The sequence below is a fragment of the Leopardus geoffroyi genome, chromosome D4 (genome assembly GCF_018350155.1).
Source record: "Leopardus geoffroyi isolate Oge1 chromosome D4, O.geoffroyi_Oge1_pat1.0, whole genome shotgun sequence".
NCBI lineage: Eukaryota > Metazoa > Chordata > Mammalia > Carnivora > Felidae > Leopardus > Leopardus geoffroyi.
In genome coordinates this window covers 55,390,874-55,507,648 of record NC_059342.1, presented here as the reverse complement: position 1 = coordinate 55,507,648, position 116,775 = coordinate 55,390,874, and the positions used below count along the sequence as shown (strand labels likewise).

General features: G+C 40.7%; 3 protein-coding genes across 13 annotated transcripts; 2 read left to right on the top strand and 1 right to left on the bottom strand.

Annotated features, from left to right (window-relative positions):
* The first annotated feature begins 9,115 nt into the window (after positions 1-9,115).
* SMU1 (SMU1 DNA replication regulator and spliceosomal factor) lies at positions 9,116-30,680 on the top strand. Of its 2 annotated transcripts, none has more exons than XM_045468688.1 (12): positions 9,116-9,245; positions 12,656-12,866; positions 14,648-14,800; positions 15,808-15,918; positions 19,283-19,411; positions 20,820-20,939; positions 22,473-22,589; positions 23,209-23,336; positions 23,854-23,980; positions 26,207-26,374; positions 28,770-28,922; positions 30,174-30,680. In XM_045468688.1, the coding sequence occupies exons 1-12, from the start codon at positions 9,220-9,222 to the stop codon at positions 30,270-30,272; spliced, it is 1,542 nt and encodes a 513-aa protein (XP_045324644.1). In that variant the 5' UTR covers positions 9,116-9,219; the 3' UTR covers positions 30,273-30,680. The 2 variants fall into 2 exon arrangements, with proteins under 2 accessions (XP_045324644.1, XP_045324645.1); XM_045468689.1 differs by lacking the exon at positions 9,116-9,245 and adding an exon at positions 9,377-9,627.
* DNAJA1 (DnaJ heat shock protein family (Hsp40) member A1) lies at positions 29,725-48,497 on the bottom strand. 4 transcript variants are annotated; one of them, XM_045468694.1, is made up of 9 exons: positions 47,873-48,038; positions 46,677-46,818; positions 46,322-46,499; positions 44,440-44,544; positions 42,644-42,871; positions 40,762-40,876; positions 38,980-39,095; positions 38,586-38,686; positions 29,725-29,814 (listed from the first exon to the last, which is right to left on the bottom strand). In XM_045468694.1, exons 2-9 carry the CDS (start codon positions 46,806-46,808, stop codon positions 29,740-29,742), a joined length of 1,050 nt encoding a protein of 349 aa, XP_045324650.1. In that variant the 5' UTR covers positions 46,809-46,818; positions 47,873-48,038; the 3' UTR covers positions 29,725-29,739. The 4 variants fall into 4 exon arrangements, with proteins under 4 accessions (XP_045324650.1, XP_045324647.1, XP_045324648.1 ...); XM_045468691.1 differs by lacking the exon at positions 29,725-29,814 and adding an exon at positions 36,470-37,720 and having other exon boundaries at positions 47,873-48,497; XM_045468692.1 differs by lacking the exons at positions 29,725-29,814; positions 47,873-48,038 and adding exons at positions 36,470-37,720; positions 47,689-47,718.
* APTX (aprataxin) lies at positions 47,729-113,310 on the top strand. 7 transcript variants are annotated; one of them, XR_006710152.1, is made up of 10 exons: positions 73,054-73,175; positions 80,530-80,666; positions 81,985-82,031; positions 82,246-82,548; positions 83,650-83,709; positions 84,524-84,750; positions 90,789-90,892; positions 91,658-91,840; positions 111,438-111,648; positions 111,911-113,310. XR_006710152.1 is itself a non-coding variant. In XM_045468696.1 (9 exons), the coding sequence occupies exons 2-8, from the start codon at positions 80,534-80,536 to the stop codon at positions 91,810-91,812; spliced, it is 1,029 nt and encodes a 342-aa protein (XP_045324652.1). In that variant the 5' UTR covers positions 47,729-47,874; positions 80,530-80,533; the 3' UTR covers positions 91,813-91,840; positions 111,438-113,310. The 7 variants fall into 7 exon arrangements, 4 of the variants coding, with proteins under 4 accessions (XP_045324652.1, XP_045324651.1, XP_045324653.1 ...); XR_006710153.1 differs by having other exon boundaries at positions 111,438-111,536; positions 111,911-111,927; XM_045468696.1 differs by lacking the exon at positions 73,054-73,175 and adding an exon at positions 47,729-47,874 and having other exon boundaries at positions 111,438-113,310.
* The last annotated feature ends 3,465 nt before the right edge of the window (positions 113,311-116,775 follow it).

Below are 116,775 nucleotides of genomic sequence, written 5' to 3'. Positions count from 1 at the left end.
AAGAGATGCTTGGGTTGGGGAAGGCAGAGGCGGTGGATGTCAGAGCTTGTCTGCCCAGCCTGAGCCAATTGTCCCAGGGCTACCCTGTGGCTGGGGAGGCTCGGTTTCCATTGGCTGAGAGTCTCTGGGGGCAGCATTTGAGCCAGGACTCCAGTTCCAGGGAGACAAAGGTAGGGGCAGACATCCTGGTTGGTGAGCCAGGGCTGAGCTGTGCCAGGGCCTTTGTTTCTAACTTGGGCGAGGCTTCAGGTTTCTTTTTTCTAAGAAAGGGGGCTGTGCCACGTGGGTACTACAGGGGCCAAATTCAACAGGAAAAACAATACCCGGGGGAAAAACCGACTCCCTTAAGTCACAGTGCCGTGGTGTGCATATGTGTCAAAGTTTCCGTGTTTGTCACATGATTATATGTGCCTCTGTATACGCATTTCACATCTGTGTGTGTGTGTGTGTCCCTGCATTCCTGGGTGTGTGCCTGTCAGTGTGGTATGCTGAGAGGCGTGAGGGGAAGGTCTGTTTTGTGTCCTGTATCCGTGAATTAGTGTGTGCCTGCCTGTGCTGTGTGCCCGTGCATATCTGCATGTGTATTTGTATCATGTTTCTGGGTGTATCTGATATATATTTGTATGTGTTCTAAGTCTATATGTTTATATATATTTAGCCCCCACATTCCATGACTTCTTCCCTTTGAACTTTTCTTCTTGACTCTACTTTAGCCACTCCCTCTTGTAGTCCTATCCTGAATCCTGTCATCAGTGAGAAGGGCTCCACCTCAGAAGCCTCAAGATCCAATGTTCCAGGTTCTGACATGCCCTGTCTTCAGTTCTTCCATGCTCTGACCCTCACCGCATGTGTCTTCCACATTATTGGGGCTACCAGCCTTTCATGGTTCTCTTTCCCCTTCAGCCTTGGCCTCCAGGTGTGTCGCTTCCACTACTCTCTCCTCAGTGCCTCAGGTTAGTGTCCTAATCTCCCACTTTTACCCCACCCAGCTAATCCTCAGGACTGCAGTTGAGTCTTACTGGAGAAAAATCATATACAGTTGGGTGGATGAGTTTACCTAAATAAAGTTTATCACCTGTAACCACAGCTGGGGATTCCTCTATCGGATACAAATGGCCTTTCTTCTATTTACAAGCGATTCCTTTGTTCAGTTGAAATCTTTGCCCCACTGCAAGTGCTTCCGTTGATCTCCTCACAGAAAAAAAAAAAGAAAACCCACAAAAAACCCTGAGGTTAAGCTTCCCCCTTACCAGCTCCCCCCCACAACTTGTCTGCAGCTGCACCCATTCTCATCTTCTTTTTCTGTACCTTGGGTATCCTTCCTCACATCCAAGTCTAGATCCACCCAAAAGAATCTATCTCAGTTAGATATATCTCACGTAGAGAATAAAGAATCCATCTCTATTCTCTTTTGTCAGTACTCTTTAATCAAGTGTGACAGAATCCCAACTCAACCAGCCTAAGGAGGCAAAAAAGGATCCTTTTCCAGCTCACACAACTAGGATGCCCCACACTGTATTATTTTTAGGAACACCTAGATCCAGGAGCTCATGTCATAACACCTGGATAATGTCATGATTCTGTGCCTCAGTTCCCTCATCTGTAAAATGGGATATTAATAGTCCTTACCACAGAGAGTTTGGTGAGGAAAAAAAGCCATCAGAAACCCAGAGACCACTCTTTGTGGCTCTCATCTTTTTCTCTATGCAGCTGGTTTCAATTTTTTCTCCGCAGCCTGACTTTCTTTGCTTCCCACTCATGCAGGGAAAGTGGCCACCTGCAACTCCTCAGCATATCAGCCAGTTGGAACTAGAATATTTTGCTCAACCCTTAATACTTGGGAGAGAAAATCCTATCAGCTTAGCTTGGGTTGGTGTCCACCAGGGGGGCCACTTAGGTACGGTGGGAAGAGAAATACCTTGTGAAATGTGACTGCAGCAGGCCTGCTGCTGAGGGTCACTGGAGCACCTCAGAAAGAAAGGAGAATTGTGAGTTGGCCAGACGACCCAAAAGGTGTCCATTGCATTTGGAGAATGGTGGGGAATCCTGATCTACTTTATGAGCAGGAATAATATGGGGAATGGAGCTAAAACCTTCCCCTCGATGTAAAGAAAGGCCAAGTATTCCAGGTGTATAATGCCCAGGAGTCCCTAGAGGTTGAAGGAAAGTAGCCTGGGTGAGGAGATCAGCGATGTTACTTACAAAAAAGGACAACAGTGGGAAGTCCCTGTGGGGAAGTACATGAAGCTGCTGGGGCTCATCCTGGCTTGGCCCTGTTGATTCTATTTGCACAGATACTAGATCAAAGACATCCTAAAGGAAGCCTCTGGAAATCACAAGTGCTAACAAGTCTTTGGTGTAGGGAACTGGGCTCTCCAAACCTGGCCTCCCATCCAAGCCCCCGGGCTTGTGGGAAGAACCCTTTCTGTGTAAATAGAGGAGGTGCTGGCCACACACTCTCTTGTGGCTTTGGGTCACAGAAGCTGACTTGGCCAGCAGTGACACAGACAGGGATTCCAAGCATCAAGACAAAGTGGAAGGGGCCCCTGAGTGACTCATCCGGTTAAGCAGCCGGACTCTTGGTTTTGGTTCCGGTCATGATCTCGAGGTTCATGGGTTCGGGGCTTGTGTTGGGCCTGCGTTGGTCCTGCGTGGGGCCCCACACTGGGCTCTGTGCTGACAGTGCTGAGCACGCCTGGGATTCTCTCTCTCTCCCTCTCTCTGTGCCTTTTGCACGCATGCAAGCTCTCTCTCTAAAGAAATAAACTTTAGGGGTGACTGGGTGGCTCAGTTGGTTGGGCGTCCGACTTCGGCTCAGGTCATAATCTCACGGTTCAGGAGTTTGGGAGTTCGAGCCCCGCGTGCAGTTCTGTGCTGACAGCTCAGAGCCTCAGATTCTGTGTTTCCCAAGCTCTCTGCCCCTCCCCCGCTGGTGTGTGCACTCTCTCTCTCTCTCTCTCACAAATAAATAAACATTAAAATAAATAAACTAAAAAATTTTTTTAAAAAGACAAAGTGGAATATTATGGGCAACCAGCTATCCACCACCTGGTGGCACATGAGTGGGAACAAACCGATCTGTGACAGCAGCATCTCATGAAAGAGGGAAAGAATCCCTCCCTCCAAAACAAACCAGTTTTTTAAATTAATTAAAATTTTAAGGGTATATTTTTTAATTTTTAACTTTTTTGTACTTTAGAAAGGGGGAGGGTAAGTGGGCTGACAGAGCAAGAGAGGGGCTCTACACCCAGTGTGGAGCCTCGTTGGGGGCTCAATGTGGGGCTCAATCCCACGACTCCGGGATCACGACCTGTGCTGAAATCAAGAGCTGGAGGCTCAACCGACTGAGCCACCCAGATGCCCCCAACAAGTTTTAGACCTCATTTTGACCTTCAGCATTACTTTTCTTACTGTGTTAAGAAACACAAAGAAGGGCTTTTACTTCATAGTATATAATAATAACTGCAAACTCTTATTCAGTGTTTAGTATATGCCAGGGAATCCTAAGTGTTTTATTTATTTATTTATTTATTTTTATTTTTTTTAATTTTATTTATTTATTTTTTTTAACATTTATTTACTTCTGAGACAGAGAGAGACAGAGCATGAACGGGGGAGGGGCAGAGAGAGAGGGAGACACAGAATCGGAAACAGGCTCCAGGCTCTGAGCCATCAGTCCAGAGCCCGACGCGGGGCTCGAACTCACGGACCGCGAGATCGTGACCTGAGCTGAAGTCGGACGCCCAACCGACTGTGCCACCGAGGCGCCCCTCTAAGTGTGTTATAAATATTAACTTATTTAGTTCTTGTAACCTTTTTTTTTTTTAATGTTTATTTATTTTTGAGACAGAGAGAGACAGAGCATGAGTGTGGGAGGGGCAGAGAGAGAGGGAGACACAGAATCTGAAGCAGGCTCCAGGCTCTGAGCTGTCAGCATAGAGCCACATGCGGGGCTCGAACTCACGAACCATGAGATCATGACATGAGCTGAAGTCAGACACTTAACTGACTGAGCCACCCAGGTGCCCCTAATTCTCATAACCTTTGAGGTAGGTACTATCTTTATCCTTATTTTACAGATGAAGAGACAAGGCACAGGGAAGTTAAGTAACTTGCCTAAAGTCACATAGCTGGTAAGTGGCAGAGCTGGGATTCCAGCCCAGGCAGTCTGGGCTCTTAACCACTCTCAACACTGTTGCTCTCATTCTAATGGTGTGTATTGCTTAGGCTCTGCAAGCAAGAAGCCTCCCACAAGCTATCTCAAGCAAAGGTGGAGTTATTCAAGGATAGAAGTTGGCTAAAAGAAAGAGATGGAAGCTTAGCAATCTCAATACAGGCACTATGGTGCAGGCCTTTTAGAATCTGGAAATGGAGGTTCTCTAGGGCTCAGAGGTCACTTCATCCTCAGCAGCAAGGTGGGGTTCAAGGCTCACTGCTCCAGAGTTCCTTCATTAACACCGCTCAACATATTTCAGGTGTGTGCTCCAGGCTCACCGTATATACTCACTGGTGTTCCTTCCCTCAGCTAAATATCTTTTTTCTCTCTCAGCTAAAGCTGCCTCACACTTCTTTCTTCCTCATCTCATGGTTCCCCCTCCCTTAGAACCTTTCAACAGATCTCTCTATATTTTCAAGGTCATAATGCTGAGACAGAGAGAAAAACTGCCTGGCTCAACTCATCTTTTTTGAGCCAGTTTAAGTCATAGGATGCCAGTCAGGCTCTGGTAAATCTGCTCTTGGGTATGGTATCTACTTCTAGTCCTATCATTTCAGACGGAGGTGGAGATTGGAGTCACGTGCTATAAAATCTGGTTGCCTATGTTTGCCCTTTTAGGTGGTGCTGTGGGTGAGGCTGTTTCCTTAGTTCCTCAGTTCCTCCTCTCCACTTCCTTGTCTGTGTGATGGGACTCTTCAGTGCCTCTTACCAGCCTCACAGACCAGACCCTGTGGATATGGTTGGCTGTCATACCACTAGCTCCACACAACAGTCATTCCACTAGCTCCATCTCTTCTTTCTTGCTGGATGATCTGTGATTGTATTTAGATGCTCAGGAAATGCTCAGTTTGACAATAGACATATGTTGCCACCTTGGCCAATGTATCAGCTGAAGGGGGAAGGGTTTCTGGAAAAGATTTTTGTCCCTGATAAAAATGAATCCACGCGGAAAAACTGCCCTTTTATTTTTTATTTGAGAGAGAGAGAGAGAATGCAGAGCAGGGGAGGGGGACAGGGGGAGAGAGAGAATCTTAAGCAGGATCCATGCTCAAGGCAGAGCCCAATGCAAGGTTTGATCCCACTACCCTAGGATCATGACTTGAGCTGAAATCAAGAGCCAGAGGCTCAACCAACTGAGCCACCAAGGTGCCCCTGAGGAACTGCCCTTTTCACTCTAGGGCCAGGGCCACATTGCAGTCTCTGAAGGGAACAGGCTTGCTTTTTGGGAGTTACAGGAAAGCACATTTTACTCCAAGTTGGAACAGGTGGCTTCAATACCTTCAATCAAGTAGGTATACAAGAAGAAGAAGAAGAAGAAGAAGAAGAAGAAGAAGAAGGTTCTTCATTATGGATGATGTGGAGATTGCTGCTCTGGAGGAGGTGGGAATTAAAAAGGTGAAGGTTGAGTTAGAAGACTTGTAAGTCATGTCCTGCCTCACACAGGTAGAATTGTATGATAATTTTTCTCTAGACTTTGCCTTATTACCATGTCAGATCAAATTGATCTAGTTTAATAGGAAGAACAAATCTTTCACGCCATTTTGGCACTCAAATATTGACCTTGCTTTCTACTTCATTTGCCCGTCGGAATGAGGATCTCTCTTCCCTATACCTCGCCTCCTTAAAAACAAGTTGAACATCTCGAGATCAGTTCAATGGTAGCTTTTCTGTGGTCAGCCTGCCCTCTGCTGGATTAAGGGGATTGACTTTGGAGACCAGGACTTTTGGGAAGAGCTAGCTTTCTGGAAAGAGGACATGATCAGTAGACTGGATTTCTCTTGGGGGTACCCTAGGCCATATGTTCACCAGAAATCAGGTCTAGGAGGCTGTAACCTAGTCCTTGAGGGGAATATGGGAAGCTTTCTGTTGAATACAACTGCCCAACTGCCTGGTTTAGAGGTTAGAAGTTGTCTGTGTTGTGTGCCTGTTTGAGTTTATCGACATACAAATAAAGAGATATGAGAGATCTCATTTATCTAGTGTTAAAAACAAAATTTCCTGAACAAATTGATCTTTAGTAACTGTTAAAGTTTATAATTTTGCTAATAAGAGATCAGCAAGATGACAAAATCTTATGCTTTGGGGGTGAAAAGAATATGGAAATTGATGGGTTATACACTTGGGTTATAGGAGACTTACATAAACAGCTAGTTTGGGAGGAAAAACCTTCCTAGCTGGTACAGATTACAGTTTTATGATACAGTAATGAAAATGCCAATTTCAAATCTGTTATTATAGAGGAGACATGGATGAAGAGCATGTGTGATGCGAGGGATGTTGACTGTTAATCAGAGATTAAAAATCCAACACACTTCTTAGTGTAAAGGATGTAAAAGGTGTAAAGGATGAGGCTGGTAACTGTAATAAAATTTCATTTCTCAAGAAACATGTCTGGTGACCTGTGTTGTGGGTGCATAGACCACACACAGCCACAAATAAGTTCTGACTTGAAACAGGCCTCTTGGCGCCAGGGATTTAAGCAGTAAGCGGTACAGAAAGAATACAGTTTATGTGCACCCTCTCACCCCTCGCTGCCCCACGCGTCTCTTTTTTCTTTGGTTTTGAAGCAATTTTTATTTCTCTGAAATTAGAATTATCAGAGATTGAATTTTTCCATATAAGTCAATTTTTCAGATAACTGATATTTGCACTTTTAACTACTGTAACTTTTCTTCTTGAAATTCAAAAAAAATTTTTTCATGCTTATGAAAAATTTTAATGATGCAGAAGAATGAAGAGAATAAAATATTAGTCCAAATCCTATCACCTAGATGATGGATGATGTTAACTATCACTGCAAAGAGCCTTTACATATATATATATATATAATAGGAGATTAGACAGATACATAGATAGGTAGGACAGGTTCACAATACTTTTTCTGAAAATACTGAGGCTAGACATATTTTGGAATTTAGAATTTTTTATATTTTGGAAAGATAATATAGTTTATATGCTGTATATCTTATAATATCTCTCAGCAGGATCTAGGCAGTACTCCATAATTAAATGTTAACATTTCTGCATATGAATATTCACACTAAGAGACGTTTAAAAAACTGCAAGTAGCCTTATTGAAATTCAGGACACATTGTGCTGCCAAGTGACTTATAAAACACCTTTAATTTTCACAACTTTTTAGATTTCAGAATTTTAGGAAGGAATTGTGGACCTGTGTTGTCATAAAAATGGGATCATTATAATACATGCTATTTTTCTAGAGGAAAAAGAACTAACTTAATTGTACCTGTAATTGACTGAATAAAAAGAAACAGAAGTGAAACCAAAGGAATTGCCCCACTTTACATAAATGTTTCTTTTTCAAAATAAGTATTATTTTCTAGAATATCTTTCTAAGGTTAAAAAAGGAGTAAGAAAAATAATAAGAGATCGGAGTCATGTTGGAATTATTTGTGATGGAGATCTTCCCTACATCTTCTTAAGTACTATTAGGCTCAAGGCCTCCAAATATTTGGTAACATTCCCTTTGGTATCCTGAAATTCATAGATAATATCATCTACTCATGTAGATAATGAAAAAATATAATGCCTAATACACAGGAAAATTTTGTTATAAAATATAGTGGTACGTATTTCAATATTTAAATCGTTGGCCATTACTAACTACTAAAGACATAATGAAGCAATGAGATGCTTGCATGTGTATTTAATGAACAAGTTTGGATTTAATAGGAGTCACAAGAAGAGAAGCCATACCATTTAAAATGAAAGCAGAGGTGTGGTGGACACTAGATTAAACCATGTGGTTAAGTAATTATAGAGAAGACTTATTTGTATAATTGAAATAGGGAAGTAACCTTAGTTGAATTAAAAACGACATGGCAAGTATTAGGTGGAGAAAATGAGTATTCTATTGTTGAAAATGAGCTGGCTCTTTTCAAGAAAGATTTTGTAATAATCTATGTTGTGTCATGGGATGGAATAGTGAAAGAATCTCAGAAATCATACACACCTCTCTAGCTATCTCACCCCATGTTGCGGCAAAAATTTGGATTGTAAGACGTTTGGGATCTTGGAGACCAGGTCCTTGAAGAGTTGATGGGAAACAGAGAAAGATTTTGGGGGGGGGGGGGGTGAAGGCAGTATTTAAGAGGCTACAGAGAAACTGTGTGCAGACCTTTGGGGAAGGTATAAGACTGAAAGTCAACAGGAAACCTCCAAATAAATCACTTCAATGTGTAATTTTCACAACATAGACTTCTTATCATTTTCCTGCGAATATTTTTTTTTAAATTTATATAAATGGCAACAAAATATTTAAAAAACCAGCCTTTATGAATTTCATTGATATCCATACATTTCATTTGCCTCTATTAATTTAATAATGTATATCGTCTGAAGTCTGTAAAAAGGAGTCTCAAATCTCCTTAAACATTTGCATTTGGTTTCATTGTTTTTCCAGTAACCTACCACTGCAGTGAAACTCTTTTCAACTAAATACTTAGTTGGAAATACTGTAAATAGTTTAGCTCTTCCCAAGAAGTGGGTATACAAATCCCAACCGTCTCCCAAACTTTCCATAATTAGACTGATTAAACTGTTTTAGCTTCAAAGTCTTATTATTCTTTTAAATCTATCTTTGTTTATTTCTTCTCAATTAACTCTTCCTGCAAATGTTGGCTAGTTTCGATTGTATTCTAAAACACCTCCCAGTCAGGTATTGCAAATTCTATTTTGAAACCTAGTCAACTAATTTCCCTCAAAAGAAAGAAAACTTCCAAACCGGTGCTTCTAAGTAGCTTTCCCCCAGGGAGGAGAGGGGATAAATCTTTTCTTAGCAAGCGCGCAGACACGCACGCCTAACATTCGCTTAAAGCTCCGCCCCTCACGCACTCCACGCCCCTCTGTCGCGCATGTCGTCCCCGGAGCGGACGTCGGACGTCGAGCGGAAGTGGTGTAAGGCGGTCGCCGGAGGTGTCGTTGGTGTGTTGCGCGACTGGGCCTAAGAGTGGAGTGGCCTGTGCGCCCGTGAAGATAACGCTATGTCGATCGAAATCGAGTCCTCGGAGTGAGTCCTGCGGTGGCGGAAGTTGGCGAAGTGGCGGGGGCCGGGAGGTGAAGGGTGTGGGGTGTAAGATGCTCAGGGAGAGGCTTCTGAGAGCCTAGGGAGTGGAGGGACATTTCCTGGCCCACAAAGATGCTTCTTGGATCTGGCTACCTCGGAGGCGGGCCCACAAGAAAGTGGCGGATGAGAAGCCTAAAGCCCCATGGGATACTGCACGGGGCTAGGAGGAAGGATAGGCCTTGAAGATCTGAGTTCTAGCCTTCGCCGACTCTTGGCGCGCGCTGTGACTGATCAAAGTGCCCATCCGTTCTGGACTCCAGTCTAATTACCTGCACAAGGGAGCTTGGATTCTAAGCCTTCCTTCTCTCCCGCACCTCCTTAAACAGTATGATTCGTTTCCTCTGTGCTTACATGTCCCCTCAGCTTTGCTCCGCCCAGCACTTACCCAGTATTGTCACTGTTACTCTAGCCACCCTACTAACCTGTGTAGGCGCCTAGGAGCTCCTTTCCCTTTTAGTCCCACAGCGTAGCACACCTTAGAGGCTCAATTACTGCCTTTGGAATGAATGAACTATTAACTGTTTTATCAGACTCTATCTGGCGCTGAGTTTTGGTTAGTCGGTGAGTTCTCTGTAGCGACCAAGAGAGAGAATCTGAAGATTGGGGCAGAAGAATGATCGACTTGGAGGGGAAGGGGGCTAATGAGTGACTGAAGAAGGTCTTCAGTGAACTTCTTCAGGACTCCACCTTCTACTTTGCCCTTGCCGACACTTACTAATTAAACCAGCAGACATAACATTTGTGTCCTTAGCCTAAGAAAGGGAGAGGCTTGTTCTGAAGATCTGCCACGGGAGGAAGGGAGGTTTATTCATTCAACAAATACTGAAGTCTACTATGTACTATTCTAGACCCTGGGAATACAGTACTGAACAAAACACAAACATCCTTGCCGTTAAAGAATGTACATAGTGATAGGGAAGGCAGACAACAGACAAAAACAATAAGTAAAATGTGAGACTTAACAGATAGTAATAAGTGTTGTGGAGAAAAATAAAGCAAAGAATAGTGATAGTGCTGGTAACTAAGACAACTACTAAGTCAGGGCAGGAGTTGGAAAGTGTTCCCTGCTTTGGGGTCTAAGTAAATAGTATACACCGACCATTCTCCCATCCTTGGGTTGCTGCATGTTTTATTATTATTATTTTCTTAATTAAAAATTTTTTTTAATGTTTATTTTTGAGAAAGAGCGTGAGTGGGGCAGGGGCAGAGAGGGAGGGAAACAGAATCCGAATCAGGATCCAGGCTCTGAGTTTTCAGCACAGAGCTGGATGTGGGACTCTAACCTGTGAACTGCAAGATGGTGACCTGAGCCGGTCAGACCCTTAACCGCTTGAGCCACCCAGGTGCCCACCCCCCCCTTTTAATTAAGATTTTAGTTTTAGGTAACCTCTACACCCAGTGTGTGGTTAGAACCCACAACCCCGAGATCAAGAGTCATACACTCTACTGACTGAGCCAGCCAGATGCCCCTACCATGTTTTTATTATCAATAATAGCTACTATTCAGTATTTTCTGTGCTAGTTGCACTGTAAACAGTATAGTCAACCCTTTCACTAGCCCTACAGGGTAGGTATATTTATTAACAGATGAGGAAACAGGCACAGAGATGTTAACTGACTTGCTCAAGGTCACAGTAACTGACAGAACTCTGATTCGAATCCCAGCCTATTGCCAAAGGTTTTAGGTCTTTATGTATTATAGTTGGCCCTTAAATAACATGGGTTTCAACTGCACAGGTCTACTTATCTGAGGATTTTTTATAGTACGGTACTGTAAGTGTATTTTCTCTTCCTTAGGATTTTCTTTGTAACATTTTCAATCAATAAGGCTGGTCAACAGCAGGCTATTAACAGTTAAGTTTTGGGGGAATTGAAAGTTAAACACAGATTTTTGACCATACAGGGGTCAGTGCCCCTAACTCCTATGTTGTCCAAGAGTCAATTGTACATTGTGTCTGAAGAAAGTAAATTTGATTTGAGGTATGTCACACAGTAGATCTTTACAGGGAGCATGTCTTATTTGGGAGTGCAAATGGAAGTGTGCTAAGGAGGATAGTAGGTACTAGAATAGCAGCGATCTAAACCTCAGTATCTCTTAAGGGGTCATGAGAGAAAAGACTACTACAAGTAGCAGTAATCAGTTTCCTTCTGGAGGAATTTTTAAGAAGAGAGTGTTTGCTTTCCTGTCAGGGATATGTGCTCAAGAGCCACACTGTCAGATTGAACCTTCATTTTTCCATTTATTTCTTTACTTGGTCAAATCCTCATCTATAAAATGGATATAATGGTAATACCTACCTCATAGGCCTGTTTTGAGGAGTAAATGAATCAATGTCTAAAATGCTTGGGACAAAATACATAATAAACATTGGTCATTGTTTTATGTTTATTATTTCTACCTGATAGAGGGAATTGACTAAATTCCAGTCTGAAATCCCTTCCAACTGGGACAGTCTGACCTACTGTATTCTCACTGTCCAGTAGAAATACAGTGTGAGGCACATGTGCTTTTAAAGAAAGAAGGGAAACAGTGTATCACAGCATTGTACAGTGAAGTTTTATAGTCTGTATGAACAGATCTTTCACCAGATTCCTTATTATTAAGTCCAAGAGCAAGAAGTTTTAACTATAAATAACTATATTTAACTATAAATAACTTCTAAGTTTTCTGTCACATGTTGAAAGTGGTTGCTTATTCTCTCAATATTTGGAAATTGCCTGGCTCCTCTTTTACTTGTGAAAGTGAATGCACAATGTTTTTTTTTTTACATGTCTTAAAAATTTGGTAATAAAGGTGGTGGGTAGGTGTTACTTTGTTTTGCTTTTACATACAGTATATAGTTCTTCTCATTTGTGTTCAAATCCCTAGTGAGAAAATCTCCAATTCATGTTTTTTGGTTGTCATTAAAAAAAAGTAGACCAAATCATCCTACAAGCATTTAGAGTATGTTGTGTCAATGACTGGACTGGGTTTAAATAGTTCACAAAAGTGTACAATATAATCATACAAATTAATAAGAAACTTGGCATAATAAAAAGATCTTGGGTCTTGGAAGGAAGCGTCACCTTGGTACCTTTCTAGCTGACTGTGAGACCCTGGACAAATTATTTCCCCTTTCCAAAACCTAGTTCTTGGATTTCTGGGGTGAAGGTGGGACTGGGTGATCCTCAAGGTCTCTTGTAACTTAGATTCTGTGATTTTGGGAAAGTTATATTTACATGATAAAGAAGTGGGAAGTAACTAGTGAAAGGAGGATGGTTGAATAGAAGACTTAAGCTGGGGTGGTCTTTACTGTGTGGCCTCTTTGGTGAGTGAGGATTCCTGAGCTAGGTGACTTGCTTTCTTTTTCCAGTGTGATCCGTCTTATCATGCAGTACCTGAAGGAGAACAGTTTACATCGGGCGTTAGCCACCTTACAGGAAGAGACTACGGTGTCTCTGAATACCGTGGACAGCATTGAGAGTTTTGTGGCTGACATTAATAGTGGCCATTGGGATACTGTTTTACAGGCCATACAATCTCTGAAATTGCCAGACAAAACCCTCATTGACCTCTATGAACAGGTAAGAGGGGAGGTGATGCCAATCCCCTTGAATTGGTTTTTTGTGGGCCCCCTCACTGGGAAGCATTATGAAGCACTGTGGGACTGTAACAGCTCTTAAAACTTACACTGTCAAGGCTTGAGTGCTACTTTGTATTTTTTTCCTCTTTTTTTTAAAAGCCAAGATTATACTAAATTAAAATTATTTTTTTAATGTTTATTTATTTATTTTGAGACAGAGACAGACTGTGCGTGTATGTGTGTGCATGTGCGAGTAGGGTAGGAGCAGAGGGAGAGAGAGAATCCCAAGCAGGCTCCATGCTGTCAATGCAAAGCTGGATGCAGGGCTTAATCTCAGGAACTACGAGATCATGACCTGAGCTGAGATCAAGAGTCATGCTTAACCAACTGAACCACCCAGGTGTCCCTAAATTTATTTTTTAAGTGATCATTAAGTGAACTTTTGACACCAACTAGTGTATATTACAGTTTAGTTCTGGCACTAACCACCCAGAGTTAGCATACACCCTGCAAGTTAAAGGCTCAGTCCTCTGCAAGATTGCCCTTACTTTAGACACAAGCTGTACTTTTTTGGGGTCTCAGGCCACCCACACTCTTGACCAGCTGGCTGCATATCTGGGGGTCCCTGTGACCCCTTCAGAATTAATAATTCACTAGAATGAGTCCCAGAACTCAGGGAAGTGCTACATTTATGATTATAGTTTTATTATCAAGGATACAGATCAGGACCAGCCAAATGAAGACACATAAAAGAGATCTGGAAGGGTCCTGAATGCTCTCTATGCCTTCTAATGCTCTCTCCCTGTGGAATCAGAGTGTTTCTCTCACCTGGTTTATTAATGTATTCACCAACCAGGAAGCTCTTTTGGGGTTTTTATTGAAATTTCTTTCAACCTTTAGCTCCCCAGCATTCCTTGGAGGTTGGGCTGGCTCAAAGCCTCAATCTTCTGATCACCAGGTTGGTCTTTCGGGCAACCAGCCCTTTCCATGAGCTGTCGTCTTAGCACAAACTCAGGTGTGATGCAAGGAGCTCATTAATAATGAAGATATTCCTACCACTGGAGAAATTTCCAGGTTTTTAGAAGCTCCGTGCCAGAAAATCAGGACAAAGATCATACAAATTAGTTATTATACATTTGTATGGTAACAGAATGGGCTTTCTGGAAATAAGAATATAGTGTTGTTTGAAATAAAAATAGGATAGTTGGTTTGTGTTTATTTATAGTCCACATGAGTTCAGTAATTCCTCAAAGAAAATTTAGCTAACTGGAGAAAGGTTTCTCTGGAGCCCGTGGATATATTCTTATCTTTAGCTTTCTTCAGCTTCTATATTCGGAACAAGAAGCCTGAGAGGAGTGGAAATGGGTGGATAAAAATAAAGGATGGAAGTTGAAAGATTGAAGTTACTATTTATGTATGTATGTATGTATGTATGTATGTTAAATTTTTCTGTAGAGATCGAGTGGAAGTGGGGGAGGGACAGAGAGAGAGGGAGACAGAATCTGAAGCAGGCTCTAGGCTCTGAGCTGTCAGCACAGCTGACACGGGACTTGAACTCACGAACTGTAAGTCAGAGGCTTAACAGAGCAATCCAGGTGCCCTGAAGTTACTACTTATAATTGCTTCAGTTGTCCATCTGAAAATGCTAGTGAAAGAGGAACGAACATTTCCTAATACTGGAAATCATGTTAGGAGGCCATTTCTGAACCAGAAATTGTACTGAAAAAGAAACAGTACTAAGAGAATGCGATAAAACAGACATTTTCTTTTAATTTTGTCCAGGTTGTTCTGGAATTGATAGAGTTGCGTGAATTGGGGGCTGCAAGGTCACTCCTGAGACAGACTGATCCCATGATCATGTTAAAACAAACACAGCCAGAGCGGTATATTCATTTGGAGAACCTCTTGGCCAGGTCTTATTTTGATCCTCGTGAGGTATGACTAGAAACTCTTTTTAACATTAGAAACAATGTAATGTTTTTTATCATTTTATTGGATGCTGTTTGTGATTTTGATTCAGTTTTTGAAGATACTTTTCTGTTTATATATGTTGGTTGAAATTTACATGTATTAAAGAGAATAATCTTGTTCGGTTTTCTGAGTATTTGAAGGTCTTCCCTCCCCTACACACCCCATTTTAGACGGTTTTATGTTGATAAGTAAAGAAGCAGAAGATTTATTCCTATATAATTTCCACATTAGCCCAAGTACTTATTTGACTCTGAAGTGCTGCCTGACTGCTAGTATATTCACTATGTGTTTGTGTCCCTTGGCCCAACAAGGGCAATTTTCTCTCAACTCTTTTAGTTCTTAGAAAGCTCGTGCTTTTGTCTTAGCCAGTTATGCTTACTTGTAGAGCATGGTGACTCATATTCTTTTCTTTTTCCCAAACTTTATTATATGTATAGTTTCATTGTTTCTCACTCAGCCTTATACTAGTCTAGGAGGAAAAAAAATTTAATAGGTACTGGATAATGGGGAGTTAGGGTAAACACACAGAAACCATGAGGATAAAGGAAAGAAATTTAGATTACCATCACAGGATTCAGCTTAGAGGTGGTGAAAGACTTCTGGGCTGGGAGTCGTAAATTACCAAAGAATTAGTAAAAGAATCCTCAGCTCTGCAGATTTTTCAAAAAAGTGGAAAAACAATGCTGGGTTTGATGTGGTTTACTTGGACTCTTCTTGGAAATAATGGTGTGGATTGGCTGACCTCAATTCTCTCCCAGCTCATACTTTTGAAATGCAAGTGGAGAGAACTGGGAAGTCATCTTAACTAATTAATATAATTAATCCCTTCTTAAACCAGGTTGTTCTTATCGTTTTTTTTTTTTGTTTTTTTTTTTTTAGTGTTTCTGCTTGGTTATTACTGTCTTTAAATAAGCACACTCATATCCTGTGGCCGCATCTTAGAAATAATACTACTCCCTCTCCTTTTTCAGGCATACCCAGATGGAAGTAGCAAAGAGAAGAGAAGAGCAGCAATTGCCCAGGCCTTAGCTGGGGAGGTCAGTGTGGTGCCTCCATCTCGTCTCATGGCATTGCTGGGACAGGTAATTCAGAGTCTGTGGAACTGAAATTACCCTGAACTCCTGGTACTGTTTCTTCATATAAAGTGTATGTGCAAGCTAAAGAAGTCGGACATCCTAAGAACTGGGGACTAGCGGTAGAGCTGCTTGTACCAACAGCTATGCCATCATGCCAGCCTTCTCTTTTCTGGGAGAGGCAGTAGAGATTACTTTGGAGCATAAACTCTAACGTCAGTTAGAATTAGGGTTAGAATTAGGGTGACCATAGAATTTATCATTCCATTTGGGATAGTCATTGATCATTGTGCCAGGACATTGTCAAAGGCAAATTGGAACAAATGTTTATTCTGGTTAGAATCCGAGCTTTCTCACTTACCAGCTAATGTGGTTTTTGGCACATTACCTAACTTTTCAGGACTTTTTTTTTTTTTTTTTTTTTTTTTTTTTAAGTGATCTCTGCACCCACCGTGGGGGGCTCAAACATACAACTCCCGAGATCAAGAATTGCATGCTCCACTGACTGAGCCGGCCAGATGCCTCTCTAACTTTTCTGATTCCATTTACTCATCATGGTATTGTAGTAAGGATTAAATGAGATGATGCATTTAAAGCATTTCCTGTATTGTCTGGCACCTTGTAAACTTTTTTTTTTAACTTTATTTATTTTTAAAACATTTTTTTTTTAATGTTTATTTATTTTTGAGACAGAGAGAGACAGAGCATGAATGGGGGAGGGTCAGAGAGAGAGGGAGACACAGAATCTGAAACAGGCTCCAGGCTCTGAGCTGTCAGCACAGAGCCCGATGTGGGGCTTAAATTCATGGACTGCGAGATCATGACCTGAGCCGAAATCGGATGCTTAACCGACTGAGCCACCCAAGCACCCCTTTAACTTTGTTTATTTTGAAAAGAAAGAGGGAGGGAGAGCATGCATATGGAAGGGGCAGAGACAGAGGGAGAGAGAATCCCAAGCAGGCTCTGCATCGTCAGTGTAGAGCCTGATGCAGTGCCTGAACTCACAAACTGTGAGATCATGACCTGAGCTGAAGTTGGACACTTAACCGAACTAAGCCACAAAGGTACCCCTGCCTGGCACCTTGTTTTACAATCAGTAAATGGGAGCTGCTGCTGGTGATTTTTTTTTTTTTAGTAGTAATATTACTAGCATTGTTGTTACTGAAAGCTACCTAGAGTAAGAGATGTTTATAAATAGCACAAGATGCAAGTGATTAATAATGATATAAATAGCCTCTTTGCAATAAATCTGGGGCACTTTTGAATGAGGGGAAAAGGTCAGATCAGATTCTTCTCCTGTTTTATACAGTATAATTTCAGATAGACTGTAAGTTATGTCAGAAAATAGAAAAACCAGGGGTGCCTGGGTGGCTCAGTCGGTTAAGCATCTGACTTCAGCTCAGGTCATGATCTCATGGTTCATGAGTTTGAGCCCCGCATCGGGCTCTGTGCTGACAGCTCAGAGCCTGGAGCCTGCTTCAGATTCTGTGTCTCCCTCTCTCTCTGCCCCTCCCCTGCTCGCACTCTCTGTCTCTCTCTCAAAAATAAACATTAAGGGGCACCTGGGTGGCGCAGTCGGTTAAGCATCCGACTTCAGCCAGGTCACGATCTCGCGGTCCGGGAGTTCGAGCCCCGCGTCGGGCTCTGGGCTGATGGCTCGGAGCCTGGAGCCTGTTTCCGATTCTGTGTCTCCCTCTCTCTCTGCCCCTCCCCCGTTCATGCTCTGTCTCTCTCTGTCCCAAAAATAAATAAACGTTGAAAAAAAAAAATTAAAAAAATAAAAAAATAAAAATAAACATTAAAAAATTGAAAAAAAGAAAAAGAAAATAGAAAAACCAGAAAATAATGTATCAAACTTTTTGATAGGGAAGGACTTCCTATATTTAGGGAGTAGGCACCAAGGGAAAGATAAACAAATTTAATCACTTAAGAGTTTAACTTAAGATAGAAAGAAATCTCTAAAGCTATAATCAAAACTAGATTGGGAGAACATTCTTTTTGGCAACTGTAAACAAATACCTGGATCACATCAAAAGCTCACAAATTGATAGGAAAAGTAGTATAAATACAACAGGTAAGAGGGAAGAGAACATGAGTAAACAGTAAACACAAAGAGGAAATTGGGAGTCAAAATGAGAGTTGGCAAATGATACAGCCTACGACTGTCTCCAAAATCCATGATTTTCCCACTTCCCATATTCAGTCATAAACACTGTTGAAGTTGCAACTTTTTGGGAAAACAGTGTGTAGCAAGAGGCTTAACCATTCATATTCTTTTTTTGATTCAATAATTCCTCTTCGAGGAATCTATTCTAAGTGAGTATTATCCCCCAAATAGAAAAGGCCTTATTGTTCAAAAGTGTTGTTATGGCATTATTATTATTATTATTTTTTAAGTTTATTGATTTTGAGAGAGAGAGAGAGAAAACACACGTGGGGGAGGGGCAGAGAGAAGGTGAGAGAGAGAATCCCAAGCAGGTTCCTCACTGTCAGCACAAAGCCCAGTGTGGGGCTCAAACTCATGGACTGTGAGATCATGACCTGAGCTGAAGTCAGATGTTTAACCGACTGAGCCACCCAGGCGCCCTTATGGCAGTATTATTTAGCTGTGTGAAAAATTAGTAGCAGTTGACTGTCCATTAATATATTAATTAAACTGTTAAACATTTACCAGAAAGGGTATATTTGACAGCCATAAATGATAGGTATGTCATTGCATGATCTGATAGGTGAAAACAGAAGAAAATAACATTTTATATAGGGTATAATTGCAGTATAATTATGTTAATTAAACACATGTAAAGTGGGAAACACTAGAAGGTATACATAAAATGCTAACTAATGGTGGCTGTATTTGGATGTTGGAACTATGGGAGATTTTTGTTTTCCAAATTTTATTTATGTTGAGTTGGGGCACCTGGGTGGCTCAGTTGGTTAAGGCATCCAACTCTTGGTTTTGGCTCAGGTCCTGATCTCATGGTTTATGGTTCTAGCCCCATGTTGGGTTCCTAGCGGATGGCATGGAGCCTGCTTGGGATTCTCCCTCTCTCTCTCTCTCTCTCTCCCTCTCTGTCCTTCTCCTGCTCTCTCTCTCTCAAAATAAATAAGCTTAGAAGTTTATAACAGAAGAGTCAAACCTATAAGAAAATAGATACGGAAATATGGACCTGTTGGCTCTCAGAATTCCCTTCCCCACTGAGATCAGCCTGTCTTCCTGGGACACGCAGAGTCACATAGATTATGTTATATTTGAATGGCCAAAGATATTTGGGTCTGGATGTTAACCTGATCCTTTCAGGCTTGGCTTTGAGCAATCAGGACTAGATCTTAAAAGATCTGTAGGTTAGATTGCTGTACTTTTTTTTTCTCATAGGCACTGAAGTGGCAGCAGCACCAGGGGTTGCTTCCTCCTGGCATGACAATAGATTTGTTCCGAGGCAAAGCAGCTGTCAAAGATGTGGAAGAAGAAAAATTTCCTACCCAACTGAGCAGGCACATTAAGGTAGGATCTTAGATACTCAGCCTTTTTGTAATCATTTGTTGGGGACTCCATGTGTTTGCTCAGCCAAGCCCTGTGCCAGGAGCTTGGGTTTGGGAGCAGAACTCATTCTCCAGCTCTGACAACATTCAGGGTTGCTGCTGGGGTCTGGCAGTGACACACTTCAGATGTATAACCAAGTGGACATAAATTTGGCTGCTGGCCCATCATCTGCCCTGCACTTCCTCCCAGGAAGCCTTCATTTAGAAGAATGGTTAGCTCTTTGGTTAAGCTTGGAACTAACAATGAACTTTCTGTGCATTTGTCCTGTTCAGCATTGGTGTTTGCCTGCTACGTGTCAGGCAAAGTACCAGGCGTGGATTGTAAAGTAGGCAAGTGTGGCGTTTGAGGAAAATAATTTTATCATCTCAGGGCTCGTTCTTGTTTTTTTAAATTTTTTAATTTGAGACTTTTCTAGGAAAAGGCACAATCAAGTAGTTGCTGCAGTTCCCAGAATTACAAGCATATTTGCTACTTTCGCACCTCCTTTATATTATATTTTCTCTTGGTTTGTGCTCTTACTGAATTCATGGATTTTAAAATATTTCATGTTCCTCAAATCTGGGACTTTGGCTTGGTGCTTTGAATTTATCTTTCCTGGATTATATATTCTGAATCATATGTAAAGATATCTTTGAGCAGTACCATATTTACCTGCCTGAAGCCTTGAGACAAAAAGAAATCCATTAAAATTATGCTGCTGGGCTAAGATTTTCTTTCATATACATTTTCCTTTGTTGCCATTTAAAATGAAATTCATAATAGAGCTTTTCTTTGTTGTCATCTAATGTTCTGTAGTTTTCGTCTGTTGGGAACATCATTGCTGTAAATGCTCAAGATACATCACCTAGGCAAATGTTCTGTCACCTTAATTAGTTCTAGAGTTCGTCAGCCGCACATTATCAATTAAATAAAGGTCATGAAAAGAACTAGGATGGAAAATTTGTTTACAAAGTAGTGTAGGAAAACAGACATTTATTTTGAAGAAAATGGATTTTTTCCCATATTTGTACAACATTATCTCATTAAGTTGAGTGTGAAAGTTATGCTAATAGTAGCTGCTTCAGGTAAAAACTTACTAAGTTAATAGGATTATTTCCAAGTCCTGTGCTAAAATAGTTTTTTACATCGCTTTGGAAATACCGACTTCACATTAAAAAAACTAGATTCAACTGAGAACCAGACCTAAAACTGGTCAGAGAAAATATGTCCATTCTGTGTGTCCAGAGACAGAAATGCTCCTCCGATACTCTGTAACATAGGCCAGCCATGACTTTGTGCTAGGGCAGGATTTCGCAAAAGGTTAAAATGAAAATTGTTTTAAGGTCAACTAGATAAAAATACATCTGTTTCATTGTTTCATTTGAAACAGTTTGGTCAGAAATCACATGTGGAGTGTGCTCGATTTTCTCCAGATGGTCAGTATTTGGTCACTGGGTCTGTTGATGGATTCATTGAAGTCTGGAACTTTACGACTGGAAAAATCAGAAAGGTGAAGTATTTAAAATATATTAACTTTTCTAGTGGGAATTATCTAGTTTTGTTTAATTCTGTTACTTTTATAGTATAAATTTATTTTTTAAATGATAATATATACATCTGATACAACATTTTATAAAATAGAAAAGTTACTCAGTAAAGAGTCTTGCTCCAACCCTTGTCCCTCAGCTGGTCAGTTCCCTTCCTTGGACCAGCCAGGGTTATCAGTTTCTTAGGTAACCTTCCTGGAATTTCTAGGTATATGTAAGCAATACCTTACATATAAGGTATGTAGCAATACCTTAGCTACATAAGTAGTGTCTAAGTAATTGTACTAATTGTGTGTTCTCTTACTATGAATGAAGTTAAATATCTTTTTATATGTGAGAAGCCAGGAGTATTTCTTGTTCTGTGAAGTCTTCACATCCTTTGCCCATTTTTCTTTTGGATTCTTACTGATTTTTAGGAACTCTTTATGGTTGGAAGAAATCAGTCTCTGTAATATGTATGGCAAATATTTTTCAATTGTGACTTTTTGTCTTTTGACTTTGCCCATCATTTTATAGACTTGAAATTTTTTTGTGTCATCACATTTATCCATCTTTTTCTTCTACAACTTGTAGTGCTTTTCATGTTTCGTATTTTATATTAATTTTTGATCCATCTGGAATTTGTTTAGGGGGATGAAGTTGCTGTAGATTCAACTTAATTTTTTTCCTAAATAGGTATTTATTGACTATATCTACTGGTTTAAAATGTAATCTTTACCATAGAGTACTAACTTCCATTCCATGGGTAGTGAATTCATGAGTGATTTTCACTTTCTACTTGATATGTTTCCTTATAGTTTGCTTCTTTTTTTTTTTAAACCATGACACAGTCTTACTTTTTAATTAGGAAAAAATAAAGTTACTTTATTTTGAACAATAAGGATGACAAAGGAAACATCACAAATAAGCAGATTTTAGTCAATACATGGTTTTAGGAAAAGTAGCTGGCAATTTGGAAAAGACATTGCTTTTTCACATCGTGTCTCAAATAAATTCACATATATTAAAAGTGTACAACATGGGGGCGCTTGGATGGCTTAAGCATCCAACTTTGGCTTGGGTCATGATCTCACAGTTCATGAGTTCAAGCCCCACATCAATGTGTATGGACAGTGTGGAGCCTGCTTGAGATTCTCTCCCTCCCTCTCTTCGCCTTCCCCCACTCATGCTCTCTGTCTCTCTCAAAATAAATAAATAAACTTAAAAAAATGTACACTATGAAATTGTTGGGGGATTTTGCATAGAAAAAAGATCAGTAAGCAAAAAGATGTAGGGTATTATGTTGGAATTTTTTTTACAGTATTACTTTAGGTTGTGTAAAATTATTTATTCCCAGCACTGTCAGTTCATTAGAAACCTGTGTGCATGGCACTAGTATTTGCTTTGGAAATTTAGAGTAGGCATAATCCATTACTCTGCTTTTAGTAAGTTTAGAGATCTGGAATGACTGGGGGTTTTGTGTTATTTTGGTAACTGCTTATCTTTGTTTCCTTTAGGATCTTAAGTACCAGGCCCAGGATAACTTTATGATGATGGATGATGCTGTCCTCTGCATGTGTTTTAGCAGAGATACAGAAATGTTAGCAACTGGGGCCCAAGATGGAAAAATCAAGGTATTTATTAGTGGCAGAAACTTTCACATATAGACATTTTGAAACCTCTGCAATGAGGTAGTGTTTTACATGTGATAGCTTAATAATAGGTATTGTTTGTTGAACATGAAATTTATGCTAATTACTTTTTTCTTGTTTAATTCTAATAAAAACTCTACCTAGGGAGGTTCAGTAATCAGTTTAAGGTCACACATTTGGTAAGCGATAGATTAGGACTTCAGTCCAGATCTGCTCATCACACCTTTTCTGCTGTATCACCCTGGCTCACCTTATATGGTGTATTGTACTTTGGGTTTTTTTAGGGAATAGGATGCTCTGTATTTGATTAGACGTAGTTTGTATTTAATTGCTGGTGAGAGACCCAGGGCTAGATAAAATACAGAAATGGTCTCTGCTTAAGTGAACTTTGAGTCTAAATTTTTGTTAATAATTTACAAGGAAAGAGGCTTAAATTTCAGAGGATTCACTTATTGCACATTGTGAAGCAGACATATTCAGCTATTAGCATGCATTTTTCATGCTTTTTTAGTACATTATTGAGCATTGTATGTTGCTTGACTCTGCAGGCTAGAGTAGGTCACTCTATTTACAAGTTTTTACTTTTTTTTTTTTAATAAAGGTATGGAAGATTCAGAGTGGACAGTGTTTAAGGAGATTTGAAAGAGCACACAGTAAAGGTGTCACCTGTCTAAGCTTTTCTAAGGATAGCAGCCAGATCCTTAGTGCCTCTTTTGACCAGACAATTAGGTAAGTAGAAGTCCCTACACTGCCCTTACTTGAGTTTGCTATGATGAAGTGCTGGAGGGAGGTACTAGTGATTCCTTATGTTTTCACCAGCATGGTGTTATATGAAGAGTGTGAGGATATGTGAGACCTCATTATTATTTTCTCCATTTGAGTCTACCCAGAAGAGAGATTAGAAAGGGATTATAGCAGTGTTTCGTGTTTCTTGAAGTGTGATTTTGGGCTCACCTGCATCAGAATCACCATAGAGGGCATATTACAAATATAGCCAAATCTGTCTCTGAACAGAAGCCTATGGTATTATTGGCATGTTTTCTTGCAGTCTCTGTGCCTAGCTTTTGTTTTGGTTTTGTGTGACATAATGAAAATTATATTGCTTACCTAATTGCATAATCCTCTTTCTCCCCATGATATTATAAGTTGAGCTTTTATAATTCTTTGAAAGTATATTCAACATTCGGTCCCAGTTGTAATGTATAGAATATTAATTGTTCTTTTCATTTCCTTTTGTTTGTGATAGAATTCATGGTTTAAAATCTGGGAAAACCTTGAAGGAATTTCGTGGCCATTCCTCCTTTGTTAATGAAGCAACTTTTACACAAGATGGACATTATATTATTAGTGCATCCTCTGATGGCACTGTAAAGGTTAAGTATTTGCTCCTGGTTTATTTTGGGGTTTCTGCTTTTGTCCTTTGAAGAGTTTTCAGTGGTGATAATGGTGATGACTATGATGGAGTAAACTTCTTTACTAGCTATTTTACCCATAAGTGAGGTGAGTCTGAGACAATAGTAATATTCTCTGGGGAATCCCTATTGAAGGACCCGGAGTTTCAAATCCACATAATCAAAACATTCATCATATGTAGGAAAAGAGGAAGGGTACGGAGGCCTGGATGTAAGTCATCCCCCATGTATAGTGGTTAAATTGTCTTGTTAAAGGTATGGTTCACCCACAATAGTCAAGTTTATAAAGTGCTTAGTGACCAGATGAATAAATCTCTTTTTTGTTGTACAGCCTCCCTGCCCCCGCCTGGCCCCCCACATGTAGGGGCCTTCCTGACAGCACTTACAGAGGGGCAGGAGAGGTGTAGAGTGGAACTAAGCCCTCTCTCAAATACTTACTTATTGTCCTCAGTGCTCAGCTGAAAGTAATGCATCTTCAGTACCTTAAGAGATTTAGTTATTTTAATAGCAGGCCTCAATTCCTAGAAACGATGAGAAATCCAAATAGAAAATTGCTGGAGATCTTTGAGACACTCCATTTACATTCTGGACCTGCTTTTTTTTTTTTTTTTTTTTTTCAACGTTTATTTATTTTTGGGACAGAGAGAGACAGAGCATGAACGGGGGAGGGGCAGAGAGAGAGGGAGACACAGAATCGGAAACAGGCTCCAGGCTCTGAGCCATCAGCCCAGAGCCCGACGCAGGGCTCGAACTCACGGACCGCGAGATCGTGACCTGGCTGAAGTCGGACGCTTAACCGACTGCGCCACCCAGGCGCCCCTGGACCTGCTTTTAAATTGCCTTATGTAAGTGTGTAGTTTGGCAGAAGACTGAAACATTTTAACACAAATACCTAAAAGACCACCCTCTGAAATTGCTTGTTCTGGCTTGGGAATTGAACCAGAAACCTGAGGATTGGAGAAGTCTTTCTCAGGACGGATGGGGAAATATACAGAGCTCTTAGTACTTTAGTCATGGGATTTGCCCTCTTTATGCTTTGAATATGGGCCTTACAGTCTGTAAAATGCCAGTGGGAGGTGGCCTATTTAGCTTTGTCTTGTGGTCTTTTCCTTTAGTCCTTCAGTGAGTTGGGTAAGCATCTCACTAACTTTTTGGACAGAAAACACTGGAAGCCTTAGAACTCTTGATCCCTGAAATGTTCATTTTTCTTCTAGGCAGCCAGGCTTTAGAGAGGAGATTAGGGCAGATGATAACAGTGTTTATTATGAAAATAAACACTGTGGCAGTTAATGGGGCAGTAATTTCCTCCTGTTGATAGGTATTCAACATCCATTTTTTGCTAAGCTCTGTTGAAAGCACAAAGGAAACACAACATAGTCCATGCCTTTGAGACTTTAAATGTTTACACATACATACATACATACACCTCATTGAGTGAGTGGTGTCCAGACAGTGCCATGCAATATTTGGTCCATTCTTTCTCTGAGCACATCTCAGATTTCAATAACTGTGATGTCTGATTTAACCCCTTCAGTTTATAACAGCCCAGAAGGGCAAGGTGAAAAAAAGCATTAGGGTGGGGAACTATTACCAAAAGAGATGCTGGGCTGGGAGAGATAATACGCATGGCCAAGAGTGGCTTCCACTTTGTGGATCCTCGTGTGTGAGTGTCAACATTGTGGCTTCTGTTCAGCAGTTCCAGCTGTACGTTGGAATCATTTGTGGAGCTGTTTAAAAATGGACATGCCTATGTCCTAGACAGCCCTAGAGCTGTCAAATTACAGTCGCAGGATAGGGTCCCAAGCATCTAATTCTAAAAGCCCACATTTGATTTGATGTCCAGAGGAGGCTAGCTTTCCGGTTGACAGTAGCAGGGTTGACACATAGCTAATTTTAAAGATATGTAGTTCAATTAGGAGAATTTTGTAAGAAAAGATAGGTTTTAAAAGGTTTTATTTAATAGCTTTGTGACTTTTGTTGATACCCGTTAATCAGCAAACAGATGGTAACAGCTTACTTACTATGTATATGGCAAAGCTAGGTATTTGATAGGACTAAAAATCAAGAAGCTTTTTTGAGTCAGTTTTATTTGATTTTAGTAATCAAATTTTCATTTTTTTAAACCCCAAAACTTTAGACATTCTTATAACCCAAAAAATGTTTATGCCTTGAATTTTTGTGTCATAGATCTGGAATATGAAGACCACAGAATGTTCAAATACCTTTAAATCTTTGGGCAGCACTGCAGGGACAGATATCACGGTCAACAGTGTGATCCTGCTTCCTAAAAATCCAGAGCACTTCGTGGTGTGCAACAGATCGAATACAGTGGTCATCATGAACATGCAGGGGCAGGTGAGTGCTCTGAAAGTGCGCTTGCACAGATCCTGTGGGTCATTTGCAAATCATTAAGTCTTGGTCCTGGCCCTTCCAGTAACCAGATATGGGTTCATCACTCCAAAAACCTTATATAGTTGACCTGTGAACAACACAGGGGTTAGAGCACCGACCCGCTGCACAGTAATCCACCTATTACTTTTGTCTCCCCCCAAAACTTCACTACTAGCCTACTGTTGACTGGAAGCTGTATCAATAACAATTGACTAACACATATTTTGCATGTTTTAATATTATATACTGTAATCTTACAATGTATTGTATTCTTACAATAACATATGCTTAGGGAAAAAATGTTAAGAAAATCATAAGGGAAAATACATTTATAGTACTATACTGTATTTATTTTTTTAAAAAAATCCATGGGGTGCCTGGCTGGCTCAGTCAGAAGAGCATGTGACTCTTAATTTTGGGTTTGAGTTTGAGCTACACATCGGGTGTAGAGATTACTAAAAAAATATTAAATTAAAAAAATCTGGGGCGCCTGGGTGGCTCAGTGTGCTGACAGCTCAGAGTCTGGAGCCTGCTTCGGATTCTGTGTCTCCCTCTCTCTCTGCCTCTTCCCCCACTGGTGCATGTGCTCTCTCTCTCCCTCTCTCTCAAAAGAAATAAACATTAAAAAATTTTAAAAATCTGTGTTTGTAAGTGGACCCGCCCATTCAAACCTTTGTTGTAGATAACAATGCCGGTCTGACTAAGGGAGATACAGTATGTGGGTTACTAATTTGGGATATCTCCTAGTTACCACATGATCTAAGGTGGAACTCTCATAGGAGAAGGGCAACAGTGTCTTCATGATAAGTATTTGTAATCACGGCACCTGCATGTTTCCCAAGGAACCTCACTTTTGCAGTGCCAACGACATTAGGAGTGTCAAGATTGAGGTCTCAGGCCCTAGGAATGTGTTGTGCTACTGAAATGTTGACTTGGGCCCTTGGGGATCTTGCTGAGCATGGAGAAGAACCAGGGGCTGGTGTCTACAATTCGCTCTCCATTCCATTAGTCCCTGTCACTGATATATTTGTAGTTTAGAAACCATGGTTGAGGGGCACCTGTCTGGCTCAGTCAGAAGAGCATACAGCTCTTGATCTCCGGGTCATGAGTTCAAGCCCCATGTTTGGTGAAGATATTAAATAAATAAATAAATTGACTGACTTAACTAACTAACACAAAGAGCCCATGGTTGAGATGGCTGGTCTGCAGTATCTACTGGGCCCCTGCATAATAGCTATAGTTGCCCACTTCCTAGGTTCCTGTTTGTATAGGACGAAGAGTGCCTGTGTACCCACCCTTTCCCCTGTGATAACATCTTTCATAATCATAGTACAATTATCAAAACCAGGAAGTTGACATTGATACAATATAATGAACTACAAACCTTACTTGGATTTCGCTAGTTTTAAATGCATTCATTTTGAGGTGACAAGTTAATAGCTCTATGAAATTTTGTCAGATGTGTAGATTTATGTAACTACCACCACAATCAGAATACAGAACTGTTTCTCCACCCCCAAAGGAACTTCTACATGCTATATACCTTTACAGTCAAACCTTCCCCCCCATAACCCTAGCCCTGGTAACTATTGATCTGCTTTCCATTATTATGATTTTGTCACTTTGAAAATGGTATAAAAATGGAATCATATGGTATGTAACCTTATAACTTTTCTTTTTTCTAATTTTTTAAATGTTTATTTCTGAGGGAGAGAGTGACAGAATGTGAGCAGGGGAGGGGCAGAGAGAGAGGGCGACACAGAATCTGAAGCAGGCTCCAGGCTCTGAGCTGTCAGCACAGAGCCTGACGTGGGGCTGGAACTCATGAACTGTGAGATCATAACCTGAGTCGAAGTCAGACAATTAACTGACTCAGCCACCCAGGCGCCCCAACCTTCTAACCTTTTGAGATTGGTTTTTCTCAGCTTGATTTATGGTGATGTGTGTAAAATAGAGCAAGCAAGGTCTTGGAGACAGAGTTCCATCTTGCATGAGGAGAGCACCTCATTCTTTTAGATAGAGGAAATGACAGAGTGTAAGTCCACAGAGCATTGAGAATCGTGATACAGATTTAGAAATTGGGTGGCAATGAATTTGCTTCAGGGTAAAATGACTCCATAGACTAAAGAGCAGGGATTGGTAACTTGGGACATATGATTAACTTGAGATAGTTTATCCATGGACCGTTTCCCAGGCCAGAGGATTTAGCACACAATGAGTGGTATTGGTGATCTAATTATCAATGACCATAAAACCAGAATGCAAAATAACAGTATAAGGATGTCAGTTAAAACTGCTGCTTTAGAACTGCTGCTAATCCAGATGTTTTGTTTTTGTCTTGGGGTATGGTATGATCTAGATTGTCAGAAGCTTCAGCTCTGGTAAGAGAGAAGGTGGTGATTTTGTTTGCTGTGCCCTATCTCCCCGTGGTGAATGGATATACTGCGTAGGGGAGGATTTTGTGCTCTATTGTTTCAGCACAGTCACTGGGAAACTGGAGAGAACTTTGACAGTGAGTATTACTGACTTAAGGCCATCTAAAGAAATTTCATTAATACTGGTATCTTTCTGAACTCTGAAGTAAACCTTTTCCACACTGCTGTAAGTGTGAACTTTGGTATAAAAAATGTAAAAATTCTATCACTAAATAAAATAAAGGGCCCATAAGTAATGGTATGGAATTACCTCCTCTCAGAAGTCATCCTTCAGTGAGCCCTCAGCAAGTGGATAGGATGGGTGTACATAAAGCAGAGAATAAGGAAGGGCTGGTTATAGTAGTCATATCTTCCCCAGGGGGATCAGACAGTGACAGGCATAGCTAGTTCTCTCCATGTCCCTTCAAAGGCAAATTACTTTTACACTATCCTGTCAAATTGATTTATGGTGTATTTAGCAGCTCTGTGTTGTACAAGCCACTGTAAGGAGTAAATAATGCCAGTTGCTGTAACAAACAATCCCCACATTTTAGTAGTTTAACACAATATGAGTTTATTTCTTGTTTCAATGTGATAGTTGGGTAGTTTTCCTCCATTGTTTAGCTGTGTCATTTGGAACATGTGGACTCCAAGGTCTCAGGAGGAGAAAAACTAGCTGGAGGGCTATGCCAGATGTTTTTAAGACTCCCATCTGGAAGTAGCTTATATTACTTTGTTCCTCATTCTTTTTTGGTTAGAATTCACTCACATGGCCACAACCCAAATGCAAGGGGGACAGGGAAAATGTAGTTTTCTGTGGTCCTGGAAGTATAATATAGTGAACATACAAAAAATGATATACATACCATATTAGAATATAATCTCTTGCGTCACATGATTCTTGGCACACTTGCCCTATGAGGCCTCCAGTACAGATCTCAGGTGTGAGCAAAATAATATGAGGTGGAGAGTGTTCTCCAGCTGAAGGGCCTGGAAAATACAAGTTCATGGAGTTGAAGGAATCATTTGGTCTTAGCTACTGTCTTGGCCTAGAATTTACAAAATAGGGATTGGGAGTAGGATCAGCTGTCATGCAAAAGTGACGTGGGACAAAGCATTATTCACACATTATGAAAAACAGTACAAAAATTGGCGAACCAGCAGTGTGATAACCTCATTTGAGTTTTTGGTATGTGTGTTTTAGCCATCCTCAAGGCTGCCTTAGGTTTGATTGCTTTGGTGAGAAGTGAAGCTTCACTCTTCCTCCTTTCCATTCAGCTCTGGGAGCCTCTTCAGAGTCACTTTTTTATAGACCTATATCCCCTAAATCAGTGCTTTACTTTTCCCAGGTTCACGAGAAGGATGTGATCGGTATTGCACATCATCCTCATCAGAATCTGATTGCAACCTACAGTGAAGACGGACTTCTAAAGCTCTGGAAACCCTAATTCCACTTTTCTTCAACTCGCTTGAGAGCATGTACTTAAGTGAAGAAATATTCATGTATTGCTTTTTTCTTTCTAGGCTACCTTTTCTAAGCGATTGTCTGAATTAGGCACAAGAATAATTTTGTGAAAATTCATGTTCAAGTAGCAGCTACCCTTTTTATATTTTTTTAAGGTATTCATTTATCTGTTTCTAATTGGGGCGGTTATTTGATGTTTTCAGTAGTCTTCTACCTGGAGAGTGAAATACTGCTGTTTCTAGAAGAGAGTTATATACTCTTTGATTATTTGAAATGGTGATTAAGACGTATCTCCTACAGTAAAATTGTAAATAAGTAACTATCCCATATTCAGTAGCTCTTTGCTGGTCCATTCTTTTTAGATGTTAATAAACTTTACACCTTTTTTGGAGGTTTTGTTTTTAAATGTAAATAAGTGCTCATCTAGTTAACATATTTACTAGTTAAGTATGGAGGGTGGGACACAACATTCTAGTCTAGCAGGAAGTCAGTTCCTGTTTAGAAGGATAGACTGAATGTAAAAAGGCCAGGTATTGATAGGATCTCATTTCATTGCCCTCACTGTCCACTCATTCTTCTTAGCTGTGCCTTCTCATGCGTTCTGGCCAACTCCAGAGAACATCATCTTCATCTTCTGGATAGAACTTAGTTGTAGGATCCACTATGAGAATTCCGCTTTGGCATCTCTGAGGGTTTGGCATTGAAAATGTGCTGTTGTTCTGAAGAAAATTAGAAAAGGACCTGAGATTTAGAGAAGTCTTTTTAGGTATGTGCATCCTTACCAGTTAAAAGCCAGTAAAACTCTTGAAAATACTTTGCAAATGGGGTGTCTTTTATGTTTGAACCAAAGATGTATTGAGTGCGCTTATGTTGATGTTGGAGGGGCTGTGCCAGGTGTCATTTCAAGAAAGTGAGACCTTATTTGTGTAGACCTTTTATGCCTCCTTTTAAGTTTAGCACTCATTAGGTACAAATGAGTGGGGAAAATTTTTTAAATGATTTACATTGTTGGGGCACCTTGGTGGCTCAGTCGGTTAAGTGTCCGACTCGTGGTTTCTGCTCAGGTCATGATCTTGCGGTTCGTGAGTGCGAGCCCCACATCAGGCTCTGCGTTGGCAGTGCAGAGTCTGCTTGGGATTCTCTCCCTCTCTGCCCCTCCCCTGCTTGCTCTCTTTCTCAAAATAAACAAACTTAAAAAAACAAAGTTTTATAGTGTTCTAATTTGCCTTTGAGTGAAATATAGCCTGATCCTTTGCCTGGCACAATAATGCTCAATATTGGCTGAATTAATCCTTGGCAGCACTAAGAAATCCCTCTTCCTCAGTCATATTCCCAAAACTTTTTTTCCCTTTTGCCATTAAACCTGCAGCTTTTTGACAATGTATGCCATTTTGAGTTAAACATTAGCCATAAATCCATGAATTCAAGTGAATGTAGTTTCACAGCCCAGTGAAAAGTTTTCATGTAAGAAGTTTAAGGTGGAAAGAGGAAACAGCTTGTGCTAAGAATCCTTTAGAAATATCTTCAAGAAATTGGGATTTTATATTTAGCCCATGACCTTGTGAATGGTTGAGCAGTACTGTTAAGAATGAGAAACAACAGGCCTAAAGTGGAGTCCCTTGTGCTGGCCTTGTGCTAATAAGCTCCACACTGGCCAAGATTTAATACCTACCCAAACTGCAGTTTCGGCCTGTCCCAGGACTGTAATCATTAACCAGTGAATCTGGAATTCAGTATTTATGAGGTAATCTACCTGATAGACCCCCTCTGGCCTCCATAGGAAGGTAACCTTGCCTGAAACAATCCATTCTTGTTAGAGATCTCCTTTTCCCACCCCCTTCTGTGTATAAAAGCCTTTTGTTCTGTGCAGTTCTTCAGAGCTCCTGTTAGATGGGATGCTGCTGGATTCATTAACTGCTGAAGTAAGTCAATTGGATCTCAAAATTTACTCAGTTGAATTTTGTTTTTTTAACAGTAACTTTGTGCTCACGAAGAACAAGAATCTAGTTGGTCAGCACATGTTCACTTATTCCTTCTTGGAATTTTATCAAACATCTGTTCTTGTACCTAGTGCTGAAGATGGCTTAGTAAGACCAGTTCCTGTCAGAACAGGGAAGAAATGCCAGCCAGCTAAAAGGTGTAATTGAAATGGTGGGATAGGAGAAGGGCACCTGATAATAAGCCCCACTGAGTTAGGAAAGGCTTCCTGAAGTTGACCATAAAAGGACCAGCAGGAGCTGTGGGTAAAGGGGTTTGGTGGTCAAAGTTAGCTGAAGACTTCCAGGCACTGCAGTGTGGGATTCTTGCAATGCATGCAGTGTCTTGGGAGACCAGGTGAAGAGAAGCCTGGATTGAGAGTCATTAAATGTACCTTTTTTCTTAAATGAATTAACAAAAGTAAAAAAAATTAAGTCTTCCGCCTTTCCCAGGAAACCCTTGTGCAACTGTCTGTAACTTCCTTTTGTACAAACCTAAAAGGTATTTGCACTTACTCTGCACATAGCTTTTCTTATGGGAGGAGCCCCAGGGACTGAAGCTGAGGTGAGAGAAGGGCCACCCTGGCTTCTGGACTCCCATGCCAGCCCGTACCACTGTCCAGCTCTCTGTGAGCTGCTTGAGGGCCTTAGACCCTCTAGGCACACAGTGGGGTCTCTGTGCCCTTGTTCCAGGTCTGGGTAAAGCAGAGCAGTGCTGGAACCTGGCTGGCCTGCATTCTTGGGCTAGGGAGTCTCTGATGAGCTGTGGGTGCTGTTCACTGGCTGGAGCCAACTGTCAGAGGCTGGAGGTGTCTGTCTGATGGTACCACTGGACTGCTTTTTCACTTTACAAAGAGATGGCAGAGATCATGTTTGTTGGCCTCTTAACCAGTATCAACGGGAGAGGATAAGCAAATGGGAGTTTGATGGCAGTAACCAATGGCATACAGCAGTCCCTCATCTGGTTTCAGTTACATGCAGGCAACTGCGGCCCGAAAGCAGATGATCCTCCTCCTGACTTAGCATCAGAAAATCAAATGGAGCCTAACAGCATGTCATAATGCTTTAATCATTCACCTCTCTTCATCTCGTGTGGGCATTTCATCTCACATCATCACAACGGTGAGTACAGTACTATTTTGAGACCACATTCACCTTTTATTACAGTATGTTCTTACAATTGTTCTATTTTGTTTTTGCTATTAATCTTACTGTGCTAAATTTATAAGGATTATAGGTAGGTATGTATGTATAGGGAGAAACAGTGCATAGCGCTCAGGACTCTTCTAGGTTTCAGACCTCCACTGGGGGTCCTGGAACATATCCAAACTGTGTGGCAGGGTGGGGGCAGAGGTGGACACCCGCATTCTTCCGAAAACATGTTCCATCAGGTAGCTAGGAAAGTAGGTACTCTGCTGCAGCCTACAGATACAACTGGTATTTGTCTCCAGCACTTACAACTTAAAATACACGGCAGTAAAGTTTCCTTCAGTAGGGTAAGGATATTTGCCCTATTCCCCATTGAGTTGTTAAATTTGTATTTCTGGGGGCACCTGGGTGGCTCAGTTAAGTGTCCAACCCTTGATTTCCACTCAGGTCATGAGTTTTGTGGGTTTGAGCCCGTCAGCAACTGGGCTATCAGCAAAGAGCCTGTTTGGCTCTCTCTGCCCTTTCCCCATTGGTTTCTCTCAAAATAAAAAAAATAAATTTGTGACTCTGGATACATTGAAATCTGAGGATGGGATTTCAAGGCAACCTTTCTTTAAATCTCAGGTACAATTATTTTCTTCAGTTGCTTTTCAACTTGTACTAAGAGCCCTTCCTTCCTATGTAAGCAGCCCTGTTTAATTCTCTGAATTACTCTTAGGAAGTACAGCCTATTATGGTTTCCATAATACACATGAAGAAAGGGACTTCCAGAGGTTCCCATACCTTGTTCATGGAGCACGCAATGAAAGCCAGGTGCAATTCCAAAGCTCAATTTCTTTATTCTTTGAATCTGGCTGTTAGCTGCTTCTCTTTAGGTCTGGGAACAGGCAAAGAATGCATGAATTGTGTCTCCACAATCCATTACAATTTATTTACCTAACCCGGCCACAGGAAGGGAGATGAGTAAAAGAGCACTGAAGGACAACTGGGACTGCAGTTTTTACCGTTAACTTACTTGGGCCAGAGCAGTGGTTCTGTCATCCAGTAAATAAATCAAAGGTAAATTTTCAGGTCCTGTCCCTGACCTATGGAATCTGCAATCGTGGCACTGGGGCTCATCAACCTTGCTGTTTTGAGATCCAGAACACTAGAGGGCAGTTTCTCCACTCCTAAAACGGATGTTTTGATTCTTGTTCTGCCTCACAAGGTTGTAGATATAACCCAGTTAAGTGATAACTGTTTAGGACTTAAGAAACCCTTGAAAGAGCATCTTTATTTTGCTGTAGCTTGTTAGCAGTTTCATTCACTGTATTTTTACACCCTACACATTTTTCCTACATTATTTCAAAAAAGATATTGTGATGAAGTGTACATCTAAGCTGGGAAGCTCCCTGGTCTGAGCCTGAAACTTCTAACTGCAGTGTCAAAGGCTGCCATTATTGGACTTTCTCTTACCAATGCATTATCCTAGATGGTTAATAGGACTGTATCCCTATGTTGGTAGTGTTAAACTTTGGCTGTTGATAAACATCTTGGTGCTTAAGCTACTACACCCAGCTCCATGATGTTAAAATCCGGGCGTGGGGTGGGGGGTGGGGCTCACATGTTTTTAGTTTCCCAGGTAACTAAGTGTAGCCAAGGTTGAGAAGCAGTACCATGTGCAGAAAAAGACCTGATGCTAATTTCACATACAGGAAGATCTGCCACCATGTTCCATTAGCACCCTCATGGGACATTCTTACTCCCTACAAGTATGAGTGGATGGGGAAGGCATCAGAGCAAGCATTAGTGCTAGGGCCAGGAACTCCACTTGTGTGGATGCACATGCATTCCTGTAGCAGACTTGGTCAGAGCTGTAAGAGATGACCTTGGTCCAAGTTCTCAGGGGTAGCTTTTAGACTACAAACTGTTTCTGCCTTTCCTGGTTAACTATTTCCTTTTCAGATTTCTATTTTTCTTTTATTTTTATACTGTATAATTCAGTAGCATTACATTAATAACATTCACAACCTTGTAGAACCATCACTGTTTATCTAAAACTTTATCACAACCAATTAAGCATTAACCATTCATTCCTCTTCCCCCTAGCCCTTGGTAACTGGTCTATGAATTTGCCTTGATAGGTCATTTAAGTACACATACACATAAAATAATTTGTCCTGTCGCACACGCACCATCACATTTTGTCCATTAGTTGGGTATGGGTTTGCTCCCCCTTTGGCTACTGTGAATTTTACAAACAACACTGGCAACAAGTATCTCACTTAGCCAAGGAGTCAATTACTAACTTTAGGCTTTTTGAGAAACTGCTCAACTTTTCTATAAGAGATGCACCATTTTACATTCCTACCAATGAATGAGGTACTGGGTTCCAATTTCTCCACGTTTTCACCTATTTTCATTTTGGATTAGTAGGTGTGAAGTAGTATTTCACTGTGGTTGTAATTTATAGTTGCCCTCAATGACTGATGTTAAACATGAGGATTTCAATTTTTTAAGATGTTATATGTATTACAACTCAGGGTTCTTTGGAGAAAATTAAGATTTCTGGTCATACTTTGTTGTGCTTTCTTGAGTACCTGGCATCATACCCAAACAGAAGGGTAGCTGTATGGCACTGACTAAAAATGACAATCTAAAAATAACAGGTTATTAATTATTTCACTATGACAAACACTGGAAGTGTGAAAACTTTATGTTTTAGTTTCTCCTTTTTAACTCAAATGTGCTCTATGAGGGGAACTTAGATGCGGGCCACTTCTGGAGAAATGTTTAACCTTACTGATTACAGGAGATGCAGCAGAAATCAGGATAAATGGGTAAAAACTTTCACATTTTCACACCAGTGTTTGCAAAGTTTTTAAAAACCCTTTTGGCTCATTACTTACCCCTCACCCACTTTCACTCCCCACCCTTGTTTAACATTCAACTATAGTTAAGTACCATTTTCAATTACCCATTTAAGTAGTTAAATGACAAATTACCTATCTTAATTAATGAAAAGCCAATGCTTTTAATCTAGGGGAAAAAAAAGCCTGTAGTGACACACTGGAAATGCTTTGTAATCAGTATATTAAGGAGACATTCATACATTTCAAGAATTGCTTAATTCTGATATCCAGATTTAAGCTTGTGAACATGACTTTTAAACATACAATTAAAGCTATTCATCATAATTTGCTATACTACCAACATTAAATTACAGTTACTTCGGAGCGTAAGTTAAATTGTTTAAAGTAAGCCTGTAACATACCTAAAAAACACCTTCCTAGCTCATACATGCAAATTTACTTTTCTGTGTAAATATCTCTTCACTCTAAGTTACCCTGCTCCCGAAGTCACTACTCTGAAGCTTATCATGGTCCAAAGAGAAGGAAAAAAAGTGTAACCAGGACTGGTGTGTGTGTGTGTGTGTATATATGTATGTATGTATATATATATATATATATAAAATATATATATATTAAAAAAAAGATGGCACAGAAGGGAATGCAGTTCTACAAGTGCAAGCCCTCAGATTATGATAAACCCCTTCTTTAGAAAGGTATCCTTTCCACCACTGATACCACAGGCCAAATTACACAGCATGCCATCTTTAAGTAACAGTTGAGGCAACAGAATAAATGCAGAAGCATCACAATGAATCCCACTTAATAGAACTACAGACCAACACTTCTCTACAAATTCTTTTTCAGATTGCCAATTAAACACAAGTTTTTAACTTCATAGCTTAACAATTAAGGGTCATACACTGAAGTCAATACATTTACCTAGCATTTTCAGTCTAAACTAGTTCATGTACATAGAACTGAAATCAATTACAAGGTCGGGCCTCTAACAAATGCTAGGGGAGATTTTTTAAAAGTAGTTTTTACAAGTATTAAACTTATCTTGCACACTGAATTCATCATACATACAGGGCAAAGTCAGAGCTTTTATATTTTTTATTCTTCATTTAACTTTTAAAACACTACTATAGTTGAATATTAAAACAAAAACAATAATAGCAAGTAGTGAGCTATGATTATAGTCCTTCATTCGTTCACTACTGCATATAAAATGCCAGCAGTGTTCTTCACTGGCCCCATTAAGAGGTCTGACACTGAACACCTCCCCTAGGGTGATGTTCATCATCCTCATACGCTTCTCCATTGTAATGGCGCCTTCTTTCCTGATTTGGATCAAAGTCCACCAGTTCTACCTGGTCCATTTCATCAGTCTCTTCTACTTCCTTCCTCTCAGGTAGGAGCTTTTCCAGCAAAGACAGTTTATCAGGAGAGAGAAAGCCATTCTCAGGGAAGTTTACCTATAAAAAGAAATCTCCACTGTAAGTTCCATTTGATTTACTTAACCAAGTAGCTCCTTAGACATATTACCATTGACCCATTTTCCCCAGAAAAACACTTGAGAACATTATCTTTTGGTGAATCTGCCAATCCCAAGTTACAACACATGTTCTAAAAGGCACAAAAACATCTAGCTAGTATAGCCTTAACTAGAATTTAAGGCATTAAAAAAAAAAACCCTCATCGGAGTAAAACTGCACTGTGATGATTATGGTTCTATTCAGCCAATGTAAGAACCCACACTAAAACATACTAATTCCTTTTAACAGAATTTAAACAAAGCTATTCATCGTCACAAAAGCAGTCCTTCTTTTCCCAAAAATGTTTTTTAAATTTCTTAAAAAGTATACTTTTGAGACAGAGCATGAGTAGGGGAGGGGCACAGACACAGGGAGACAGAATCCGAAGCAGGCTTCAGGCTGAGCTGTCAGCAGAGCCCAATATGGGACTCGACCAATGAACCGCGACATCATGACCTAAGCTGAAGTCGGACACTTAACCGACCAAGCCACCCAGGCAACCCCAAAAATGTTTTTAATAAAAGCTGTATTTGTTGGTCAAGGGCCAATTTAAGATTGAAAAAAAAATGGTTGGGGGTTGCTTTATGAACCATCCTATTAACCAAGCACTGTAGTATTTTGCCAAAAACTCACAATGGCTAAGTACTTCTGCTGAACTAAATATAAGATCCTAATTATAGCCTTGTGTTAGCTCATTTCTTCCTGAACAAGAGACTATAATGTGCTTTACCATCCAGAAATGTAATTCTGTCATATTTATTAAGCTAATCATTGTCAAGTATTCCCAGGCTACTTTATAGCTTACCTTAAATTCAATGATTAGGCGACCCTTTTCGTATGGTCTACGATAAATTGGCATGCCTTCATTCAGCACACACTTGATATCTCCATGCTTGACAATCTGACCTAAAAACATAGAAGCCAAGTTTTATTAAATACAGTCACATTTTTATGAGGCGGGGAAAATAAAGAGGAATGTCCTAGCTCACTGACAGGAATAAATATATGTGAAGCAATCCAATTACCTTTCAGTTTTTAGGGGCTTCCTTAAGAAACCCAATTACCATACAATTTCAGCTCAGCTCACGGGAGAGACTTAATTGAACAAGTAATTATACTAGTTTTCTCAGTGCCTATATACTAGCTAGCAGCAGACCGCGAAAATACTTCAACAGACAAGCTCATCTAAGTTATCATACCTGGATGAGAAGTAATGACAATGGTTCTGTTGTCTAGAGTAGATATTGGCTTTTGAAAGCCGCACAGTGCTTCAACCAGCTGTATGTCCATACACATGAAAAGATCCTCTCCTCGCCTGTTATCAACATAAATATGACATACACTCAATTCTCTCAAAACACCAGTGATTAGAAGTACCACAACAGGCAAATCCGTTTTCTTAACAAGAAGCAAGGGTATCTTTCACAAAAAAGTCCTTTCTCTCCCAATTCTCAAAACAGCTGTGATCTAGAAACAGCAACCCTGCCAACCATTTCCTGGGTAAGACTTTAGAATCTTTCCACTCATTCTAGGTAGCCTCTACTACTTACCATCCCCACTACCTAATTTTAAATCTGGTTTCTTAAGGGGAAAAAAATTTTCCCACAACAGTGCAGCTTAAAAAAAAAAAAAAAGTGCTGATATTAAGAAGGAAAGGACAGGGGCGCCTGGGTGGCGCAGTCGGTTAAGCGTCCGACTTCAGCCAGGTCACGATCTCGCGGTCCGTGGGTTCGAGCCCCGCGTCGGGCTCTGGGCTGATGGCTCAGAGCCTGGAGCCTGTTTCCGATTCTGTGTCTTCCTCTCTCTCTGCCCCTCCCCCGTTCATGCTCTGTCTCTCTCTGTCCCAAAAATAAATAAACGTTGAAAAAAAAGAAGGAAAGGACATAGTGTGAGGCAGAACAGACTCCCAACTGGGTCCTGGATTTAGGTTCTGTGAAATTAAATAATGGGGATGACCAATTCCAAATGATAAAAGAATTTTTTACTGACCTACATGAATTACTAATATAGTGCTTTGCATATTATGAAATACTTTTTGTATTTTGTATAGCCCACTTCCTTCTTGTGCTTAGACTTTCTTTTCCAGTTCATATTAGTAAGATAACTTATCCACAGAGTACTCTCCAAATAAAACTTGTAGATTCAGGGGTGCCTGGGTGGCTCCGTTGGTTAAGCATCTGACTCTTGATTTCAGCTCAGTCAACAGTTCCTGAGTTCGAGCCCCACATCGGGCTCTGTGGTGACAGCACAGACCCTGCTTAGGATTGTTTCCCCCTCTCTCTCAAAAGCAAGCATTAAACAAACAAAAACAAAACTAGTAGATTCACCTCAAATGACCCCATCAAAATCCTGACTTTGATAGCATTTCCCATTATTTAAGACACTTATAGGAATGTTCTTTTTCACTAACTCAAAACCAGTTCCTTCAGATGTCATTTCATTCCCAACAGATTTATAGGATCCCTACTCTCGTCCAAAGCTATAAATTAGCAATGACTATATATTTAACACATGGGTTAACAAATCCTTATTCTTAACTGTAAGAGCATAAACAGTATCACTTCACAGCAACAGACCTCAATTTATATACTAATTTAGTTTTCTACAGAGAAGTTTCTATACATTTATTTACAATTAAAAGCAACTCAACTTACCACAAACTCTGGACTAAAAGGGGCAAAAGGTTTAGGTCATTTCAAATTAACTGCTTACACAAAGACTATTTATATTCATACAAAACACTTCTTAAAAAAAAGCATATCCTTTAGGTAAGGATTTACCTAAATTTACCCAAAAACCAAAATCTGATCTTTTTGTTTGTAGCCTACTGAAACAATGGCTAACAGCCTTTTAGAAAAGATATCACATATAACCTAACTCTACTACACTTTTCTACAGTATTTCCAGTAGTTTTTTAGAGTAATGAAAAGCACATTTAAAAAAATGCAATTTGTCAGTTTGAGTAATTGGTAAGTTTTTACCTAGTAAAAACAGCATGGTCCTTCTGATCTAAAACAATGATAATATCTCCTGGTTCCAGTCCAGGTTCTTGGTCTCCTTCACCATGGAATGTTATCTTCTGGCCATCTTTCATGCCTAAAAACAAAAGATTAGTTTTACACTCTTATTTAACATCCAACTAATGTCAGAATCTTTATTAAGAAATGGGTGCATGTTTGTGTATGCCTGAAAAAATGCTCAAGTCTTTGTGGATGCTAAATTTACCGAAATGACTAAGAATGCCCACATGATTCAATCAGGCCAATTTCTTACTGAAGAAAGTGATCATAGGGGAGAACACAAACCATAGACGCAAACCCACGTGAGCCTCCAAATCTCAGAGCTGCTATTTACTGCTAGCTGGATTACCCTGGGGAAGCAAGTTGCATAACATTCCAAAATAAATACCAACTTTCGCAGACACCTACCTCATCAGGACTGTTTCTAGGATTAAATAAAAAGGCCCATGCTGCCACCAAATCAGTTAACTGGCAAACATAACCATAATAATTAACAATAAACATTACTTATATCCAGCTTGTCTCCTGAACCAATCACTGAGGGGACCCAAACAAGAGCCACTGTTTTACATATTATGAAAGATATGAAACCCCTATTATGTAGCCAAAACTGTAATGAATATCCATCAAACTAGATCCAGCAGATCATTTCATAACTAATCCTTCATGTATTATAGTACCTTCACCCATGTTCCCCCCTCCATTTAAAAAAAATTCTTTTCAGTGCTTATTTTTGAGACAGAACATGAGCAGGGGAGGGGGCAGAGAGAGAGGGAGACACAGAATCTGAAGCAGGCTCCTGGCTCTGAGCTGTCAGCAGAGCCAGATGCGGGGACATGGGGCTCGAACTCACGATTCGAACTGTAAGAGATCATGACCTGAAGGAAAACGGATGCTTAACTGACTGAGCCACTCAGACACCCTTCCCCCAATCCCTTTTTGAAGCAAAATCTAAATACATGAGGATGTATCCCTAAAAAACTAAGAACTTAAACCACAATACCAGTATTACATAGAAGAAAACGAACAGTTTGTCTTTATTCTTGAGGCCAAGTTGCTGTCTTGTTACAGCAGTGAAGCAATTCAACTGTACTTGGTTTTGCTCGATGTTCCACTACTGTAAAAAGCATGGATAAAAGCAGCAAATATGGCTTCACTTACAACTAATGCTCTCCTAAAAACACTGTTGGTAGCAAAAGGGATGTTCTATCAAAGCAAAAAAATCCAAACCTGACTACACATGGACCAACTGAGAGAGGAAAAGTGAAAGGAGGGCAGTACCATAAATCACACAAAAGAACATTACAGAGGCTTAAGTTAATGCAGATTTACGTAGTAATATGGAATGAGGTTCATATGATCGACAATTCCGTATTAGTATGCACATTATGTAATAGTTTCATTTTAAATTAGCCATGTCTGAAAGACATTGCTACATGTTCATAAGTTCTTGTTTACCAGTTAAAACATGTTCATTAGTTTAGAACAATTTCAAGAAAATAGGAGACCCCCTGAATTCTTCACCTAAACCCCCCTATCCTTAAAAGAAGGCACATCCTGGAGTGCCTGGCTGGTTCAGTCAGTGGAACCCATGACTCAATCTTAGGGTTGTCAAGTTTGAGCCCCACTGGTAAGTGTAGAGAATACTTAAAATCTTTACCAAAAAAAAAAAAAAAAAAAAAAAAGGCATATCCTTTAATCTAGCAGTTCCCAAGGAAATCGTTATTTCAGTTACAAGTGGAAGATCTAATGATTTAATAGAAGAAAATTAAGTTTAGAACACTATTCAATCATTTGCTGATATCAGTGTTCTATCAAAATAAGAAAGTGACTCAGAACTCACCTTTGTCAATATGAACTTCTAGAATCTTCTTTTCTCGAACTATCTTCCTTCCGTTGCAGCTTTTACATCTATCTTTAGGACTGATTCGTTCCCCATGGCCCTGGCACTCCATGCACACAGATTGAATTTGCTGAACCATTCCAGGTCCTATCTGATGAATTCTTATTTGCATTCCAGTACCTCGGCAATTGGGACAACATTCTACCGCTCCTTTCTTACCACCTCGGCCTAAACAGTTTAAAAAGAAATGTTGGAATTTAGTATTGGATATGATGAATGTTTTAATATTAATCAAAGTTCTTAAACACTACATTCAGTTTCCAAGGTTTGATGGAATGCTGTCCTAAAAATCTACAATTCAGCCTTTTTATATTTCACAAAATATAGCCACCACCAGCTTCAGTTAATAGATAACATTTTTACTGTCTTTCCAAAGAACCATTTCAGATTTTTAAAAAAAAATTTTTTGTTAATGTTTATTTATGTTAGATAGAGACAGAACATGAATGGGGGAGGGTCAGAGAGACAGACACAGAATCTGAAGCAGGCTCCAGGCTCTGAGCTGTCAGCACAGAGTCCGATGCGGGGCTCAAACTCATGGACCGTGAGATCATGACTTGAGCCGAAGTCGGATGCTTAACCGACTGAGCCACCCAGGTGCCCCCAGATTTTTTTTTTTTTTTAATTTTTTTTTTCAACGTTTATTTATTTTTTTTGGGACAGAGAGAGACAGAGCGAGACAGAGCATGAACGGGAGAGGGGCAGAGAGAGAGGGAGACACAGAATCGGAAACAGGCTCCAGGCTCTGAGCCATCAGCCCAGAGCCCGACGCGGGGCTCGAACTCACGGACCGCGAGATCGTGACCTGGCTGAAGTCGGACGCTTAACCGACGGCGCCCCCCAGATTTTTGTTTTAAACATGTGCTCCCAAAGCACAATTTTTAGGAATACTTTATCTGTGAGATGAGAACATTTTTTTTTTTTCAACGTTTATTTATTTTTGGGACAGAGAGAGACAGAGCATGAACGGGGGAGGGGCAGAGAGAAAGGGAGACACAGAATCAGAAACAGGCTCCAGGCTCTGAGCCATCAGCCCAGAGCCTGACGCGGGGCTCGAACTCATGGACCGCGAGATCGTGACCTGGCTGAAGTCGGACGCTCAACCGACTGCGCCACCCAGGCGCCCCGAGATGAGAACATTTTAAAGCATGTATTCTCTTTAGAAAATACCTTTATTTCAAACAAATAACTTAAGATTACATGTTCTCACCCAGAAACTGGTCTAAACAGTTAAGTGTCCAAAAAAGAAGACACTGTTTAAACCATTATTACAAATCAGGGAAGCTATTAGAAAGATGTAAGAGTTTTAAAGAGAACAGAAGTGTTCAACTCTGAATAATGTTGAGGAAAAAAAAGACACCACAAATTTGATCCCAACTGTATTTAAAAGATACAGGGGGCCCCTGAGTGGCTTAGTTGGTTAAGGTCCAACTTCAGCTCAGGTCATGATCTCATGTTTCAGGAGTTCAAGCCCCACATCAGGCTCTGTGCTGTCACAGCAGAGCCTGCTTCGGATCCTGTCTCCCTTTCTCCTTGCACCCCTCCCATCCATAATAAACAAACGTTAAAAAAAAAAAAAAAAGGAATAAAACACACACGTGGAAAAGGTGGTGGATTCAGGAGGTTTTCTTCATACTCGTACTCTCCAAGATTTAGGTAGAGTACTGTCAGTTTTATTTATCTAGAAGAGCTTTGGTCTCATTTTCACTTATAGTAAAGGTGTGAAAAGACCATACCTTCACATTTGTCGCAAATCACATTCTTTTGCAGAGCTAGTTTTCTTGTTGCACCATTATATAAATCTTCCAAGGTTACAGAGAGCTGATGCACAACATTTTTACCTAGAATAAATGACAGCTCGTTAAAAATCTAAGAAATCTCTTATGTTTGTGTTCATTGCACTTTAAAAATAGTAAAGAATAATGAAAGACTCGTCTCACAGGACACATCTGTTGAGCACCTATCACATACATAGAAGTTGGCCACATTATCACACATGATCCACGAACTATGATGTGATTTCAGTTGAGGAAAACTGGGTGACATTGAATAATCTGCCCGAGGACATATTTGTGGCCATCTTATAAACCATGCTAATCAAAAACCTCAACTGCAAAATCACTTGGGAAATCGATGTTATTTAAATAGGTTTCACAATAAATTAATCCAAACTGCATTTCTGTCCTAATATACTCTAAACCTTTCATTTAGTATGGTACTGAACATGGCCAACCATTTCTTCATCCAAAAATCCTTCAGCACACAGAGTTCCAACTAAGCAAAATTCGCCAGGAAAGCAGACATATTTATTCAGTCTCTACAGAAGGCTATTAATTTCCACTTCTTTCTGAAGCGTGGCATATTTACTTTTGGGGCAACAGTAGTTAAAGACTGTATTTCTCATACAGTCCTATTCAATACACCTACAACAATAGAAACGTTTTATATCCATGATATCTAATACAGTAGCCACTAATCACATGTAGCTATTTAGCACCTAAGAATGGCTACTATAGAGAAATTTATTTAAATGTGGCCAGTGGCTATAAAGCAGTGCCATATCTCACCTTAAAATGTGAAATGGAAAATAGAGATTGCATAAGGATACAAAGACTACAAAGAAGTCACTTGCCAATAGTTAATTAATAAGTTCCTAGCTAATGATTCTTCCACAATGACTTTTATCCACCAGGAATGAGTACTGCCTTAAGCCTCAGTGAAAAACCTCCCTCACTCTTATTTGCAGAGCATGCCTAAAGAGTATTTTTAGTTTCCAATGAAGCACCATTAACTGTATCCTTTTCCTCCTAGCTCCACCTTTGGTTCTGTATCAAATACAGGTCCATGTAGTTGATTCTGGCATGCTAAAAACTGCCCTTCTTTACCTTTATAGATTTGAGACTACAGAGAAGGGAGAGCAAACAATTCCTGAAGTGTGACTTATCCTCCAGTTTCATGACCAAAAAACCTTTTAATGGGAGTCAGACTTTGCTAGTCCATTCCTTAAAAAAATTAAAACAAACAAACAAACAAAAAAAAACCCCAGCTGTTTTTCTGTGGGACAAATCATCTTAAGTAATTAACTTTGATTACAAATTGTTTTAAGTTCCTTAACTACATTTTTGTTAAAATGTTAGGGGTACATATTTTAAATTGAAGTGAGATTAAACAGACTGTAAGCTAGTGGGACATAATAAAAGCTAATCCTGACTCTGATGCCTTGCTACATATGACCCTGAGGAAATTTTAAATTTCTGCACTTTAACTCACTTTGAACAAGGCCACCACCTCCAACTGGGCTGGAGGGTGGGGGAGGGGTCAAATATCTCTAAAAAGGGTTTTGAATACTATGTTCCTATACTCTATTCCTTTACCTAAGGGTTGCTAACCTTCCATATGTCATACATATTGGAGAACTTTACAAGCACTTGTTAGAACTTGATTGACTTAGCTGTTTTTGGTTACCTCTCACTTTAAAAAATTACATCAAAGTGGCAGTTTGTCAGTTTGCAACTTATACCAACATGTAAACAAGCATTTCAAATAGGTGATTTCTCAAGAATTTACTTTCACAAAGGGCTACTTTAATTTGCTGCATGTGGACTAGGTTATTCTTACCTCTCCTCTCTCTCTGCATCCTTCCTCCTCCTCCAAAAAACATATCAAAGATGTCCATGGGGGAGCCAAAACCACCACCTGCTCCACCTTCTTTAATTGCCTGTTCTCCTCCTTTGTCATATAATTCCCTTTTCTTCGCATCAGAGAGCACTTCATAAGCTTGAGAAATCTGTTTAAACTGTTTGAGAGAAAGAAAATTTCCCTTCAGAAAAAAAGTGCTGCAAAAACTATCACTGTAGTACACATACTCATTGTCAGACTGCAATGGAAATAGTATATACCTGGCAAAGAATTACACAGCTACATTTAAGACTGAACACATAAAAAAAAAAAAAAGTAGGAGTACATCACTTACCTTCTCTCCTTCATTTGGATTCTTGTCAGGGTGGTACTTCAAAGCCAATTTCCTGTAAGCCTTTTTCAATTCTTCCTGGGTGGCATTGGGTTTGACCCCCAAAACATCATAGTAAGTAGTTTCTTTCACCATTTTCTACAGCCTGAAATAAAATGCAATTTTAACTTTCAACTATTAATTAGGAAAAGTCAGAATTAAGGCAGAGAAATCTTCTTTCCAAATCTGATAGAACGCTACCTTCCCTAACCTTCAGAGAAGGTAACAAATCCTTTGGTAATTCAGTGATAAATTCTTACTAAATATTCACAGGCCTTTCTCTGTAGCAGCTGGTCCCCACTCTCCCACAGGAAAGCTCCATACTTAACGCCACTATTATCCGGATTCTTCCTGTTTCTCTTTCCCAGTATGACAGCAGTAATCAAAGAGCACCAATAGGCTCAGTTCTTACGTTATCCTTATCTTCCGGTAAATCGGATAAGCCCTACACTCCCTAGATAAAAAAACATTTGGACACGGGGGAGGAGGGAAAGGAGTGGTTTATGAAACTGATTTTAAGCCACCACAAAGCGAGCTCTCCCCCCGGCAATCTTAATGGTGTTTCTCAATCAAAGAACTTATAGCATCTCTACTTTCACTACCGAACACCTCTCGCCCCCACGAGTCAGCGTAGTTTCCATGGTGTTAGGTTGCCCCCTACGTTAGGTGCAGACCGTTACGGTTTTCTTCCTCCCACCTGGGACCGAAGGGGTGGGAGAACCCCAGCCAGCCCTCAACAAAGAGGAGCTCGGAGAAGCGACCGCAGCCTCCGCCCCGCTCCCTCCGCAGCCCCTCGCCCCCTGGCTCCTTCCGCGCGTGCGCGAATGGTCGCCCACCCCCAGCAAGCCGGAGCAGAGGGGACGCGGGGGCGCGCACGGAAGGGGGGTCGATTGGAAAGCTGAGGGCTCCAAGTCCTTGGGGACCTCGGGCTAAATAGAGTGGAAAATGCTTCAGGAAACATCTCGAGCCCACTCACCGCGTGCGGAAGACTGCTGCGGCAACACACCAGCCCTCCCAAAAAGAAAATCGTGAATACAGGAACCGACAACCCTCCCGCCCACGCGGAGTCAACCGCCTCCGACCGCGGCTCCATCCGGCTTCCCCGTGCCGACAATGGCGCCGGCCTTGGGACGAGAGGAAGCGCGAGAGCTGAAACTCACCGGTGAGGGGGCCGAGGCCGGTGTGGGGGAGCGGGAAGGAGCGCGTTGCTGGGCGCAGCTCGGGCAGCCGCCGCTCCTCCGCTTTTCAGCGAGCGTTCTGGAAAGTTCCGCCCGGCGCGCCGCAGCCGTCGTCTTTTGTAGCCGAGTCCTGGCGCGTCACTCGACGGAAGTCCCGCCCCTTTCGCCGCTGCCACCGCCCCGCGGTTACCTAGGCAACGGCGCGGGGGCGCTCGGACTGGGAGGAGCTGTGCCGAAGGGCCTTGTGGGGGTGGGCGCAAGCCTTGGTTCCTGGCGCTCGTGGAACTTTCTGGAGTTCCTTCCTCCACCCAGTGGGCCGGGGAGCGCGGAAGTCTTGGGCGGGAGCGGGGATTGCTCAGGAGCGGTGCAGTACCCGGCCAATTCCGGAATCCCAAATGCGCGGGGCCGTGGCTGCGGCCTGTGATGGCGTGGGGGGCTTGGGAACAGAGCCCCGTGAGGGAGCTGAGTTCGGAACGAGAACCTCTCAGAACAAAGCCCTCCCTTCCTCCTCCCCGCCGGCCCCTCTTTTGCCTCTTTGGGCGTCTCTAACTGGCTTTGTTCCTCAGCCTTGAGATTCTGGAAGCCCGCTGGGGAAGAAATGCCGAGCAAAGGGGTTTGGGCTTGTTCTGGGCAACCTCACAGGCCTTGGATCTTGCTCCTTTTTACGCGTAGTCCGTGGCCTTGGAATCCATCAAGTTGCAAGTGGGAGGAGTTCTTTGTGAAAGTCCTGGCCCCTGTACACATTTTATTTGCCTTGGCCCTGGCTGTGTCCTACACGTTGGACACAGGGAAATGTTTGAAATGCCTTGGTGCAAACTTAGGGCCTTGGACTCCTGGCCTGGCATTCACCCTGTTGGCTAGCGAGGGGCAGCAAGCGTGGCTAACAAGTCGTTTTAATTGACCTAAATTTTAAGCCCTACCAGTCTGTAAACTTGGGTTTACAGTCTGTAGAGTGAGTATATGCGCTTTCAAATGAGTCCAGGGGGCATAATGGAAAACGGAGTCTGTTATATTCAGTAATCCCAAACATCGGAGTATCTACAACCAAAGAAGATGGAAATGCAAAGATGAAACCTGGTTTATGTTGCGTAGACTTTAGTGGGGAACCGGACATGTCAATGGACTTAAGGGAACCACAAAATAGAGATCAGCTGGGGAGAGACTCCTATATCAAATCTGATGGAACAGGGAAAGCATCCATGGGAAAGTAGCAGTTGAGCTGAGTTTTAAAGAAAGGAGAAGAGCTTTCCCAGCAAAGGACAAAGCACAAGGGAAGGCTAAGGGGTGAAAGAATGTGATGCTTCTTGGAAATTGCAAGTAATTGGATACTGCCAGAGCTAAGGTTGCTGGTGGCCGGAGGCTAGTCTTCAGAGCTATTTGGGGGAACATCAACTCTTTTGATGTATCTTGCTAAGCTGAGGATTTTGAACTTTACTCTGGAGGCCTGATACGTACCTTTTCAGACTTAATAACTCTTTTGTTTAAACTGGGCACCCAGTCACACCAAACTATCTGCTGTTTTCCAAAAACGCTTTACTTCTCTGTGCTTTTGCTCTGGCTGACAAGACCTAATCTTTTTCTTTTCTTTTTTTCTTTTTTTTTTTTTTAATTTTTTTTTTTTCAACGTTTATTTATTTTTGGGACAGAGAGAGACAGAGCATGAACGGGGGAGGGGCAGAGAGAGAGGGAGACACAGAATCGGAAACAGGCTCCAGGCTCCGAGCCATCAGCCCAGAGCCCGACGCGGGGCTCGAACTCACGGACCGCGAGACCGTGACCTGGCTGAAGTCGGACGCTCAACCGACTGCGCCACCCAGTCGCCCCTCTTTTTTTTTTTTTTTTTAATGTTTCTCTTTGAGAGAGAAACCCAGAGCATGAGTGGGGGAGGGGCGGCGGGGGGGGGGGGGAGACACCGAATCTGAAGCAGGCTTTAGGCTCTGAGCTGTCAGCACAGAGCCCCACGCAGGGCACAAACCCACGAACCATGAGATCATGACCTGAGCCCATGTCAGATGCTTAACCCACTGAGCCACCCAGGTGCCCCTGACAAGACCTAATCTTTAGGTCTTGTCATTACCTTCTCGACTTATCAGCTCTGGTATAAACTTTTTTATTTTAACCACCACTTGTTAAAAGTCTAATACTGCCAGGCAGAGTACTTAGGGTTTGGTAATATAAAGATCATTTAAATTATGTTCCCTGCCTTCAAGAATCTCATCACACAAAAAAGGACGAATTGTGTTATAAATGCCAGTAAAGGAGTATTGAGGGGCTGAACTTTGCACCATGCAGATGGGTATCCCAGATCAAGAGACCAGCAAGTGTAAAAATGTGAACAATTAATAGAGAACAGTAACAATAAATTTTGTTCATATGTTTTGAGGTGTTTTTGTTCTAAAATTCCGACTTTACCATGGCATAAACTATGCGTTTGTCAATCTAACATTGGTTAAGCATATAAGTAGAGTATATATATTAAATCACTTTGAGTTTCCCCAATAAATAGTACTAAGTCTAGTGTTTCTTAAATATTACTGTATTTAGTGTTTCCTTTAGCCTCAGGAATTCAGTTGAAATTCCCACAACTTTGAGAAAGATGGAAGTCAACGTAAGGCTACAAAATGTGATATTGAAAATTCTTCTAAAACCTGCAAGCGAAGTGAGCTAAATTCTTTATTAAGGATAAAATAGGGGCCCCTGGGTGGCTCAGTCGATTGAGCGTCTGACTTCGGCTCAGGTCATGATCTCACAGTTCATGAGTTTGAGCCCCGCGTCAGGCTCTGTGCTGACAGCTCAGAGCCTGGAGCCTGCTTCGGATTCTGTGTCTCCCTCTCTCTCTGCCCCTGTCCTGCTCTCCACCCCCCTCATGCTCTGTCTCTCTTTCCTTCAAAAATAAATAAAAACATTTAAAAAAATAAAAAAAAAAGGGGGGGTATAAAAGTTGGTTTTAAGAAAAGGAAAACTATGTGCTTGTTTGCTTGTATGTGTATAGAATATTTCTCAAGGATATCCCAAAACTTGTAATATGGTTGCCTTTGGGGAGAGGAGAATGGGAGGGAGATATTTCACAATCTACCATTTTGTAACTTTGGAATGTTTATTTGTAGTATTTATTTAAAAAATTAAACTTAAGGGGTGCCTGGGTGGCTTAGTCGGTTAAGTGTCCAACTCTTGATTTTGGCTCAGGCCATGATCTCATAGTTTTGTGAGTTTGAGCCCCATGTCCATGCAGAGCCTGCTTGGGATTTTCTATTTTTTTTTCTCTCTCTCTGCCCCTCCACTGCTTGAGTTTTGTCTCTCAAAATAAATAAATAAACTTAAAAAAATTTAAAAAATGTAAAATTCTCTCCTGTCAACTGAAGCTTTGAACTAGTAATTTGTCACCCCAGTAGCAAAGTTGGGTAATTCTTGGCGGCCTTAAACCTGTCATCACATATGTTCTAATATTTTTCCTACATAGAAACTTAATGATGCTAAAAATATGTCCTGTGGCATCTGGTGTCTCATTCGGTTAAGTGTTTGACTCTTGGTTTCAGTTCAGATCATGATCTTGAGGTTTGTGAGTTTGAGCCCCTCATTGGGTTCTGAGCTGACAGTGCAGAGTCCGCTTGTGGTTCTCTCTGTCTCCTCTCTCTGCTCCTCCCCTGCTCATGTGCTCTGTTTCTCTCTCTCTCTCAAAATAAATAAACTTTAAAAAATTAATGAAAAAATAAAAATGTCTTCATGAAAAATCTAGCTTTTCAGTAAAGGAACTCAGCACTTTTAAGCATTCTTATTTACATAAAATAATATGAAAAGATTAGCAGTAAGTTAGTATGTGAGTTTTTTTGGTAAAGACATGGTATATCATACATGCTATTTGCAACTTGTACTTTTCACTTAATTTATTGTCATCGTGTCAGAATAAATAATTTTTAAAAATGTATTTGTTTTTTGAGAGAACATGTGTGCACACATTCGCATGCAATCGGGGGGAGGGACAGAAGGAGAAGGAGGGAGACAGTCTTAAGCAGGCTCCATGCTGAGTGAGGAGCCTAATGCAGGGCTCCATCTTACAACCATCAGACCATGACCTGAGCAGTAATGGAGTCAGACGCTTAACTGACTGAGCCACCCAGGAGTCCCTTACCTTGTTATTTTTATTTTATTTATTTATTTATTTAATTTATTTTTTTAAAGTTTATTTATTTTTGACAGAGACAGAGTGCAAGCATGAACAGGGGAGGGGCAGTGAGAGAGGGAGACACAGAATCCGAAGCAGGCTTCAGGCTCCGAGCTATCAGCACAGAGCCCGATGCGGGGCTCGAACTCACGAATCATGAGATCGTGACCTGGGCCGAGGTTGGACGCTTAACTGACTGAGCCACCCAGGCGCCCCTTGTTATTTTCCATGACTTCTTAGTATATAGTATGCAGGCACTATAATTTAACTATTCCCCTACTGATGAACATTTTGGCAATTTCCAGTGTTTTATAAACAGTGCTGCTGAGAAATTCTCAAATATAGCTTTGGACACTCGTGCCAGTATTGCTGTGAGATGGACATCTAGAATGGAAATTGGTGGGTCAACGTAAATGCGGGTTTAAAATTGTAATAAGTACGCTTTTCCTCTTTTGGTTTTTGCCTTTCTTTTCTTTTCTTTCTCCCTCCCTCTCCCCACTCCTTCATTTGTTATGTTTAGGAAGCTTTCACCAATCCAACATTATAAATGTATTCTCCCAGGTTTTCTTCTAGTTCTTTCATGGTTCCGGTTTTTACACTTAAGTCTTCATTCTATCTGGAATTGATTTTGGTGTAAACTCCAGGGATTACTTATTTGTAAGTAACTGAATTTTATTTTTCTTCAAATGGTGAACTAGTTTTTCTGTTTTTTTTTTTTCCTTAATGTTTATTTTTGCAGGCACAAGTTGGGGGAGGGGCAGAGACAATCCCAAGTAGTCTCTGCACTTTCGGTGCAGAGGTCGATGTGGGGCTTGATCTCACAAACCGTGAGATCATGACCTGAGCCAAAATCAAGAGTCAGACACTTAACCACTTGAGCCACCCAGGCACCCCTTGATCATTTCTTCTTGAAGTTGTTACTAAACATTGTCTTTTTGTTGTTATCATGAATGGTCTCTTGTTTTACCATTATAATTTATTTCAGTGGGATGCTTCATAACTTTCCATAACCATGTGACCAGGATACAGGTATCCAAGGAGGTAGCTGGCGATAGCTAGAGGCATGGCAGAAGCCAAGTCATTAGGGCTTGAGCACTATGCTAGTAGTTTGAAATTCATCTTGAAAAAATACTGGAGGATCCTAGGGAGGATGGTGATATAACCTGTAAGATCTGACTTTTTTCTTTCTGAGTGCCTGTCAGGCACTGTGCTAAACTTTCCACAAATATTGTCATATTTTAATCCTTACAGCAACCCCATTTTTATAGATGACTTGATCATATTTACATTTTAGAACAATCATTTGGGTGCTAATGTGGAAGAAGGATTCTTAGAAAACTTTTATGGTGAGAGAGAAGATGAGAAGTGTTGAGGCCTAAGTGATAGAAATGGAGAGAGAGAGAACTAGAAACAGAAACATAGAGGTGGAATCTGTAGGTCATGGTAACTAGAAGCAGAGATGAGGGAGAAGGAATCATGGCTGACTTCCAACTTTCTGGCCTGAGCAACAGGATGGTTGGGGGTGCCCTTCCTGTGATGGGGAGCCCAGAAAGAGGAGGAGGAGAAGGCTGTGGTGGGTCAGAATTGGGGAGGGTGAAGATGAGTCCAAATTTGGATGTGTAGAATTACTGCTATACTCTTTTTTTTTAATGTTTATTTATTTATTTTGAGAGAGGGAGAGAGCAAGAGCGGGGAAGGGGCAGAGAGAGAGAGAGAGTCCCAAACAGGCTCCATGCTGCCAGTGCACTGTGTGATCATAACCTGAGCCAAAATCAAGCGTTGGATGCTTAATGATTCAGCCACGCAGGTGCCCTTGCTGTACTTTTTTCATTAGATTAAAAAAAGAAAATTTTTATTGGAAAACATAAAATAGAAAGTAAATCTCAGCTAAAATGCTGTTTCTTATGCTTGTATAAATTAATTTTTTTTTTTTTTTTTTTTTTTTGGAGAGAGAGAGAGAGTGAGTGTGTGTGAGCGGGAGAGGGGAAGAGGGAGACAGGGAGAGAGCAAATCTGCATGGAGCTCAACGCAGGGCTAGATCTTACAAAGAATTGTGAGATCATGACCTGAGCTGAAATCAAGAGTTAAATTTCTTGATGGGGTCCCTGGGTGGCTCTGTCAGTTAAGCATCTGACTCTTTATATCTGTTCAGGTCATGAATCTCGCGGTTCATGGGTTCAAGCCCTGAATTGAGTTGATGGTGTGGAGCCTGCTTGGGATTCTCTCCGTCTCTCTGCTCTTCCTTCCAGCCCCACCCCTGCACACATGTGTGCTTGTGTGCAAGCTCTCTCTCTCAAAAATAAACATTAAAAAAATTGTCTTTAAAAAAAATTTCATGAAACATTTAGTTTTTGTTTTTGTTTATTTTTGGGGAGAGTGCAAGAGGGGAGGGGCAGAGAGAGGGGAATAGAGGGTCTGAAGCAGTCTCTGTGCTGACAGGCTGACAGCAGTGCGCCTGATACAGGGCTGAAGGTCACTAACCACCAGATCATGACCTGAGCTGAAGTTGGACGCTCAACCAACCGAGCCACCCAGGTGCCCAGAAACATTTAGTTTTTAATTGACTGTGGGGCCTAGTGGGGCTGGAAACACTTTTTTTTTTTTTTTTTTTTTTTTGAGGATCACCAATTTGTTCTTGTTCTCCTCTTACCTCTGTGACTATACATGGTTTAGTTTTAGTTTTCTTTATGAACTCTTCTTCTTTCTAACCCCTCACCTCCCCCCCAGGTGTTATTTAAGAAAAATTTTTTAATGTCTATTTATTTTTGAGAGAGAGATATGAGTGCGAACAGGGAGGGGCAGAGAGAGAGGGAGACACAGAATCTGAAGCAGGCTCCAGGCTCTGAGCTGTCAGCACAGAGCCTGATGTGGGACTCAAACCCATGCGTGAACTGACTGAACCACCCAGGCGCTCCCTACCCCCACCCCCATGTGTTATTTTTTAAATACACTTTTTATTTTAGAATAGTTGAGGATTTTCAGAAAAGTTGCAGGGATAGTACAGAGAATTCCTTTATACCTGGCATGCAGTTTTCCCTATTGTCAACATGTTAAAATGGTAGTAACAACTAATAACCAATACTGATACGTTATTAGTAACTAAAGCTCATTGTTTGTTTGTTTGTTTTTTGAATTTCCTTAGTTTTTACTAAATGTCCCTTTCCTGTTCCAGGACCCCATCCAGGATACCACATTGCTTTTAGTCATCATGTCTCCTTAGGTCACTGTTTTTGTTTTTTAGTATTTATTTTTGAGAGAGAGAGAGAGAGCACAAGTAGGGTAGCGGCAGAGAGAGAGGGAGACAGAGAATCAAAGCAGGCTCTAGGCTCCAAGCTGTCAGCACAGAGCCCGACGGGGGACTTGAACTCACAAATCGTTGAGATCATGACCTGAGCTGAAGTCAGACCCTTAACTGACTGAGCCACCCAGGTGCCTCTCCTTAAATCCCTCTTAATTGTTATTTTCTCAGATTTTTTTTTAATGTTTATTTTTGAGAGAGACAGATACAGAGTGTGAGCAGGGGAAGGACAGAGAGAAAGGGAGACAGAATCCGGAACAGGCTCCAGGCTCCAAGCTGTCAGCACAGAGCCCGACGCAGGGCTCGAACCCACAAACCGAGAGATCATGACCTGAGCCGAAGTCGGACGTCTAACCAATTGAGCTACCCAGGTGCCCCAGTTCTCAGATTTTTAAAATTTATTTTTCTTATTTTTGATGACCTTGACAGTTTATTTTTAATGTTTATTTTTCAGAGAGAGAGAGAGAGAGAGAGAGAGAGAGAGAGAGAGAGAGAGACAGAGCATGAGCAGGGGAGGGGCAGAGAGAGAGGAAGACACAGAATCCAAAGCAGGCTTCAGGCCCTGAGCTGTCAGCACAGAGCCCGATGTGAGGCTCTAACTCACGAACTGTGAGATCATAACCTGAGCTGAGGTTGGCTGTCAACCAACTGAGCCACCCAGGCTCCCCAACCTTAGCAGTTTTAAGGAGCACTCACTAGGTATTTTGTGGAAGGCCTTTCAATTTGGGTTTGTCTAATGTTTTTCTCATGGTAAGACTGGATTTATAGTGTCAAAACTCAAACTCTGCACACTGAGAAAATAAACCAGAAAGATGAGTTTATTGCAAGGCTTTCTACCTACAAGCTGGGCAACTCAGGGCAACTGGAGGAATGAGTTTCAAGTTGCCACAGTCTAAGTGATTTTTCATGGGGTAAATGTGGAAGTTGTTTGGTTTTTTCAGATGATTGGTTTCTTAGCAGTCTTTTCTTATTTGGGTCAGGGTAGCTGAGTCAGGGGAATGAGGAAGTCCAGAGATGGCATGAACAAACTTGGCATTTGGGGATTGGCTGGTGTGCTTTCTGATTTCTGAGGAGAACTGGAAATTCCTGTAAGATTGGGTTAAGTTTCCTTTATATGCCCGCATTAACCATCTCCATTTTGCCCCTGACATAAGTGACTCCATTTTAGTTTGGTTCTACAACAACTTTGGGAGAGTAACATCACAGAGTTAAAGTGCTTAGTTTCATCGTATCATATCAAAGGCCTATACTATGAACATGATCTATCACTATCAATGTTTGCCTGATCACACCTGGTGAGGTAGCACTTATTAGGTTTTTCCATTATAGACTTATTCCTTGCCTCAGTCCTCTCCTCCTTTCCATAATGTACCCTTTAGAAGGAAGTCTTATTTATCTTGATGCCATTGGTGTAAAAACATAGTCTGGCATAGGGTAGGCATTCAGTAAGTGTTTGTTGAACTGAACTGGGTCTCTATTATTTTGTGAGTCTCACAAAAGTCCTGCCAGATAGTGTTCTCTATTTTATCAATAGGAAAGTAAAAATTTGAAAATTTGAGTAACTTGCCCAAAGTCAGACAGTAAGTGGTCAAGTTTGGAATTTGAACTCAGTCTCTCTGAATGCAAAGCCTGTGTTCTTTCCCCGTACCGCTCTGGCTTCATAGAGGGTTGTGTTTACGTTGGCCATTTTCCCTAAGTACTTGTAATACAAAAGTGTCCATAGATTATGCGGTTAGTTCTTTGGTTACATGGAAACTTAATTCTTCAATAATTCATCTTTTCAATTTAAAGTTATACTTCAAACCTCTCAGCCTCAAATTTGGCAGACTTCTGTGCCATGTATTGCTTGATCTAATTCCAATGGAAAATCTTCTTTTTAATTCCCTGCAGAGTTGTGGAGAGTGGGTTGTATCAGGGCCGTAATGGGAAAATGGGTACCAGTTAGGATACTATTACAATACTATAAGACTGGCTACATAATTTGTGAGGCTCAGTGCAAAATGAAAATACAGGGCCCTTCCTTATTAAAAAAATTATTAATAAATTCAAGACAGTGACAGCAGAGCATTAAACCAAACATGGGGCCCTTCTAAGTGTGAGACCCTGTGTGACTCCATAGGACACACACCCATGAACCTAGCCCTGTAGTAGTAGAACTAGTAGGTAAAGAGAGTCAGTATGAAAGAAGTGGAAGTGAGAATAGAGAAGAGAGGGTGGTAACACAAGATATTACAGAGATAAACTTACAGGACTGGGTTGATGATCAGATATGATAGATGAATGGGCAGATAAAATATGGAATGTAACGTTTCTGATGGTGATGCCTTTTACTGACACTGGAAATCAGAGGACCTGGTTAGCTCTGAGGGGAAAGTGGTAAGTGCATTGTTTTTTTTTTTAAAAAAATGTTTATTTATTTATTTATTTTGAGAGTGAGAGAGGCAGAAAGAGGGAGAGAGAATCCCAAGCAGACTGTGCTGTCGGTGTAGGGCCCAACTTGGGGCTCGATCCCACAAACCATGAGATCATGACCTAAGCTGAAATCAAGAGTAGCATGCTTAACCAACTGAGCCAACCAGGTGCCCCGTAAGTTCAGTTTTAAACACATTAGTATCCACAAGTAGTCAGGAATACTTGGATCTACAAATATACAGAGAAAAAGAGCTGGAGAATTAGAGTGTTCCAATCTGATAGTACTGAAGACTTTAACCGTTTAAAGAAAGTATTCATGTATTTTCTGTATAATTGAGAAATAATATTTGTATTGATGAAAAACAAGTTACAAAGTATTACTGTGTTTATAAGAGACATATATTCAATCTGAAAGTAAAAGTTTGCAAAAGTTTGTAGTAAAAGAAAGGCATTTATGGTAGAAATAGATTTGTAGCCACATATTTTCTGTTGCCAATACCATAGTACATTATTCAAAATAGGCTCATAGTTTACTGTCTTTTGATTTTTTGTTGAGCTCCCACAATCTATCTGTTGCTCTATAGAATGTATAATTTTAAAAGCTTAAATTAAAAAAAATTTAAATTAAGGCTTACATTAAATTGTTATTTTTACATATCTCTGTTTTTGATAACCGACATGTAATCATTTTTATATTTTAGTAGTATATTTTATAACTCTCTTTTCTTTCTATTACTTGTGTACATTTTCTGGGGGGAGGTTACAGGGCAGTATGGACAGTCTGAAGTTGGAAGTCAGGTTTAAGTTCTGGCTTTGCATCTTATTGGCTACGTGATCTCAGGAAAATTACTAAACTTATCTGAACATAGTTTCCTTATTGACAAAATGGAGATGAAATTTACTTTGCTGGAGATATAACTATAAGTGAAAGATCTTTGTAAGCTTTAAATTTCGTAAATCCATACCCTTTAGCTTTGTACCCAGGGCACTTCTTGAAGTCAGGCTCCACCTCCTTCCCAGATTCATCTCCAGTAACCTACCTTTCCCAAAGTGGCTTCCTCATCATCCCCTGAACATGCCTTAACACTTTTCTGCTTTCTTAATTTTTCTCTAATTCATTTATTTCATCAACATTTACTGAGCACCTTACCTCCCTCAAGGCTTTGTTTAAATGTCACCTCAATGAGACCTACAATGCCTACCCTAATCAAAGTTGTGATCTTCTATTCCTCCTCAGCTCTCCAAATCCTCCTTAGCCTGCTCTACTTTTTTTTTTTTCCATTGCATTCATGAAATAGCACATTATTTACCTGTTGTCTCTTCTCTCTATACCCCTTTCCCAATAGAACTAAAATTTCACTTGGGCAGGGATCTTTGTTTTGTTTTATGATGCATCCCAGGCATCTAGAACATTGCCTGGTACAGAGTAGGTACTCAATAAATGTTCATTGAATGAATAAATGAATATGAATTGTGCCAGACTTTAAGCTAGGTGCTGAGTATCTATAGTCGTGCAGAAGCAGAGTTGGTTCCTGCCCTCGTGAAGTGTCTAGCTTAGCACAAGAGTGGCTTTCCTGTGGGCCTGGGCTGCCCTCTTCCAGGAAACATCAGCATGACTAATTGCTGGGTTCAGAGTAGCCTTTCCTCTTAGCAGTGAGCAGTTTTCTGATAGTTTTAAGTTTTTTTTTTTTTTTATTCTAATAGGAAGCAGGGCAAAAAGAATAATGCATTCTCTTAGTCTCTCTAAGTTAAAAGTCAACAATTTTTCCCAATGCAAAGACAGAATAGTATCCCCTTTAAAGTGCCAGGCCTGGTTGATAACTGGAAGGCATCATGAAGTATAGCTGGCTTACTTTTTCTTTTTCTTTTTCTAATGTGAAGGAAGATGGTTGCAATTTTTCATACTGTTGGAGAATGAGAGGATGTAAACATGTTTTTTGCTGTCTTTTTGTAAATTGTACAAAACTTCATGAGATCCTGACATTTCTTTTTTGAGCTCCTCTCTATGCAGTTGGTCAATATGAATTTTTATATTGCTAGACCTCTTTTTTAAGAAAAGAAAAAAAAAGGAGCTCAAATTGCATGTATTTAAAGATAATCTGCTGATCCAGCACACTTAAAACAATGTGTCAGCAACTATTCTTTTTCTCACCCTGTTCTCACACAGGCAGCCACACAATCCAGGGAAAGTCCAAGGCTGGGGTCTACCTGCAAGATGGAATGAAGAATTAAGGAAGAATACTGCTGTACAGGTATGCAACTGAACTAAATGATTACAAAAAATTTTTTTTAAACATTTATTTGTTTTTGAGAGACAGAGCATGAACAGGAGAGGAGCAGAGAGAGAGGGAAACACAGAATCTGAAGCAGGTTCCAGGCTCTGAGCTGTCAGCACAGAGCCTGATGTGGGGCTTGAACCCATGAACTGTGAGATCATGACCTGAGCCAAAGTCAGACACTCAACTCACTGAGCCACCCAGGTGCCCCTAAATGATTCTTAATATCCTTTCCAAACTGAGACTCTTGATCTACATAATTTGAATTCCTAAATTTTGTTTGTCCTCCTTTATTTGAATAATCCAGTTGATAACATTTTGTATATATGTATGTGTATATGTACATATATATGTATATATACGCATATATATATATATATATATCTCTTGTAGGTAAATATTTTAATTCTTCATCTCACTTTGCTATCAAGCATTTTCCAATTTAATTTTGATGTTCCATCTGAATTTCCTTGTCTGCACATAAATTCTGATGTAGATATGAATTATTTGTCCTCATGATCTTTTTGTCAGAAAAAAATTTGGCGAGAGGAAACTTGTGGAAGTAGCCTCAATTTGTTGTAAACAATTTCTGTGGTGTCCCATGAACCTCTGAAATGACATAAAAATCTAGTCTGCAAGATTTTTTTTCCAGTATTTTGCACTTGGCAGCAACTTAATTTTGTTTAACACTTGTCACATTGTGAATAAACTCTATAACATCCTTGACAGAACAAAGGACTCAACTCAAGTAATGATCCTTATGCAAAGTCTTCTGTAATGCTCTTGACAGATTTATAAGCCCTCTTGTGTTGCCACATCATGCTGTGGACATACCTCTAACATAGTATAAATGTAAATGTGTATAGTATATTATAAACATTGATGGTGATGTCTACTTCCAGAAGAGTTCATAGCCATTTCTAGGGATACAAGAAGAAGCCAAAAAACCAACCAAACAAAAAATCACACGCACACCACACACACACACACACACACACACGCCCCCACACACCAAGATGCCATAAATTAAAAGTGCAAAGAATGAAGAAATAAAAACATGGGTGGAGGCAAAACAGAGTCAGGGACAAAGCTAAAAATGGGAGTAGGAATGACCTTCACATTTGCTACAGCTGGGACATGAATTTATCTCTAAACTCTCAAGCCTCATTGTTCCCACAGTTCATGATGTCCATTGATAATGAACAAACCCATTACTCTGGAGAAGTAACACTTTTCCTTGAACTGAGATCAGGTTGGACTGTCTCCCAGGGATGCTCATAAAGAGAACATTGTGTTATATCAGTAGCAGTGTCCTTGACAGCATCCCTGACAGGGTGGCCAATTCACAAGGATGCCTATTACAGCCGTATGGCAACACACCAAAAAGAGATTCAATGGGTTAAATTGAGGTGGAGGGCTATCTCAGTGATCATGGCTCCGCAACATTTTTATGTCCTGCACCTACCCCAGTTTCTGGCATATAGCAGGTGTCAAAAAGTATTTGTTGAGTGAATGTCAAATGGAGAAGGCCCAGGTTGAAGACTCTCTCTAGAAAGGCCCCTCCAATTTCTAAGACCTAACATCCTACTCCCCAACTCTGCACCCCTTTTGTAGCTATCTAGCAATACAGTTATGAAAGAATCCTTATACTCTTGGGTTAAACTGCCATTTCAGTATTTTCATGTTAAATTTCTTATGTTTTCCCCAAATATAGGAGTGAAGCCAGAGGCATCTGTGTATATGTATGCCTGCTGGTGGTGCTAGTGGTGGTGTTGGGTTCAGAAAGTACTGTACGCATCAAGCTTGGAACTCAGTTTGCAGGTGACCTTGAGAGTACTACTGGCTTAAATCCAGACTCCCAAGTCCAGGCTTTCTTTTAGAGTAGAGGTAGAGCCTGCGATGATGCCAGGGTGCACCTTTGTCATTGGTTTCTGTGCTGAGTACCAGGAAGACCCAGTCACAGGTTCAGTAGGGCATGAAAAGAGACCCAGTGCTGGGACACCTGGGTGGCTCAGTAGGTAGAGCATCCGACTCTTGATCTCATTAAGAGTTCAAGCCCTACTCTGGGTGTGGAGCTTACTTAAAAAAAAAAAAAAAGAGTGCAGAGCAAGCAGCCACTGTTTCAGGGCTCTTCACAGCCCTGTAGGGAGAATGGGGTTGAGCTGAGTTCACAGGTCATTTTATTTTATTATTAATTTTTTAAATGTTTATTTTTGAGAGAGAGAGAGAGAGGCAGGCCAGGGGAGGAGCATAGAGAGAGGGAGAGAGAGGATCTGAAGCAGACCCTTTGCTGATGCTGACAGCAGAGAGCCCAATGCAGGGCTTGAACTCACAAACTGTGAGATCATGACCTGAGCTTAAGTAGGATGCTTAACTGACTGAGCCACCCAGGCACTCCAGGTCATTTTAGCTGGCAGAATTGGAGGCTTGGGGGTAGGGCCTGGCATAAGGGTCTTCCTGGAGGATGTCACCACCTCTCATTCCTAATGTCATTGACATTGTGAAGTGTTTCAGAGAAGAACTGAGTCTCTATGTGTAGGTTTTTGTCTACAGACTCACTACAGTGATATCTTCATCACAACGACGCTCTTATCTTCTAGTGTGTAACCTTACCTTATTCTTGCTTTTACAGCAATGGCACTGTCAGACTTAAGACAAGAAACTGGGGGGGGGGGGCGCCTGGGTGGCGCAGTCGGTTAAGCGTCCGACTTCAGCCAGGTCACGATCTCGCCGTCCGTGAGTTCGAGCCCCGCGTCGGGCTCTGGGCTGATGGCTCAGAGCCTGGAGCCTGTTTCCGATTCTGTGTCTCCCTCTCTCTCTGCCCCTCCCCCGTTCATGCTGTGTCTCTCTCTGTTCCAAAAATAAATAAACGTTGAAAAAAAAAATTAAAAAAAAAAAAAAAAAAAGACAAGAAACTGGGGGAGGTGATGTAGTGGCTAAGAATATGGATTCCGGAAACTGACTCCCTGGGTTAGAACCCTGGCCCTGCAACAAGCAAGTTATTTATCCTTTCTGTGCCTCAGTTTCCTCTTCTGTAAAAGGGGATGATAAGAGTACCTAGTTCATAGGGTTATTGTGAAGACTAAATAGATAATGAGGTAATATAAAATGCTTAGAACAGTGTCTACAGGTAGTGAACAAATGTTTGGCTAATAATAATAATGGTCAAAGAATTACTATTTTATTTAAACATAGGAACTAATATAGGTAAGTGAGTCAACATGATATTGATTTACTAAATTATTCATTAAGTGCCTACTATGTGCTAGGGTCTTTTCTAGGTCAAGGAGTCAATGTTCACCATGGCACACAAATCCCTTCCCTAGTGGAGGTTACAGATGAATGGGGGCACAGACATTAAGCTAACAGCTACGCAAGTATATAAGGCAGTTCTCTTATTAAGGAAGTTGAACCTTGACCTGAAATTCATACATTTCAGTCTTAAGAATTCCAGCATACAGTAGAAACAGTGCCCTTTTATTTTTATTTTTTTAAGAAAAGGGTGTTCTGGTTATCTAATACCATGGGACAAACTGCCCTCAAAATGTAACAACAGTCATTTATTTTCTCAAAATTCTGTAATCAGAGCAAGGCTTAGCAGGGATAGCTCATCTTTGTTCTGTGTGGTGACTGCTGGGAAGGGTTAACTAGGGCTGGAGGGGCCTTCCACGCTGGATCATTCACAGGCTGTCTGTTAGCCAGGAGCTCACCTGGGATTGTTGGCTAGGACCCCAGTTTTCCTTCACATGATCTCTTCACATGCTAAGTTGAGCTTTTCACAGCATGGCAGCTAGGTTCTGAAGAGGAGTACCCCAAGAGGATAGGCCATAATGTGCAAGCACTTATCAAGGTTTGTACTTGTTAATGTCCCACTGGCTAAAGCCAGTCCTTTGGCCAAGTACAGAGTCAGTGTGAGGAGGGACTGTATAAGGGAAAAAATTCTGCAAGATGAGAATCAATGGGGTCTAATAAAATAATAGATTACCACAGACAGGGTAAATCTACATTTTCCAAAAAATGTTTTTGTTCTTTTTTCTCTTCAATCATGTTTGCCATATTCGCTATCTCTAAGACATCAGGAAGAAGTCACATAGGTGGGAGGTGAGGTCTCTTCTGTATCAAAAGCCATCTGGAGAGTGGTTAAAAACTTTTGTTACAAATGATATAATTTAGAGTTATGTTATTCTATGTGTATAGAAAGAAAGATTAAATTTCATTAAACTATGTTGTTTTGACATGCAGAGATGGAGCTTTGCTGGTGAAAAGAATGACAAGGTAGGAGTGTCCTGGGGTTGTCTGAATAGTGTAAAAGCGTAGACTTACAAATCTGTTGCCAAGAGGAGCCAAACCATGGTCAGCAAAATGCCACTGGGCATCCAATCTGAAGTATAAGAGCAGCTAGATCAGTGTCTGAAGGATTGGAAGGAAGGAAGGATACCAACAGGCTCAGGAGAGTAGAATAGCTCAGAGGTAAGTCTGTGAATGGTGGGTATATGCTGGCCCTGTGCTCACCAGACTGAAAGTCCCTTAAAGGGAGGAGCTGTGCCTCACTTGACTTCTCCATCTTCAACACTTAGCTCCCTGCCTAATACAGAGGAGGCACTCTAAGTGGCGAATGCATGTAGACATTAGGGGTTGAAGAAACTACAGAGTTGCAAACTATTCTCTCATTTTAAGATCCTCGTGCCATGAAAAAATTAGAATAATCCTTTAAAAATATGTCACTGTGGGGTGGTTGGTGGTGGTGGAGCTCAAAAAAAAGGTCACTCCTCTGATTAAAATCCTTTGATGATTTGCCATCTCATCTAGATATCCACATGGCTTCTTTTAGGTCTGTACTCAGAAAAGCCCTTTCATAATACACAGAATATCCTCATAATTTTCTGTCCTGCTTTTTCTTTATAGCACTTATCCCCACATGACCTGTATATTTCTTTGTTTATGGTCTGTCCATCTCCAATAGATTGTAAGCTCTTTGAAGGCAGGAACATTTTGTTCATGGTGGTAGCCATATATCTAAAACAATGCCTGACAAGTAGAAGGTGCTCAGAAATACTTGTTGAATGAGTAAACAAGTGTACCAGCCAATGGAGAACTAGAACCTCTCTGATTTCATCCAGCTAGAGGTAAGACACTGGAGAATGTAGGATGCAGGTGTCCATGTGGGTTCCTACAGTCACGTCCCTTTACTAGTGGGAAGAGCTGATCTTGACAGTTCTAAGATCTTAGGCCCTTCTGTTCTGGGAGTTATTGTTAACCATCTGTAATTATGAGGTTGAGGGTCTGGATAGTAGAGGACTCATGGTTTGGGAATTGTACCAATGGCAGCCCCATCATCTTTAAGTTAGTTAGAGTAGTTTTCAAGAACCTTGACTGTATGGGTTCAAGAAACTGAAAGAAAGGCCCTGTGTTTGGGTATGAGGACAGGCAAGGGGAGAGTGGTAGATGGGTTTTGGCCTTCTGTAAAAGTAAGAATGAACAATGAGTTTAGTCTTAATTGGATGGGCAGCGGAGGGCCACAGAAAGGATTTAAGTAGGGGAGTGACATGGTCAGATTGTGTTTTGAAATCTTTTCTATAGCTGCAGTGTGAATGGATTAGAGGGGGCAAGGGTGAGTTAGGGAGAAAAGAACATTCCAGAAAATAGCATGAACATCAAGGAATACATTTGGGCATTGCAGTTGGGCCAGAGCTTAGCTCATCTCATATAACCACCACTAGATTCTATAATTGGTATTTTACTCTGCATGCTCTATCTCATTTCTCTTCATCTCTCTCTATTCATCTGCTTTTTAAATACAATTCAATAAATTGAAGATATCAGTATATTTTGCTTTTCAACACTTCAGCTTGCATATCATTAACTAGAGTTAGATATTTGTTTAAGGTTTTTTAAGGTAAAGTTTACATAGAAAGAAATGCACAAGTCTTAACTGTACCGTTTTGATGAGTTTCAACAAATGTGCATATGGGTTAAGCCAAACCCTTATCAAGATACAGAATATCACCATCACCAAGAAAGTTCTCTCAAGTGCCTTTTTCAGTCAATCCCTGTCCCTACTTTTAGAGAGGCAATAGCTGTTCTGATTTTTTTTCTACTATAATTTTAGATTAGTTTTCCCTGTTCTAGATCCTAATGTAAATGGCATCAGTATGAATGCTTTTAAGTAGGGTTCTTTTTTTAAAAATGATTATTTATTATTAAAATTTTTAAAAAAAATTTATTTATTTTTGAGAGACAGAGACAGAACATAAGAAGGGGCAGAGATGGGAGGGAGACACAGAATCTGCAACAGGCTCTAAGCTCTGAGCTGTCAGCACAGAGCCTGACTCAGGGCTCAAACTAATGAGCAGTAAGATCATGACCTGAGCTGAAGTCAGACGCTTAACCAAGTGAGCCACCCAGGCACCCCTATTTATTTTTGAGAGAGAGAGAAAGCATAGCGGAGGAGGGTTAGAAACAGAAGAAGACACAGAATCTGAAGCAGGCTCCAGGCTCTGAGCTGTCAGTGCAGAGCCTGATGTGGGGCTTGAACCCATGAACCCTGAGATCATGACCTGAGCTGAAGTTGGACGCTTAACTGACTGAGTCACCAGGGGTCCCTTGAGTAGGGTTCTTTTAATCATCATGGTATAATATGTATTATTTCCCTTTATAACACTTAAATCACCTTGTGACATACGTTTGTGTGTTATTGTCAGCTCTTTCTCCACTAGACTGAAGGGGGGGACTTTATTTTGTCCATTTCTGTATTCCTCATGCCTGAAACTGTGCTTGTAGCAGATACTCAATAAATATTTGTTTATTTAGGTGGGAAAAAAAGGAGAGACAGCTTATATATCTCAGAGTATTGGGGAGGAAGGGGTTGAACGGTAAGAAGTTCAGTATTACTGGTACAAGGCTGGCAATGAAGAAATGGTGGGAGGTAAGGCAGGATAAGTTAGAAAAACTTCTTGTGACTTTCTTCTTAGTATGCTTGTAAGAAATTTAAGGAGAGACCAGCACAACATCTGTGATTTACACAAATAAGAATTGCTGAATTGAAATAAAAGTTCCAGCATGAACCATCAATGTTATGAATGTCACTACTTGGGGTTATGGTGACTATTTCCTGAACTCTCGGAAATTTAGAACCTTGGGGGAGTTAAGCTATGAAATCAACCCATAGTAGGAAGTTAACCTAGTCCCAAAAGCAGGAGTTGAAAACAATAAGGCATAAATTGTAGGTGGAAGATCTTAAAATAAATTGTAGGGTATAAGTGTGCCTGGGTGGCTCAGTCAGTTGAGCATCCAACTTCGGCTCAGGTCATGATCTCACAGCTCGTGAGTTCAAGCTCTGTGTCAGGCTCTGTGCTGACAGATCAGAGCCTGGAGCCCGTTTCAGATTCTGTGTCTCCCTTTCTCTCTCTGCCCCTTACCCACTCGCATCCTGTCTCTCTCTCTCAAAAATAAATAAACATTAAAAAAAATTTAAATTGTAGGGTATAGTTTATGGATACATTAGCACATTTACACTGCAATGTATGGGACAGAACCTCTCTACTGGTGTGTCAATTATAGGTGTGACTACAAAGAATTTGAAAAAATTATCATTAAAAATTTTAATCAGAAAATATGTATTTTATTTCATCATGAAACCCAATGTTAAAAAAAATGCTATTTTCAGAAACATGCTAAAGTTTCTTATGAAAAATTTAAAAATATTTTATTTGAGGGGCGCTTGGATGGCTCAGTCGGGTAAGTGTCCAACTTCAGCTCAGGTCATGATCTCGCAGTTCGTGAGTTCAAGCCTTGTATCGGGCTCCATGCTGACAGCTCAGAGCCTGGATCCTGCTTCGGATTCTGTGTCTCCCTCTCTCTCTGCCCCTCCCCCGCTCATGCTCTGTCTCTGTCTCTCTCTCTCAAAAATAAACAAACATTTTTGGGGCGCCCGGGTGGCTCAGTCAGTTAAGTGTCTGACTTCAACTCAGGTCATGATCTCATGGTTCGTGGGTTTGAGCCCTGTGTTGGGCTCTGTGCTGAAAGCTCAGAGCCTGGAGCCTGCTTTGGATTCTGTGTCTCCCCGCTCCCCTTCCTCTCCCCTCCCCCACTAGAGCTCTGTCTCTCTCTCTCTCTCTCTCAAAAATAAACATTAAAAAAAAACATTAAAAATATTTTATTTGAATATTTAGCCAAAATAAATACTACTTTTCCAAGTACTCCATTTTTAATTTTTCTTATCGTAATTATAAATAAAATGTAGTAATTTATTTTTACCTAGTTTCTCATAAGTTTACCCTAGTGTATTCTGTGAATGTGACTTAATCTTTGTGCTGTGATATTAAAAAGTTGGGAACCAGTAGGAATTACTAGCTTATCTAAAAAAGGAAATAAGGGGTGCCTGGGTGGCTCAGTTGGTTAAGCATCTGACTTTGGGTCAGGTCATGATCTCATGGTTCATGGGTTCTGTGCTGTTAGCTCAGAGCCTAGAGCCTGCTTCAAGTTCTGTGTCTCTCTAACCCTCCCCCGCTCACGCTCTTGTTTCTTTCTCAAAAATAAATAATAAACATTAAACATTTTTTTTAAAAATAAAAAGGGAAATAAAATGTTATCTTAGAAAATAGGAGGAGTTTGTTAGGTTGGATTCCCTGAGAAACAGACATTAAGGCAAGGATTTGAGTATGTCATTTAGGATTTGATCCCAAGAAGTACCAGTAGGGGAGTGGAGAAGCAAGGCTGGGGTAGGAAGTAAGCCAGTGTGCAGGCTGCGCCTCAGGGCATCTGGGGTTTAGTCTTGCTGGAGAGCCTCTGGGAGACAGTGCTGTACATACTTCAAAGTTGTTTCATCCTGAGGTGAGGAAACAAGTTTACCCACCCACTTCCTTACATTATTCACAAGTGCTTGCAGGGGCATAGATCCCCTCATTTCTGGCCTATATGCAGTTAGGAAAGGCTCTTGGGGCTAGAGGAAACCTGCAGGCAGAGTTGTGGATGCTTGCAGTGAGAAGTTTTTGGATATATGAAACATGCAGCTAAGTTTCTGTAGCTCACTAGGTTTGTTCCTATCCCCCACTAAGTGTCTTCTTATTTGGCATCTGACCTAGGCCTGCCCCCAGAGAAGAAAATGTCTTGTCCAGATGATGCTGCCTCCAAAATATCTCTTGAATCAGTATACCTTTTTCCTCATGTCCAGGCTGTGAACATCCTTTGCACTACATCACTGTATTCCTAACTGCTGTCAGCCTTTCTGTTCTTGCCCTACCCCCACCCCATCCATTCTTCCTCACAGCAGCCACAACATCCAATAAAACAAAAATCAAATAATATTATTCCCCAGGCCAACTCTTCTGGGGTTTTTCATTGAATATAGGACGAATCCACATACAGTTCCTAAATGGTTTACTATCTGACCCTGGCTCAGATCTCACCATTTCCTTTCACTGTCTACTCTTCAGCTCCACTGGACTTCTGTCATGTCTGAAAGAATGTGCTTAAGGACTGCTGTAGGGCTTTTGTATATTGCTCTTTTTTTTTCAGTCTAGATCATAGACCTGGAATATTCTTCTATCAAGTCTTCACTTGTCTGTTTTCTTTTCATCTTTCTGAGCTTGGTTTATTTTCCTTTCCTCAGATTGGTCTTTTCTGACACCCCTCCCAATCTCCTCCTACACTACCCCCCCCCCAAAAAAAACCCCTAAAAACAGAGTGAAGTTTCCTAGCTCTATCCTCTCCCAGGATTCTGTACTTTTCCTTCTGAGCAGATCTCTGGAGCAGACCGCTGCAATTTCCCCAGGTTGGTCCTCTGGCTCCAACTGCCTTTCCGTGAGACTAGGATTCTCAAAGAAAGAAGGGCCCTCAGGGACCAGACAGGTTATATAAATGTGTGGGTGGAGACAGTGGCAAACTGGGGAGCACATGGTGGTCACTAACAGTTCTGGCTACTTTTTACTGTAATTTGCTGGATTAAAAAAAATTTTTTTCCCCAAAAGACCAAGAATCCTGATTTTCATGCAAGATCTTTCAATTTATAACTGTTGGAATTAAAAAATAATTAAAACCCCTGAGCAGAATAGCCAAAATGATCTTGAAGAAGAATAAAGTTGGAAGTCTCACACTCCTGATTTCAGAAGTTATTATGAAGCCACAGTAATCAAAACAGGTGGTACTGGTATAAAGACAGACATATAGCATAATGGAATAGCATAGAGAAGCCAGAAGTAAACTCTTACATATATGGTCAAATGATTTTCAGTAAGGGTTTCAAGACCGTGCAATGGGGAAAAGACAATTTTTTCAACAGATGGTGTTAGGAAAACTGGTTATCCACATGCAAAAGGATGAAGTTGGAGCCTTACCTTACACCATGTAAAAAGTGATCTCAAAATGGATCAAAGATCCAAATATAAGACCTAAAACTATAAAACAGGGGAAAATCTTTGAATGATTCTGGATATGATACCAAAAGCACAGGCAGCAAAAGTAAAAATAGATAACTTGAACAACATCAAAATACAATATTTCCGTGCATCAAAGGACATAATCAGTGGAGTGAAAAGGCAGTCTATGAAATGGGGAAAATATCTGCAAATAATATATCTGACAATGGGTTAATATCTAGACTATAAAAAGAACTCCTACCATGCAACAACAACAAAATAACTTGATTTAAAAATGGGGGCCCGAAAAAGAAGAAAAAAATGGGCAAATTGACTTGAATAGACATTTCTCCAAAGAAGATATATAAATGACCAACAAACCAAAAAGGTGCTCAATGTTATTAATCATTAGAGAAATACAAATCAAAGCCACAATGAGATAGCACCTCCCACCCATTAGGATGACTGCTATTAAAAAAACAAAACAAAACAAACCAGAAAATAACAAGTGTTATAAAGGATGTAGAGTATTTGGAACCCTGTGTCCAATGTAAAATGATGCAACTGTTATGGAAAACAGTATTTTGTTCCTCAAATCAAAAATAGAATTATCTTACAACATAGTAATCCCACTTTAGGGTGTATATCCAAAAGAATTGAAGGGAGGATCTTGGGGAAATATTTATACAATCATGTTCATAGCAACATTATTCATAATGGCCATAAGATGGGAACAATCCACACACCCAATGATAGACAAATAGATTGTAAACAAAGTGTGGTGTATACATGTAACAGAGTGTTATTTAGCCTTAAAATGGAAATTTTGACACATTACAAGTAATGAAATTTGAGAACATTATGCTAAGTGAAATAAGTCTGTCACAGACAAATACCGCATGATTTCACTTATGTGCAGTATCTAGAATGGTCACACTCATGGAAACCAAAAGTAAATTGGTGGTTGGCAAGGACTGGAAGAGGGGAAATAGTTGTTTAACATGTAGTTTTGGTTTTGCAAGATTAAAAAGTTCTGGAGATACATTTAGTACAATGTGAATATAGTTAACACTACTGAGCTGTATACTTAAAAATGGCTTAGATGGTAAGTTTTATGTTATGTGTATTTTGCCACAATTAAGAATTTTTTTTTGAATTTGAAAAAAAAAAAAAAAAGGCAAAGCCCTAAGCAGGCTCACAAAATTTATCATGATGTGCACTTTGAAGTGTTTGCCTTCTGACAGTGAATCTCTAACTTGATCATGCATCAGGATAACCTGGTGGGCTTGTTAAAACAGATTGCTGGGCCACACCCCTAAAGTTTCTGAATCAGTAAGCCTGGGGTGAAAGCCTGAGAATTTGCATTTCTAACAAGTTCCCTGGTGTTGTGAGGCTACTGCTACTGATCCAAGGATTACACTTTGATGGCCACTACATTAGATAGTGCCACAGACTACAACTCTCCGTTAATTTCTATGCATCAGTTTGTGATACATCTTTGGTTCTGGGGTCTGTGAAAGTTGTGTTTGCCATGTCCTTGTGCCATGTGACCCTGCTTCTCTGGCCAGTAATATGCTATAGATGAAGGGCTAGACCTAATATACTGGGCATGGAAACTGCCCAGTTTTGCACAATATATGGTATATAATCCAATTAGAATAATCCAATCCCATTTTGAATGCAAGACACACTAAGGCAGGTCAGGTAGAAGCTGAAGCTAAGAGAAGCTTAATTCTGAGGGAACTGGTCGGGTGACAAGAGCCACCTCATTTTACCTGGAGCAGTGTGAATCACATTCCACCACCATGGGGGCTGTGTGGCCAAGATGCTTCTTGTGCTCGCCCACTTCCTGGGGTGACCTTAATATAAACCTGCATCTTCTCTGTTAAGAAAGAGGAACTCTCTTTTCTGTGTTTCCTGGAAGACTCTTCCATCCTGTTTTGATAGTTTTGGTATCTTTATCATACTATTGACTCTGCTTTTCTATGGAAGGAAACGATCTTGATCAAGAAATGTGACTCCTTAAGCCTTGGTTTTTATTGAGGTTGAGAAAGATTATAAACTATGCCTTCACTAATAAGATAGGAATTTTTCCATCTGCCAAAATGACTTCGAATAATTGCAATACGTGACTCTTAGGGAACATCCTGGAATTGCTATCAAAATCAGTAAACCCATCTCATCCCAGCATCCTGCTTCTTGTCTCCTCTCTAATTGGCTGTCAGCTAGTTCATTTAGTGAAGCCAGCGTTAAAACAATCAGGTTTCCGCACCGCTAGTTCCTCCAGCCCTTTCTCTCCAGAAAAGGGAGAAAGCCGGTTGCAGTTTTGAAAGGGGGCAGAAAAACAATGTCACAGCAGGTACTGTCTACAGCAGGAAAGATGGCCTTAAGGGTAGTGAGCTGCTAACGAAGGGAGTGTCAAGATACTGCATCAGCTGCCTAGAAACGGCCACAGAGGGAATAGTTGCTTAAAGTCTCCCCGGACTCAGAGACTGAGAGATGGTGACAGGGAAGAGATTCTCGGATGGAGAGAGGCTGGCGGTGGTCGTCCGCAGAGGGATTATTGCTAGGAACCTCACTATGGCCTCCGTCCCAGAGGGGCCAATCGGAGCGGACGCTTCCGGATCTGCGTTTTGGGCAAGACCCTTTCAGCCAATCTTTGTACAGGCACTGGTGACGTCACTCGTTGCTCTTAGGCTTGTCTCGTGACGTCATCCCACAGCGCCGGAAGTGGCGCGTCCCGGAAGAGAAACGTGAGGTTGTCTGTGTCTGCTGTTTCGAGGTAAGGCGGTCGTCGGCCTACCTCCTCTACTGACCCGGTTGAAATTCGTGGGTGTGGGCCCTGAGTCGGGGCCATTACTATCCTTGAATGATGTTCTTTGAATAACGCTTTTATGGCTTCTTTCCCGGCAGGCTTTGCTCCATCCTCGGGCTCTAGGCTTCTCACTTTGCTCAAACTCCCTTGGGCCGTTTTTCGGCGACCCCGTCGTTGGTCGTCGCCCCACCAACCTGTACCCCCGACACCTGTACTGGCTTGGTCACTACACAAGCAGAGAAAAGATTAGAGAGTGGGTACTGTCTAGCCCAAGGAGGCGGCTCGGCTTGTTAGGAAGGACATGGTTGCCTCCAGAAACTCTCCGTGAAAGGAACTTGAGGGGCCTTCTCAGCGTCCTCAACAGGTCCAATAGGAGGGCCAGTGGTAGTGGTTCAACAAAGCAGGGGTATAATTTCTACATGGAATCAATGTGGTCCAGGTTTAGAGCCTTTAGAGAATCTAACTTACATTGGGAATCGTTAGAATACTTGAGACAGGACTGTACTTTACGGAGAGACAATACGGATTTGTGCCCTTCCACCTTAGTTGCACAGTCACTGCTGTCGGCCGGTCTTTGTATACGTCCTTAGCCCCTGCTTTTATCCTGTCTTCAGTGTTCACCAGTGACAGGAGTGTTGAATGCTTTTGACCAGACACTGAGCTTTACGTACTTCCTCGTTCAGTCTTCATGCTACCTCTGTGTTGTACAGCAAGTCTTAATGTTTTACAGCTGGAGAAATAAAGGCTTAGGTTAAATAATTGGCGTCAAGTCACACAGTGACTAGATGCTGCAACTCAGACAGTTGCACATAAGAGGCTGGATGTTCTCCACTATGTTATATTGATTTTTTTTTTAACTGTTCATTAAGCTCCCGAACACCTCACTCTGTTGTCTGCTATTTTATGGAGAAAATTGAGGTCATCGGATATGCTTTCCCTCAAATTTCTGCCCCTGCTTTCCCTTCTTGAAAAGTCATCTCATTTAACACCCATTTTTACCTTTCTTTTACTCTCAGAGGATAAGCTGTCTCTTCTGATCAAAGTGAATCCCATTATCTTTGCTTCTCACCTTTTGTTTATGTTTTCATCTATGAGACCTTGTTTTTATTTGTCTTTTCTGCCCCTGACTGTGTCCTAGTCATATGTGAACATAGGTTTCTGAGATCCCTGGTCACCTGGCTTCTACCCTCCAAAGCTAGAAAGAAGGAAAAGTTCTTAGTGATCTGTCTTCCTTTAGCTCTCATCCAGTAAGTCTATTCCCCTTCTTTTTTAAAGAGTGTTCTAAATTCTGCCTCCATTTTCTTACCTTTCACTCCTTTCTCCAGTCTAGCTTTCACACCTATCATTCTCCTGAAATTTTAACCTTAAGGTCACAGTGATTCTCAAATCAGATAGATATTTTTCAGTCACTACTGGATCCCTTTGTTGCCTTTTTTTTTTTTTTTAATGTGTTTTAGTTTTGAGAGAGACAGAGCATGAGCGGAGGAGGGGCGGGGAGAGAGAGGGAGACACAGAATCCGAAGCAAGCTCCAGGCTTTGAGCTGTCCAGCACAGAACTGGACGCAGGGCTCGAACTCACTGTGAGATTATGACCTGACTTATTCAACAGATATTTATTATGATGCACAGATGAGGAAGACAAAGTGCCTCCCCATTAGGAGCTTTCATTCTAGCTATTTCTCCATATGCTTCTCTCACCAGCCATTTCTCCTGTGGGCTAGTCTTTTTACTTCCTTCCCTAAAATTTTAGGTGCTTCCAAGGCTTGTGACTTTGGCCCACTTCTCTTTTCATTCTGTACACACTGTGAGTGAGCACATCAACTAGGTTGGTTTTAACTGCCTTCTACATGGTCCCAAATCAAAGTTGTCAGCTTAAACCTCTTTTCTCACTTTCCCTCTCACTTCTTACCACACTGCTCACTTCTCACCGCACTGCTGGACAGCTCTGCCTACCAGTTCCACAGACAGTTCAAATTCACAGGCCTGAAACTGAGCTCAGTGTCTTCCCTGAACTTGCTCTTATCACATCCATCCCTAAGTCCTGAGGATTTTATTCCCTAAGTATTTCTCAAATCTGTGCTCTCTTCTTCATCCCTATTATTGTACTACTTTAGGTACCATTATCTTTCACCTGAAATATGATGGCCTTCTGACTGATTTCCCCACCTCCAGTCCTTGAAAACAAATCTGTGACAAAGCCCTGCTTCATAATCTTTAAAGATCTGTCTGTTCATTCATCTGATCTTTTTTCTCATTCATTTAGCAAATATGTATTGTTTACTGAATTGCAAAATCCAGTGGAAGTTCTAAAGTTTGAACTCACCAGTCACCCAGGGCTCTGCTTATTCTGGACCTGCCTGTGTCTCTAGCCTCTTTTCTGCTTCATGCTTTAGATTGCAGCAACACTGAACTCCTTTTCATGTGCACTATGCTGTTTCTTAATGCATTACCCTTGCTGTTCCCTTTGACTTGAATCTTCTCCATTTCTCTATCCACTTCCTTCTCCCCTGATTAGAATGACCCTTTCACCAGTTAACTTAGTTTATATATAGGACTCATTTTAGGTCTGCCTCCTATAGGAAATCTTCCTTGACATCTCCTTTCTCCAAGTCTGTGTTGGGTATTCCAGCCTTTTGCTCCCATAATACTCTGCACAGACCAATCATTATACTTACTACAATTGTTGTAAGTGTTTTTGTGTTTCTCTCCCTCACAAGACTCTGAGCCTTTTGAAGACAGGAATGATATACCTGCATCATATGAGTAAGATACATTATTTCTTTATTCACAGTACTAGAATACCACAAGGCACATAGTAGGCATGCAGTAATTTTGATTGATCAAAAGAGTGAAGACAAAAGGTATATGGTGTAGTGATTAAGAAACCATTCTTTTAAAAAAATTTTTTTTTAATGTTTATTTGTTTTTGAGAGAGAGAGAGACATAGTGTGAGCGAGGGAGGGGCAGAGAGAGAGGGAGACACAGAACCTGAAGCAGGCTCCAGGCGCTGAGCTGTCAGCACAGAGCCTGAAGTGAACTATGAGATCATGACCTGAGCTGAAGTCGGACATTTAACTGAGCCACCCAGGCGCCTCTGCCCCCTCCCCCCTTTTTAAGTCTATTTATTTATTTTGAGAGAGAGAGTGCACAAGAGCAGGAGCAGAGGAAGGGGAAGAGAGAGAGAGAGAGAGAGAGAGAGAGAGAGAGAGAGAAAATCCCAAGCAGGGTCCAGCACAGAGCCCGAATTCAAGTTCAGCACAGAATTCGTGAACTCAAGAACCGTGAGATCATGAGCTGAAAGCAAGAGTCAGATGCTTAACCGACTGAGCCACCCAGGCACCCCAAGAATCCATTCTTTAGAATTGATTCAAATCCTAACTCTGGCACGTATTAGCTATGTGGCTTGTACATGTTGCCTATTTTTTCTTAAACCTTAAATTTTTCTTTCTTAGGATGAGAGTTATGAAAATTAAATGATATGATATAAGCAAGACATTTAACAAGTGCCTAGCACTTAGTATGCACTTGATAAAGGCATGCTGAACTCCAGGGGATCCAGAAGTATAAGGCCAGGCCTAGCCCAGGGTAGTGATCTTTAAGAGACCCTTCTTCTGAGTTTTTGTATGGATGGGCAGTGATGCAGTCTGTTTACAAGGAGATTATAATCTCATTTGGAGGGTGGAATTACATCCACATTTAATTTTCAGAGAACTGTGAAGGTAAATTAACCACACCCAATAGCAAGATGTAGGGGTAGGGAAGAGAAGATAATTCAGAGAAGACCTCTGGGGGGAGGTGGGGCTTGGAAGTTGAGAAGGATTTGGGATTCTGGAGGGGAGGAAAGAGTATGATCGAATGCCTGGAGATCATATTGAGAATGACTTATTTGGGAGACATGATTCAGTATATCATACCTGAGGGATGTATTTGTGTGTAAGAATGAATGTATGTGAGTCTGGGGGAAAGGAAAGGTGGGGCTAGTTCTATGAAAGGAAGTAGGAGGTGACATAAGTAACCTTTGTGGGGTTAGAGTACGAGGGTCTTAACCTCAGGCTTGAATTTGGGACTGATCAGGGTTGGGCAAGTTGTGTTGGATATCATGATAGCCCTCAGCCACATGTAGCTATTTAAATGTAAGTTAAAAAAAAAAAATCTAAGAAATTTAGGTTTTCTGTCACACTAGCTACATTTTAGATGCTTGATTGTCACATGGTGGCTACATTATTGGACAACATAGGTGTACAACCCTTCCATCATTGTAAAAATTTCTACTGGACATCACTGTTCTACATTCTCAGATTGCTGGGCTTGCATGGCCTATCAGATCACTTGGTTACTTAAGATATAACTAGATTTTTTTTTCCTGACTAATCCCGACAACTCTGGAATGAAAAGTAGGGAGTTGGAAAATAGAGAATTAGGATTTATCCACATAGATGTGAGGATGGGATTGCCCAAGGAGAGGAGCAAAGGATGGCTTAAGAGGAGCCAGAGCAGAGGATAGAGAAGGAAGGCCAGAGAACCTGGATAGGATTATTGTCTGGTCATTTACTTGCAAGTATGTACTGTGTTCTTGTATGTCAAGTATTAGGTGCTGGGGATATATTGGTAAGCAAAAAATGGACTTGACTTCTGTTTTAGAGCTTGCACTTTATGGAGTTTCAATGTATGGACTATATTGAGATTCAGGAGCGCCTATCATTATGCATTCCCCATATTCTAAAATGCTTCATTCCTAGAAAATGGATCTGAAGACTAAAATGGGCTAAAAAGTTGGTCAAGGTTAGTTGCATAAGCATTGTGGAGTCACTGCTTTAGCTTCTCAAGAATTTGTAAATAGAAACATCATAACTTGAGAACTTTGACAAGAATGAGTGTGTGTGGAGGGCAGGAGGGGTAGTTTCTATTATCCTGCAACAGCCAGCCATGCTCTCAGCTGCCCATCAGATTCCTTCCTGTCCCTGCTCTCAAACTGTGCTCTCTTCACATTTCTTTTGTTATTACTGTGAGTTGTCAGTCACCACGTGACTACTTTCTCAAAGCCTGATGAAGACATACTTCATTTCTCAGTCCACTTCCTGCTCATTTATCAGTTTCCAGTAAGTGCAAACAGATGTGCCTCTGAATACATAGCATTTAAAAATGGAACGTGCCTATAGCACCATCATCACTTAAGGCTCCAGGTTGAGGATTTTAGGTTTACAACGGACTCTTCATGCCTTGCATCCACCCCTTCACAAAGACCTGCTGAACTTTTGGACCTCACTCTTGTCCACATTATGTTGACTGCCTCCTGACTAATCTCAGACTCTCGACTTCTCCACTCTAGCCTGCCCACGCCCAGCTGTCGTTTCACTTTGCCATGCAGCTCATTAACCTGGCAGTTGTCTCTTCTTGATTGTCAGATCTAAACTTTTCAGCATAGTGTTCAATACCTTTGCCATTTTTGATGACTCTGGAGCAGCTCCCCTGGGTCAGCCAACAGGGTCTGCTTTCCACCCCTCACCCATGGCTTATTGCTGAAATCTGCCTTGTCGCTTGTGCCTTTAAAAATGGAATATACCCTCTCACTTATTTTCCTTATCAGTCTTCTTGGCCTTTTCATTTGGGTGGTTTCCAAAACCTTTCCTGACTGATCCAATTTCTGTGACTTTGCACCTCCTCAGCAATCATTTGTTCGCCCTGCTTTGCATTATCCTTTGCAGATGGTAATGAAACTTTGACTTTCAAAAATCTTGTTTCTTTTCTCTTCCCTTTGGACACAAAGCTTGTGCAGAGCACCTGATAAGTGCTGCCTTGCCTGCAGGGCACATTTCTCAAAGAGAGGGTATTAGAGGCTTGAGCAATAAGCTTCTGGAGTCGGGGGAGGTATCCCAAAGATCCTAGTCCCGTCCCTATCCATAGTTCCCTGCTCTACCTCTCTGGGTGATCTCATGCTCTCTTTGCCTCACCTTCTCTGACATGTTGATGCCTCTCAAATACATACAGTCAGTCCATTCCTTCCCTGAGCTTTCTACCCATATATCCTACCTTGACCTGTGGATCTTTCACAGGCAATGTAATCTAATTGTGTTTCAGTCTGAAAGCATCCCTTCTTCGTCTGCCATTTAACTTCAAATTATGTCTCCTTGTGTATTGCTCATTTTAGTCAATGGCTATTTCCAAATTCAAAGTCTTGGTTTGTGTCTCCCTCTACTCCTTTGTCATTCCCCAAATACACTCAGTAGTTAAATCTACCTTCACAGTTTCTTCTGGATCTTCTTCCTCTCCATTGTCTTTGTTCAGGCCTTTGTTCAGGCCTCATCTCTCTCCCAAATTTCTTGGCTCTTTCCCTTCTACCGATACTCTCCATGGCCATACAGGTTGTTTTCAAAAGAAAACCGGCACCTTCTCTATTGTGCAGGTTGTGTATAGCACAAAGGTGCCATATTCATTCTTTAGACGTTGTAGGTTTGTGTATTTATTGTGACAATCTTCTGGTAGATGGCAGTAAGATGTATTGTTCTAATATTGGTATGTTACGATGATTAAGGAAAGGAAAAAAATTTTTTTTTAAATGTTTTATTTATTTTTGAGAGGGGGCAGAGAGAGAGGGCAGAGGGGCTCCAAAGCAGGCTCTCTGGGTGTGTGTGCTGATAGTGGAGATCCAGATGTAGGGCTTGAACTTATGAATCCACAAGGGCTCAGGCCAAAGTCAGATGCTTAACTGACGGAGCCACCCAGGTACCCCAAGGAAAGGAAACCTTCTAATCCGCATAAAGATGCCTCTGGACTGAAGAACATCCTGTGTTCTGATGTCCTTAATTCTCTGCCAGGCAAACTCCTTCTCATGCCTTGAAAACTCAGCATAAATATCCCTTCCTCGTTAAGCCATTTTTGATACTCTCCACAAGAGTTGGTTGTTTCTTTCCCTGGGCAAATGCCATATTTGGTTACTCCCTTATAATGCTTATCACATCATATTGTAATAATTGACATATGAGTCTATCTACCCCACTATACTCCAGGCCTCTCAAGGATAGAGACAATGTTTATTCTTTTATCCTCACCATGTAGCCTAATGGCCAGCACATAGAGTATATCAGTAAACATAAATATTTGATTGCTTCGCATGATTTAGGCACAGAGGTAAGTACATGCATTATCTTATTTAATTCTCATGACAGCCTCATGAGTCCTGTCATTATCACGTTTTACAAGTGAGAAAATTGAGATCTAGGTGAAGTCACTGGCCTCAAGATGAATAGCTGGTAGCTGGCATGTGTGGTGGTGCTGGGGTGTGCTAATTTTTCCAGTGATTCTCTTCTGTTTTGTTTCTCAGAGTAATGATGCGGGTGTGCTGGTTGGTGAGACAGGATAGCCGGCACCAGCGAATCAGACTTCCACATTTGGAGGCAGTGGTGGTTGGGCGTGGCCCAGAGACCAAGATCATTGACAAGAAATGTTCTCGACAGCAAGGTAATTGGTCATAGCAATGTGCAGTACTGTGTTTTGTTCCTTAGGATAATGATAACCAAGGATGCACATTTCCTGGAAGCTATTGATAGGAACCTTTTGTCTGCCATAAACAAAACTCAGGAACTGAGCTCTCTTAGCCAACATCAGGGCCCCATTCACCCCTGATTCCACCCTCTGGAAGCGGTTAATATTCAGTGTTGGGAGCAGGCAGGTTCCATCCTGTTAGTATGGTGGAACTGAATCCCGCACCCTACTTTGCCCGGGGAGATTCCTCATTGGGCAGTGAGACACTTGCATTCTGGGATCTCCAGCCTGAAACCATGTCTGAGAAGTGATGGGATACTTCCATCCTTTATATAATGCCTCACACGGAGGGTGTCATCTTTATAAGACAATGGCATCCAGCTCTTGAGATATCTTTCCTGGGATTTAATGAAATGAAGGTCCTTAGGAAAAAGCTGTACCGTGTACTTATTTGTTCCATGTAAACTCTTGATCTGCTCACTGCAACCAGGCCTTCCGCCTGCAGTGTGTTCCTCAGAACAGGGTTTCTCAGTGCTTGGAGTCTGCAATAGTGATTTTGGTTTTTCCCGCAAGAGTTAAATCTAAGTGAGGGGTGGGGGGAAAGCCATGCTTGAGCTGGCTGGGTCCAAGACAGAAGGAGACACTGCTTCTCACTCTCTGTCCCCTTCTCACAACAGCAACTGGAGCGATGTATATGTTAGCCTGTCTACTGCCTGTCCTTCCTGAAGAGCAGCTGTGGTGTCTCTGCACCTTGTCTCACTCACAAGTGTTTGATGTTACTTCTTCCCACATATGCTCAGACTGTTCTGTTCCTGCAGTCCTCTTTCTAGAATATTCTCTGCACTCTGCCTACCCAAGGCCAGCTGAACTTCTGTTTTCCAATAATGTATCTTTTGCCTTTCTTTATTGAAGGCATCTGATAGTTTTATTAAATAATGGAAGCCTGATTTAACAATGAGCCAAGAGCTTATGAAACAACTGGGTCCCTTCCCTGACTGCAGAGTCTGTGATCCTGAGTGGGCCAAGGACTCTGGAATAGGGATTGTGGGGATTCTGTAAACCTGCCTCATAGGAATGTTAGCAGTAGCTAAAGGAGTATGTGTGCTGTTGGAAATTTTATGGAAGGATTTGGAGCCCAGCCACTTCCATAATAGGCGATTTTGCCCATGGGCCTTTGAGGAAGCCCCTGTCAAGTTGCCTCCTGGAATGAGGCTTCATTGTCCTGTAGGAAGAACAGGAGCATGTGCTTGCTTCTTGGTGGCCTTTAGATTGAACTTTTTTCAATCTCTTTCAGTACAGTTGAAAGCAGAGTGTAACAAAGGATATGTCAAGGTAAAGCAGGTATGTGTGTTTCTAATTTGGATTTCCATTTTATACTTGATGATTTTCTTATGCTGTCTGTACCAACCTGTGAAAGCTTCTCTGTCATGTGTGGAAGTGATGGGGTAATAGAAGTGAACATTAAGCATGGTATCTGGCACACAGTAAGTGGTTAGCATAGCAGTGGCTATGGTATTATTGCTAGCATTGTAATTATTTTCTGATTTTTCTATAGGTAGGGGTCAATCCCACCAGCATTGATTCAGTCATAATTGGGAAGGACCAAGAGGTGAAGCTGCAGCCTGGCCAGGTTCTCCACATGGTGAATGAACTTTATCCATATATTGTAGAGTTTGAGGAAGAGGCAGAGAGCCCTGGCCTGGAAACACACAGGAAGAGAAAGAGGTCAGGCAACAATGATTCTATAGAAAGGGGTGCTGCCCAGGAAGCTGACTCCCATACAGGACTGGAACCTGGGAGTGACCCTGGCCAATGCTCTGTGCCCTCAAAGAAGGAGAAAGATGCGTCTACCAAAAAGGTGAGGGTGGTGTGCCTGATAGATGACATGGAGATTAAATGAGATATAATGACTGCTTGATTGTTTTGTACACTGTAAAGCTCAAATACTTGTAAGGGGTTATTAACCATGACAAGGGTTATTAACCATGATGAAAGAGTCACTTGTTTGTGTCACCAATCACTTGGGTGAATGTCCCTTTATGTACATTTTTCTTGAAGTCCTGAGGTAAGCCACCCGAAGGTAGGGAGGTAATGGCGGTATACTGCTAAAGTGGGTCAGTCATATGTGTATCTGCAGAGGGTTAGCATTGGAACGCTGTTCATAGATCATCTGATTCACATCCTGATGTCAAAGTGGAAATGTAGTTAGGTTGTAGATGGAGTGCGAGAGGGCAAAGAAGATGCAGTTCACACTCTGGCATTTCCAACTTTCATCTAGACACACAGCTCTCACTACTGTATAGGAAGAAAATGGAAATGGTTTACGGTTATAAAGGGAAAAGATTGAGTAAAGGGGATATAGTTGAGTTCTTTTTTTTTTTTTTTTTGAATGTTTATTTTCGAGATAGAGTGAGAGTGAGCAGGCGCGGGCAGTGGAGGGGCAGAGAGAGGACAGAGGATCCAAAATAGGCTCTGTGCTGATAGCAGAGAGCCCGATGTGGGGCTTGAATTCACGAACCGTGAGATTATGACCTGAGCTGAAGTCGGACACTTGACCGACTGAGCTACCTAGGTGCCCCAGATATAGTTTAAATCTTAAAAATGAATTTTATTACTTGGGATGCCTGAGTGGCTCAGTCAGTTAAGTGTCTGACTTCGGCTTAGGTCATGATCTCACAGTTCGTGGGTTCAAGCCCCACATCGGGCTCTGTGCTGACAGCTCAGAGCCTGGAGCCTGTTTCGGTTCTGTGTCTCCCTCTCTCTCTGCCCCTCCCCCACTCGTGCTCTGTCTCAAAAAGAAATAAACATTAAATAAATAAATTCAGTAACCCTTTGAGAGAGGGTTAAAAAAAATGAATCATTACTAAGTTTGGTTGCACTTTGCTGACACATACAATATTAACTAATGCCAAATGCAGCTACTGACATTTGCAATTTACATTGCCCCTTTTTGTTTCAGGAATCATTGGGCCACTGGAGTCAAGGCTTAAAAATTTCTATGCAGGATCCCAAAATGCAGGTCAGAATAAAATTTTGGCATTGAAATGTATTACATGTCTTTTAAGTGACTACTCCACAGAGTGAGGATAAATGAAAGCAAAGGAGATCAATCCTTCTGAATGAGGTTTGTTTTATTGGTCTACTTGGTGAGAACAAGTGGCTTTTCCCATTGTCAGTAAGTTAGCAACTGGAATTCTTTGGAGAGAAGCTAAGTTCTTCAAATGAAGATCTCCTCTTCCTTATTCCTCCTAAACTTCTGGGTGCTATTAAGGGAAGTTGAGTTAACCTTTGTGGGGTTTTTTTCATGGCAGTGTCAGGTAATGTATTGTGACTGCAGTTGCTGGGCTGCCCCGGGATTAATAGTCAGGTGTCATCCTGGGAGGAGTCTGTGAGTTCTTAAGTTACATTCTGGGGTGACAAGGGGCCAGATCTGATAGGGCTTCTTGGAACACATGATTGTGTCACATGGTCTGCTGTGTTAGAGTGGAGAAGGGTGCCTTTGAATTTATGCCTGCAGGGATTTTACATCCAATCCTTAGGAACTATTTTGTACTGTGAATTTCCTGCGTATTCTCTGTAGTGTAGTGCTTGAAAACACAGGCTCTGGAGTCAACTAGATCTGGTTTGAAATCCTAGGCTTCCCACTTAGTAATGATGTGACTTTGTGCAAGACACTCATCTGAGTCTCTGTTGTCATCTGACAAAATTGGGATACTGACACCTTTTGCATAAGATTGTGTTGGGAATGAAGTGAGGTAGTGAATATGACAGTACCTGACACACAGAACATGTGTGGTAGATATCTGTTTCCTTCTCTTGTGCCCCTATCCTAGGTTTACAAAGATGAGCAGGTGGTGGTGATTAAGGATAAATACCCCAAGGCTCGTCACCACTGGCTGGTCTTACCATGGGCTTCCATTTCCAGTCTGAAGGCTGTGACCAGGGAACATCTTGAGCTCCTTAAACACATGCACACTGTGGGGGAAAAGATGATTACAGATTTTGCTGGGTCCAGCAAACTCCGCTTCCGATTGGGTTACCATGCCATTCCCAGCATGAGGTAAGTGTTGTGGGTAGTGCTAGTGTATTCTGGTTCTAAGTGGACAGATGGATTCAGCTTGGGTGTGCTGATAGTCTCAAGGCCAAGGGGAGTAGGGTGGGATGTTTCCAAGGAAGGTGGGCTGAAACTTCCACCCTTCTCCCTGATTTGCCTGTGACTTTTATTAGATTTTTCAGAAGCATCTGTAACTCCTTAGTGATTAAGGACCATTGCTCTGGAGGAGACAAACATCACTGACTTCTGTCATGATAGCTCAGTAGATCTAAGATTTAAAATAAAATGAGAGAAAAATGCAGAACCTTTTCAAAGAACTCAACCAAGGCAGATCTCCATAGTTGTTGTTGTTGTTGTCGTCCTTTTTTTTTTTTAAATATTTATTTTTGAGAGAGAGACTGAGTGTGAGCAGGGAGGGGCAGAGAGAGAGGGAGATACAGAATCTGAAGCAGGCTCCAGGCTCTGAGCTGTAAGCACAGAGCCCAACATGGAGCTCAAACTCATGAACTCAAAGATTGTGATCTGAGTTGAAGTCGGACTTAACCAACCTGAGCCACCCAGGCACCCCTCCAGTTCTTCTGAGCTAAGTAACAAGATAAGCAGATTAATTGGATTTCGCAGTTTTTATCTTGTATTCATTTGTTTTTTCGTGATAAAATACACGTAACAAAGTTTACCACTTTAACCATTTTTTTAAAAAACTTTATTTAAATCCAAGTTAGCACAGTGTAATAATGACTTCAGGAGTAGGATTTTAACCATTTTTAAGTGTACAGTTTATTGGCATTAAGTATATTTACATTGTTGTGCAGTCATCACCATCATTTTTCTAGGACCTTTTTCATCTTCCCAAACTACCTCCCATTCCCCTCTACAGTCCCTGGTAGTTACCATTCTGCTTTCTGTTTCTAATAATTTGACTGCTCTAGGTGATTCATGGATGTGGAATCCTACAGAAACTCTTTTTGTGATTAGCTTATTTCACTTAGAATAATGTTTTCAAAGTTCATGTATGTGGTAGCGTGTGTCAGAATTTGTTTTGGTTATTTTTTTTTTTTTTTAACTACCCAACAACATTCTTCACATTTTATTTAGATAATTATGACTTAAATTATGGGTGACTTTAACCAAATGAAATTTTTGTGCCATATTTTTTCCCCATCAGTACTCTTCCTTTTTTTTTTTTTTTTTTGAAGTTTATTCATTTATTTTGAGAGAGGGTGAGAGAGCACATGAGCGAAGGAGGGGTAGAGAGAGATAGAGAGAATCCTAAGCAGCCCAAGCAGGCTCTGCACTGCCAGGACATGAACCACAATATCATGGCCTGAGTCAAAACCAAGAGTTAGACACTCAACCAACTGAGCCACCCAGGCGTCCCAGTACTCTTTCTTTAAAGTTGAGGCTTAGCTTACATACAACAAACTGCAGCAGATTTATAGTTTGGTCAGTTTTGACAAACATATACGTCCTGTAACTATCACTCTGATTAAGATACAGAACATTTCTGTCATATCCCAGAAAGTTCCCTTGTGCTCCTTTCCAGTTAGTCCTTTCCTCAACCCTCGTGTTGTTCTGATTTCTTTCCACATAGGTTAGTTTTGCTTGTTCTAGAACTTCATATAAATGGAATCATATAATGTGTCTGACCTTTTTTAGTCAGCATTGTGATTTTGAGATTCATGTATATTGTCTTGTATATCATGGACATACTTCATGTTTTTGCTCTTGGGTAAATACCTACAAGTGAAGTTGCTAGGTCTAAGGGTAGATATATGTTGTACTCATTTAAAAAAATGCAGTTGACCCTTGAGGCGCCTGGGTGGCTCAGTCGGTTAAGTGTCCGACTTTGGCTCAGGTCATGATCTTGCGGTCGGTGAGTTTGAGCCCCGTGACAGGCTCTGTGCTGAGCCTGGAGCCTGCTTCAGGTTCTGTGTCTCCCTCTCCCTCTCTGCTCCTCCCCTGCTTATACTCTGTCTCTCTCTCAAAAATAAATAAACATTAAAAAAATGTTTTTAAAAATGCGGTTGACCCTTGAACAACATAGATTCGAATTGTGCAGGTCTACCTATATGCAGATTTTTTTTTAGTATAGTAAAATACTATAAAAGTATTTCTTTTTGTTGTGAGTTTCTTTTTTTTTTTTTTTAAGGTTTTTTTTTTTTTTTTTTTTCAACGTTTATTTATTTTTGGGACAGAGAGAGACAGAGCATGAACGGGGGAGGGGCAGAGAGAGAGGGAGACACAGAATCGGAAACAGGCTCCAGGCTCTGAGCCATCAGCCCAGAGCCTGACGCGGGGCTCGAACTCACGGACCATGAGATCGTGACCTGGCTGAAGTCGGACGCTTAACCGACTGCGCCACCCAGGCGCCCCTGTTGTGAGTTTCTTAATAGCTTCTTTTCTCTGGCTTGCTTTAGTGTAAGACTTCAGTATATAATACAACATACAAAATAATGTGTTAATGGACTGTTTATGTTATTGGTGAGGCTTCTGGTCAACAGTAGGATATTAGTAGTTAAGTTTTTGGGAAGCCAAATGTTACACTTTTGGATTTTTGATAGTGTGGGGGGTCACTTCAAGGATCAACTGTATGTTTAATAAGGTTTATTGTTAGAACCTTACTAAAAAATTTAGGACAAAAGTCACCCATAATCATAATTCTGTTTCTCCAGTGCTGTGCAGCCTGTGGCTAACAGAGCCCTTGACTGTAGAGCACTTTTCACATAGTAATCATGGTGTCCATACCTTCGTCATATAACAAATGCTGTTGTGCTAAGAATGCTAAAAAAAGCTATGGCAGGTGTGGGTGGGAAGCAAAATGAGCAGTAAGTAAAGTTGCTGCTTACATATCCTTTTAAGATCACTATAATTTTGAATAAACACTGTGGAAAGGAAAAGGTAACAAATTTTTTTATTGTAAAAAATTTAGAAAATATAAAAAATAAATTATGAAGCAGAACAAAGATCTTCCATAACATCACCACTAATTAAGCCCTAGACCTTACTTGAATTTCACTTTTTTTTTTATGTTTTTCTGCTCCAGGATGCAGTCCAGGATCCTGTGTTGCATTTATTTATTTATTGTCTTTCCTTAGTTTCGCCTAACCTGTGACACTTCTTCCTCCTTTCCTGGTTTTCATGACCCTGACACTTTTGATGAATACTGGTTGGTTTTATAGCATGTCTCTCATTTTGGGCTTGTCTGATACTTTTTCATGTTTAGGTTGAGGTTATACTTTTTTTCTTTTTTTTTTTTTTCTCCTCCTTTCAAAATACCAGAGATGATGTTGGGTCCCTCTAAGTGTATCATATCAAGGAGTGCATAATGCTGAGATGGCTTTTTACTCATGATATTAACCTTGATCGCTTTGTTATGGTGATGTCTGCCAGGGTTCTCTCTTGAGTTAGTGTTTTCCCTTTGTAATTGATGAATATCCTGAATAGTTTGGAACTGTGCTGCTATCCTGTTTGTCCTCAAACTTTTGCCCAGTGGTTTTAGCATTTATTGGTAGGTCCTGCCTGCAACAGTTATTACTGTGGTGTTTATCTTGCTGATTCAGCTTATCACGTCGGGGTCACCAGTTGTGGGTTTGGCTTTTGGCTTTGTCCAGCAAAGCTGAGGACAGCAGAAAGGATTACTTAAGACTCCAAAAGTCAAGAGACGTGAAAGGGAGGCTAAGGGAAGGCACCCCAAGCTGCTCTCAAACTCCTGTATTTATTAGGCATACATTATAGGGAAATCACTGTGCAATATGAAAATTGGCACGTGGGTGCCAGTAAGAATGTCTAGAAAAGCGTGCAAAAAAACAAGGTATTTCCCAGACTGCAAAAGAGCAGATGCAGGAAAGCAGGGTGGTGAACAAGATAAGATATTCCATAGATAACATGGTCTAAGGAATTCATGAGCACACGCAACCCTAAATACACGTTAACTAGATACTGGTCAGCTGTTTTCAGCAGAGCCAGAAAGCAGTGTAATGCATTCCCTATAATCTCCTTAACCAGGACAGAGCTATTTGATTTCCCACATTACCTAATGGTGCTTTTATGTTTCCGTCATTCTCTTTAATTTATTTATTAGAATTCTTCTGTATGGAAGAGCTGTCCTTTCTCCCCCATTATGTATCTATTCAGTTATTTATCAGTAAGGACTCATGGATGTTTATTTTATTCTATAGGTTTTAATTTGTCATTCATTTTATTTCTCAAATTGTTCTGGCTTTGGTCCTTGAAAGCTCCTTTACGTTGGGTCCTGTATCATTTTGATATGGCCCTAACATTTTTTGAGCACTTCTTTATTTTCTGGAGCAAGATGTTCCAGGTTCATCTTATATTTTTTTTCTGTTCTAGCCCTGGAAGGAACCTTTTATTTTATTTAGTTCTTTTATTGGATAATGATATTTATAAACCAAGACGTGCATACTAAGTTTCTATATTGAGAGAAGTGGTTGATTCCAGAGTGTCTTTGCTCCTAGGTCCTCTAAGCAGATAGAGTCTGGAAATACATGCATGAATCCTAACCCACACAGACTTACTTACTTACTTTCTTTCTTTTTCTTTCTTTCTTTCTTTCTTTTTCTTTCTTTCTTTCTTTCTTTTCTTTCTCTACTTGTGTATGTGTATGGAAAAGCAAAAATTTATACTAATACCTCTCGCTCTAGTTCAACTCTGCAAGGTTCATTCTTGTCTCCCCCTTTCTTGTGTTGTAATTTCTTTGTCCAACAGTGAAAAATCTGGCTCTCGTTAGATATCATAAATTCGCTTACCTGTTCGATCTTAGTGTACACATAAAATAGTTACAGAATTGCTAACCCATACCCCTGTGAGAAACACATTTACTCATTAGGGCACAGTATTTGTATACAGCTTTTTTTTATCTTTACGGTATCCAAACTACTGTTGTTCAAAGTTCACTTGGCAAGTTATTTTTTTCCTGACCCCCTTAAGTGTGGTTCCCTTATTTGTTTGTAATACTGTTAGGTTTGTTACTGCCTATATTCCATTTTGAATTCCTGCATGTATTGGTTGGTTTTGATTATTTATTGCGGGGATAGGAATATTACTGATTCTAAGAGTCAAAGCTATACAAAAAGGCATCTTACTTGGTTTAATAAGTCCAAAAGAGAGCTCTTGATTTTCTTCCTCAAACCTGCTTTTCTTTTAAGCTTTCCCATCTCTGTAAGTGGCACCTCCCCCAAACCATATCCAATCCTTCCACATTAGGGAGTCCTACTGGTTCGAGTGCAAAATGTATTCCTAATACTACAGCTCTAATCTAAGGTGTGTTTATTTCTAGCTTCGACTTCTGCAGTAGCTTGCTAACTTGTCTCTGTATCCATCGTTATCCTCTTTATAGTTCCTTCTCTGCAGGCCAGCCAGAGTGATCTTTTAAAAGTGCAAATCAGAGACCATGTAAGCAGAATACAGTGCAGACCCCTTGTCAACCTATAAGACTCTTTATGTTCTGGCCCCTACCTCCTTGGCTCCAGCCATTCCAGATGTATTTATCACCTTTCTGTTCCTTGGTTGCACGAAGTTCTTTCTCATCTCAGGGCCTCTGCACGTGGCCTCCCCACTCCCTGAAACACTCTTTCCCCAGATCTTTGCTTGCCTAATTGCTTTCTCAGACCAAATCACTGCCTGGGAGGGGCCTTCCCTGAACACTCTTGGCTAGATGAAGAGGTAACCTCTACTCCCTGAGCACTCTGTGTCCCATTTCCCTGGCTTATTTTTTTCTTAATGTTAATGGTTTGAATTTTCCTTGTTTATGTGTTTACTTATTTTTTATTTGTCTTCATTATTAGAATATAATTTCTGTAAGAGCAGAGGCCTTTCTCATTTTGTTCACTGATAAATTCCCAGTGCTAGAATAATCCTTGGCCCTTTAACAAGCATTACATATTCTTCAGTGAATGGGTGAATGAATTGGATTAAATGGAAACACTAGCAATATTTTATATACCTGTACTTTTACTGTTTGTCATTTTGATTAAGCCATAGTTTTTAATGGATTTAATGGTCTTTTTTCCCCCCCTCTCACCTAGCCATGTACATCTTCATGTGATCAGCCAGGATTTTGATTCTCCTTGCCTCAAAAACAAAAAACATTGGAATTCTTTCAATACAGAATACTTCATAGAATCGCAAGGTAAACAGTGTTGTTTAGTTTTCACGTTTGTTTCATTTTCTCACCTGTTCTTATATTTGCTTTAGTTGTTTTCCTAGATAATAACCTGGCCTCAAAAGCCCATGTACAACTTTGTGTTCCCTATAAAGATTCACCCATTAAAATAAACTGGATTATTTGGGTTCAGTAGGATTGCCACTTTGCTGTGAGCAGCCTTCTTGGTGGGGTTAGAGGGTAGAGATCTAGAAAGCTGTTATGTCAGAGTCAGAAAGGTGTTTTGTTCTAACAACAGGGGCCTTAAAGGTTGTCCTGAGAATTATTGGAGTTCATAGACATGAAAGCTCTTAATAGTTGTCTCTTCTGCCATCAGTTGGGTAGGGGCTTGGGGGCTGCCTCATGTGAGGAGTGGTTGATTAACAGGGGAAGGCTGTGTATATATAGAAGGAAGCATTTCCCAGGGTATGTACTGTGGAACTTCAGTAAGCTGGGATGTTAATGATGGCAGCTACCACTGACCAAAGGCTAACCAAGGGTAAAGCACTATGATATAAGCTTTTGATGTAATAATACGGATTGCTTACAGTGTGTCCTGAAGGAATGTAATTACCTCAAAAACAGATTGCTTAGATTTAGAATCTGATTCCCAGCAGTGAGTTTAACCTCAAGTTTACTAGCTTTAGGATACCTGGCATATTTTTATGTGGAGTCAGAGTTTCTTTTCTGGGGGGTATCTTGTATTGGATTTCTAGAGTAGTTGGGCTCTGAACTTTTTTCCTTTGCCTGCAGCTGTGATAGAGATGGTACAGACCGCTGGCAGAGTGAGTGTCCGAGATGGGATGCCTGAGCTCTTGAAGCTGCCCCTCCGTTGTCACGAGTGCCAGCAGCTGCTGCCTTCCATTCCTCAGCTGAAAGAGCATCTCAGGAGACACTGGCCAAAGTGATTCTGTGGAGCCTGAACTTTTGCAGCAGGTGTGGCTGATTGTTTAGAGCAAATTTCTGGCACCTGTTCTGGATTGCTTGTGAACTTTTATTTCTTGAATTAAAACATGCAGCTTCCTCCGCCCAAACAAAGTTCTTCTGTTCCTGAGTGGCTCCAATATGGGATGACCTGAAATAGTTCAAGAATTAGGAATTTGGGGTTGTTTTGGATGTGTTCTCTGGTGATGGTGGCTGGGACAGGCCTGAGCCCCGATCTCCAGGATCCATGTCAGGTCTGACTCATGGGGAGCAAAGCCATGTTTACACTGACCTAATGCAAGATATGGAATCAGAGAGCAGGCTATATATTTCTGTTCTGTACATTTAATCCTTCCTCCCCAGAGGCACGTGGTACCCTTCATTAGAGCAGCTCTAGAGGTCTGGTATTTAGCTTAAAGGCACTAATTGGTCTTGTTCTCTGATCTTAATCTGTTCTGTAATATTCTTTCTCTTTCCTTTCTTTTTTAACTTAATCTAATTTACTTATTTATTTACTTATTTATTTGGTTTTAAATCTTCAGGGTTTTTTTTTTTTTTTTTTTAATTTTCATCCAAATTAGTTAGCATATAGTGCAACAATGATTTCAGGAGTAGTGCCCCTTAGTGCCCCTTACACATTTAGCTCATCCTCCCTCCCACAACCCCTCCAGTAACCCTCTGTTTGTTCTCCATATTTAAGAGTCTCTTATGTTTTGTCCCCCTCCCTGTTTTTATGTTATTTTTGCTTTCTTTCCCTTATGTTCATCTGTGTCTTAAAGTCCTCATATGAGTGAAGTCCTATGATATTTGTCTTTCTCTGACTCTTTCCTTTCTTCATGGAGAAATTAGTTTCTTCTGTTCCTTTCATTCCTTTCTATCCAAAACCATCCATGCTTCCTTCTCAGGAAGTGTCTCACCAGTACTTATTCACTCTGAGCAAACAGGCTTGGTGAGGGGGTGGAGAGATGGGTTTTTTCCCCTAATATCAGGGGTTCCTGGCTGATGAGGAAATACTCGGCCAAATGTTTGTTCATCAGGGTTCAGCTGTCAAGCCTTCTTGCTGGCCTGCTTGGATCTTTTGTCTGAAAATAAAGTTATTTGTTTGGGGCAGCTCTCTTAGGTAGTTGAAAATTATTGGGAGTTCAGGTAATAGTCACAAACTCAGTTCTGATGCATGTAGAGATCATCGTTAACTGAAAAGTTGCATAGAACCCCATAGCTTCATTTTTTACTCAGAACAAATTTGGATGTCACTGTTGGAGCAAATCTGTTTTTGGATAATGTCAGAACTAAAGGTAAAAGGAAATCTAAAATGTTGCTTTTGATTGCATTGGTGATCCGTTTGAGGATGTGGCTCTTTTTGCTCTTGAGTTTGTTAAAAAAAATAAAAGAATACCCTTAATAATAACTTCTCTCTGGAGAAAACCAATTTGTGGAGACCGTATCTGACCTCAATCTTTCATAAACAAACAGAATGCTACAGTGGTTTTTTGGTTGAGCATGGGTATAGTCATATAGTCCTAAATAGTAGTAATTAATGATTATAGCAGCTACATTTGTTCAACTCCTGTGCATCTAGGCATTATTCTAATACTTTTTTCAGATTATCCCATTTCTCACTGTATGTAATTCTGTGGGGTAGGTATTCTTGTTATGACCCTTTAAAGGGGAAGAATTTAATAATCTGTAAAGGACCCTGGGCTTCAAAGTTGGTCTTGGTTCTGGGGCATCAAACTCATTTTCCCTATTAGTTGAAGAATATAAATGTATTACTAACCAGTAGGGGCCATAGACTCATAGGGGCATTGGGCCTGTGCTGACCAAAAGCTCTTCGTGGCATTTTATCATTGATTTCTCTGAGGACAGTCAGTTCCTCTAAAGCCCCTTTTCCACATCTGATGCCTTAAAGCCCTAGAAACTGTTTCTAAAGGTATACTCCATGGATACCTGAGATCAGAATTGCTAGTTTCCTTCTACAACATGTAAACACTTGGGCTTTATCTCAAAACCACTGAATCACAATCCTTTGGGCCTAGGAATCTGTATTATAAAACATTCAGGATGACCGTTTTCATACTAAAGTCTGAGAACCACAATATAAATGAACTCTGGGCTTCAAAGCACTTTGTATTTCTGAAAGTTCCAGATTAGACTGTCCCCTGCCAGGATACACACACAGTTTCCTGGTTGGTTTTCTGGGCTAGTTGCAGGCCTTCCTTCCCTCTGCATGGTAAATTTTATTTCAGGATCCAGGGAGACTTTGGGCATTAGATAAGGGAGAATGACTACTTATAGGGACCAGCCCTTTGTTTCTGCAGGATTTGGGGGAGGCCCCCTGGCCCCATGTTTTGTTTTTGTTTTTGTTTTTTTTTTAATTTTTAAAATTTATTTAGAGAGAGAGCAGGGCAGGTATAGAGGGAGAGGGAGAGAGAAAGAATCCCAAGCAGGCTCTGTACTGACAGCGTGGAGCTCGATTTGAGGCTCAAACTCATGAACCTGAGTTCATGACCTGAACTGAAATCAAGCCACTCAGGCGCCCCTGGCTCCAAGCTTTTTGGGACCAGGCCTGGTGCTGACGACTTCCTTTTCTTTTTTCTTTTTTAAAATATTTATTTATTTTGAGAGAGAGAGGGAAAGATCATGTGCTCACATGAGGGGAGAAGGGCAGAGAGAGAAGGAGAGAGAGAATCCCATGCATGAGATCATGAGACCCAATCATGAGATCATGACCTGACCCAAAATCAAGAGTTGGGTGCTTAACCAACTGAGCCACCTATGCACCCCAACTGTTTCTTTTCAATGGCTCCCATCCCTTCCTGCTCAGACATCAGTCACAGAGGCTTGGTCTGGGACCTGTGATGAACTCAGCTAACCTTAGGCTCAGAGCCTATATATTTTTCCTCTTCTGGGTCTGTCTGAGATATCCAGGTACAAATGGTCCTTTCCAGGACCGGATCATACTTGAGATGGTCACTAAGAGTCCTTGCAGGTTCAGGGATGCTTCCTGGAGTCTGGCATCTGGTAATCAGTCACATACACTGGATATGGCTGGATGTCAGAGATTCAGCATTGATCTCTGTCAGAATTGGCCTAACTGCCTCTCTCTGTCCCAGTAGCTACAACTTGGAGATCTCCACAGAACTCTGAAGATTCTTCCATAGACTAGATTAAAAAAAAAAATATGATGAAGGCCATGAAGCTCACTCCCCAGAATAATGTATACACATTTTATGTACCCTTAAAGTGCTTCCATGGACTCCCTAAGGGGTCTGTGAACCCCAACTTAACCTCTGCTCTGAAGGAAAGAGTCACCACTTTGCATGGGAGCTTAGGAGGTGTCTGGGATCCCCTCCTATGGAGGACTAGGGGGAGAGACCTTATCTCCAGGATATCCTTGAGATGCTCTCCTTTGGTCTCATTGCTCCTTCCTCAGCCCTTTGGTGCATGCACATCCTGGGGTCTTCTTACTAGAGATGGAATTCAGGCCCAGGAGCTGCTTGCTCTAGTTTAACCACCACATTCAGGCAGGAATCTTGGGAAATGGAGAAATCTTCAGTAGGTCTGAGGGGTTCAGGAACCCTGACTGGCCGACTTATCATGAGCTATCTAAAAGGCAGTGAATCTACATTACTAAAACCAGTCATCTGCAAAAATAGATCAGCTATATCATGAATGTATCCCAGGATAGTGGGAATGGCAGTATCTCATGGGTACAGTATGTTAACAGTACAAACTGTGCTGGATTCAGTAAGTAATCTCTGATTAAGGCAGAGATTTTGATGAGGCCTCAGCCAATGTACTTGGGAATTGCAGAACATTTAACTGAACTTCAGATAAGGTGCCCAGTGAACTTTTTAAAAACAGGTATTGCCAAAACAGTTAATTTTCTACCTAATCAACAATGTTATATAGTTTAGCATGTTGATATTAAAATCACAATGAGAATATTTGGTAAGAAACTGCAACCAAGGAGAGACTATATCACAGTGTATGTGATATATGATGATATATGTGATATATGTGAGATATAATGAGGGAAATGTTGAAGAGTGAGGTGACCACCTTTACATTCTTTGTTTAGCCAGGCTACCCTGTGACCTTGAACAACAGAAGTTTTAGAAGAACAGATGAGAAAATGAGGAGTCAGAAAAAGGACATGAAATATTGAGGTATATAGGTCCCATGCCACCGCCTCTCCCAAGTGGGCTATTGTTACATGATCACTAGAAAAAATGGTCTTACTTTGCCTATTTATCCCAGACTTATTACTGTGTTGTAGTTGGGTGGAGTCTTCTCAAGGTACAGGGCATAGTGGCATGAAAAAATAGAACAAATGCACATAACTCACATTTGTGACTCTAAGTTGTATTTCCTCCATTAGGGACTACCCTCTTTTACATTAGCCCCGTCATACCTAGGCAAGGCAGCTGTTTTATTAAAATAAAATGGTTGAATATGGTTACTTCAACTCTAGCCAAGAAACCAGATTTAAAATGGAGTTCCTTTGTTGCTTAAAGAGAAGGTAGAGGGGCGCCTGGGTGGCGCAGTCGGTTAAGCATCCGACTTCAGCCAGGTCACGATCTCGCGGTCCGTGAGTTCGAGCCCTGCGTCAGGCTCTGGGCTGATGGCTCAGAGCCTGGAGCCTGTTTCCGATTCTGTGTCTCCCTCTCTCTCTGCCCCTCCCCTGTTCATGCTCTGTCTCTCTCTGTCCCAAAAATAAAAACGTTGAAAAAAAAAATTAAAAAAAAAAAAAAAAAAAAAAAAAGAGAAGGTAGATATGATAACAGAGCTGAACTGGAAACCTGAAACTGAACAAGTGAATGCTTTATATGAGAACATGAAGAGTAGACCTTAAATAGTTTATGACAAATCTTAAGTCAGAGCTGGGGAAAAGGGCTCTCAAATTCCATTAGAATCTCTGAAACGGAGTAATCTACTCTTAATATCTTAATTTCTTAACTTTGTCTTTACTTCTTCCTTTCTTTTTAAAAATTTTTAACAAACAAACCCTACCATAAAGGAATGGGTTTTGAGTTTTAGAGTCTACTAATGATTAGTGTTCTCATGTGTTATTAGCATTATTTAGGCCATTGTTGAATGACTCATCAAATCAGAGATACACTCAAGTGCCTGAGTGTTCCTTTGTCAGCAGCTGCTGTCTACCCAAACTTTAGGGAAGGGAGTGGCCAGGATGTGGGGCAGTGGGAAAGGAGTTTAGACCTCTAGGATTCTGGGCCACTCACTGTTCAACTCTTTTTGCCTGTTCCATTTTGCAAATTTATTTTGAGACCATCTATTTCAACTTCCTCAATTTTTAGAAGGCAGCTGGGACTTGGAGATTTAAGGGGCTCATTTAGCAATTTAAACCAGATCTTGGCCTTTATTGCATTCATCTCTTTGTTCCTGGATCCTCTCAGACACTGAGATATTTTTTTTTTTTTTTAAGTAAACTCTGCCCCCAATGTGGGGCTTGAACTCACGACCCCAAGATCAAGAGTTGCATGCTGTACCGACTGAGCCAGCCAGGCAGCAGAGACACTGATATCTTATTTGAGAATAAGGATCGGCTACTCACCTAAGTCCCACTCACTTCTGTCCTGCCTCATAATATTTTTTTCATGTAAATGCAGAGTAGAAAAAAAAAATCACCTTAGGCTTGTATTCGAGGCTCAGCTCTGTTCTATGTTGGCTGTGTGGCACTGGGTTAGTCATTTAACCTCTCTGGCATCAATTTCACCATCTGTGAAATGGAACTAAAATATGTACCTCTCATGTTGACTGAGGATTAAACAAGCATGAGCGTGAAAAGGACCTGGTAGTGGGATGGTCCAGCATTCAGTCCTGGTCTCCTCTCTGTGGGAGGCCGGACCCCGGTGCCAGGCTGAGACCGGTCGAGCAACGGCTCCCTGTTGACCCAGCCAACCCGGTGGTTCCCCCTCCCATTCCCCCACTTGCAAAGGCATACGAAAGCCTTGTCAAGGCTGAGAAAGCTAATTCCTGAAGCCTGTGGTCTGTGGGTGTTGGCAGTAATGTTACCCCCCTTTTCTACCCCGGGTCAAAGGGAAACAAACAGGGGAACTGTGTTTTGCTAGCAATCTGTCAACAAGGTCTTGTTGTGACCCGTTTAGAAAGTTCATAAGGTACACAGAACTAAATGTTTTGGCTGGCAGCGATCATGTGAAACCTGTTTATTCTTAGAATGACCTGATCCATAAGAGTCTTGATATAAAAGATTGTGTACAGCAACAATAAAGCTGTCACTTGGGCCATGAGCCCAGGGGACCCTCCTGTTCCCAAACTGGCTTCTCTTCTCTTTTTTTTTCTTACATTCCCCTACCCTCAGGACCCTGATCTCGGTGTTTGTTGCGCCGGTCGCAACACCTCTCCCAAACTAAACCCGTCTGATCTGTGAAGTCTCAGTGAATATTCTCTCAAGCAAGCTCTTTTGCACTTCGAACCTTCCAACTTCTCATATGTATGTATGTATGTATGTATATATGTATGTATTTTAAGTAGGCTTCATGCCCATCATGGAGCTCAATGCGGGGCTTCAACTCACAACCCTGAAATCAAGACCTGAGTTGAGATCACAAGTCATGCTTAACGGTCTGAACAACCCAGGTGCCCCTTGGTGTCTCATATTTAAAACCAGGGCCTTGGATTAGATTATACTTAAAGTCCCTCCCTGTAAGATACGAGTCCTCAGCTTTCAGCCTGTTAGCTCCCATTGCTCTGTCCTCTGGGTCTTTTCTTTTTTCTTTTTTTTCTAAGACTGAAATTAGCCAATAAGCTTTCTAAAGCACAAGAAATTCTTTGCACTCCTGCCTTAATCCGTAAAGTAAGTTTTTAAAGAAGTCTTCATTTGTCCCACTTTGTGCTGGTTCTGGACCTATCAGGGAGGCAAAGAGCATGGCTGAATCTCTAGGGGTTTAAATGACATCATTAGGCTCCCTTTTCATTTCTTAGTTCTGCTTTTTTGGGTTGACTCTCTAGGGAGCAGTAAGAACAGTTGTGGGCCTCAGAGTGAGAGAGCTCAATCCTCTCCATCCCTTACCCCTCCACATTTCTGCCAAAGCACAGAAAGGACACTGACTTCTTTGCTTAGGTCACATACTCATCTCTAGACTAATTACTGTGTCTCTTAGGTGGATGGCATACTCTGGCCATCTCAAGTAACAGGACTATCTTGAGGTGAGGAGTGGAGGGCCACAAGACTGTTGGCCCCACTAGAATTTCATGGACGAGGGAGAAGCAGTTTGCAAAAACAATAGTTGTTTACCACTCATGTGGACTGCACACATCATCCCCATGTGCTAGTAGCTCTTTGATTCTGCACTGTTGCCATGGAATCTAAGACTGAAAAGGAGGCAAACAGTTCTGGACTTCTGGCAGCTCCAAGTTGAAAAGTTGACACAATCCACTGCCCCCACTATTGTCCTGTATTGTTTGCTTTGATTGGAAGAAATACTATATCATATTTTCAAATTTAATGACTAGCTACTGGCCAAGGACCTTTTGCAGAAATTTCTCCAGAAACTATAGGGTGTACTCTTACAATGCTGGTTGGAGTTGCCAGGATCCTTGGGCATCTCTATGTCCTGGTTCACCAGCAGACCATCAGCCTTTGCTGCTCTTTCATTGGCTGCATTCTGGAGATAGGAGCCTAGGGCCAGGGCAGAGAAGGAGGCTTTCAGGGGTGCTTAAAAAGCCAGTTGAGCAGCTGGATTCTTATCCACTATGGACAGCATTTCCATTATCATAAATATTCTCTAGGTTACTAAGTACCTAGAGAATTGCCCAGTGACTAGGGAACAGAAACTTATTTTTGCTTTCAAGAACCCAGAAAAGGGAAAATGTTCATGACAGAGCAAGGGTAGGAAGTAGGTCAAATACTAAAATGTGATCCATCTGGCTGGTCAGGCATTAGGTAGGAGACCCAAGGTTTTGGAGAGTCCCCAGTAAGCACACCTATCTGAATTACCTACCTGAGAAACTGATAGACCATATGTCCCCTTAATGTGAATGACAAGAAGGTGGCCCCTGCAGGCGGGAGATTTTAGCCCACACTCACCCCTGAAGCAGAGGCCCAGGTACGGCACAAATGCCCAATCGTATAGGGTGGGGATGTTATTCTTCACCAGGCCATGATGTTCTCTACAACATGTTACTGATGTTCCATCAAGTACCCAATAAAATTCAGTGAACGTAGAACATAACGATATCCCAATAAAATTTTGTTGAGTGAATGAAACCTCATGTCATGCTTTGAAAGCAAAAAGAAAACAGAACTCTTTCTGTTACAGCTAATTTAACTGTCAAATGTGTTGTGAGGCTGTATCTTTGACTTTCAGAAACATTTTGATAAACATCCTGTTGCCATTGTTTATGGACAGCGTATCTCTTATGGATCAGAATTAGTGGAACATAAACATGTTAAGATTTTCTCATATAATGTTCCAGATAATATTTTCCTATGTAACGTTCCAGATTTCAATCTTTGCTAACAAACCAGGTGATCAGGGCTATTGGGGTTTTCCGTATCTTTTCTAGGAGAAATCTGTTTTTTGGATTACTATCTTTGGCCACCAGATGGCAGTATTTGAACAATAAATTCTTAATCTGCTTTATAATACAAAATGGTTTTACAAAACTCTTTTATGTTTCAGAATCAATGCTTCAAAGTAAAATATGTAAGTTTTTTTTTTTTTTTAATAAGGCTGGTGTGTGTTTAACTGATCTCCTAATTAAGATAGAAGTTTGAGAGACAACCAAGGTATTGGTAAGAATGTAAAACATGCATGATTGATGATAAGGGGAGAAGGTTTGGCTTGGAGGTTAGACTCTAACATTAACTAGAGCCACGGCTGAGGCCTGATTCTGGAATTTATCAGATGAAGGTTTTAAGGCATGTCAAATGCATGGTAGGCCTTGAAAATATGATAGCTTATTTCCTCCCATTTCTTAATTTGACCCCAGGATTAGTAAGTCTTATTCTCATCACAAAGTATAACTGGGAGTAGTAGTGCTGGGAGCAGACACTTCTGGGCATATCCTTGAAAAGTGGGGTTATTTTTACATTGATGTAATTGTTGTTAAGTCTCTGGTGTTTTGATATTAGAGGAAGCACTGTCAAAGTAAGACAAATGATATACAGGGAAGGTAAAGGGGTATGTGTGCATTTTCCATGGGTTAGCTTCCCTCAAAATCTCCTTCTGATATAAGAGCTCAGCTTCATTTATATCCTCCAGCTTTTCTAAGAGTTTTGTCATCTAAGCAGGCAGAAAAATGCCCCAGCCTGAAAGAGTGTCAGAATATTAGAGCTGGAAAGAATTCTACAAACTAGGACTCCTGACATTTTGAAGTAGTCACGGGTTCAGGGAATTTGGTGAAAGCTATGGACCCTCTCCATACATTTTCAAACAAATCAGTCATCGATGAATTCCTAGGGCAAAGTTTCTCAACTGGTGTGTGTGTCCATGTGTGTATGTGTAGATGTGTAAGTCACATAGGCCCTAATTATTTTGAACCATCTGGTAGGGCTTTTTTTCCAAACCACACACAGAAATTCACTCTGTGAATACCATGGAAGGGCATCTAATGCCCTTGGTGCTTTGGGTAGACAAATGTTTAATCTCTTGCCTTGAGACTCTGTTAAAACTCTTTAATCTAGTAGCCTCTGATATCCCATTGAATGGTTTGAGACAGAAATGATTGTTATAACTCCAGTGACAAACTTATGTCCTTATTAAACACCAAGAGTGCTTATATTCCCAAATTCATGCTGGGAGAAAATACACTAAAATGTTAATTAGTAGTCATTTTTGGATGGTGAGAATGTGGGTAATTTAAATTTTGTTATATTGTACAGATTTCTTTTTCTTTCTTTTTTTTTTTTTTTTTTTTGAGAGAGAGAGAGAGAGAGAGAAAGAGAGGCTCGATCTCACTACTGTGAGACTGTGACCGTGAGATTGTGACCTGAGGAGAAATCAGTAGTCAGACACTTAACTGACTGAGCCACCCAGGCTCCCCTATTATGCAGATTTCTAATTAGGTACAATGAATATGTATTTGGGAATGTGAGAAAACCTAGATTTTATTTTTTAAAAAATAGATCACAGAATGTAATCCATATTCAATTACTTATATTAATAGCCAATAAAACAAAAAATGGCTAATAATTTTAATAAGATAAGTTCTCCAGACCTCTAGAGGCAGAAAGACATCCTGCAAGGCCAAATTTCAGGCTATAACAGATTCAGTTGGGCCTGAGGAGGACACAAGTGAAGGTAAATTCAAGTTTGGGATCCGATTTCCTTGTTACTAGATCTAGAAAAGTAGATTTGTCTGCCCCCAACCTTAATCTCTGTCTCTTTCACAGAGATATCAACTATATTTTGTTCAAAATTCTTGTCCTAGCAACTTCCTATTTGTATTTATAAATGTCTTTCAGCAGCCATTAAGGTCCCATAATTTATCTTGAGTATTATGTTGATGTGGCATGCTATATTAAGTTCCAATTTTGGACCATCCTTGAGTTCTGGGGATGACCCTCTTGGTTCCTGAGGGCTACTCTTTCAATGTTGCTTGGACGTGAGGATATATTTTTGATGGATGGGGATGGGGGGTGAATTCTAGAGATTAGTTCATGTGTGAGAGCTTTGTGGCCTGGAACCCAGACTTCTGATGTAAAGCATGAGGAGAAGAGGAGGAGCAAATGGGACCTGAAAATCAGGAGGAGAATGGTTAGGAGTTTGGCTTGCTGGATTAGTTCTAGGGTATCCTTTGTGGTAGAGAATTCCAGTAATGGGAGAGATGGAGATCTGACTTCTACATGATAACCAACCCTACATGATAAAGAGGGAGGGAGGAGAAGGATGAAAAGAGATACACGAGGTGAACATTTGGGGAAGACTTTGAGGCCTTTGGGACGTGGGAACTTTGGAGAGGTCTAGAAAACTACAGAATATAGGAGGGGAATTTGGAGAAGGGTTTTTTTCCCCCTGGATAGAAATTGGATCTCTTCAATGGTTTTTGATAGATGTTAGCAAAGATTATATATTCTTTTTTTTTTTTTTTGAAATTTTGATCTTTGTTCTTATTTCTCATATCTTTATTATGTGTTTCTTGACACTTTATTATAAAGTGTCACTTTTCAGGGGTGCCTGGGTGGCGCAGTCGGTTAAGTGTCTGACTTCAGCTCAGGTCATGATCTCACGGCTTGTGAGTTCGAGCCTCGTGTCAGGCTCTGTGCTGACAGCTCAGAGCCTGGAGCCTCTTCAGATTCTGTGTCTTTCTCTCTCTGCCCCTCCCGTGCTCACACTCTATCTCTCAAAAATAAATAAACATTAAAAAAAAATTTAAAGTGTCACTTTTCAGAAAAGTAACTCTTGGATTTGTTACTTTCATGACTGTCTTTATAATTTGTTTTTGCCCTAATTCTTTAGTCTTTATTATTTTGTCTATATTTTTTGAGTCAAATACCGGGTTTATATACATTAGTATTAAGACATCTCTTTTTATCAGAATTTTTAAAATAGTGAAAATATTTAAGACTGTGAATTGAATGCTGGGTTGGACTGAGACTTACGGAGATGGCCTTGGCTGTTGATACCAAGGAAATGTTTAATCTGATTTCAGCACCTGAGCCATCAGGTTTCCTCGTGTCTGTCAGAGAAGTCATATATATGTTCAAGATGGTAAAATGGAAATATCATGTTATCCCTCCCTAAGATAAGGTTTTGTTCCTTGTGTGTTTCACAAATATTTTTCTTTCCTGTTTTCTTATAAATAATTGTGTTAGGGTAGTCTCATCTCTTTTCTCCTTACCTTCACCACAACAATGAAACAGTATGGCCTGGACAAGGATCTGCTGTTAGTCTTTTATATTTAGTATGATTATAAACCTCAACATTATCTTTTCAAGATTGGAGTTTGCATTTCAGCTTTATTTGTACAACAAAAAATTTTGTCCCCGATTGAGGGATTTTAATTTTAATGAAGTACTATGTATGTATGTATGTATTTATTTATTTTACAACTTATTATTATTATTATTTTTTTTTTATGGATTGTGCTTTTGGTATTGTAAAGTCATCACCAAACCCAGGGTCACCTGGATTTTATCTCATGTAGTCTTCTAGGAGTTTTATAGTTTCGTATTTTACATTTTGGTCTGTGATCTTTTTGAGTTAATTTTTTGTGAAAGGTATAAAGTCTGTGTCTAGATTCATTTATTTCTTTGCCTGTGAATGTCTAGTTAAAGAATTTTTAAGCATTATCTAATGGGGAAAATTTTTTACATGAAGTGTCTGTTTCTTCCTTCCCTCCCAATATTTTCTTCCCTTAATGAGAATCTGTGATTAAAGAGAGAATTTCAAGGGAGAAACGTAAAACTGCCAGCAGAAGGCCATGCAACTTAGACTAGAGTGTGAGGCCTCCACTTCCCGTCCAGCTGGTTTTTCTTCCTCTGACAACAGTGGGAGTGGGGAGTGGGACGCCTTCCCTGGGCCGGATGTGCCAAACTGTTTCCAACTCCATTGTGGCCATCAGTAGGGTTCCCTCACCTCCTGCCTGTTCTTATTTGCCAGTTCATAGGCACCTTGGAATGGGAGCAGTGTTTAGAAAACCATGCGTTTGCATCAGTATCATAATCCCAAGTCACTTCAAGATTTGGGGGAAAATGAGCAAGGGCAGCTACCACCATGGTAACTGTGAAAAAATCAGTTCTTTGTAGAAGGTGTGACTGAATTGTTACAATTTGGAAAGAACTTGTCACAGTGTGTGATCTGCCCAGAGGCACTCTCCAAAACACCACAAAATCCTCCAGGAATCTTTTCATCCTTTTGAAACTCCAGTTTGCATTTCCAGGAGCCTGACTGACCTGCTGAGCACAGTGTTCTATAAAGGCAGAGTTACTGGTGGTGGCAGGGACACCAGAGTGGCATTACTTTTTGAGAAAGAGATGGGAACTCATTCATAAGAGCAAGATGGGCACAGAGAGCGTTAGGCTGCCCAGGCATGGAGGTGGGCAGTGAGGATAGGGAGGTCTTTGGGGACAAAAGGAATTGCCATGCTATGTTTGCCATGAGAAATAGAAATTGGTCCCTTCAAGATGAGATTTCTTCCCTCTCCTGCTAAGAACTAGGTAATACGGTCTGCTGGGAATAGAGGCACTAGATAAACAGTACTGAGGCTCCATTTGTGCCAGTCACCAGCCTTGGCAGCAATGCCACGGGGAAGATGGCTTTAGTTTCACTTTGCTTGAGGAATTTACAGCTCAGTGTGGTAATGACCCAGTCTAAGGTAGGGAGTGGGGGATTGGATAATCCGAAGTTAGAACTCTTTCCTTACGTCTAGGTGCCCCCTTCTGCATCCACACATAACATCTCCCTTAAACTGATTACTGAGCCTTGAATTTACATCACGGCATGTTAGCAGACAAGTTGAGAATGACTAAATCTGGCTGAGGTGAAGGCAGTAACTTGGATGGCCTTGTTATGTTATACTTTCCTTAGTCCTCTTCATAAGGTCACCTGTAATATTGTCTACCCTTAAGGATTACTGAGAATATTTTAAAAAAATGTTTATTTATTTTTGAGAGAGAGAGAGAGAGGCAGTGAGAGAGGGAGAGAGAGAATCCTAAGCAGGCTCTGCACTGTCAGCACAGAGCCTGATGTAGGTCTCGAATTCAAACCATGAGATCATGACCTGAGCCGAAATTAAGAGTCATATGCTTAACCTACTGAGCCTCCCAGGCACCCCTTGTAGGATGATTGAGAGTATTAAATGAAATAATGAGGGTAAAGCACTGGGTAGATGGTCACTAAATAACTATGATGATTATGACAAAGAATTATTTTCAAAGGAAACTTAATGGTAGAATTGGTTCAATCTATTCATAGGAATTCTTATTTGTTTTGTTTTTGTTTTTGTTTTTTTGCTCACATAAGGAATGATGCAGAAATGAATAGTTTTTAGATTCATTTTGGTAGATGCCAAATATACCCTCAGACCAAATAAAGTGTTCTTGACAAAACAAGTCATTTTAATGTAAAAGAATTTCAAGAAAAACTAAATAATCTTTAGTCCCTCCTCTAAAGATAAGGGCTTGCAGCACTAGTTTCTACATTACTTAATAAACTATTAAGTTTTCGAAGTGGGAAAATAATCTGATGAGTGAAGATTTTAAGCGAATTTACTTCACAAGTGTTTGGAGCTGTGGTCAACTTCAAGATTAAACTCCCTGTCATTTGGCCAGGTGCGGATGAACTCATTTGTTGTACTGTATGAAAAGTAAACATTTTGTAGAACTATAAACACCTGTCCTTACCATAGTATCCATCCTCTGGGCCCTTTGTTTTTTTAATTTTTTTTTTTTTCAACGTTTATTTATTTTTTGGGGGACAGAGAGAGAGACAGAGCATGAACGGGGGAGGGGGAGGGGCAGAGAGAGAGGGAGATACAGAATCGGAAACAGGCTCCAGGCTCTGAGCCATCAGCCCAGAGCCTGACATGGGGCTCGAACTCACGGACCGCGAGATTGCGACCTGGCTGAAGTCGGACGCTTAACCGACTGCGCCACCCAGGCGCCCCTGGGCCCTTTGTTATGGAAAGGTTTTCTCTGTGTTCTATCCATACAAAACCTATGAAGCTTTAAACAATGTGACTAATAGCAAAGATGATCAGCAGGGCGTCTCCTTCTGTGGCTCATTTCTTTCTGGATTGGGCTACTGTATACATGTAACATAATTGTGTTTTGCACATTATTTGCTCCTTATTTGAAACCTGAAGGGGAGTTGTCTAAAAGGAAAGCGAAGGACCTTTAAAGATGAACAATGCAGGCAGATTATTTGCTCACAATCATGTTTGTAGGCTAGCCAAACAGGACTTTGTATTATAGTTAAAAGTGTTTCTGAACTGCTTTTTAGTTTCTCATCACTGTATTCATATGGCTTCTGTTTCTGGAGAGAAAAACCTAATTTTTGTCTTTTTAACAGAATTACCTAATTGCACAGTCATTTTCAACCATACAAAAGCCCACATTAAAAAGGAGCCAACAGGAATAATTATGACTCATAAAAGAGGTAAATGATCTGATATGTAGTTGTTGTGTTTTGAGGGATTTAATTTGACATCAACAGAAAAAGGATTTTTCTGAAGAAAAAAACATTTTATCATTTAATCCACAATGTATTTAGCTATCGACAGTTCTTTTTTTTTTTACAGTATACAATTTTATTTTATTTTATTTTTATTTTTTAAATTTACATCCAAGTTAGTTAGCATATAGTGCAACAATGATTTCAGGGTTAGATTCCTTAATGCCCCTTACCCATTTAGCCCATCCTTCCTCCTACAACCCCTCCAGTAACCCTCTGTTCTCCACATTTAAGAGTCTCTTATGTTTTGTCCCCTTCCCTGTTTTTATATTATTTTTGCTTCCCTACCCTTGGGTTCATCTGTTCTGTCTTTAAGTCCTCATATGAGTGAAGTCATATGATACTTGTCTTTCTCTGACTAATTTCACTTAGCATAATACCTTCTAGTTCCATCCATGTAGTTGCAAATGGTGAGATTTCCTTCTTTTTGATTGCCGAGTAATACCTCATTGTATATGTATATACAACATCTTTATCCATTAATCCATCGGTGGGCATTTGGGCTCTTGCCATACTTTGGCTATTGTTGATAGTGCTGCTATAAACATTGGGGTGCATGTGCCCCTTCAAAACAGCATACCTGTATCCCTTGGATAAATACCTAGTAGTGCAATTGCTGGGTCATAGAGTAGTTCTATTTTTAATTTTTTGAGGAACCTCCACACTGTTTTCCAGAGTGGCTGCACCAGTTTGCATTCCCACCAGCAGTGCAAAAGAGATCCTCTTTCTCTGTATCCTTGTCAACATCTGTTGTTGCCTGAGTTGTTAATGTTAGCCATTCTGACAGGTGTGAAGTGGTATCTCATTGTGGTTTTGATTTGTATTTCCCTGATGATGAGTGATGTTGAGCATTTTTTCATGTGTCGGTTGGTCATCTGGATGTCTTCTTTGGAGAAGTGTCTGTTCATGTCTTTTGCCCATTTCTTCACTGGATTATTTGTTTCTTGGGTGTTGAGTTTGATAACTTCTTTATAGATTTTAGATACGAACCATTTATCTGATAGGTTGTTTGCAAATATCTTCTCCCATTCTGTCAGTTGCCTTTTAGTTTTGTTGCTTGTTTCCTTCACTGTGCAGAAGCTTTTTATTTTGATGAGGTCCCAATAGTTCATTTTTGCTTTTGTTTCCTTTGCCTCCAGAGACGTGTTGAGTAAGAAGTTGCTGCGGCCAGGATCAAAGAGGTTTTTGCCTGCTTTCTTCTCGAGGATTTTGATGGCTTCCTGTCTTGTATTTAAGTCTTTCATCCATTTTGAGTTTAATTTTGTGTGTGATGTAAGAAAGTGGTCCAGGTTCATTCTCCTGCATGTCGCTATCCAGTTTTCCCAGCACCACTTGCTGAAGAGACTGTCTTTATTCCATTGAATATTCTTTCCTGCTTTGTCAAAGATTAGTTGGCCATACATTTGTGGGTCCATTTCTGGGTTCTTTATTCTGTTCCATTGATCTGAGTGTCTGTTTTTGTGCCAGTACCATACTGTCTTGCTGATTATAGCTTTGTAATACAGCTTGAAGTCTGGCTATAAACAGTTCTATTAACAACTCATTTAATGTTTTTCTGATTCATTTGGTGCTTAACAAATGGATTACTTTAGCTCTTGCATCTCAATTCATTGTTGTATGATTCTTCAATCTCCATTTTCATTGACTGGTGAGATAAAATAATTATCGTAAGAGATTTTGGTGTGTGCATATCAAAACTGGACATCTCCAGGGGGTAAAAAAATAAGGACATGTAGGACTTGAACAGTAGAATAAGTAAACTTTTTGCATGTGTATGCAAGCACCCACATGTGCACATGCACTCATAAATATAGGAAAAAGACCTTTCATCCTTTGAATAGAGAAGAAACACTTTTCTCCCCATATGTTCCTGGAACATTTAAAACAGTTGATCCCATGTTTGACCACAAAGAAAATTTTGATACGTCTTTGTATTTCACTTTGAGCAATAATCATGCATTACTTTCATAATGCAAATAGCACCAAAATAAAGACAAAATTTAAAAATGGGTTTGCTGTATTTCTAATGTTTAGAATAATGTTTGGCACATATTAGGCACTCACTAAATGTTGGGTACATAAGTAAACAAATGGATTTTAATAACTTTTGTTGAGTACCTGCTATGTGCCAGGCACTGAACAGCAGGTATTGCCTGATAGTCGTGTGGTCTAAAGCCATTTGAGTTAAATGGATTTTGGTATATCACAGAACAAACAAACCATGTGACCTAAAACCTAACTAGCAGATAACAAGTGTGCAGTCATTCCTTTAGCCCATAACAGGGGCTATACCTTTTCTCCAACTGCATTGTAAGGGCTTCTGCTGAATTGGTTTATTTAATACTTTTGATGTGCAGTACACATTTCCCATACTTCAGGTGATAATTTAAAGAGTGAAGGAGGAGTGATAAGGGCATATGGACTAGGGAAAGCTTTCTGACACCGATCATGCTGACTGCACTAGGTAACTCTGACATCCTTTCCAGCTTTACCAAGAATAATTCTGCTATCTCTAAGCATACTGGCTCCATGGTTGTTTACTTACGATTATTTTTTACTTGTTATCTGGAAATCGGTTCTTTTTCATTTAAAATCTTTTTCATTAAAAATATCTTTCATTTAAAAATACTTCTTTCCTCTTTTCAAAATGTTGGCTCAGTTGAGGGGGTTAAGTTTTTGCTGTAATTGCTGACTTTGTTCGTTGTAATAGGCATTCCTTCTGAACTATAGTGCGTATTCATTTTCTTAGACATTTTCAATCAGAGTAAAAGAAGAGCTCATGATTGGATTAGGCTTTTCACTTGTTTCTTATTAGATATTTGATTACAATTTGGAAATGTTTGCTGCCCATAGGCAAAATTAGCATCAGTGTTAAAGGTATTACATTTTCCCACTTCATAATGTGTTGTGTATCTTAATTAATAGTAGACAGAATAATAGGGCTGTGTTTTTTCTTTTTGTTTTTTTAAATCTATCAATTATTGAAAGCTTATTATGTGCTGGACACTGAACAAAGCTCTTTAAGCAACTTATTTCTTTTATTCCTCACAACAATCTTATAAACAGGCATGGTGAAGATAAATAACAAAACTAGTAACAGAAATTCTTCCTGGCTCAAAGTCTGTGCTTTTAACCACTGTGCTACACTTTTCCTGTCTCTTCCATGCTCATATTCTGGAACTGGCCTTCTTCTAGAACATCTTCCTTTTAGAAGAAATATTTAAACATTTTAAAAAATGTTTTTAATTATTTTTGAGAGAAAGAGAGTGTGAGTGGGAGAGGGGCAGAGAGAGAGGGAGACACATAATCTGAAGCAGGTTCCAGTCTCTGAGCTGTCAGCACAGAGCCCGACGTGGGGCTCAAACTCGTGAACCACAAACTCGTGAACCACAAGATCCTGACCTGAGCTGAAGTCGGATGCTTAACCAACTGAGCCACCCAGGCACCTCAGAAGAAATGTTTAGAAGAAAATTTTCATTACATTTTTTTGAGTAAAATTCAAGTATCCTGATCCTTGGGTCCAGCCCTTAGCTTTTCTATAGCTTCATTTCCACTCTGTTTTTCACCATTGTCAAAATCTTCAATTTCTTGGTCCTGCCACTTCCTCCCAGTTTAGTAAACCCATCTTAGGCTTTCTTTCTTCTCTATGAGCCTCATGTTTGATCATCTAAAATATTCTCCCATAAGGAGGCCTCGCTGGCTTAGTTGGTAGAGTATGTGACTCTTTTTATTATTTTATTTATTTATTTACTTACTTACTTTAGAGAAAGAGAGAGCATGTGAGTGGGGAGAGGCGCAGAGGGAGAGAGAGAATCTCTCCATGCTGAACATGGAGCCTGATGTGGGGCTCAATCTCGCGATTGTGAGGTCATGACCTGAGCCGAAATCAAGAGTTGGACGCCCAACTTACTGAGTCACCCAGGTGCCCCAGAGTGTGTGACTCTTGATCTCGGGGTTGTGAGTTCTAGCCCCACGTTGGGTGTAGAGATTATTTAAAAATAAAATCTGAAAAAAACGTTCTCCCATAAATACTCCTTTTACTTCTATTCTATTGCTAAACCCACTCTATTATATCCCAACCATGGATTGATGCCTCAATTTGCTTCCTTTGCTTCTATCTTCAGATTAACTAGTCGATGTTAGAGACAAGTATCAGTAGGTCTTGTAATAAACCTTGCAGATTGGTACCACTACACATTTATGGCCTTAAACTCTTGCTAGGCTCTCCTTTCATTCTGTGGCATTGCTGTTTTCAGGTTCTTTCTTCATTGTTTTCAAGAACAGTGCCATGTCGGTACCATTGTCCTTAAGTTGTCACTTCCCTTACTCTTAGCTAGGTTTTCTCTTGCTTCGTCAAGCACATTGAGACCAGTAAGTATTATTTTGCTCAGCTTTCCATCCCTTTGTTGCCACTCATCTACATGCATACCATTCTTGACTGTCTTCCACAGGATAAGGGGAACTCCTTCCTATACAAATCCAACTCCTCACCTTGACCACAAGTCCAAGATGGAAGCATCTGTGTTCTGGGCAGGAGGATGGAAGAGAAGGTGAAGAAGGGGATCAAGGATTCACACATACTCTTTGAGGAAGTTTCCTGGAATCTCCTCCATGATTCTTCTTTTTGTATTACCATGGCCAGAATTCAGCCACAAGCCAAAGGTGACCAAGCTTTAAGGGCAGCTGTGAAATATAACCTTTATTTTTGGCAAATCCATGCTCAACTAAAATTTTTATTATTACAGAAGCAGCATAGAATGTAAATTAGAGACATTGAACAGTGTCTACCAGTATTCCTTTGCACATGAAAAAAAATTGAGTTCCCTCACTCTTTTTTCTTATTTTTTACTTATATTGCAAATATTTTACAAATATTACCTTTTAATTTTATAATCTTTAATTTTTTTATGCTCTCATCATACAGAAGAGGGAACATGAAGTGGGGAGAAGGGCAGAGGCAGAGAGAGGAAATCCCCAGCAGGCTCCATGCTCAGCACAGAGCCCAATGTGGGCTTGATGCGAAACTTGATCCCATGACCCTGGGACCATGACCCAAGCCAAAATCAAGAGTGGGACCCTCAACCGACTGAGCCACCCAGGTATCCCAGGCATTCCGTTTTATAAAACTAATTTCTTGTTTCTGGATTTTATATTTTGCTTAAGTAGGCCTTCCTTATCCATATGTTCTCATATTTTCTTTTGGTAGTTTTATACTTTTGTTTTTTTTTTACTTTAGATCTTCATTATATGTGGTATTTAAATTTTGGTAGTGTGACATAGGGATCCATCTTTATTTTTTCAATTTTTATCTAACTCCAACTCGTTTTAAACTAGCCTTCATTCTCATTCATTTGAAATGCCACATTTATGGTGAACTAAATTTTAATACATACACAAGTCTGTTATGGGCTCCCTATTTCAGTTATATTGAGCTATTACTAAACTCTCAATTTTTGTTACCATGGTTTTGTAGAATTTCTTTATTCTTCACTCTTTTTCTTCTTTTCCTCCCCACCCCTCCTCTTTTCTCTACTCTTACTTTCATTTCACCTAGCTGAGCTTGTAGGACACTCCTATGAGGGTGAGACAAACTGGTACAAGCTTCCACCTCTGTTTTCTTCACTGTAGAATCTTTGTGCCTCTTGTACTCAGCACCCTTGTGTTTCTTTGCTGCCTAATGTCACCTTTCTGGGTCTTGCATTGTGTGAGATGCTGCCATTGGATGGATTGCTACTTATAGTTGACTTGTTCTTTGTGCTTCATCCTTTTGATCCTTTGTGTGTGTATAAAATCTATTTATTTTTATGACTATATTTAAACATTTTCCCTAAGTTCTCTGAAGATGTAAAATCAATTGTTGACATCAATACATGTGAATCCACCTCTTTATTTCCTTTTATTTATCTTTTTTGACTGCCTGACTGGTTTCTTCAGGAAGGATGGAATTGTTTTCTGAGTCAATGAGCTGCTAAATCTCAGAATCAGGTAGCACATGAATGTTACATGGTTCTCAGTGGTTTATATGGCCTTGGAAACAATTTGCTACCTAAAGTTCTGGCTGAACTTGTCCTGGATGCAGATAGTAAGGGAGTGCTTGTGGGTGGTTCAGTAGGATGAGAAATAGGCACACCTCTCCCTAGAGCTTTATCTCTCTAGACTCTTTGGGCCACTTTTCTGCTATCCACTTTGACTTTCTCTATGGTCATGGCCTGTCTGATCAGTGTTCTTCTTTAACTCATTTTATTGTCTTGTCTACAGTTTCTTTTCCAGATGAATTTCCTATTCAACTTGTCAGAATCTAATAAAAAAGTCTCACAATTTTGATTTTGACTGTATTTAATCCAACTAATGGGAGGGATATTAACCTTATTGACCATGTTGGATCATCAGAACAGTTTCTGATGACAGGACTTGGGACTTTAGTGGTTTTCATGAGTGTGTGTGTATGTGTGTGTACGTGCATGTATAGGTGTATAGAATGGTGGGTGGGAGATAAACATGGAGGGCTTTCCTTTACAGTGTCGTTCCAATAGGAACTGTAGGAGGAAAGTAAATTTACTTGTTTAGTCAGCCATCTTGAATAGAAGCTCTGATTACTTTTATGAGACAGAACAATCTATATTTAAAAAGGAATCAAGGCCAAATAAGCCAATACAGTTTGGTTTACATTAAAATGTTAATCAATGCACATAAAGTCACTGAATGCACACTGAAAGGTTGCCACAGCAACAGTCATTTTCATGAAATGATTTTAGATACTAGATTCTTGAGTGAAGGCATGCCTTATTATTTGCTTTAAGACATCTTTAGTGCACTCGCTTTCTCTCTCTCTCTCTCTCTCTCTCTCATCTCCTTGGAGGATAGAAAATGGAAAGGGATCTGCACCTGATAGAATTATTTGAAAGCAACAGAAATAAATTTTACTCATTGAAGCAAAAAAATGTATTAATTGGTAGGATGAAAGGGTGGTTCACAGAGTTGAAGGAAATGTGAAGAGGGGGATTCAGAGGGGTCAGAACTATAAAGCAACTCTGAGAATCTGGGAAGCAGTAATCACAAAATGGCATCTTCAGGGCAACCAGAAGAATGAGTGAACTCTTACCATTTTCAGTTTTGTGTCACTATGTTCAAGGTTTAAATTCTAGGAAGTTTCTGATCTACCTGGTTTGAAAGAAAAATTTTGTACACACACACGCGTGCGCATGCACTTACACACACCTTTTTATAGAGAGGATTGTTGCAGAGAGATGATTCTTTTTTTAATTATTTATTTAAATTCAGGTTAGTTAACATGCAGTGTGGTATTGGTTTCAGGAATACAACCCAGTGATTCATCACTTACATATAACACCCAGTGCTCATCCAATGAGTGCCCTTCTTAATGCCCATCACCCATTTAGCCTATCTTCCCACTGACTCCCCTCTAGCAACCCCCAGTTTGTTCTCTGTATTAAAGAATCTGTTATGGTTTGCCTCCCTGTTTTTATCATATTTTTCTTCCCTTCCCCTATGTTCATCTGTTGTGTTTCTTATATTCCACATATGAGTGAAATCTTTCTCTGCCTGACTTAGTTTGCCTAGCATAATACACTCTAGTTCCATCCACATTTTTGCAAATGACAAGGTTTCATTCTTTTTGATTGCCAACTAGTATTCCATTGTGTGTGGAATTCTTCTTTGCCCATTCATCAGTCAATAGACATTTGGGCTCTTTCCATAATTTGGCTCTTGCTGATGGCATTGCAGAAAGATTATTATTTAAGTTTATTTCTTTATTTTGAGAGGGCTGCAGAGAGAGTCCTAAGCAGGCTCTACACTGACAGTGCAGGCTTAGGGGCTAGACTCATGAACCGTGAGATCATGACCTGAGCCGAAGTCAGATGCTTAACTGATTAAGCCACCCTTTGCCAGGTGACTTTGTGGTTCCTCTTACCAGAGGTGTAGTATATTTTCCTGTCCTACTGATGTTGGGATGGGCCATGTGATTTCTTTTGGCCAATGAGATATTAGTGAACATGATGACAACAAAGGCTTCAAATATGTTGATGTGTTTTGGCTTGCCCTCCTGTGCTTCTGTGTTGCCATAAACATATCCTAAGTTCTCCCCTAGACCCAGAAGAATGATGACGTGGAGCAGAGTTGCCCCAACCGACTCACATACCCACAGTGTGAGGCTGAGCTGTCTCAGCAGACCTGCAGATTTATGAACATGAGAGTAAATACTTGTAGCATGTTCCTTGGTTTTGGGGTAATGCTAAGCAGCATTTTTTTGTGGTAGTATTTAACTGATACATTACTCTTCCAGTGAATGTATTCATTTAAACGAGAGTATTGTGGAGTTCATGCCTTAATCCATTTGCATGTTTATAGAGATTCATGCATGATAGGGAGAAAATGCTAGGCAGAAGCTGTCTTGTGGAATCCCCTTAGTATATACCAGGAGGCAAAAACCTACTACATAAATATTGGTTTCACACACTTAATGATCACTGTTTTTGTTAGAAAAGTGAAGTGGATTCTGAAAAGCCTTTATAACACAGTATAGTTATCCAGAATTCTTTCCCAGCTAAGTGCATTTTCTTCATAATTCTAGTATAGGTTAGACTGTGGCTCTGGTTATTATAAACTTGCCAGAACTTTGATGGCTCTTGAAACTCTGTTTAATATGGTATCCAAAAAGAAAAAAAAAAAAGGTATCCAGCAGATTTCTAGGCAGAAGTCTTCCAAGGAGAAAGTCATCAACACATTCCTGGAAGTTGTTCTGTTTATGAGATTGAGTTCAAAATTCTAGTTTTTTTTTTTTTTTTTTGGTCTATAAAAAAATCAGTTTTTATTTTATTAACTCTTATTAAATAAGAGTCTTCTTATTTGTATTGTTGATGGCAGGGTCCCCATCAACCTGGTTCCTGTCCTTTCTCCTTATCCCAGGCTGATTGGACTTATAAATATGCAAAAAAGTAATTTCCATTTCTTCAGCTATTGAGAAAATGGGGTTTGGGGGTGCCTGGGTGGCTTAGCTGAGTGTCTGACTCTTGATTTTGGCTTAGCTCATGATCCCAGGGTCCTGGGGTTGAGCCCCACATCGGGCTCCGCGCTGAGCATGGGGCCTACTTAAGATTCCCTCTCTCTCTCTCTCTCTCTCTCTCTCTCTGTCTCTCTGTCTTTCTCCCTCTGTCTGTCTCTTACTCTCACCCTCTCCCTTCTCTTCTGCTTGTGCTCTCTCTCTCTCTCTAAAAAAGAAAAAAAAAAAAAGAAAGAAAATGGGGTTGATCTTCACAGTGGCAAGCATTGCTTTCACTAATATAAAGTAGCATAGTCCCACCCCAGGAAACCTGGCAGCCTGTGGAAATAGTTCAACTCCACTTGTGTGTGTGTGTGTGTGTGTGTGTGAGTATGAACTAACATGGACAAATGGCCCAAGTCATGCCTTTTGGCATGGTCTCTTACCTGTTGTCCACTGATGGATGGATGACCTGAAGGATCCTGAAGGAAGCCCATTTCTCTGGGTTTGGGCATCACAGAGTCACTGATTTTGGCCTTCAGTGGGACCTCAGTGGACCTGGGAGGACTTCAGTTGTACAACTCTTGAACATTCCTGGAAACTGGTGCAAATCGTCCTTTATGTCTTATGGCATAGTTTTGTAATTTTCTCTCAAAGTATATCCTCCACATTTCTTAAGTTTATTGATAGTGGTTATACTTTACATGTAAAGAGTTTTGCTTTTGGAGTTAAATTTTTCATCGCATTTTTGGGTTTTGCTAATATGTAGGAAAGTTAGTAATTTGGAT

Excerpts from the sequence above, each read along its gene's own strand:
- DNAJA1 (XM_045468691.1), bottom strand. The coding sequence starts at position 46,808 with ATGGTGAAAGAAACTACTTACTATGATGTTTTGGGGGTCAAACCCAAT. Across the intron at positions 46,500-46,676 it reads ATCCAAATGAAGGAGAGAAG|TTTAAACAGATTTCTCAAGC; the intron begins GTAAGTGATGTA and ends TCTCTCAAACAG. Across the intron at positions 37,721-38,585 it reads GCCTAATCATTGAATTTAAG|GTAAACTTCCCTGAGAATGG; the intron begins GTAAGCTATAAA and ends TTCTTTTTATAG.
- APTX (XM_045468696.1), top strand. The coding sequence starts at position 80,534 with ATGATGCGGGTGTGCTGGTTGGTGAGACAGGATAGCCGGCACCAGCGA. Across the intron at positions 80,667-81,984 it reads GAAATGTTCTCGACAGCAAG|TACAGTTGAAAGCAGAGTGT; the intron begins GTAATTGGTCAT and ends AATCTCTTTCAG. Across the intron at positions 90,893-91,657 it reads ATACTTCATAGAATCGCAAG|CTGTGATAGAGATGGTACAG; the intron begins GTAAACAGTGTT and ends CTTTGCCTGCAG.
- SMU1 (XM_045468688.1), top strand. The coding sequence starts at position 9,220 with ATGTCGATCGAAATCGAGTCCTCGGA. Across the intron at positions 19,412-20,819 it reads AACTGAGCAGGCACATTAAG|TTTGGTCAGAAATCACATGT; the intron begins GTAGGATCTTAG and ends CATTTGAAACAG. Across the intron at positions 28,923-30,173 it reads AACTGGAGAGAACTTTGACA|GTTCACGAGAAGGATGTGAT; the intron begins GTGAGTATTACT and ends TACTTTTCCCAG.